Source organism: Leucoraja erinacea, chromosome 5 (assembly GCF_028641065.1).
Source record: "Leucoraja erinacea ecotype New England chromosome 5, Leri_hhj_1, whole genome shotgun sequence".
In the NCBI taxonomy this organism is placed as follows: domain Eukaryota; kingdom Metazoa; phylum Chordata; class Chondrichthyes; order Rajiformes; family Rajidae; genus Leucoraja; species Leucoraja erinaceus.
Genome location: NC_073381.1, coordinates 79294495 through 79438673, shown reverse-complemented (window position 1 = coordinate 79438673; position 144179 = coordinate 79294495). Strand labels below are relative to the sequence as shown.

Below are 144179 nucleotides of genomic sequence, written 5' to 3'. Positions count from 1 at the left end.
GAGGTACGTTGTTTAGTAGAGTGACAGCCGCCGGAAAGAAGCTGTTCCTCGCCCTGCTGGTTCGGCAACGGAGAGACCTGTAGCGCCTCCCGGATGGTAGGGGGGTAAACAGTCCATGGTTGGGGTGAGAGCAGTCCTTGGCGATGCTGAGCGCCCTCCGCAGACAGCGCTTGCTTTGGACAGACTCAATGGAGGGGAGCGTGGAACCGGTGATGCGTTGGGCAATTTTCACCACCCTCTGCAATGCTTTCCGGTCGGAGACAGAGCAGTTGCCATACCATACTGTGATGCAGTTGGTAAGGATGCTCTCGATGGTGCAGCGGTAGAAGTTCACCAGGATCTGAGGAGACAGATGGACCTTCTTCAGTCTCCTCAGGAAGAAGAGACGCTGATGAGCCTTCTTGATCAGAGTAGAGGTATTGTGGGTCCAAGAGAGGTCATCGGAGATGTTGACTCCCAGGAACCTGAAGCTAGAAACACGTTCCACCTCCGTCCCGTTAATGTGGATGGGGGTGTGCGTGCCGCCTCTGGACTTCCTGAAGTCTACAATGAGCTCCTTGGTCTTCTTGGAGTTAAGGGCCAGGTTGTTGTCAGCGCACCATGCTGCTAAGTGCTGGACCTCCTCCCTGTAGGCCAGCTCATCGTTGTTGCTGATGAGGCCAATCACCGTTGTATCTTCTGCATACTTGATGATGGTGTTAGTACCATGTACAGGTGTGCAGTCATAGGTGAAGAGGGAGTAGAGGAGGGGGCTCAGCACACAGCCCTGAGGAACGCCAGTGTTCAGGGTGAGGGTTGAAGAGGTGTGCTTGTCTAACCTCACAGACTGGGGTCTGTTGGTTAGAAAGTCCAGTATCCAGTTGCAGAGGGAGGGGTCGATGCCCAGGTTACCGAGTTTGGTGATCAGTTTTGATGGAATAATGGTGTTGAATGCTGAGCTGTAATCGATGAACAGCATTCTTACATAAGTGTCTCTGTTGTCAAGGTGGGAGAGGGCGGAGTGAAGTGCCGTTGAGATGGCATCCTCCATACTCCTGTTCTTGCGGTAGGCAAACTGATAGGGATCCAGTGTGGGGGGTAGGCAGCTTTTGAGGTGTGCCAGGACCAGCCTCTCGAAGCACTTGGTGATGATGGGGGTAAGTGCAACTGGGCGGAAGTCGTTGAGGCTTGCCGCAGTGGAGTGTTTTGGCACTGGCACGATGGAGGTGGCTTTAAGGCAAGTGGGGACAACTGCTTGGGCAAGTGACAGGTTGAAGATGTCAGTCCAGACGTCTGTCAGCTGCGCAGCACAGGCCCTGAGGACGCGCCCGGGGATGCCGTCAGGGCCAGCAGCCTTACGTGCATTAGTCCTACTCAGTGCCACGTACACGTCGTAGGGGGTGAGTGTGAGGGGTTGGTGATCGGCAGGTAGCACAGCCTTGATGGCTGTCTCTAGATTGTCCCTGTCGAAGCGGCCATAGAAGTGATTAAGCTCCTCAAGGAAGGAGGCGTCGCTGGATGTGGGGGTGATGTTGGAGGGTCTGTAGTCCGTGATGGCCTGGATGCCTTGCCACATGCGTCGGGGGTCGGAGTTGTTGTTGAAGTGCTCCTCAATCCTGAGCTTATGGCAGTGCTTGGCCTTCCTGATGCCCCTCTTCAGGTTAGCCCTGGATGAACTGTAGGCTCGAGCATCGCCTGACCTGAAAGCGGTGTCCCGTGCTTTCAGCAGTAGCCTGACCTCGCTGTTCATCCATGGCTTCTGATTCGGGGATATGGTCACCTGTTTGAGGGAGGTGACACTATTGATGGTGGAGTTTATAAAGTCCAGAACAGAGGATGTATAGGAATCAATGTCCGTGTGAGAGTCAAGGGTGGCCTGGGCTGCAAACGCCTTCCAGTCAGTGTTTCCAAAACACTGCTGAAGTGTGAAGTCCACTTCCTCTGACCAGACTTTAACTGTCCTTACAGTTGGTTTAACCCGTCTGATGAGTGGGGAGTACTTAGGGAGCAGGAACAATGAGACGTGATCAGACTGACCAAGATCACTTATGACCTTATGATTTTTTTTACACAAAGGGTGATGGGTGTATGGAACGAGCTGCTGAGGAGGTAGGTACTATCACTTTTCAGAAGCATTTAGATAAGTACTTGGATAGGACAGGTTTGGAGAGATAAGGGATGAACGTGGGCAGATTGTACATTCTATGTGCAAGGAAACAGGCCTTAGTATGATTCTATTGTTTCAGAAATGTCATCGAACTGAAAAAAGTAAAAGCAACTGAATTACAGAAGTGATGGCTTGATGTTGCGGCGTTGCTTTGACAAACCATCTGGTATCTCAGTGCTCCATCAGAGAGTGTATGCGGCACAGATGTGCTTTGTGCAAACGGCAGCATAAAACGACCACCGCTGCAGCTGACTTCCATCTGGAGCAGAAATAGACCGACACTAGGTTATAGTAAGGATGATTACCTTGCTCAGTGTGTAGTGGCATCATTAAAACGAAAAGTAGAGGAAGGTCCCCGCTGTTCAGTATTACTACTCAGATTGTAAATACTTCCATTTGCGGTGGAGAAATATTAAACAAATTGAAAATTGATAAATAATATAGCGGGAACAAATAACGATCTCTAAATGAAAATTTAACTAACCACATTACCAATTAAAAGTGATGGATTACTCTATTATGAAATACAATGGGAAATTATATCACCAACAAATGTGAAAGCGAGTGAATCTTCTTAATTGCCACGGCGTCACTGTGCTCTTCTGCCTCTGTCAAGATAAACATGTTTTCAGCTGATATTGTTCTTACCTTCCCCTCTGCAAAGCTGCACCTTGTTATTTTCTGCCTAATTGTTGGCTCTTATTCATTTTTGCACTGGATGTGTGGTGGCTGGACACACGGTAGCGCAGCGGTAGAGTTGCTGCCTAACAGGGCCAGAGACCCGGGTTCGATCCTGACTATGGGTGCTGTCTGTACGGAGTTTGTACGTTCTCCCCATGACCGCGTGGGTTTTCTCCGGGTGCTCCGGTTTCCTCCCACACTCAAAAGACGTACAGGTTTGCAGGTTAATTGGCTTCGGTAGAAATTGTCTCTAGTGTGTAGGATAGTGTTAGTGCACGGGGTTTACTGGTCGGCACGGACTTGGTGGGCCGAAGGGCCTATATCTCTAAATTAAACTAAACTAAAAGTAGACACAAAACATTTTGAATCATCTCTTCCATTGTGTTGGGCTGCTAATCACAGTGGCAAGGCAATGGGCTCGACTGGTACTGACTTCAGTCCTTCCGGTGGTTGAAATGACATTTTGTGCTTCTGTTTACTGAAAGTGAGAACTGATGACAGGGCAGAGAGGGTATCAGGGATCTGAATGAATTGGACAAGTATCTCTTCCCCACTGTCAGAGTGAAAAGGGCAGTCAAATAGCACATGTACTGTGGGAGACAAATGTAAATTCGACCGGGTGAACTCTATGTAAAGAAAGGAAAATAGAGGGAGGGAACAATTAGAGAACAAATAAAAATACTTCTGGAGAAAAGGAATAGGTGACATTTCCAGTTGAGACAAAGAAGGGTCTCGACCCGCAAAGTCGCCTATTCCTTTTCTCTGGAAATATTTTTATTTGTTCTCTAATTGTTTTTACTGTAAGTTATACGGGTCAAGATCCTTCTTCATCTCGACTCAAAATGTCACCTATTCCTTTTCTCCAGAGATGCTGCCTGACCCGCTGAGTTACTCCAGAATTTTTGTGTCTATCTTCAGTGTAAACCAGCATCTGCAGTTTAGTTTAGTTTAGTTTAGTTTAGTTTGGTTTAGAGATATAGCACGGAAACAGGCCTTTCTGCCCACTGTGTCCACACTGACCAGTGATCCCTGCACATTAACACTATCCTACAATAGGGACAATTTTTTTTTTCACATATATACCAAGCCAATTAAACTACAAACCTTTACGTCTTTGGAGTGTGGGAGGAAACTGAAGTTCCATGAGAAAACCCACGCAGTCACGGGGAGAACGTACAAACTCCATACAGGCAGCACCCGTGGGCAGGATGCAGCGAGCGCTGTAAGGCAGCAACTCTACCGCTGCGCCACCGTGCCGACCGAGAAAGGAGAACAAAAAATAATTCTGTCCTTCAAATTTAAAAAAACTGTTAATTTAACATATTTTAATCTCCAACAATTATAACCAACAAGATTGAGACTCCATTTTAATACCAGTTAACCTGCAGTGGCAGAAATAAACACATCACATCATAGAAACATAGAAAATAGGTGCAGGAGTAGGCCATTCGGCCCTTCGAGCCTGCACCACCATTCAATATGATCATGGTTGATCATCCAACTCAGTATCCTGTACCTGCCTTCTCTCCATACCCCCTGATCCCTTTAGCCACAAGGGCCACATCTAACTCCCTCTGAAATATAGCCAATGAACTGGCCTCAACTACCTTCTGTGGCAGAGAATTCCACAGATTCACCACTCTCTGTGTGAAAAATATTTTTCTCATCTCAGTCCTAAAATATTTCTCCCTTATCCTTAAACTCTGACCCCTTGTTCTGGACTTCCCCAACATTGGGAACAATCTTCCTGCATGTAGTCTGTCCAAACCCTTAAGAATTTTGTACGTTTCTGTAAAATGCCCCCTCTAAATCTTCTAAATTCTAGTGAGTACAAGCCAAGTCTATCCAGTCTTTCTTCATATGAAAGTCCTACCATCCCAGGAATCAATCTGGTGAACCTTCTCTGTACTCCCTCTATGGCAAGAATATCTTTCCTCAGATTAGGAAAGACATCATCATATCACTTAGAATGAAAGGACAAAAGCCTGCTGGTAACTATACTTTGTGTCTACTGCACAGAACCATAACTGTAAGGCATTGCGATGGTAGTTTAATGGCAGAGGTGGCGCAGCAGTAGAACCTTATAGTGCCAGGGACCCGGGTTTTAATCCTGACTACGGGTGCTGTTTGCACGGAATTTGCACGTTCTCCCCGTGACCTGCGTAGGTTTTCTCCAGGAGCTCCGGTTTCATCCAACACTACGGGTTTATAGGCTAATTGGCTTGATAAAATTGTCCCGAGTGTGTGTAGGATTGTGTTGATGTGCGGGGATCGCTGGTCGGCGCGGACTAGGTGGGCCAAAAGGCCTATTTCAACACTGTATGTTAACTGAACTGAACCACTCTGGATAATTGAGCAGAACATTGCATCCTTCCTTTGTTTAATATTGATGTACCACTTGTCTATATAACTGTGAAATCCATTAGTCCCATTATTAATTTGACAAGTTATGTCCTTCTCCATGCACTATTCAATGGAACAGCAACCTATGGAATTTCCAATTGAATTTCCCACTTTACTTCAGAGTCACGTGAGTGACTACGTGAAGAACCCCGCCAGGACGCATGCGTGTCATATCGCTTTCACGCTTGCGAAACAACAGGCAGGGTGGAACGTTCCCCCGCAGCGGTAAGTTTGAAACCGCGACCTGCAGGTAAGTGATTTATTCTGCGGTAGTTTTTTGTCCCCGAGCTGTTTTTACACAGGGGGGAAGCTGGACAAAATAGTGTCCACAAGTGCTGCGAGTAAAGCTGGCTGGGGAGGACCGTGAAGTTGCGGGAGCCAGCGGCAGCTGAAGGCACAAGCCCCGTAAAGGATCAGCTGTGCCGACTTTTGGTCCCGCGCTGGCCAGAACACCACGGCCGGGCGGGATACTATTCAGAATGGGGCCGTCGACTTTTGACAAGTCGAAAACGGTAGGAGGCGGGGTGGAACGACGTTCCCCCGTAGCGACAATTTAAACCAGGACCTGCAGGTAAGAGCTGCGGTCTTTTTGTGTTTTCCCATGCTGATTACAGGTGGAGAAACCAACGGGCTGCGACAAAGCTGGTGGGCCAGCAGCGGCCAGCGGCACTTGAATCACCTATAATGGGATCAGCTGTGCCCGATGTCGCCTCCGCACTGGCCAGATCCACTCCGCGGCCGGGCGGTAAGGCAAGACAAAAAACCATCAAAGTCGTGGACTCAGAGGGGTCCGACTTTGAGCAGCCGCGGGCGGCCAGCGACCGTGAGCGCTGGAGCCGGATGGAGCGGTGTGTGGAGCATTTGCTCCAACGTGACAGGCTCCGGGAGATGGAGTCGGGTCACAGTGGGCTCTATGGCAAACCCACAGCAGTACCTCTTGAAGGGCTGCACAGTGCTTCTACCTCATCAGAGGGGAGCACTGCGGGTCAGTTCTGGGCTGATCTGGAAGAGGGGTTCGCAGAAGAAAAGTCAAGTGTGCAGGGGGTGCAGGAACAAGAACACCTACTGTCCTACTTCATACAGCCAGACCAGACTGGCCAAAACCTGGAGCAAAAGCTAGCTGCCAGTATCGACTATTTGTCTCTCAACCAGCTACAAGAACAGGCTGTACTGGACACCACATCAAGACACCGGTACTACTATTTGGAGGGAACCTATCAAAGCAAGTCAAGGAGCTCGATGAGGAAGCAAAAACCCTGGGACTAATAAAAGGGACTCCACCAAAAACCCACTACAGCCACAGACAGCACCCCTACGCACCCACCAGTAGAGCAAGACCGACTGGTGAAAGCTCGAAGGCCCGGTACACAAAACATGAGTCTTTTTTAGGCCATGGCCCACGCCGGCCTTCCTGGAAAATACGCGGACCTCCAACATCAACCAAACCACAAATCCAGACACAAGCGCATCAACATCAGCGAAGAACTTACAAAAATAAGTAAACCTACCACTGGTAACTATGGAGGTAGGTGGGTCTGGTTCCCTACAAAATACAGGGAGCATGGAGGTTGGGGGGGAGAATACACTCCTTTCTGAATGCATGGAGCATGTTAACAACCGATCCTTACATTTTAAGCAGTATCCAGGGATATACAATAGAATTTATACACAAGTACACCCCTTCAGTTCAACATATACCGAACTGAATGTTCGTACTTTCTGGTAAAGAAAAATCAGAGGCGCAAGCTGAACTGGAGCGGCTTTACGCAAAAGGTGTAATTGAAAAAACCCAACACGAACCACTAGAATTCGTGTCCAATATATTTACCAAAAACAAAAAGATGGTGGTTGTCGCATCATCATAGATCTGACCAAATTGAATACATTTGTACAATATATTCATTTCAAAATGTAAACCTTTGTTACTGCTAAACAATTAATCTACGGAAACAAAAACACATGGTCATGGCATATCTAGATGACATACTTATTGTGGGCAAAACTTTGGAATTGGCCAAACAATCTGTAACAGCCACAAAACAGTTATTTGAAACTGGGGTTTATTATCCATCCAGCTAAATCTAAATTAACGCCTTCCACTACTATGGACTATTTGGGGTTCACAATTGACTCAGTTCACATGTCGGTAACTTTGCCAAAGGGAAAGGCTATAGACTTAATAGAGGCTTGCAATAACCTCATTGACATCAGTAAACCATCCATCAGGTTGGTAGCAAAAGTAATTGGCAAAATGGTGGCTGCTTTTCCAGCCACACAATTTGGACCTTTACATTACCAAAATTTACAGAGAGCAAAAATACAAGCACTCAAAATCAATGCTGGTCATTTTGACAGACCAATGCAGCTACCAATCAAAGCTATAATGGAACCAAAATGGTGGATAGATAACATTTGGCTTTGTTTCAATCCAATCATTGTCAGTAACCCTTATATGGTGCTACAAACTGATGCCAGTGCACTTGGTTGGGGTGCCACCAATTCCATCTCCAGCTGTGGAGGTAGATGGACTGCTCAGGAGGCATCATTATTACTAACACTGGGCATGAACAACCTGGAAATGTTGGGTGCATTCTATGGCCTAAAGTCATATTGTACTGGGTCATATCACCAGCATGTTAGACTACAGATTGACAATACCACCGTGGTAGCATATATCAACCACATGGGCGGAAACAAATCGACATCATATGACAATCTGGCTAATACAATTTGGCAGTGGTGTATCCAGAGAGATATTTGGATATCAGCTACTTACCTACCAGGTAAACTAAATTTTGTGGCAGACACCAGGTCACGCAAATTTAATGAAAACACCGAATGGATGTTGAATAAAAAGTATTTGCTGATATTACAGCACGATATGGAACACCAGATATCGATCTATTCGCATCCAGGCTTAATCACTAGTTATTAAATTATGTTTCATGGGAACCAGACCCTGGGGCAGCGGCGACAGATGCATTTTCGCTGCATTGGGGGGAAATTGTTTATTTATGCATTCCCTCGTTTCTGCCTCATCAGTCGGGTATTAAGGAAAATACAGCAGGACTCTGCGTCTGGTATTTTGGTAGTACCCGATTGGCCTACTCAACCATGGTTCCCAGTGATAATGAACATGGTATTAGAACCATGTATCACCATCCCGAATAGACCAGACTTGTTGGTTCATCCCGTAACAAGGGATAGCCACCCATGCCATAACTATTTGAATTTATTAATTTGTAGAGTTTAAAAATACTTCTACTACAGCTGGGACTGACGGACCGAACAGTGAATATGATTTCGGCGGCCCAAAGACAGTCCACCAAAAAACAGTATCTGGTCTTTATCAGGAAGTGGGAGATGTATTGTAACAAAAACAGCATCACCTACAGAGATATGAACATCCCGTCTGTTCTGGAATACCTGACAGGCCTCCATTATGATGAGGGGCTCAGTTATAGTGCCATCAACTGCGCCAGAAGTGCCTTATCGACTTATCTATCAATCAAGAGTCAAGAGTCAATTTAATTGTCATTTGGACCCCTGGAGGTCCAAACGAAATGCCGTTTCTGCAGCCATACATTACACACAAATAGACCCCAGACACAACATAATTACATTTAACATAAACATCCATCACATAGCTGTGATGGAATGCCAAATAAACTTATCTCTCCACTGCACTCTCTCCCCCCCGATGTCAGAGTCAAAGTCATAGCCCCCGGCTGGCGATGGCGATTGTCCCGCGGCCATTAAAGCCACGCCGGGTGGTGCGAGGTCGCACACCGGGTCTTGATGTTGGAGCCCCCGGCGTGCGCTCGCAGAGTCCGCGGCCATTCCAGCCGCATGGGGCAGTGATGTAGGCCCCACTCCAGGAGCTCTTCGACCCCGCAACTCGGGCGGGAGAAGTCGCCGTTGCAGAAGCCCCGAAAAGCGGTCTCCCTCCAGGGAGCCGTGGGCTCCTGGTGCCGCCGTCCACAGACCTGTCGTTGGAGCCTCCGACTCTCCGGCAGCAGCAGCAGCAGCGGCAGCAGCAGCGCTCCACCACCGCTCCACCCGCTCCGGACTCGGCCAGCTCCGCGACGGCAACGGTGAGTCGACACCTGAGTCCCCGGTCTCTTCCTGTTGGAGGCCGCTCCTCGTTGCGGCCTCAACGACACCCGAGACCCGACGAGAAAAGGTCGGGTCTCCAGTGCAGGGAGAGATTCAAAAAGTTTCCCCCCCCCCCCTCCCACCCCACCCCCGCCCCCCCACACACACACACCCCAACATAAAATAACAAAAACTACATAAAAACACAGACAAAAAATAATAAAAACGCGGACAGGCTGCAGAGGCCGCTGCTGGCCAGAGCCGCGCCGCCTACAGGTTTGCAACACCTGGCAAGGAACAGAGTGTCATTCTGTTGGAACTCACCCACTGGTAACAAAACTTATGAGGGGAATTTTTAATACCAATCCCCCATGAACCAGGTACTCCCAAATATGGGATGTGAGTATTGTCCTGAAGATGCTAAGGAATTGGTCTCCAGCAACAGCTCAGTCCCTACATAGACTGACATTAAAAACAGTCATGCTAATGGCATTGGTCACGGCACAAAGGGTACAGTCATTACATAAATTAAGACTGGACAACATGACTTCTTCATCTAAAAACGTTACGTTTCATATTTATGAATTAGTGAAACAGAACAGACAGGGATCAGCGGGCCTCAATATCGAATTTAGGTCTTACCTAACAGATGATCGTCTCTGTATAGTAAAACATTTGTCGTTATATATGGAGAAAACGAAAATCATCAGAGGCAATGAGAAAGCACTTTTAGTCAGCCATAAGCAACCACACAAAAAAGTGTCGGCCCAGACCATCTCAAGATGGCTGAAACTGGTTCTAACACAGGCTGGGGTGGATACTAATATTTTAAATCTCATTCCACCAGGGCTGCAGCTACATCGGCAGCTATGCAGTTGGATGTACCAATGGACCAAACCCTCAAGGCAGCAGGATGGTCAGGGGAAAAAACATTCCAACTATTTTATCATAAACCAGTCATTAAACCTGGAACATTTGCAGAAACAATTTAAGTTCTGTAATTTAATTACCCCATAAATAGGGGTTGTAATTTGTGTTAATAAATTCATGGATTTCAATGTCGGATTCATGTCTAAAATATGTTGACACAATTCCTCCTACAGTCATCAAGGCAGATGTGATGCATGGACTCGTTTCCACGGCATGAAATCACAGAGCTTTAAAATCTTCACGTAGTCACTCACGTGACTCCGAAGTAAAATAGTAAGATTAAACGAGAACTTACCAGTTTGAAGTTTGATCGTTATTTTATGAGGAGTAACGTTGAGGGATTACGTGCCCTCCGCTCCCACCCTTGATCATATACTCAACTGGTATCTCTTCTCTAATCTTACTATGTTTAGTCATTACAGTTATCTGTGATTTCACACCGCTGCTTTGAAGAATGACACGCATGCGCCCTGGCGGGGTTCTTCACGTAATCCCTCAACGTTACTCCTCATAAAATAACGATCAAACTTCAAACTGGTAAGTTCTCGTTTAATCTTACTATTTTTCCTTACTCTGCCTGGGCAGAATGCAGGCATGATTTAGAGGACTCTTTTAACACCAAGTTTGTAGGGAGACTGTTTAAAATCAAAAATACATTCTGTAGCATGAAATCGTCCAGTGGATGCCTACAATGTTACATAACTGTGGTAACTACAGTGTAGATATCTAAATGTAACTGTCAGAAATCTTTAATAAGTTAAGGGTGGCAGTGGTGCAGTGGTTGAGTTGCTGCTTTACAGCGCCAGAGACCCGGGTTCATTCCCGACTACAGATGCTGTCTGTATGGAGTTTGTACGTTCTCCCTGTGACTGCGTGGGTTTTCTCCGGATGCTCTGGTTTCCTATCACACTTACAGATTTGTAGGGTAATTGGCTTAAGTAAAATTGTAAATTTATCAATGAACATTTTATTAAAATGTACCTGAAGCATCTCTATCAGGTGATAATAATCACTGGTACAAGTGTATATGATGGTGATTTTACAAATAAATGCTGTATTTAAGTTTAGTTTCGTTTAGTTTCGAGATACAGCGTGGAAACAGGCCCTTGGGCCCCACCGAATCCGCGCCGACCAGCAATCCCCGCACACTAACACTATCCTACACATACTAGTGACTATTTTACATATGTACAAAGCCAATCAACCTACACACCTGTAGATTTTTGGAGTGTGGGAGGAAACCGGAGAAAATCCACGCAGGGCACGGGAAGAACGTACAAACTCCTTGCAGATAGCACCCGTAGTCAGGATTGAACCCGGATCTCTGGTGTTATAAGGCAGCAACTCTACCGCTGCACCACCGTGCCGCCCAAGAATGTGAATAAATTTCAGGCCATGCAATTAAATACGTTGATTTAAGATTTTAAATTAATTTATCATCAACACTCAAGCAAGATATTTATCATTCTTTAAAAATTGACTCCATCACATTAACACATTGCAATTCTCTGTGTTTCTCATTAAGTCTTTTCCTAGCAGATCAGCTATATTTAAAACGTGTCTTGACAATGCGAGAACTTTGAAGCATGCAAGAAGATGAATGTGTTAAAAATGGAGATGGCATGTTTTGCCATTAATCCTGTCTTCCACCTCGTACAACCCCCACACCTTCTTCAGTGAAGGCAAGTTTCTTTTTTTTTTAATATATTATTAGAAGCGTAAACACATAATAGCAACACGGTTTGTTTATCAATTACATTCATACAAAGCTTCGGTTCTTTTTATAGAATTTTTTAAAAGATTGAACTAAAAAGAAAGATCTATAAACTAATAGCAAGGAAGGGATAAAGAGAAAAAAGGAAAGAAAGAGAAAACAAACCAAGAAAATTACCAATAACAATTTTGGAGATCCGTAGATTATAAGGCGTAATTATTCATCCAATCCTGAGCTCGGGTTTCGGTCCAGCTTCTGTGTTGAACCAATTTACCTCTTTAAAAAATTAATAAATGGAGACCATATTCTAACAAATAATTCTGGTTGGTCAATTAAGACAAATCGAATTTTTTTCCACGTGTAAGGTCTCAGGCATTTCTGTAATCCACATTTTAATTGTGGGGGTTGTTGGATTTTTCCAAAATCTTTCTATTAATTTTTTCCCAGTAATTATACTGTAATCAAGACAATTCATTTAATTGTTATAAGTTTTATACGGACTTCCGGTTTTATACTTTATTCTGATATTCTTATATTCCCAATATTATTAATTTTGAGAAATAATTTTAAAAATATCCATCCAAAAATGTTTAATTGAAGGCGGGTTTCTGAAGGAGCTGGGATACGAATGTCAAATCCAACTCCTCTGGAAGGGTGTAAGAAAGAACTGCAGATGCTGCTTTACACCGAAGATGGACACAAAATGATGGTGTGACTCAGCAGAACAGGCAGCATCTCTAGAGAGAAGGAATGGGTAACATTTTGGGTTTGGACCCTTCTTCAGACTGAGTCTTACTTGAAACTTACCGGTTAAGGAGAGGCCTGGATAGAGTAGATGTGCTAAGGATGTTTCCACTAGTGGGGAATTCTAGAACCAGGGGGGCACAGATTCAGAATAAAAGGACACACCTTTAGTATGGAGAAGACGAGAAATTTCTCTAGCCAGACTGTGGTGAATCTGTGAAATTCATTGCAAGAGGCAGCTGTGGAGGCCAAGTCAATGGGTATTTTTAAAACGGAGATTGATAGGCTCTTGATTATTGTGGGTCAAAGGTTACAGGGAGAAGGCAGAAGAATGGGGTTGAGAGGAAACATAGATCAGCCATGATTGAATGGCGGAGTAGATGGGCTGAATGTTGTAATTTTGCTCCTATGTCTTAACATGGCGAATTTCTACCACTGTATTATTTTTCTGTACTTTATCCATATCCTCTGATCCCACTCCTATCCAGAAAGCTCCCAATCTTAGTTTTGAATAAACTAAATAACCAAATTTCCACAGCCCTCCAGACTAGAGGATTCAAAATAACAAATTCTCAGTCCGCATCACTACATTACCCATCGCCACAGGAAATCCTTCTTCCCCGTGGCTATCAAACTGTACATCTCCACCCCCTTTTGTCTTGGGGTAGACTGACTCCCCCCCCCCTCCCAAAATAGTCATAAGGTAGTTAAGGGCAGAATCCCCCTGGTCCTCACCTTTCACCCCACCAGCCATCACATACAATAAATAGTCCTCCGTCAGTTTCGCCACCTCCAACGTGACCCCACCACTCACCGCTTCTTCCCATCTCCCCCCGTCTGTATTCCGCAGAGACCGCTCCCTCCGTAACTCCCTGGTCAATTCGGTCCTTCCCTCCCGCACCATCCCCTCCCCCGGCACTTTCCGTTGCAACCGCAGGAGATGCTAGACTTGTCGCTTTACCTCCCCCCTCGACTCATTCAACGACCCAAGCATCCGTTCCAAATGCGACAGAGGTTCACCTGCATCTCCTTTCTTCCAACCTCATCTATTGCATCCGCTGCTCTGGATGTCAGCTGATCGACATCGGTGAGACCAAGCGTAGGCTTGGCAACCGTTTAGCCGAACACCTCCGCTCGGTCCGCATTAACCGACCTGATCTCCCAGTGGCTCAGCGCTTCAACTCCCCCTCCCATTCCGAATCCGACCTTTCTGTCCTCAAAGGGTGGTGGGTGTATGGAACAAGCTGCCAGAAAGTTGAGGCAGGAACTATAGCAATGTTTAAGAATCATTCGGACAGGTACATGGATAGGACAAGTTTGGAGGGATATGGACCACAAGTCAGCAGGTGCGACTAGTGTAGCTGGGACATGTTGTCCCGTGTGGGCAAGTTGGGGTGATGGGCCTGTTTCCACACTATATCACTCTATGACTCTGTCTTCCTATGCTTTGGCCATTCATTCACTGTGTCTTGTTTTGGCTGATGGTGGGCGGGAAGCAGTGTTGACAAGATTTTGATAACACTGTCAACTGCCATGGGCCCAAAGGAGTTGCAGGGACAGAGCAGGTTATTAAATAGGCATGCGCATGATAACTGACTAAATTCAGCTCAAACCTTCCTTCTTCCCAACATACGGCAGCAAAGGTTATCCGGTAGGGGGCGCTGTCCTGAACGGCTGCCTGTCCTGCAGCTGTCCGTTTTCTTCACTTCTTTTTTATTATTTTTAGTGCGTTAAAATTGCGTTGTCGGGGGGGTCTAATCTTTTTATCTGTGGGGGGTGGTGGGGGGGAAGGGGGAAACTGTTTTTCAAGTCCCTACCTGGTCGGTGAGGCTGCCTTCCTCCGAGCAGCACTTTCGACCTGTCCTCGCGGCCTACCAGCGGGTCCTGGAGCGACGTTTTCTGAGGGGACCTGGCCAGAACCTCGGCTTTGGCGGCGGCGCAGCGCTGGGGCGCTGTCGCGGAGCGGGCAATGCCTTGCCTGGGTCGCCGCGCTGGAACTCCAGTATGCTGGGACCGCCGATAAAAACATTGTGGAGCCGTGGTTCTGTGGAGCGGTCAGCTGTGGTGCTGAACTTTACATCTCGGAGCCTGGGATCTTTCGCCGAGATCGCCAGTGGGTGATGCTTCGTTCAGCGCGATCTGTTGGCCTGGAGGCCGCGGTCTCCGGTAAGAGGGCGGCTGTTCCTGGCACCCCAAGCCGCTGAGGGTTCTACTGACGCCGGAGTACAATCACCTGGCGAGAACGGCCGGGAACATCAGGCCCCGTAACGGCGACTGTGGAGGCCTCAATAGGCCTGACTCTGGGTGGACAAGAGGATGGGGACTGGACTTTGTGCCTTCCCCCACAGTGGGAACCTCTGTGGGGGGATGTTTTATGTTTTAATGTTAAACTTCTTGAATGCTATGTTGTATTTTTATTAGTGTGCTGCAAGGACATCTGAATTTCCCCTGAATAAGGGGATTAATAAAGTAATAATCTAATCTAATCTAACGCAAGGACGTGTCAGCAATCTCATAGTCCTCATTCATTGTGAATCTATCTCATTGTCTAACGTGATCAGAACAGTCCACAATCTCGCCCGGCCATTTTAGAGGGGGAAGATTTAATAGAAACCTGGAGGGCAACATTTCCATGCAGAAGATATTTACGAGGATGTTGCCAGAACTCGAGGGTCTGGGCTATAGGGAGAGGTTGAGCAGGCTAGGTCTCTACTCCTCGGAGCACAGGAGGACAAGGGGTGATCTTATAGAAGTGTACAAAATAGTGAGAGAAATAGATCAGGTGTCGCTTCGAGAACCTGAGGACATAGCTTTAACTGAGGGGGGGGGGGGGGGGGGGGGGAGGGGGGATTTAGTAGGAACCTGAGGGGCTACCTTTTCACACAGAAGGTAGTGGGTATATGCAACAAACTGTTAGAGGAGTTAATTGTGATGCTATAACAACATGCCAAAGACATTTGGACAGGTAAGGTTAGGGTAGGTTTAGAGGAATATGGGCCAAACACATGGGGCATCTTGATCGGCATGTGTAAATTGGGCAGAAAGGCCTGTTTCCGTGCCCCATGACTCTAGGATCTTAGAAGGCTCGGACATATCATTAATATTTACAAATGTCTCCTCCAAGAAGCGACTACAACCCATTCTTTTGCTTCCTGTACAAAATTACAAAACTTCTAGAGGGGAATATTAGATACCTTTTCCAAAATACTTAAAATTAAATTGGACCCAGATATAAAACTGATCATATTAAGTATGTCAGAGGCCTGCTCTAAGATAATGACATTTCAAAGACGTTTCCTCAATTACGGCCTAATAATGGCAAAAAAATTAATACTTACATTTTGGAAACAGACAACAGTCCCCACAGTGAAGATGTGGATTACGGATATGTCCGAGTCACTACACTTGGAAAACATTAGGCTTGTCTTGGCGGAAAAAACAGATCAATTTCTTAAGACATGGACACGCTTTACTGAATTTTTACAACATGGATAAACACAAATTTAAATTTAAATCCGATACTATGATGGGTGAGGGGGAGAAAGGTATATCTCCATCTTTTCTTTTCTTATTTCCTTTCCTTTCTTCTGCACTGCTTTGGAAGCTTTGAGGTTTTTTTCCTGCTCTTTTTTACTTTATTTCTTCATTCTTCTTTCCTTGTTTTCCTTTATTTTTTTCTTTTTTTTTCTGATTTAGGTTATGGATAAAAATGAAATTGTACAATAATTGTATAATTGTTATGCCGATTGTCTTATCCTTGTACAATTGCTTCTAATAAAAATAAAAGTTAAACAAAAAATAATAATAAAATATTTACAAATTGACTTTTTTTTCTGATTGATCCATCAATTTGGAAAATATCTGTTAATCTGTTTGAAAAATCTGTTAGAAAGATCATCTTAAAAGATCTCTACTTATTGGGCAATGCAATTATTATCGATTTCCCCAAAGGATCAGCTAGATAGCGGAGCGGCATTTACAATACCAGGCCAGGCTGACCCCTACTCCAACCCAGTGCCACTGCCACTGCCAGGACAATGGTCTTTAATCAGACTTTATCATCAGCAATGGCTGCCTCACCAACTGTCTGTTTCGTCAATTCCTTTTTGTGTTTTATAGTATTTGTTAAATGTAAGTTTTAGTGTTCTTTAGCTTGTGGGGGTCATAATGCTATAGGGAGTGTTGGGGGAAACTTTTTAAAATCTCTTACCTTGACGGAGATGCAATTTATTTCCGTATGGTATCTCCGTCCGCACTGCCGCCTAACATCGTGGAGTTGGCGGCCTCTTGCTGGAGACTTCAAGAGCTCCAACCACAGGAGCCTGCGGACATTAACATCGTGAGCTCGGGGTCCCTGGCTAGAGGCCGACTTTGGGAGCTCCTACCACAGGAGCTTCGACCGCCCCGACCACGGGAGAATAAAGTGGGAACAAATGGACTTTATTGCTTTCCATCACAGTGAGTAATGTGGGGGAGCCGCTGTGGTGGATGTTTCTGTTAACTTTTATGTAGTTGTGTGTCTTGTTGCTTTTTTTTAGCATGGCTGTATGGTAGATCGAATATTACTGTAGCTTAATTGGTACACGTGACAATAAAGGACCTTGAACATAACGTTATTCCCTTTATCATGTATCTGTACGCTGTGGATGGCTCGATTGTAATCATGTATTGTCTTTCCGCTGACTGGTTAGCACGCAACAAAAGCATTTCGATGTAACCTCAGTACTGGTGACAATCAACTCAATAAAAACCTTATAGCCCTGTCCCACTGTACGAGTTCATTCCAAGAGTTCTCCCGAGTTTAAAAAAAATCAAACTCGTGGTATGCACGGAGAATTAACGTAGCGGGTACGTCGGAGCTCGGGGACGTCTCTTAACGGCTCGTAACACTAACGCCATGTACTCGGGAAGGTTCGCTAATGGCAGGTAAGCACGGGAAGACTCGTGAAGATTTTTCAACATGGTGAGAAATGTCCACGAGAGCCCCGAGTACCGACGAGTGGCCATAACCGTAAATTTCCGAGTTCAGGGCAAACTCGGGAGAGCTCTTGGAATGAACTCATGGGACAGAGCTTTAAGACTCTACCTATTTTTTTTAACAACTTTGAACATGAAGATGGTGCCAGAAACATGATACTGTATACTGCCTCAGCTTTTCTTACACTCTTTGTATTTATGTAGGAAGGAACTGCAGATGCTGGTTTACACCGTAGACACAAAACGCTGAAGTAACTCAACGGGACAGGCAGCATCTCCGGAGAAAAGGAATGGGTGACGATTCGGGTTGACACCTTTCTTCAGACTATTTATGGGGTTTTTTGTGCTTATGATTAGTAAGATTTTTATAGAACTGCACGCAAGAAAGTAATTTCACTGAACCTAGGTACATGTGATGACAAAATATCATTGAGGTATGCTGGTTTGCCCGAAAACTAAGTAAGTTTTGTGATTAGTTTATTGTCACGTGTACTGAGGTACAGTGAAAAGCTTTTGTTGCGTGCTAACCGGTCAGCGGAAAGACCATACCTGATTACAATCGAATCATCGTATACAGATACACGATAAAGGGGATTACGTGAATAACGTTTAGTGCAAGATAAAGATACATTACTCATCACTTTAGAGTCAAATTGCACCAATCGCACCTGGTTAAAATCCACGCTCCCCCTTCTGATATTAACAGTGGTCACAGTGAGTATGTGCAAACTCCACACAGACAGTAGTGAGCTGTGAGTTTGCAGCTCTACCGGCTATTTTTCACATTGGGGGCTTAAAAATTGTAATGAGTTACATGATTTACAATGACTATTTCACAGTTTAATACAGGGTCACAGTTTAAGAATAAGGGGTCGGCCATTTAGGACAGAAATGAGGAAAAACGTTTTCACCCAGAGGGTTGTGAATCTGTGGAATTCTCTGGCACAGACGGCAGTGGAGGCCAAATCACGAGATGTATTCAAGACAGAGTTAGATTTAGCTCTTAGGGCTAACGGAATCAAGGAATGTGAGGAGAAAGCAGGAACGGGGTACTGATTTTAGATGATCAGCCATGATCATATTGAATGGTGGCGCTGGCTCGAAGGGCCGATTAGCCTACTCCTGCACCTTGTTTCTATGTTTCTATGCTTCTATTTCTTAAACCAGAAACTAGAAGCAATTGATCAATATTATGGCTAGGTCATGGCTAACTTACCTGACCGAGAAAGTTGTTCGGTTTGTGAAAGGAAGAATTAGGCAGTTACTCCATATTCAATAGCTCTTAATAAAGGGTCATGCAGTAGCTTATCTGAATGAGTGATCAGACATTTTTTTGTGAGGATGTTGCCAGGACTCAAGGGCATGAGCTATAGGGAGAGGTTGAGTAGGACTCTACTCCTTGGAGCGCAGGAGGATGAGAGTGATCTTATAGAAGTATATATAATTGTGAGAGGAATAGATCGGGTAGATGCACACAGTGTCTTGCCCAGAGTAGGGGAATAGAGAAACAGAGGACACAGGTTTAATGTGAGGGGGAAAGATTTAATAGAAACTTGAGGGGATAACATTTTTATAAAAATTATGGTGGGTGTATGGAACGAGCTGCCGGAGGAGGAAGTTGAGGCAGTACCAATGCAATGTTTAAGAAACATTTAAGGTAGACAAAAATGTTGGAGAAACTCAGCGGGTGAGGCAGCATCTATGGAGCGAAGGAATAGTTGACGTTTCGGGTCGAGACCCTTCTTCAGACTGATGTGGGGGTGGGGGGGGGGGCAGGATGAAGAAAGAAAGAGACGGAGACAGTGGGCTGTGGGAGCTAAACTGTCTTTGGAGAGAGGAGAACTTCTTCAAAGTAGGCATGCCTTGAGGAGAATTTGCAGTGGTGTAGACAAAATGATTAAAAATGTTTTAAGAAACATTTAGACAGGTACATGGATAGGACAGGTTTAGAGGGATATGGGCCAAATGCAGGCAGATGGGACTAGTGTAGATGGGACGTGTTGGTCGGTATGGGCAAGTTGGGCCTGCTTCCACGCTGCATGACATTGTTCTGAAAAGATAACTGGTTGCAAGAAGGGTTATTTTCAAACAGAGTAGATCTGTCACAAATAGAGTTCAAAGTATTATTTCCAATATCTGCTACAAAGTATTTGGATGCTACTTTAATTGACCATTCACAGGCCTGCAGTTGATTTACAAAATGCATTGGGAATTCAGACCAAATATAGATTGGGCATATGCCGATTTTGAGAAGTCAGTGATTCAGGCTCAGTACTTGGTGTGTAATGTGAATAAACCCAATTAAATTGGATCAGGCAGGGTCTGATCTCTCTAGGAGGGTTTACTGAACAGTGGCCATTAAAGATCAGAGAAACCTTGGGGATCATGGTGGATAAATCACTGAAGGCTCGCATGGGGTGTGAGAAGCCAAACAGGCTTTTCAATTGTACTGCTGGAACAGTATAATATAAATCAGGCAGAATGCTGGGCCTTGATAAGCCTTTGCACTTGGGTGCACCATCACATTTCGATCTCCAAGCACGAATAATGAAAGTCCTGTTGAAAACAAAACAGAATAATGTCTGATTTTAGCAGGGGCGGCACAGTGGCACAGCGGTGGAGCTGTTGCTTCACAGAACCAGAGACCCGGGTTTGATCCTGATGAGTGCCGTATGTGCGGAGTTCGTCCGCTATCCCTGTGACCGCGTGAATTTTGTCTGTGTGCTCCGGTTTCCTCCCACACTCCAAAGACATGCAGGTTTGTTGGTTCATTGGCTTCTGTAAAATTGCTCCTAGCATGTAGGATGGGATAGCGTAGAACTAGTGTACAAGCGCGGAACTAGTGTACGAATGATCGATGGTCGGCATGAACGTGATGGGTGGAAGGGCTTGTTTCCACCCTGTATCTCCGAACTTTAACCTCAGTGAATACAAAGCCACTGAAACCATTTTCCTTCAAGGAACCAGATTAGTCACGTGTACATTGTGTTCAGTTGAATTGGATAAGAGTGGAATTGGAGTACGTGAAAGTGAAGCATCTAACAGACAAGGAGCCAATTAGTAAAATGTTTATTTTCAGTTAGCCATCGACCAGCAGGGAGATTGTCAGAGTATGCAGTAATCCCTCAAAGTGACCTGTACCAGTTACCAAGAATCATAGAGTCATACAGCACAGAAACAGGCCCTTTGGCCCAACTCATCCATGCCGTCCCGAGATGATAAAGGAAGTACCTTTAGAAAGGAGATGAGGAGGAATTTTTATAGTTTTATAGAATCTGTGGAATATATCACCACAGAAGGCTGTGGAGGCCAGTTCAATGGATATTTTTTGTTGGAGATTGATAGATTTTTGATTAGTACAGGTGTCAGGGGTTATGGGGAGAAGGCAGTAAAATGGAGTTGAGAGGGAAAGATAGATCAGCCATGATTGAATTGCGGTGTAGACGTGATGGGCTGAATGGCCTAATTCTGCTCTTATAACTTATGGACTTAAGTCCCAAACTAAGCTACCCCCATTTGCCCACATCCCTCCAAACTTTTCCTACACATGTACCTGTCCAAGTGTCCTTTAAGAGCTATTATACTACCTGCCTTAACTACCTCCTCTGGCAGATCATTCCCACCATATACCCACCACCCCTCTGAGTGAAGATGATGACAGCTTAAGTAATAAGAGGTTAACAGGATGATATCGTGAAAAGGGAGTTACTGTATCTTCGTGTAGTCAGTTTGATGGTGGTCAAAGGGAGTTGGCAAGCAACTTCACCAGTCTTCCTAAATTGGACAGAGATTTGCCTCTGATCTCCGTAGCTGCATCGCGTGAAGTTAGGGCAAGCTCAATAGATCAGATGGACTGTCCCCACATGAAACATCGTATTAGATATCATTTGATTTATTATAAACGGAAGAATTAAACTATTCTGCGCTAAACATTTTTTGTTTTATTTTTCTTGTAGATTGACGTAGAATGTTTACTTACATGCCTCCAACTATGGCAAGGTGATGAGTTTAGTGAAACACGCAGAACCTTAGTTGCTTGCTGTGCCTATATATGTCCTTAATAAAATCTCCCAAGAGCATGGAGGTGGCGCAAGCAATAGGTCACAATTGATGATTAAATAAATGTACTGATGTAAGTTTCACAAACCCCTCCCTCCAGCCATCCTGAAGTTATTAGCATAAACTGAAATATTCATGTAAACTCATGAGGGAGAAAACACACTCCTCAAAACACTGCAGATCAGTTTTTTTCACAACAGTTCACGTATGAATTGGTTGGAAGAGATTTTAACTCTTTCTCATCCCGGGACATAGATGGAGTCATAGTCAAAGAGCAATGCAGTGTAGAAGCAGGCCCTTCGGTCCAACTTACCCACACCGGCCAACATGTCCCAGCTATGGCAGCTTGTTCCATTCACCCAGCACCCTTTGTGTGAAAAAGTTAGCCCTCCAATTCCTATTAAGTATTTTCCTTCACCTTTAACCTATGTCCTCTGGTCCTCGACTCCCCCACTCTGGGCAAGAGACTCTGTGCATCTACCCGATCTATTCCTCTCATGATTTTATACACCTCTATAGGGTCACCCCTCATCCTCCTGCACTCCAAGGAATAGAGACCCAGCCTTCTCAACCTGTCTCTATGACTCAGACCCTCGAGTCCTGGCAACATCCTCGTACAGTGCCTCTGTACTCCACAATTTGAGATTTGTAATTGAAAAAATCACATGTGGTTAAAGTGCACATTGTCAGATTTTATTGAAGGGTATTTTTTATACATTTTGGTTTCACCATGTAGAAATTGCAGCTGTGTTTATACATAGTCCCCCCATTTCAGGGCACCATAATGTTTGAGACACATGGCTTCACAGGAGTTTATAATTGCTCAGGTGTGTTTCAATGCCTCCTTAAAGCAGGAGCTCTCAGCACCTAGTCTTTCCTCCAGTCTTTCCATCATCTTTGGAAACTTTTATTGCTGTTTACCAACTGGTGATCTCACTAATTGCAAAGAGATTGGCAGGCCAAGGAAGACCTCCACAGCTGATGACAGAAGTATTCTCTCTATAATAAAGAAAAATCCCCAAACACATGTCCAACAGATCAGGAACACTCGTCAGGAGTCAGGTGTGGATTTGTCAATGACCACTGTCCGCAGAAGACTTCATGAACAGAAATACAGAGGCTACACTGCAAGATGCAAACTACTGGTTAGCCGCAAAAATAGGATACCCTAATCTGACAATGTCAACTTTAACTACATGTGATTTTGTTTCTATTACAAATCTCAAATTGTGGAGTACAGAGGCAAATAAATAAATTATGGGTCTTTGGCCCAAACATTATGGAGGGCACTGTCGATCTTTTCTGAACCGTTTCAAGCTTGACAATATCTTTCCTATAACATGGTGCCCAGAACTGAACACAATACTCTAAATGCGGTCTCACCAACGTCTTCTACAACTGGAACATGACCACCCAACTTCTATACTCAATACTCTGACTGATGAAGGCCAATGTGCCAAAAGCCTTTTTGATCATCTTTCTACCTGGGAAATGAGCTTCAAAGAACCATGCACCTGCATATACAGGGACTCACCTTAAAGCAGATCGGAGAAGTGCCCCTCAAGGAGGTCTGTCAAAGGTTTAGAGTTTTGTCTTAAGTCAATTCAGCCACACTTACACTCAACAGCAGAGACTGACTGCCTTCAGCCGGCGTCACTGATAATCCTTGGTGTAACTTCCCTGAAGTTAAAACAACTTTCTTGTGTTATTGTCTTTCATTCTTCAAAATGGTCTTAGCCTGCAGCTAGAGAGCAGCACGGTGGCGCAGCGGTAGAGTTGCTGCCTCATAGTGCCAGAGACCCAGGTTCGATCCTGACCATGGGCGCTGACTGTATGGACTTTGTACATTGTTCCCGTGACCTGCATGGGCTTTTTCTGGGATCTCTGGTTTCCTCCCACACTCGAAGGACGTACAGGTCTGTAGGTTAATTGGCTTGGTATAAGTGTAAATTGTCCCTAGTGTGTGTAGGATAGTGTTATACAGGGATCGCTGCACGGTGTGGACTCGGTGGGCCGAGGGGCATGTTTCCACGCCGCTGCATCTGGAAACTAAACTAAACTTGAAATAAACATAACTTCTACAAACTGGACATTATATGAATATGACACAAAGTGCTGGAGCAACTCACCGGGTGAGACAGCATCCTTGGAGAACATGGAAAGGCAACGTTTCAGGTCGAGACTCTTCATTAGCCACTCCCGAGCCACAACATCACCGCTGAGTTACTCTAGCACTTTTATTTTGTAAATCAGCATCTGCAGTTCCTTCTTTCTACATTATATGAATTTGGAATATTTCTAGATTTGTTAATTGAAACATTCACAATCCAAGCATTCAGCTAACTTTGAGCCAAAGAGTCATACAGTGTCATGCAGTCATGCAGGCCCTTCGGCCCAACTTGTCTAAGCCCCAACTACACTATTCCCATCGGCTTGCTTTTGGCCCATCTCTCTAAATCTATCATATCCATGCACCTGTCTAAACACTTTTAAAGATATGTTTAATTCTTAAACGTTGCGATAATACCTACCTCTAATACTTCCTCCGGCAGCTCGTTCCATCCACCAACAACACTTTGTGTAATAAATTTACCCCTCAGGTTCCTATTAAATCTCTCCCCCCTCAACTTAAACCTATGTCCTCCGGTTCACGATTCCGCTACTCTGGGCAAAAGCATTTTCCCGATCTATTCCCCTCATGATTTTGCACACCTCTATAAGATTCCCCTCATCATTGTGTGATTGCAAATGCAAGGGTGTCGACCCGAAACGTCACTCATTCCTTCTCTCCAGAGATGCTGCCCGTCCTGCTGAGTTACTCCAGCATTTTGTTGGAGATGCCAGAGAGTAATGGTGGATGGTTGTTTGTCAGGTTGGAGGCCAGTGACTAGTGGGGTGCCACAGGGATCTGTGTTGGGTCCACTGTTGTTTGTCATGTACATCAATGATCTGGATGATGGTGTGGTAAATTGGATTAGTAAGTATGCAGATGATACTAAGATAGGTGGGGTTGTGGATAATTAAGTAGATTTTCAAAGTCTACAGAGAGATTTATGCCAGTTGGAAGAGTGGGCTGAAAGATGGCAGATGGAGTTTAATGCTGATAAGTGTGAGGTGCTACATCTTGGCAGGACAAATCAAAATAGGACGTACATGGTAAATGGTAGGGAATTGAAGAATGCAGGTGAACAGAGGGATCTGAGAATAACTGTGCACAGTTCCCTGAAAGTGGAATCTCATGTAGATATGGTGGTAAAGAAAGCTTTTGGTGTGCTAGCCTTTATAAATCAGAGCATTGAGTATAGAAGTTGGGATGTAATGTTAAAATTGTACAAGGCATTGGTGAGGCCAATTTTGGAGTATGGTGTACAATTTTGGTCGCCTAATTATAGGATGGATGTCAACAAAATAGAGAGAGTACAGAGGAGATTTACTAGAATGTTGCCTGGGTTTCAGCAACTAAGTTACAGAGAAAGGTTGAACAAGTTAGGGCTTTATTCTTTGGAGCGCAGAAGGTTAAGGGGGGACTTGATAGAGGTCTTTAAAATGATGAGAGGGATAGACAGAGTTGACGTGGATAAGCTTTTCCCACTGAGAGTGGGGAAGATTCAAACAAGAAAACATGACTTGAGAATTAAGGGACAGAAGTTTAGGGGTAACATGAGGGGGAACTTCTTTACTCAGAGAGTGGTGGCTGTGTGGAATGAGCTTCCAGTGAAGGTGGTGGAGGCAGGTTCGTTTTTATCATTTAAAAATAAATTGGATAGTTATATGGACGGGAAAGGTATGGAGGGTTATGGTCTGAACGCAGGTGTATGGGACTAGGGGAGAATACGTGTTCGGCACGGACTGGAAGGGTCGAGATGGCCTGTTTCCGTGCTGTAATTGTTATATGGTTATATTTTGTCTCTATCTTCAGTAAACTCTATAACACTGGTTTCCCACTTTTCATGCCTGCAGATCACGGAGTTAGGACTGAATGGTGGAATAACTTCAAAATGCCAAATGGCAAACTCCAGCTTCTGTTATTTATTTTCTTTCAACTGCTGAGGTCACAATTCTATTAATAAGTTGGTCCATTGGCTTATTATATCAGATTCCACTATTTTTTAAGTTCCTTTTGGAGCCAATTTTCTTTGTTATCCTGTAAATTGATTCACAGAGGAAGAGTCTGAGGTATTTTCTAATCCAAGCACTTTTCTGATCCAGTAAAGGCTACCATCAATCCAGCTTCAAAAATGCTACCTGTGTGAAAAAAGAGAGAGAAAATATAATTAGGCTCCTGAGGCACTTTATGATCAACTGACCTTAGCAACATCAGGTAGATACATTGTGACAGATGAGACAACCATATAATACAAGGTCCGCTTCAAACCCACACATAACTGCAACTCCAGCTATTTTCCCCAGCTTTCTGAAGCAATCATAGTCATGGTCATACACCATGAAAACAGGCCCTTCAGCCCAACTTGCCCACGCCGACCACCATGTCCCATCCACACTAATCCCACCTGCCTGCATTTGGCCCAAATCCCTCTAAACCTGTCCTATCCATGTGTCTGAAGCAGGGTCTCGACCCGAAAGGTCACCCGTTCCTTTTCTCCCGAGATGCTGCCTGTCCCTCTGAATTACTCCAGCGTTTTGTATCTATCCACCTGTCTAATAAATATTTGTTAAACGTTGCGATAGTACCCACAAATCATCAGTCTCCCTGATTTCTACAACAACAGAGGGCAGAAAGTCCAGCTAGATGGTGAGGTGGGGGTTGGAGAGGGAGGGGGATTGGAGACTGTAGGACTGAGGCATCTGGGAGACTGGCAAATAAGCAGGAGATAGAAAGAATGCAGGATTGTACCGGGAGGCCTTCGAAGAAGAATGAGCATATGCCCCACAGCAGAATCAGGCAGAGTGGGCAAGAGAAATGGAAAACAGGAGACAAGGAGGTGAGCGATGGCCTATAGATCTTCACGGAGGACAGTGGGGAGAATAAGTCCGTGAGGGGCAGAATGGAATGGAGACCAAAAGACAAGAGCGCTTAGAACTAAAATAATGTTTAAGAAACATTTGCATAGGTACATGGATATGACAGGGTTTAGAGGGATATGGGTCAAACGCAGGCAGGTGGGACTAGTGTGGATGGAACAAGTTGGTTGGAGTAGGCAAGTCGGGCAGCGAGGCCTGTTTCCACACTGTATGACTTTATAACTCACATTCAGCAGCTACAAACGTCCGTAGCAGCGGAGTCCATGAGCAAATCACACAGAAAGCACAGATCATTCATATTAACCCACTGATGTGAACAGGAAGGAGAGGCACTGTCCTGAGCAGAACGGGCAACAAAGGACATGAATGGGCACTGCAGGAAGTAGATCCAATTTTTATATAGAGGCAATTTTTGAAAAGATACCCAAGTGAATGTAGACAAAAACTGTATTGAACTTCGACAAATGTAGAGGGCATACTGACAGGTTGCATTATGACCTGCTTTGGCAACTCGAACGCCCAAGAGCGAAGGAGATTACAGAGAGTGGTAGACACCATTGCAGGAGTGACTGTCCCACCATGGAAAGGACCACTCAAAAAGGCAGCCAATATCAAAGCCCCACATGACAATACCAAAGACCCAGCCATGCACTCAGTCACACTACTATCTTTGATCAAACTTTACTGCCTTTACCCTGCACTAACCAATTTCCCCATATCATGCATCTATACACTGTAAATGGCTCGATTGCTGACTGGATAGCACGTAGCAAAAGCTTTTCACTGTACCTCGGTACTCGTGATAATAAACTATACTGATTTCACTCCCTCTATCCGGAAGAAGGTAAAGGAGCCTGAAAACCGTGACCACCAAATCCACGCATTGCTTCATCACAAAAACCATGATGCTTTTGAACACTACACAACCTCAACACTCTGCATATTTCCCTTTGCTCCATCAATCGTACTTGATTTTGACCTGATTGTATTTATCTATAGTTTAAGAAGGAACTGCAGAGGCTGGAAAAATCGAAGGTAGATAAAAATGCTGGAGTAACTCAGCTGGTGAGGCAGCATCTATGTATAGTGTTATTTGATCTGTTTGGCTAGCATGCAAACCAAAGCTTTCAATGTACCCGTACACGGAACAACAATATACCTAAACCTATACCACAAATATTATGGACTGTCTTGGGTTCCAATAAGGACCACAGATTGTTTTACACTCGTCTAGTGGTTATTCATTTATTGAATTATGTTGTTTATTTTTTATCATCTCTTTGTGTTGCATTTCATGGGCCTATTGTGCTGCTTCATGTAAGAATTTTGTTATTGCATCGTTGAATCATAGGTCAATTAAAGATCCTTGACTAGATAAAGGAGATGTGTGAATGGATGAGAAAGAAGAGTTAGCTATGTTTAGACATCTCTTGAAATAGCATCTTTTGCACAGAATCATACAGCATAGAAACAGACCGTTTGGCTCACTGAGCCCATCGAATTAAGTGCCCATTTGCACTCACCCTGTTTAGTTCTTCCCACATTACAATCCCCCCCAGATTCTACCACTCATTAGTACACTAGAGGTGATTTACAATGGTCAGTTAACCTACTGTCCTGCGTGTGTCTGGGATATTGGGGTTGGAGGGGAAGGGGGGGAGAGGCGACTGGAGAGCTGAGGGACACCCATGTGGTCACAGCGAGAGCGTGCAAACACCACACATACAGCACAGAACTTTTACTTTGTTATCTATTGAACTTTTTCTTTGTTTTCTGTGTTATCTATGAGCACTATATTTACAAATCTGTAATGCGCTGCTAGTAAGAATTCCATTTGTTCTGTTTTCAGTACATATGACAATTAAACACTCTTGACTCTAACAAGACCCTAACTCTAAGAAACAAAGAATTGCAGATGCACGTTTACAAAAAAATGTAAAGTGCTGGAGTAACTGAGCGGGTTAGGCAGCCTCTCTGGAGAACACGGGTAGGTGATGTTTCAGGTCGTGACTCTTCTTCAGACTCTAAGTTTAGTTTAGTTTAGAGATACAGCGCGGAAACAGGCCCTTCAGCCCACCGTGTCCACACCGACCAGTGATCCCCGCACATTTACACTATCCTACACACACTTAGGACAATTTACATTTATACAAAGCCAGCCAACCTACAAATCTGTACGTCTTTGGAGTATGGGAGGAAACCGAAGTTCTCGGAGAAAACCCACGCAGTCATGGGGAGAACGTACAAAATCCGTTCAGACAGCACCCGTAGTCGGGATCGAACCCGGGTCTCAGGCACTGAAAGCGCTGTAAGGCAGCAACTCTACCACTGCGCCACCATGCCGGCCCTCTTGGTTGGACCTGGGTGGCCAGAGCCCTATGTAAGCAAATTTACTAACTTAAATTAAATATTCATAAGCTCATAAGTTACAGAACCAGAATTAGGCCATTTGGCCAATTGCCTACTCCGCCATTCAATCATGGCTGATCTATCATTATCTCTCAACCCCATTCCCCTGCCTTCTCCCCACAATCTCTGACACCCGTACTAATCAAGAATCTAACAATCTCCACCTTCCAAATTCTCAATGACTTGGCCTCCACAGCCATCTGTGGTAATGAATTCCACTGCCTTCTGTGGCAGTGAATTCCACATTTCCCATGGCAAGGAATTCACCCACAATAAATTCCACATTTCCCGTGGCAAGGAATTCATCCACAATAAATTCACCACCCTATTTCCAAACTATCTTTCCCACTTCCATATAAAAACTTTAACGAAAGCAAATGCCTGCCACAAACTTTCATGCAGATCAGCAAATCCACATAAAATGGCCGAAGATAGACACAAAAAGCTGGAGTAACTCAGCGGGGCAGGCAGCATCTCTGGAGAGAAGGAATGGGTGACGTTTCGGGTCGAGACCCTTCTTCAGACATAAAATGGCAGTGGAGCAAGCTCCACCTACCAGTTGGACCATGCAACTGCAGCCAGACTTTAACCAGACTTTAATCTCACTGCAAAGTAACAGCTATCTCCTGATAACAATATTATGACAGGGAAAGGTCATTTTGATTATCAGAATTGACAGAGCATCACTTAAAATGAAAATTGTACTGTGAGAGAACGTGAAACTTTTGAGAATTCAGATTTGTTGTTTTCAAAGCACTCCTACTGACATCTCACCCAGTGAATTTAATCTCAGTCATAGAGTGATACAGCGCGTAAAAAGGCCCTTCGGCCCAACTTGCCCACGCTGACCGACATGTCCCATCTACACTAGTCCCACCTGCCTGCATTTGGCCCATATCCCTCCAAACCTGTCCTATCCATGTACCTATCTAAATGTTTCCTTAAATGTTGTGATAGTCCCTGCAGTATCTGTTAGGAGAATCTTTCTTTAAATCATAACAGAGGCAAAACTGAGAGGATCCATATGATGTATTGCACTTTGCTGCATGAACACATGAAGGATAAGCGCAAAAACCATTAAAACAAAACTGGGGCAGCACAATGGCGCAGCTGGTAGAGCTGCTGCCTCACAGTGCCATACACCCGTGTATTAGAGCTGGAATCATGCACCACAGAAACAAGCCTTCAGCCAATGGAGGCAGTGAAGGCCTTGGCCAATGGAAGGTGCCTGACCAAGACTAGACCCATCTCAACTCAAGCTCAGTCTGAAGAAGGGTATCGACCCGAAACGTCACCCCTTCTCTCCAGGGATGCTGCGTGTCCCGCTGAGTTACTCCAACATTTTGTGTCTATCTTTGCCCAACATGACCAAGATGTCCCATCTGCACTAGTCCTATCTGCCCACGTTTGGCCCATTTCCCTTTCCTATTCATGTATCTGTCCAAATATCTTCTAAATGTGATTATAGTACCTGCCTCAACTACCTCCTCTAGCAGCTTGTTCCATATGTGTGAGAAAGATGCCTCTCAGGTTCCTATTAAATCTTTCCCCTCTCATCTATAAACCAGCATCTGCAGTTCCTTGTTTCTCTGTATAGTAGTATTAAATTTGCTTTGATTTGATTTGATCATATAGCATTCAAAACAAGGTTTTTCACGGTTTCTCAGTACATGTGACAAAAATAAACCAAAACCCCAAATCTAAAAAGCAAAAAATAAATAAATTCCAGGGAGATGATATTTGGAAGGCACTTCAAACTTTACAAAAGAGGAAGCAACACTGCAAAGAGCCTGCAAAACATTTTCAAACAAATGCCTTTACTCATTTACAAACCTGTTATGCTGCTGCAAGTAAGAATTTCATTGTTCCGTTTCGGTGCATTTGATAGTTAAACCCCCTTGACTTCGGGATGACATGAAAAATCTCCAAAACAGCCATGAAGGCCAATTGAGCAGCGCCAGGGTCCCACGACATTGACTGTCAATGTGGAGCAGCAACTGTCAAAGAAATCGAAACGTCCAACTGGTCGGTCGCAACAAGAGACTGAAGGCTGTGTAGCAGCCGGGTGCACCTCACAAAAAGCGCTAACTAATGCTGGCCCTCTTATGGTTACAGCTAATGAACCCTGAAAAAGAACAAGCATGCTGCAGGCGTGTTACATAAATTCCACTCAGTGGAAGTCATTGTGCACCACAAGTTTCAGGGGAATGCTGAATGTAGCCCTGTCAGCTGTACCAGCCTGGTAAAAGTAACTGGGCAGAATGGAGGTATAAAGTAAAGAATGCAGCGCAGCCAAGCAGGGCATAGACCATGTTCATAAGTTTGTAAGTGATATGATCGGAATTAGGCCGTTCGGCCCATCAAGTCTACTCCACCATTCAATCATGGCTGATCTGTCTGTCCCTCTCAACCCCATTCTCCTGCCTTCTTCCCATAACCTGACACCCTTACTAATCAAGTACCCCAAACCAAACAGAAATGGGATTTGGGTTAATGGCAGGATATTCCTTAATGGTGCAGGGACATGACCGTCTTTGGTTGCACTAAGGACTTTTTGCACTGGTAGATGAAGGAGAATTAGGCCATTTGGCCCATCGAGTCTACTCTGCCATTCAATCATGACTGATCTATCTCTCTCTCTCAACCCCATTCTCCTGCCTTCTCTCCATAACCTCTGACACCCGTTCCTGATAACAGCTGGGAAGAAACTGTCCTTGAATCTGAAGGTGTGCGTTTTCACATTTCTATACTTTCTAACCTTCAGTACTTTCACACTTCAAACTTGGGCGTTGGATAGTAATCTAATTAAAGGGAACCGAGGGAAAGGAAGTTATTAACTTTGCTCGACAGGCTTGTTGGATTCGATGGAGATTTAGGGTTTGATTAAACTGTGATCAGATGAGTCTGATTACAAAATTATTAACTCGTAACTCAATGCGATGAGTTATGAACTCATGATCAGATGAGTGCAAATTCCTCCTTGGCAACTGGTGATTTAAAATTCAGCTTAATCAAATAAATCTGAATCAAAAATAGGCTTTGGCGGTGACTGTTCTGTTCTCCGATGCTACTTAGAAAGAGAACAGTCATCCTTCAGTTAAAGTATGGGTTAGAGGTGACCTACATGTTGGCATTGAAATGCATTCAGTGATAGCCCCAACAATCCATTCCGTTGTATCAGATGCTATCAGAAACAATAATAATAAGAATAAAACTCAAAAGACTATGAAGGATTATGATGTATGCCCTGGCAATGACAGAGACCTGATGTTAACTATTCCTGAATACAAGGTGTTCGGGGAAGATAGAGGAGAGGGGAATATAACGACTGGTTGAAAAGGTTATTGTAGTGTTGCAGTGGGAGTATGTCATAGAAGGTAGAACAGTAAGTACAACACAGCTACAGGCTCTTCAGCCCACGATACTTGTGCCCAACATGATGCCAAGACCAACTCTTCTCCAGAAACAAAGAACAGCAGGTGCTGGTTAATACACAAAAGGACACAAAGTGCAGGAGCAACTCAGCAGCATAGGCAGCATTACTGGAGAATGTGGGTAGGTGACCGCGAGGTTTCCTCCGGGTGCTCCGGTTTCCATCCACATCTCAAAGACGTGCTGGTTTGTAGGTTAATTGGCCTTTTTAAATTGCACCTAGTGTCTTGGATCGAACTAGTGTGAACAGGTAATCATTGTTCAGCATCGACTTGGATGGCCGAAGGTCCTGTATCCATGCTGTATCTCTAAACTAGACTAGAAGTATATAAAATTATGAGAGGCAATGGATAAGAAAAGACAGTCGGAACCTTTTTCCCAGGATCGAAAAATACTCGAGGGCACAGCTTTATGGTGAGAGGGGAACAGTTTAAAAGACATATATCGGACAACTTTTTTTTAATTAAACAGAGGGAGGTGAGTGCCTGGAACACACTGCCAAGGTTTGCGGTTGAAGCAGTGGTATTTAAGAGGCAAAAGACAATAGACAATAGGTGCAGGGGTAGGCCATATGGCCCTTCGAGGCAGCACCGCCATTTAATGTGAATCGCCATTTAAGGCTTTTGGATAAACATATGGATATGCAGGGAATGGTGGGATTATGGATTCTGCATGGGTAGATGAGATGGTCTTGGCATCATGTTTGGCACGGACATTGTGGACCAAAGGCCCTGTTCTTGTTATGTACTGTTCTATGTGTAGGAAGGAACTGCAGATGCAGGTTTACACCAAAGATAGACACAAAATGCTGGAGTAACTCAGAGGGTCAGGTAGCATCTCTGGAGAAGGTGAATAGGTGATGTGTCCGGTGGAGAAGGCCTGTAGTGACCTGAAACGTCAACTATTCCTTTTTCCAGATGCTGCCTGATCCACTCATGTATTGTCTACTATGTTCTAATGGATCGACTCTTGTTGCTTTCACTCTCACTGTAGTCATTGCCAGACCTGCTGAATTGTCAGCAGTCCTGTACACAACTGGCAATTTCTGTTTTTGTTTCTCCCAAAGACCATCCCTGGACATGCTCTGCCCAAACTGGGGTGTGGCGATGACTGTGAGTGTTGTGTAGGGTATGGCCCTGGGAGTCTTCAATGCTGCTCCCAAATGCCACGAGGTCTCCAATGTAGGAAAAAACCAAGAGAATTCAACACTGGAATTTCTCTGTATTGAATATCACTTCAGAATCACACAGTGTAGCAAGAATAGTTCATCAAGAATAGGTACATCTCCCCCCCCCCCCCCCCCCCCCCCCCCCCCGCCACGAGCCCTGAAGAACAGGCACCAAACGGTGAGAAAATCAGCGTAAGATAAAACCTCACCTGTGACACACAAGGAACTGCAGACGCTGGAGTCTTGTGTAGAAACACAGTGCTGGAGTAACTCAGTGGGTCAGGCAGCTTGTCTGGAGGACATGGATAGGCGAAGTTTCAGGTTGGGACCTTTCTTCAGACCAATCTGATCTCAATTCTTCCCAATCTATGTTTTGCAGGGTGAATCCATCCACAGCCCCTTTAGTATAATATATTGCCACCATCAGTGTATCAAAAGAAGGGGTATATTCAAAAATGATCTGGTAGCTGCAGACTGGGCATTCCTGATGGTTTTGGCATTAAAAAAACCCAGTTGAATATATTCAGGCACAATCCCCAAGCCGGGGACTAATCTTGATTCAGGGGGTTTGGGTTCTTGGGTGTCAGGTGTTACGGGGAGAAGGCAGGAGAATGGGGTTCGGAGGGAGAGATAGATCAGCCATGGTGATCTATCTTGTCGTGGCAGAGTAGATGGGCCGAAATGGCCTAACTTTGCCCAACTCTAATTCTGCCTAATTCTGCTCCTCTCACATGAACTTGTTTATGAGAAACACCGAAGGAAGCGTTGAAGCGAGCTGGCAGGCCTGCACACGTAATATATATTGTATACGCAGTATATCCTGCACTATATCACAAGCTGCATTCTACAGGCAATAGCTGGGAGCTCCTTCAACCAATGGACCAAATAAAAAATGTCAGTACTGCCTTATCCATTCATACATGGGGGTGAACAAACCAACAGCAACACAGGAGTGTGTTCAACAGAAGGGTAACAGCTCAAGAAGGCGGCCCACTGCCATAATTTCAAGGACCATTAGTGGTGGGCAAAAAAAATATTGGTCTTGTCACTGAAGTCCTTGTGAGTTAAAACAAAAAAGAAAATGCAAATACTGTGCATACAAGTGTGGATCAGAGGCTGGATATTCTTCAGCAAAAGACTCACCCACTGACTCCTCAAAGTCTGTCTGAAGAAGGGTCACTACCCGAAACGTCACCTAACCATGTTCTCAAGAGATGCTGCCTGACCTGCCGAGTTACTTCAGTACTGTGAGTCCTAAACCAGCATCTGCAGTTCATTTTACTGTTGCCATCAGGTAAAGGTGCCTGAAATCTGTAACATCCAGGTTCAGGGACAGCTCCTTCCCCACAGCCATCAGGTTATTAAACGTGACATTGAATAAGCTCTGAACAATAAGTCTATTATTATTATTATTGCACTATATCTGTTAATTAGACACACTGAACTTTTATCTTCCGTTTTGTACTATGTTTACATATTCTGTTGTGCTGCAGCAAGTATAAATGTCATTGTCCTATCTGGGACATGATAACATGAAACATAGAAATTAGGTGCAGGAGTAGGCCATTCGGTCCTGTAGCCTGCACCGCCATTCAATATGATCATGGCTGATCATCCAACTCAGTATCCCGTACCTGCCTTCTCTCCATACCCCCTGATCCCCTTAGCCACAAGGGCCACATCTAATCCCTCTTAAATATAGCCAATGAACTGGCCTCAACTACCCTCTGTGGCAGAGAGTTCCAGAGATTCACCACAATTGATAAAACTCTCTTGATTCTCTTGACTTGTTTCTCCTCCTCAGAGCCATTCTCCCAATGAGCCTGTCCCATTTAGGCAATTTTTTTGGCAACTGCCGGCAGCTGTCATAGATGTAGCAGGTCGCGGAAAAACCAGCGACTGGACCCCCCTATGACAATGTCTACGACAATGTTTACAACAGCCTACACCTAGTAGTCATCAAGCTATGGCAAGCTAACGACAACCAGCGACCCATTAGGACGTCCACCCTACAACCACACCTACGACAACCTACGTCCACCCACGACAAGATTAGACAATTCAGTCGCCGGTACCTGTCGCCGGTTGACGTAGGTTGACTTAGGTAGTCGCCAATGGAATTCACCAAAGTCAGCACCGGCGACAACCTACGTCATCCTGGCGACAACCTACGTCAGGAGAAGTCTAGCTACGCTCATTGGCGTCAAGCCAACTGTCACCGACTGTCGCCGAAAAGATTTGAACATTTCAAAATCCAGCGGCGACCAGTAAACGCTACGATTCTTTGGGCGACTGAGGAGACGACTCACGACCATACAGGCGACACCCTGGCGACCATGTGGCAACAGCCTAGTCGCCTGTAGTCGCCTAAAAAATAGCCTAAGTGGGACAGCGGCATAAAACACAGGTCCGGAGCACAATGGAACATTCCGCACTTACCTGTATGACTCCAGTAATAAAAACAGTCAAGAAGCTTGACTGGTAGCCCACCCACGGCAATAAATATTCACTGCCGTGTGGCGGCAGGCTTTGTGCTTTGGAAATGGCGGCAAAACATGGTGGTGCCCGCATACGTAAATATGCAAAAAGAATGTCACTGTGCAGTTGCACATGTGACAAATAAAGCACCATTGAACCACCGAGGCAGCACTATTGAATGTGACCATTGAGGCTGCACTATTCAAAAGAGTTTGAACACCAACTCGCTTCTTTGACACAACCTCTCTCTACCACCTAGAAGGACAATGGCAGCATGGGAGATTGGGACTGCACTAGTTACATGTTAATCTCTAAGTCATAGAACAAGCTAACTTGGAAACATATTGCCATTTTTAATCTATCTTGCAATTCTGCCTATCTTGCCGTGTCTATCGTGTAATTTTTCCCCGTTGTCATTGGGGTCAAAATCCTGAAGCTCCTCACTTTCCATTATTGTGGAACTCCAACAACTTAAGCTTCGGAAAGATGGTCCACTGCTTCTTCGAAGTAATTAAGGATGAGCAATAAATATTGGTCTTCACCTACGAATGACCTTAATAAAAACTGTCCCATAATTTTTGTTGGTACTTAATTATAATATGAATCTAAAATAAATATGAACAGTTGACTTAGTAATATTATGTGCCCATAAATGTCATCATAACTTGTCTTCAGATAGTTCAAATAACAGGCTCTGCTAGTCAGAGTCATACAGTGTGGAAACAAGCCCTTCCGCCCAACTTGCCCACACCGGCCAACATGTCCCATCTACACTAGTCCCACTTGCCTGAATTTGGCCAATGTCCCTCTAAAACCTGTCCTATCCATGTACTTACCTAATTGTTTCTTATACATTGCGATAGTCCCTGCCTCCGGCAGCTCGTTCCCATACACCCCCCACCCTTTGTATGGAATAAATTACCTCTCGGATTCCTATAAAATTTTTCCCCCTTCACCTGAAACCCATGCCCTCTGGTTCTCGATTCCCCTGCTCTGGGCAAGAGACTCTGTGCGTCTACCCGATCTGTCCCTCCCACGGGGAACATGGTGTAGATGTAGTGTAGGTTTCTGGACGGTCACTAGAAGTGTGAGCCCTGACTAACTCTTTCTCTTTTTTCACTTAAAAGCGAGTAACAGCTTTGGCAAACAAGACATTAGCCAGTGATTGTTACTCTAATAATCTTCATAGCACCATTATTTATAACCTTCACTCCGAGATTACATTAGATCCGCACTCTTCTGAAGTCCAGATCCCAGGCATTCAGGTCTGGTGATACAGAGGTCTACAAGAAGTTCAGATACGACCTTGGTATGGCCATCAAAAAGGTCAAAAGGGACTTCTGATCCAAGCTGAAGGATGAGGCGGATGTTCGGCAACTGTGGCAGGGCTTGAATGCATTACCGCCTACAAGGCAAAATCAGGAGGCAGCTCAATTGTCAGCGAAGCATCACTCTCTGTCGAGCTCAATGCATTTTATGTGCCTTCTCGAGCCCCCATTCGCTGTGATGGTATTTCAGTCACACTCACGGAGGCCGACGTCAGAAGATCCTTCAGGGGGGTGAACCCTCGGAAAGCGTCTGGACCTGATGGTATACCCGGGCGTGTTCTAAAAACCTGTGCGGACCAACTGGCTGCAGTTTTTACGGACATTTTCAACCTCTCACTTCTCAGGTCCGAGGTTCCCACCTGCTTTAAAAGGGCATCAATTATACCGGTGCCCAAGAAGAGCAAGGTGACGTGCCTCAATGACTATCGACTAACATCTGTGGTGATGAAGTGCTTTGAGAGGTTGATCATGGCGCAAATCAACTCCTACCTCGACAAGAACCTCGAGCCAATGCAGTTCGCACAACAGATCAACGGTGGATGCGATCTCGCTGGCTCTACACTCCGCTCTAGACCACTTGGACAACAAAAACTCATTTGTCAGGCTGTTATTCATTGATTACAGCTCGGCATTTAATACAATCATCCCCTCCAAGCTGGTTACCAAACTCGCAGAACTGGGTCTCTGCGCATCCCTCTGCAATTGGATCCTCGACTTCCTCATTCACAGACCAGTCTGTCTGTATTGGTGGAAATGTGTCAGCCTCGATAAAAATCAGCACGGGAGCACCTCAAGGCTGCGTGCTCAGCCCCCTGCTGTACTCACTCTATACTCATGACTGCGTAGCCGGTCATAGTGCGAACTCCATCATCAAGTTCGCCGACGACACCACTGTTGTTGGATGAATCATTCATGGGGACGAGTCAGAGTATAAAAGTGAGATCGACCGACTGACCAAATGGTGCCAGCACAATAACCTGGCCCTCAACACCAGCAAAACCAAGGAAATGATTGGGGACTTTGGAAGGTGTAGGATAGGGACCCACAATCTCATTTATATCATGGTGGTGGAAAGGGTCAAGAGCTTCAAATTCCTGGGCATGCACATTTCCTAATCTTTCCTGGTCCCAGCACACTTATGCAATTATAAAGAAAGCACATCAGCGCCTCTACTTCCTGAGAAGATTACGGAGAGTCGGTATGTCAAAGAGGACACTCTCGAACTTCTACAGGTGCACAGTAGAGAGCATGCTGACCGGTTGCATGATGGCTTGGTTCGGCAAGTTGAGGGTCCAGGAGCGGAAAAGAATGCAGAAAGTTGTGACCATTGCCCAGTCCATCATCGGCTCTGACCTCTCCCACCAACAAAGGGATCTATCGCAGTCGCTGCCTCAAAAAGGCTGCCAACATCATCAAGGACCCACGCCATCCTGGCCACACACTCATCTCTCTGCTACCATCGGGTAGAGGTACAGGAGCCTAAAATCTGGTACATCCAGGTTCAGGAACAGCTCCTACCCCACATCTATCAGGCTAATAAACTCGCCAACAAACAGGCTCTGAACTGTTGCACTTTATCTGCTTATTTATGTGTATATGTGTGGTCTATGCTATATAGGCACACTGAACTGTTCTGTATTTATGCTTACAATACTCTGTTGTGCTGCAGCAAGCAAGAATGTCATTGTCCTATCTGGGACACATGACAATAAACTCTCTTGACTTAACGACTTGAATCTATGTATTTTCTAAACCCTTTACTGGCAAAGTGATTTATTTAAACATGAAGAGTGGTTTTGCAGTGTGTGCAGAGCAGAGCAAGACATCTAATCAAACAAGATTCACCACCTGATTACAGTGGTGAATCCAACATATTTTTATTAGCTGTGACCTATTAAAAAAACAAAAGCAAAGGGAACAGGTTGCATTTTCCCTCATCTACAAGTAAATCAGTTAATACCCAAAGGAAATAAAGAGGGGAATGCGAATTACCAACAACTCTTCTTCATCTTATTAGTAATTTAAATGCCAATGCATATAATAATGTTATTAGGTTCTGCTGCTGGCACGGAATCTAACAGTGATTATGTTGTTATTGACTTCCAGAGTTTGACCCCAACGTCCTCCAGTAACACACGATCTACATTTTTGTTCAACGGAATGAAGACAACTTGCCACAGGTCGGGAGGACATAATTTCTCACTGCCACTCGCTGCCTTAGGTTATTTGTCAGCTGCTTGAAAATGAAGGGCAGATTCCGCGCCGACTTTCCTTGATTTATGACAAAGTCCTACATCCTTGGGAATTGAGACGCTTTAATATATTGTTGGGGCAGCAGTGGGGCTGAGTGAGAGACATTGACGTGGGCTTTCATTGTTTCATTTAGTTTTGTTTTGTTTACAGATACAGCGCGGAAACAGGCCCTTCGGCCCACCGAGTCCAGCGATCACCCCGTACACTAACACTATCCTACACACACTAGTGCATAGGGAACCCGCACTGACCCACGAGACCAAACAATGACTGTTCTGCACTGTAGTCTGTATGTGTATAGAAGTATAGCTTGATACAAATGATATGAACTTCTGCAGTTATTGTTGTATAGACAATCTGCATTAATGGCACTGGATCAAACATTTATGTTCCTCCCCCCCCACACACACACAAAGGGCAGTAGAAATCTTAAATTCACCACTCTTAATCTTAAATGCTATCGCAACATTTAAGAAAAAATAAGGCTGGTACATGGGTATGGCAGGTTTAGAGATATGGGCCAAATGCAGGCAAGTGGGTATAGTGTAGATGGGACATGTTGGTCGATGTGGGCAAGTTGGACCGAGGGGCCTATTCAACACCTATTGACTCTATGACTGAAAGAGACGATTGGTGCTGGAAAGATTGAAGACTTTATGATCAAAATTAGATCTAATTTGGTTTGGTAAGGACATTAAGGAAGAATTATTGGAGCATAGAAGGAATGGAGAAATAAATGAGCCATAATTTAAACAAATGACAAAACGGGCTTACGAATTAAATGGCACTACCAGCTCTCAAAGTTTCTATTTTAAGTCGTACAAATGTTAGGCTCTTATTCCCTTAAATAGTTCACATATTTAGAACATTAATAAAATCCTACCATAATTCATCTTTTAAATTCTAATGATCAGTGGATGTGTAGAAAATAAAATGTGCTATTTCTCCCTCATTAGTTTAGTTTTGAGATACAGCGCGGAAACAGGCCCTTCAGCCCACCGAGTCTTCACCACATACTAGCACTATCCTACACACACTAGGGACAATTTACACTTATACCAACCCAATTAACCTACAAACCTGTACATCTTTGGAGTGTGGATGAAACGGAAGATCTCTGAGAAAACCCACGCGGTCACGAAGAGACCCTACAAACTCCGTACAGACAGCTCCCGCAGTCAGCATAGAACCCGGGTCTCCGGCGCTGCCAGTGCTGTAAGGCAGCAACTCTGCCGCTGCGCCACCGTGCTGCCCCTCGAGATCAAATAAACCATGGAGGATCTTTGCAAAGAGAAACTATGCACAGCCCAGTGGGCTCAGTGAACCTGGTGACCTGATCATATTCCTTTATTATGATAAGGTCTTGAAGTTAATGAGGCAAAACTCTTTCCTTAACTACATCAAAACACAATGGATAAAATGAGATAACGCCAGTTAAAAGTGTACTTTTTTTTAAAGCAAATTGATAACGTCAATCTCTGGGTTTAATATGTTACTTAATCTCTTCACTTAATGGGCCGAAGAATGTCAATTAAGTTGCTGTTTTATTAATGATTCATAATGTTTGGGTTAATGTGCGTTGAATTAAAATCTTAAGCCTCGGCTTCACTAATGAGAAGACAAACGGATCTAATAAATTGCCCTTCAAATCCAAGAAGTTTCGTTCAAATCTTAATAAAAAGTTATTTGGTTGTTGTTGACTTCAGCAGATCCCAAAGGAGGTTCCACACATCTGTTTGCAAAGATCCAAATTCCCTCTGTAATATGCACCAGACCCCATCCCCTTCCAAGTGTGTTGAGATGGTGATGTGGAGAGATAAAGAACAATGAATTAAAGATACACCCAATTCGCACTAGCTTCTCATTTTCACCCAACAACCAGCTTACAATGGCCTGTTTCCTTTATCATCATTTCTTTTTTGCATTGAATTGCTTGAAGGGCTGAATGGCAAACTCCTACACCGTTTGTCTATTGTCAATTCAAGATTCAAGATTCAATTTAATTGTCATTTGAACCCCTTGAGGTCCAAACGAAATGCCGTTTCTGCAGCCATACATTACAAACAAATAGACCCAAGACACAACATAATTTACATAAACATCCATCACCCCCCCCCCGATGTCAGAGTCAAAGTCAAAGCCCCCGGCTGGCGATTGTCCCGCGGCCATTAAAGCCACGCAGGGTGGTGCGAGGTCGCACACAGGGTCTTGGTGTTAGAGCCCCCGGCGTGCGCTCGCAGAGTCCCGTGGCCATTCCAAGCCGCGCGGGGCGGTGCTGTAAGGCCCCGCTCCAGGAGCTCTTCGACCACGCAGCACGGGCGGGAGAAGTCGCCGTTGCGAGAGCCCTGAAAAGCGGTCTCCCTCCAGGGACCCGCGGGCTCCCGGTGCCGCCGTCCGCCAGACCCGCAGTTGCAGCCTCCGAATCTCCGGAGGTCGGGCCGCAGCAGCAGCAGCGCTCAACACCGCTCCACCCGCTCCGGACTCGGCCAGCTCCGCGACAGTGAGGCGAGTCGTCGGCACCAGAGTCCCCGGTCTCTTCCTGTTGGAGGCCGCTCCTCATTGCAGCCCCAACGACAACGGAGACCCGACAAGAAAAGGTTGGGTCTCCCGTGCAGGGAGAGATTTAAAAGTTACCCGACCTCCCTTCGACTATATTGAAGACTATCTACGACTACCTTTGATTACCTTCGACCACCCTCGATTACCTACGGACCTACTTCGACTAAACCTACGAGTAAAAAAATATCGATTTTTTTCCATGGCGACCTTTTTTTACTCGCGGGCATTTTTCAACATGTTGAAAAATACGCCACGACCTAGCTGAGGCCTCGAGTACACGGGGACTACTCAAGAGCATGAAGGAGAGTTACAAAGACCTTCGACGACCTTGTGTCGACCATGCTGCGAGTACGAGTCGATGGCAAACTCTTCTAAACTCGCCAATTACGTCACCGCAGTGGGGCAGCCCCTTAAGACAGGGCAAGGACGGGTACAGGAGGAAGCTGGAGCTGAAACTTCGGCAGAACAACGTGAGGGATGTGTGGAGCGGTATGAAGAGCATTACAGGTTACAAGATGACCAGTGCCTGGGGAGGAAAAGCAATCAGGTCGGGCCAAATGAACCTGTTTTTAATAGATTTGATGGAGGGTCCTCTGCCCACCCTCCCCCCTGCTCCCCGACCAGTCTCTCCCCCTCAATCCCCTCTGGTTCACGTCCACTTCCTCTGCCCTTTCTTTTGTCGCGCCTGAGTAGGTGAGAAAGGAGCTGAGCAGACTCCACCCAGGCAAAGCCACGGGTACCAGTGGTGTCAGCCCTAGGGTACTCAAGGCGTGTGCCAGCCAGTTGCGCATAGTACACCAGCATATCGTCAACATGAGCCTGGAGGGTTCCTGTGATGTGGGAGACATCCTGCTTGGTTTCTGTACCAAAGAGGACACGCCCCAGCTCCTCCAATGACTATAGACTGGTGGTGCTGACTTCACTCATCATGAAGTCCCTGGAGAGACTGGTGCTCACTCCCCTGCGACCCCTGGTTAAACCCTGCCTGCACCCCCTGCAGTTCGCTTACCAAACAAAGATGGGGATTGAGGACGCCATCATCCAACTGCTCCATTGTTCCTATGCTCACCTGGATAAGCCGAGAAGCACTGTGAGCATCATGTTGTTTTACTTATTTTAACACCATCTGCTTTTAACACCATCCGGAGAGCAAAGGTACACAAAAATGCTGGAGAAACTCAGCGGGTGCAGCAGCATCTATGGAGCGATGGAAATAGGCGACGTTTCGGGCCAAAACCCTTCTTCAGACTGTTGGGGGGGGGGGGGTGGGGAGGAGAAAGAAGGAAAAAGGGAGAAGGAGGAGCCCGAGGGCGGGGGGATGGGAGGAGACAGCTCGAGGGTTAAGGGAGGGGAGGAGACAGCAAGGGCTAGCAAAATTGGGAGAATTCAACGTTCATGCCATCCGGTCGCAAGCAACCCAGGCGGAATATGAGGAACAGCACCTCTGACTTCAGATACAACACGGACTCCTGCCATCTGCAGAAGTTTTTGGATGATTCTGCAATTGTGGGCTGCATCAGTGAGGGGAGGGAATCTGAATTCAGATGTGTAATCAACCACTTTGGTGAGTGGTGTGGGCTGAATCACCTGCAGCTCAACACTGACAAGACAAGGGAGTTGGTAGTGGACTTTAGGAGGAGAGGAACACCCCTGTCCCCATCAATGGTGTGGATGCGCAGTTTACCAAGAAGTACAAGAACCTTGGAGTTTACCTGGATAGTAAACTGGACTGGTCCAGGAACGCTGAGGTCCTGCATAAGAAGGGACAGAGCCGGCTGTACATTTTGAGAAGGCTCCGCTCCTTCAACATCTGCAGTAAGATGCTGCAGATGTTCTACCAATCAGTGGTGGCCAGTGGCCATCTTCTTCGCTGCCGTGTGCTGGGGCAGCAGGGCGAAGGCTGCGGACGCCAACAGGATTAACAACTCATCAGGAAGGCTGGCTCCGTCCTGGGGGCGGTGTTAGATTCATGGGAGGTGGTGTTGGAGGGGAAGATGCTCCTCAAACTACAGAGAATCTTGGACAATACAGCTCACCCCCTCCATGACACAGGGGTCAACCTGAGGAGTACCTTCAGCAACACACTGGTTCCACCATGATGCAGCACAGAACACCACAGGAGATCCTTCTTCAAATTTTCAAACTGTACAACCTCCCCTTTCCGTTATGGGGTCGACTGACTCCCCCCCCCCTCCCCCCTCCCAATCTTTGCACATCCATAATCCTGGACTTTCCACTTTAATTTCATGTTTCATGTATCTTGCTGTGTTTATGACTTGGCAGACCAAATTCCCTCCAGGGATAAATAGTCCTATCATATCATATCATAGTTCAAAATTCTCCAACAAGAATAGAGATCCTCTATTTCCACCCTATCAATGGTGACATATCCCATTGCCATCACCACAGGAAGCCTCATACACAACTACATGTATTAGAAGGCATTAAGAGTAGGGATGGCATGGAGGCATTTAGATATTCCAGCCTATTCCATCAACCCTGGCTGGACAAGTATGTCTTACCTAATTGTCTAGGGCAGACTCATCATAGTTGCTGACTGACAGCGCTAGAGACCAGGGTTCAATCCTGCTCACGGGTGCTGTCTGTACAGAGTTTGAATGCTCTCCCTATGACCAAGTGGGTTTTCACCGGGAGCTCCGGTTTTATCCCACACTCCAAAGACGTACAGGTTTGTAGATTGACTGGCTTTGGTAAAATTGTAAATTGTCCCTGGTGTGCGTAGGATAGTGTTAGTGTGCGAAGATCGCTGGTCCGCACACACTCAGAGGGCCAAAGGGCTTGTTTCCACACTGTATCTCTAAACCAAACGAAAGCCTACACTACTATGAATTTGGGTGCAAGTACTAATGTGAAAGAATCACCTTCAGGAACGGATACAAGACAAGATGAGAAAATGATGGAGAACCTTGCTTAAAATTGAGTTATGGCAAAATCAATTATCTTACAAACGAGGCACATTACTACTGAGCCTGCCTTTGACAATTAGGTAAGACACTCTTCTCCAGCCTGGGTTGATGGAATGGGCTGGAATACAGTGGCACACAATGCATAATTGTAATTAATATTCACACTTTAGCTCGTCTATTAAAATAACAATGTTTTGCAGTGATATCCAATTCTTCGTGAATTGTAACATTGGTAAATATATAAATAATGTTGCAAGTTATTAGCAGTAACAGTTTTCAGAATCTATCATCAGTCCTGAATAATCATTAGTGGGTTTAGCCTCAATGTCCAAGATGGAAATGTCATCTAGTAGGCGCCACTTTTTCAGGGTGAGTGGGCAACATTTAAAGGAAGGTAGACACAAAATGCTGGAGTAACTCAGTGGGTCAGGCAGCATCTCTGGAGAAAGGGAATAGGTGACATTTCTCAAGTCTTCAGATGCTGCCTGACCCACTGAGTTACTGAGTTACTCCAGCATTTTATGCCCACCTTTGATTTAAACCAGCATCTCCAGTTTTTTCCTAAATATTTTTTACGATGCATGTTTCAACTCCACGCAGGGCAGGATTGTTACCAACTAACCCAGAGATGAGCAAGATTTCTGAAGGGTCTCGACCCGAAACGTCACCCATTCCTTCCCTCCAGAGATGCTGCCTGACCCGCCGCGTTACTCCAGCATTTTGCGTCTACCTTCGCTTTTATCCAGCACCTGCAGTTCTTTCATACACAAGATTTAAGTTATTATTTGTTTCGATCATTTCATCTCTTCTCAATTCACCTATTTATACACACAGAATGATTTCAAAAGTTCAATTTTATTAAGACAATCTTTGCTGCGTGAGGAAAAAAAACAATTTAGATGTCACAATATTTCTCCTGCATGCTCAGAGCAAAAAATGATAAAACAATAACTTCTTGTTTTGACTGCAATAAATCTCCACTAAAGCATTTAAAATCCCATGGAATATCAACTCTTCTTTATTATACTGTGTATTCCCAGCAACTTTGGAAAGAGTGGTTTGGAGTAAGGAGGATTGAGAATACAAACTTCAGAGTTTATCAATTTCGTATTTGAAAACATGATGGGAATTTTACTTAACATGCAAACTTACGCGCTATTTCAAGTCTGGTTTGCAAAGTGAATTAAATTTGTGTAAATTAAGCTGTGAAGTACTGCATTACCCAAGTGTAATTATATCATCATTTAAAAATGGCACTATATCTGAATCAAATCGACCAAAATGTAATTGAATACAAAAGAAGGATTAAGAAGTAAGTTCATAAATCATAGGATCAGATTTAGGCCATTTGGCCCACCGAGTCTACTCCGCCATTCAATCATGGCTGATTTATCTTTCCCTCTCAACCCCATTCTATTGCCTTCTCCCCATAACCCCCGACACCCTTACCTTTCAAGTATCTGTCAATCTCCGCCTTAAAAATACCCAATGGTTTAAAAATGCCAATGAGTTAAAAATAGTTTCTGGCACAAGATCAATTACCTCCACTTTGTCTTTCTAATAATACTCTGTCTGCATATTTCAGATGATGAAGATGGGCATTGAGGTTTAGGTTGAGGTTCATTATTGTCACGTGTACCAAGGTACAGTCAATGTTTTGTATGTTATCCAACCAAATACCATACATAAATACAACATAGACACAAAATGCTGGAGTAACTCAGCGGGACAGGCAACATCTCTGGAGAAAAGGAATGGGTGATGTTTCGGGTCGAGACCCTTCTTCAGACTGATGTCAGGCGAGAGAGAGAGATACGTAGATAAAGAAGTGTAAGGTGTGAAAACAGGACAAAGGGAATCGAGATCAAGGAAAATGTAGGATAGATCATTGTTAGCTGGGAGAAGGTGACAAAGATCTACTCTACATTTTCCTTGATCTCTGCCCACTCACCCAACCTACCCAAGTCACCCTGCTGCCTCATAGCATCCTCCACGCAGCTCACACTGCCACCCAGTTTTGTGTCATCCGCAAACGTGGAGATGTTACATTTAATTCCCTGGTCTAAATCGTTAATATCAATGATGAGACACTGCTTTCTCATGTTGACCATACCTGTCACATTCGGCTGGAGACACAGCACAGACGTGACAACCTCCAGCACCCTGTGGTTTTTTTTCAAGACTCCAGCATCTGCAGCTCCTTGTGTCACCAGCATTTTAACAGTTTGGATCAAGCTCATACACTGACTTGACATGGGACACCAAACTGAAAGTGCGAGATATATGTGATATCAAAACACAAACAAACAAAATGTGATATCAAAAAAGGAAGGTGCATAGGTACAGCGGTAGAGTTGCTGCCTTACAGCGCCAGAGACCAGGGTTCAATACTGACCACAGGTGCTGTCTGAATGGAGTTTGTACGTTCTCCCTGCGACTGCATGAGTTTTCTCCGGGTGCTCCATTCCAAAGATATGCTGGTTTGTAGGTTAATTGGCTTCTGTCATTTATCCCTTGTGTGTAGGTTGGAGCTAGTGGACAGGTGATCACTGGGCTGAAGGGCCTGGTTTCACTAAAGTGACCTAAACTAAACTCAGTAGGTCGAGCAGCATCTATGCATGCAAAGGAATAGACTACATTTCAAGTCGAGATTTCATCAGGATATTAAGACGAGAGGGGAAAGATTTAATATGAACCTGAGGGGCAACTTTTTCCACTCAGAGAGTGGTGGGTAAACGAAATGAGTTGCCAGAGGAGGTACTTGAGGCAGCTAAAAACAACATTTAAAAGATATTTGGACAGGTATATGGACAGAAAAGGTTTACAGGGATATGAGCCTAAGGCGGGTGCGACTGGTGCAGATGGGGCATCTTAGCTGGCATGGGCGAGTTGGGCTGAAGGGCCTGACTCTATGACTAAGAGCGAAGATAGCCGGTATAAAGAGGGATGAAACAGGGAATGATAGGGACCAGGTGGTGGGCAGATGGAGTCATCAGTGGGGAGCAGTGATAGAGTCTTACAGCGTGCAAACAGGTCCTTCAGCCCAACTTGCCCACGCAGGCCTATATGCCCCATCTACAATTTGTTAACAATTTGATAACAGATTGTAGCTGTTGCAATATTTAATACCCTTGATGTAACCAGAACGACTACCAGAGACCAGTGCTGAACTTCTATCTACCTCTTTAATGACCCTCGGACTATCCTTGATCGGATTTTGCTGGCTTTATCTTGCCCTAAATGTCATTCCCTTATCATGTATCTGTACACTGTAAATGGATCGACTGTAATCATGTATTGCCTTGTTGCTGAATGGTTAGCACGCAGCAAAAGCTTTTCATTGCATGTGACAATAAACAAAACTAACTAAACTACTACTTTTGACATGTATTAAAGAGAATGTCAATTACTGTTCCATATTGAAAAGCAGTTTAAAATACAGCATGGAAATTACTGTTAAGAACAGACTAAGTAAACTGATCACTATCACGTGTGTGGCTTTTCTTTACTACAAGAAACACAAAAACGTTGAAGGACTAAAATAAATATTTGACTGAAGAAAGGTCTCGATCTGAAACATCACGCATTCCTTCTCTCCAGAGATACAGCCTGTCCCGCTGAGTTACTCCAGCCTTTTGTGTCTATCTTCGGTTTAAACCAGCATCTGCAGTTCCTTCACAAAAGAAATATTAAGTTGCTCCTAGGGAGCCATAAAATTCTGAAGAAATAGTCGTTGGAGAATAAAGGTATTGCATCGTGAAGTTGGTTTAGCGATGCTCTACCTCGTACAGGTAATTGCCGTTAATCCGTTCTTAAAACAATTAAGAAAGATTACACCACACCAAATCCTCAGCTTCTATAATCTACCTGATACATTTATTTAAATTCCCACCACTGAGAACACAGATTTATTGTTAGAAGAAAGAACAAAGAAAGCAAATGAAAAATTAAAATCAAAGGAAAGGTATCCAGAGAAAACCTAAACGGTGGATTTATGTCCATTGAAATCATGTGTGAAAGTGAGAAAAGAATTAGCATGGTTTTAAAACAAGTGTAATCTCAATGAAAATGATTTTCAACGCTTTCACAACAAAGCCCAGCAAAAAACTGTGCAGAACAAGGACCAATATTCCATTTTTTATATGAGGTCCTGCATTGATCTTCCCATTCTTATTTCAAATTTGCTGTAAGTCATCAATTGATGGAGAGCCTCATGAGTTCTGCTGCTCTAACTGAACTGGAGAGCAAACTATTTATTATAGAAGGCAGGTCACTGCAATCACTTTCTTGACTCGAGAGGCACACCATGTTAACTGAAAAACAAGACCTTTTATTTCATACTGATTTTGAGTGTGTGAGTGCAATATCAGCCACATCCTTATATCTTTCTGTGCACTTTTTCAACGGATAGCTCAAAGAATTATAGCAGCATTCATAAACAGAAGGTTATTACAAATAACAAATTAATTCATATGTAGGAAGGAACTGCAGATGCTGGTTTAAACCAAAGATAGACACAAAAAGTTGGAGTAACTCAGCGGGACAGGCAGCATCTCCGGAGAGAAGGAATGGGTGACATTTGGGTCGAGACCCTTAGAGTCACAGTCATAGAGTAATACAGTGTGGGAACAGGCCCTTCGGCCCAACTTGCCCACACCGGCCAACATGTCCCAGCTACACTAGTCCTACCTACTTGCGTTTGGTCCATAATCCCTCTAAACTTGTTCTATCCATGTACCTTCTTCTTCAGATGTGGATTAAACTGAATTAAATCAGTTTAGTAAGAGCTTATTAAAGTTCCAAATCATCGCTACATAATATGGTACCACACGGTATGTGCATTGATAAAAGTATGCCTGGAGGAAATGAATTATAAAAGGATTATTTTCCCTGATTCATTAGAGCTACATCTAATAGGTTTAACCGTACCTACCACTTCATGCATATGTTATTAATTCTTGAATCAGTATTTGCCTTTATATTTAAATGTACTGGGTAATGTGGGTAATTCAAAATCCAATTCCAGAACAATTAATAATAAAAACCGAAGATAGACACAAAAAGCTGGAGTAACTCAGCGGGACAGGAAGCATCTCTGGAGAGAAGGAATGGGTGACGTTTCGGGTCTCACAGTTCCTTCTTCCACTTAATAATAAAGTCCGTCTGAAATAGAAAGCGTCACTTAGTGAGCTGCTGATGAATGGAGTTCAACGTTCAAGGAGCTGAAACAAGTCGTGTCCTGGGTATAATTTCTCTCCCTATCCCTCACAGGAGTGTAATGGTCAGTCAGCTTCAGACAAATAAGTGCACTTGAGGCAGCAATGGGCCCAGCTAATGAGCACAAAAAATAGTAGAAGATATCCATTGAATAATTTAAACAATACCGGCTAAGGAATGAAATGATTTAATAACAAGATGCAGTTAGTTGTGTGCATTCGCAGGTATGGCTTCAATGCAGAAGGAAGAATATAAGAAGTTTACTGCATATTCCGGGCGTGCCAACCTCATTATAAGGCTAAGTCTCAGCACTCAAAAGCGAAAATCTTCCCGTCATTTAACTTTTAGCCCTAGTGAGACAAACATCAGATTGAAGATCGACTGTGATTCGAAGTCTCACTGATTTGAAAGAAAAACTGTCCATTGAATTTGTCAAGTCAGGTCAAGTTTACCATCCTATGCACAAGTTGAGTGAAGTACTGGTACAGGTTTGGGCGGCACAGCGGTAGAGTTGCTGCCTTACAGCGCCAGAGACCCGAGTTCAATCCTGACTGCGAGGTTTGTACGTTTTCCCCGTGACCTGCGTGAGTTTCCTCCCACATTCCAAAGATGTGCAGGTTTGTAGGTTAACTGGCTTTGGTAAAATTGTAAAATTGTCCCAAGTGTGTATAATAGTGTTAGTGCAAGGGGTGATGCTGGTCGGCGCAGACTCAGTGGGCCAAAAGGCCTGTTTCCGCATTGTATCTCTAAAGACTAAAGTTTAAATTAAAATCTTGCTTCTAGCAGCATCACAGGCAAATAGACTCAATCAAACACACATTAATTATACATAGTTTAAACATAAATTAACACATACAATCCTGCAAGACAGAAAGAAACTAAAAGACTGTGCGGAAATAAAGACATTAGTTCAAAACACAATTAGAACTATATAGACTGGTTCCTATGTTCTATTATGGATCTACAGTCATCTGATTAACCCGAGCACAGGCATCAATGGATGTGTTTGATTTAATCTCAGTGGCTTTACTTTAGACTTTAGAGATACAGTGCGTATACAGGCCCTTCGGCCCACTGAGTTTGCGCCGACCAGTGATCCAGCACTATCCCTACAGGCTAGGGACAATTTACATTTTTCTTCTGACAATTTATATTTTTTCCAGACTGAAGAAGGGACTCGACCCGAAACGTCGCCCATTCCTTCGCTCCAGAGATGCTGCCTGTCCCGCTGAGTTACTCCAGCATTTTGTGTCTACCTATTTAAACCAGCATCTGCAGTTCTTACAACCTAGAAACCTGTGCGTCTTTCTAGTATGGGAGGAAACCTGAGCACCCAGTGAAAACCCACGTGGTCACGGGGAGAACGTACAAACCAGTTACAGACAGCACCCGCAGTCAGGATCGAACCCGAATCTCATGCGCTGTAAGGCAGCAACTCCTCCGTCGCACCATCATGCCTCCCTTTGTGTCGATGGGAGGACCTAAAGAGTTAATAGGGGTGTGAGATGGTTGCCCACCTCTTCGGAGAGTATGGATTTGCGAAGAGGGTCTGATGAATGATGCAAGGATCCTTGTCGCGGTTCATCCCGAACTGCTCCATGAGAGTCTTCTGATTCACGGGGCTGTTCCCTGAGACACACTGGCAGACAGACATTAGCTGCTGCTGGAAGGTCATCAACTCGGTGGAGGACGATCTTTGGACTGCCTGAAATTTGTTGGCCTCCCAACGCAAGATGTCCGTCTGGGAATGTTGCCGACATGCCCATTCCAAACTGCAGGAGTACATGCTGAGGGACTCGCTGAAGCTCGGAGCAGGCAACACCAAGGCTCTCTCTGTAGGGGAGGACCACAGTCTAGGGACATGGAATGGCAGTGTCCGGTGGGGATAACCTTCAAATCCCTTTAGAATTGTTACCAAAAAATTCAGACAGGTGCAGGAGTAGGCCATTTGCCCCTTTGAGCCAGCAACGCCATTCAATATAATCATAGCTGATCGTCCAAAATCAGTACCCCGTTCCTGCTTTCTCCCCATTTGATTCCAGGAGTTCTAAACAGGTATTCTAAACAGGTTCTAAATGTTGAAGATAGACACAAAATGCTGGGGTAACTCAGCAGGTACTAAATGTTTCCTGTGTTTTCACATATTCGGACAAAGAGTCTTCAGCCTGAAACATTAATCCTATTTCTCTTTCCACAGATTATGTCTGGCTTGCTGAGTGTTTGCAGCATTTGTTTGCTTTTGTTTCAGGGTTCCAGCATTTGGTCGTGACCTGAAACGTCGCCTATCCATGTTCTCCAGGGATGCTCAGCTGGCCCGCTGAGTTACTCCAGCACTTTGTGTCCATTTTTTGTAAACCCGCATCTGCAGAAGTCTGAAGAAGGGTCCCGACCCGAAACGTCACCATCCTTTTTCTCTAGAGATGCTGCCTGACCCGCTGAGTTACTCCAGCGTTTTGTGTCTATCTACAGTTCCTTATTTCTAATGTATTATATTTATTGTCTCAGAAACAGGCGTGTTGATAGGCAATAAGTTTTAAAGTGTCTTTAATACTGTAAGACATTTCTGGGTACCTCATAATAGGAGTTCACGTTGAACTGCCTTTCCCCCTCGAGGGCGGCACAGTGTGACGCAGCTGTAGAGTTGCTGCCTTAGAGCACCAGAGGCCCGGGTTCCATCCTGACTACGGGTGCTGTCTGTACAGAGTTTGTACAAAGACAATTGGTGCTGTAGTAGGCCATTCGGCCCTTCGAGCCAGCACCGCCATTCAAAGTGTTCATGGCTGATCATCCACAATCAGTACTCCGTTCCTGCCTTCTCCCCATAACCCTTGATTCCACTAGCCCAAACAGCTCTATCTAGTTTGAATGCATCCAGTGAATTGGCTTCCATTGCCTTCTGAGGCAGATAATTCCACCAATTTACAACTATGTGTATGTATGTTCTCCCGGTGAACTGCGTGGGATTTCTCCGAGATCTTCGATTTCCTCCCTTATTCCAAAGGCGTACAGGCTATTTGGCTTGGTACAGATGTAAAATTGTCCCTAGTGTGCGTAAGATACTGTTAATGTGTGGGGATCGCTGGTCGGTGGGTCGGAGGGCCTGTTCCATGGTGTATCTCTAAATTAAACTAAACTAAACTCTGTGACACTGAGCCCAATCCGCTTACCATCCCAACCATCACAGGACATGGGATGTAAATCCTCCCAACCCACACATCAATCACAAACCATTGATCGGTATTACTGTCCTCTTCAGAGACAAAGTTTGAAGAAGGGTCCCGAATCAGAAAATCATCTGTCCATTTCCATTCAAAATTTGTTTGTTTCGTTTAGTTTTTTGTCATGCAGTTTAGTTTAATTTAGTTTACTTATAGTCACTTGTACTGAGGTACAGTGAAAAGCTTTTGTTGCATGCTAACCAGTCAGCGGAAAGGCAATACATGATGAATACCATCGAGCCATTCACAGTGAACAGATACAGGATGCAGGAGCCATTCACTCCTCCCTGCCTGTGTAGGAATAGCGACGGAAAGTTGGATATTGGATTAGTTTGAAATTCCCATTACACACGATAAAGGAATAATGTTTAGAGCAATGTAAAGCCAGTAAAGTGCGATCAAAGATAGTCCAAGAGTCTCCAATGAGGTAGATAGTAGTTCAGGACTGCTCTCTAGTTGTGGGAGGATAGTTCAGTTGCCGAGGTGCAGTGAAAGGTTTTTATTGCGTGCTAATCAGTCAGTGGAAAGACAATACATGATTACAATTGAGCCGTCCACAGTGCTAGATATTGCATGACGAAGGAACTGCAGATGCTGGTTTATACCGAAGATAGACAGAAAATGCTGGAGTAACTCAGCGGGACAGAGAGCATCTCTGGAGGGAAGGAATGGCTGACTTTTCGGCTCAAAACCCTTCTTCAGACATGACAATGCTCCCTGACCCAAACTGCTGAGTTTCTCCGGCACTTTGTGTTTTTGTTCAGTTCCCCTAATTGTTCTTTACACAATCAAATTGCTGCAAGAGAGTTAAACTGGGTTTCTGTGGCCACATTCACAGCAGTACCAACACTAATTTATATGCCCCCTGCTGCTGTGAGGTAAAAGTACGGTCGTTATTCATACATGGACAATTAAGTCAAATTATAGATTTGCAAAAACAAAAATTACTGCCACTGAAGTAGGTGCCACAATATGTTACTCCCCATTACATAGATGGGGAAGATGGCAGCTTTGCCCTTTATGGTACTTTGGTTATCCTTCTACTGACTCAACGACAGGTTTGGGGTAAACAAATGTTTTGATTAAAACAGCAGAGGAATGGAGAAAAACAATTCTTTGCTTCGAGTAATGCTCTAAGTTTTTTGTAGCTTGTCATTTAAGAACATGAGACAGGCAATGTACATTCACACCTGGAGTGAGAAACACAGTAGATAGCAGTAGATGATTCATACCATCTTCGACTGCACAATAAACTAATTTGACGTTGTAATATTAAGTTTTGATGATAACAGGGGAAACATAATTTATAACAATTTTGATGTAAAATATTATGATATTCATGGAGGCATGTGGATTATGGAGATTAAATTCTGGTTTAATGAACGCACTGCCACATAATGCAGAATAATTGCTTTCACTTTTGAAGGATTAATATATCAAACTCTAATGTTTAAACAAAGCGTGGGAGTGAAGTATCAGCTAAATTAACGCACTCCTATCAGTCATCGATGTTGTAAGACAGTTCACTACATTGGTTTTATAAGTTCACTAGACCAAGTGCAGACCCGTTGGGTCTGCTCCCACAACGCGAGAACTCACCACTCACCCATTCCCCCAATGCAATATTGCACCACTTACGCATAGCCCCCAACTGCGCAGGCACGGCTCATTTCTTCTCATCCCCCAGCACTCCCTCCTCCTCATCTTCATCCTCCCTCTTCAATCCCTAGAGAGGGAGGGGGGGTAGAGCGGTAGAGGGAGGGAATGGGAGGGAGGTGGAGTGAGAGGGAGGGAGGGTAGAGAGGGAGAGAGCGAGGGAGAGGGGTAGAGGGAGGGGGGTAGAGAGTGAGGGAGGTAGAGAGGGAGGGGGGTAGAGAGGGAGAGGGGTAGAGAGAGAGAGGGGTAGAGAGGCACAGTCCCTCCCTCGCTCTCTCTCTCTCTCTCGCTCTCTCTCTCTCTCTCTCTCTCTCTCTCTCTCTCACTCACTCTTTCTCCCTCTTTCTCCCTCTCTCAGTTCAGGGAGAGAGAGGCTGTGGAGAGATGGAGAAAGAGAAAGAGAGAGAGAGGGGGGGAGGGGGTAGAGGGGAGGGAGGGGGAGGGTAGAGAGGGAGAGGACGAGGGAGGAGGAGGGAGGAAGTAGAGAGTAAGGGGGAAGAGAGGTGGGAGTGAGGGGATATAGGGAAGGGGCATCTCCCTCCTCCACCTCACCCCCCCCCCCCCCCATCTGCCTCCTCCATCCCACTCCCCACCCCATCTCTCTCCTCATTTCTCTCATCCTCTTCCCCTCACTCCGATTCCCTGCCCCAGGACCTACCCAGGTCATAGAGCAGCGCCAGGGCCTGGAACTAGGCCTGGTTCTCGGCCCTGCCCTGACTGTAGACTCCAGCCGTCAGCTCGGCCACCGCCTGGGCTGTAGTGCAGGCCCCAACTTTATCTCCGGGCTCGTCCCTGACCCCGGACTCAGGCTCGTCCTTGGTTCCAGCGGCGGCTTCTTTCTCGGCACCGCTCACGTTCCCATCCCAAGCCCCAGGCTCGGCCCTCACTCCAGCTCCAGCACCACCCTTCCCACTGGGCTTCGGGCGCCCGCATTCGCCACCACTCCACGTTCAACGCAAGCGCTGGAGTGCCGCTCCCTCCCGGAGTGTCCAGTCCTGCCTTGCGAGTGCATTGTTATGTAATTCTGTTTTTTTCCCGAAATTGGTGAGTTTTCGCGCTGTTTTCAAATCTTTAAACGATTAACAACTTCGGAAATATAGGTGGGAATGCGTCAGGAAGATGTTTGTCTTCTCGATTGAAAGAATGTGAGCAGGATGTGTGAAAATGGGAAAGCTGTGGCCTAGCGTTTGGTAGAAAATAGGAATTGACCAGATATTGACACACACACACACACACAGCCACAAACAAGACAAAGAGTTTTAGTATTTTAGAGTTCATTGGTTCTCAGAGCAGAATTAGGCCATTCGGCCCATTAAGTCAATCAAGACTGATCTATCTTTCCCTCTCAACCCCATTCTTCTCCCTTCATCCCATAACCCCTGAAACCCTTACTAATCAAGAATTTATCAATCTCCACCTTAAAAATACCGAATAACTTGGCCTCCGCAGCCTTCTATGGCAATTAATTCTAGATTCACCACCTCCTGACTAAAGAAATTCCTATGCATATCCTTTCTAAAGGTGTGTTCTTTTATTCTGAGGCTATGGCCCTTGGTCCTAGACTCCCCCTCTAGTGGAAATGTCCTTTCCACATTCACTCAATCCAGGCCTTTCACTATTCGTTTTGTGGTTGCTGTGAATCTCAACTCAAATGTGGAATTAACAATTCAAACAGTCCTTTAGTTGGGAAATGTATGAGCTACTTATACAGCTACATGATCTAAAGAGAGCAACAAAAGGAAGGCATAGGTCTCTGAAAACGTGACCATCAGGTTACAAGAGCAGCTTCTTCCCCACTACCAAAATACCAGCTAAACTTTGTCATTGGCGATTGTACATGACATAGCTGAGGCCACATTTAGAGTAGCGTGTTCAGTTTTGGTCACTTTGTTATAGGAAAGATGTTGTTATGCAGGGAAAAGGTAGAGGAAAGATTTGTGAGTATGTTGCCAGGACTCGAAGGCCTGAGCTATAGGGAGAGGTTGTGCAGGATAGAATTTTATTCCTTGGAGTCAGATGGACGAGGGGTGATCTTGTAGAGATGTATATGATCATGAGAGGAATAGATAGGGTAAATACACAGAGTATTTGGATATGTACAAGGATAAGAGGTTTAGTGGGCCACTGGGTAGGTGGGACTAGTGTGATGGGCATGTTGGTCGAGGTGGGCAAGTTGGACCGAAGGGCCTGTTTCCATACTGTCTCTAACTCTATGACTCTAACCCAGGGTAGGGAAATCAAGAACCAGAGGACATCAGTTTAAAGTGAGGGAAGAAAATGTTAATAGGAAAATGAGGGGCAACTTTTTTTACACAAAGGGTGGTGGTGTATGGAACAGGCTGCCAGAGTTTGTTGAGGCAGGTACTATTACAACATTTAAAAAACATTTGGACATGGACATGGATAGGATAGGTTTAGAGGGATATGGGCCAAATGCAGGCAGGTGGGACTGGTGTTGATCGGACATGTTGGTTGATGCAGGCAGGTTGGGCTGAAGGGCCTGTTGCCACGCTGTATGTCTCTATAACTATGCTTTGATTGCACTAATGGTATTGAGCTGGCTTTTGCACTAATATTGGGGTTTTTAGGTTATTGAATCATTTTGTTATCCATATGTACTGTATTTACAGGCCTATTATGTTGATGCAAGTTAGAATTTCATTATACCATTGTCGGTACATAAGATAATTCAGCAATTTAATGACTTTTGATCTTGACTTGAAAAGCAGCAGAGCTCGTCTAATTTGCCTACGTTACGTACATATCCCTTGAAATCTTACCTATCCATGTACCTGTCCAAATGTCTTTTAAAATATTATTATTGCACCTGTCAACTACTTCTGGCAGCTCCTTTCATACACTCACCACCCTCTCTGTGAAAAAGTCGCACCTCAGATTCCCATTAAATCTTTCCCCTCTCACCTTAAATCTGTCCCCCGATTCTTGATTTCATACTGGCAAAAGACTCTCTATTAACCCTCGCAATTTTAAGCATCTCTATAAGCTCACCTCCTAGCCTCCTGTGCTCCAATGAAATAAAGTTCTAGTCTGCCCAACCTCTCCTTATAGCACAGGCCCTCAGGTCCTGGCATAATCATCACAAATCTTCTCTGCACACTTTCCAGCTTAATGACATCTTTCATATAGCAGGGTGAACAAAGCTGAACACAATACTACAAATGCGGCCTCACCAACGTCTTGTGCAACTGGAATATAATGTCCCAAAGATAGGCACAAAATGCTGGATTAAATCAGCGGGCCAGGCAGCATCTTTGGAGAAAAAGAATAGGTGATGTTTCGAGTCAGACTCCTTCTTCAGACTCGTCAGGTACAGACCCGATACAAGCTCGAGTCTGAAGAGGTTTCCGACCCAAAACATCACCTATTCTTCTTCTCCAGAGTTGCTGCCTGACCCACTGAGTTACTCCAGCATGTTGTGTCTATCTTTGGTATAAACTAGCATCTGCGGTTTCTCAGACAAAATATGTAGGAAGGAACTGCAAAAGCTGGTTTACACCGAAGATAAATATGAAATGCTGGAGTGACGGAAATGCTGGAGAGCCATTTAGAGCGGAGATGAGGAAACACTTTTTCACACAGAGAGTTGTGAGTCTGTGGAACCCTCTGCCTCAGAGGAAGGTGGAGGCCGGTTCTCTGTATGCTTTCAAGGGAGTGCTAGATAGGGCTCTTAAAGATAGCGGAGTCAGGGGATATGGGGAGACGGCAGGAACGGGGTACTGTTTGTAGATGATTAGCCATGATCACATTGAATGGCGGTGCTGGCTCGAATGGCCTACTCCTGCACATGGTCTATTGTCTATTGACTCAGCGGGTCAGGCAGCATCTCTGGAGAAACGGAATAGGAATATTTACTACTATGGTACTTTGTGTCTATCTGCAGTCCTCCCTACACGTAATGTCCCAGCCTTTATACCCTGACTGATGAGGGCTAACATGTCAAAAGCTTTCTTCACCGCCCCATCTACCTGTGTCATTGTTTTTTACTACTAACTAACGTAAATGCAAGAGATAGTTTCACTAGCCTCTGCTAAATTTAACACAGAACTGAGTCAAAGCCTGAAGACACTCTGACAGTTCAGCTAGCAATGCACCCAACCACTGAACTATTAGGACAGGCCACCTCTGTTGGCTTCATTAAAAACAATGTGAATTACTTGCCACAGACAGAAAGAAGTACCTTGAATGTATTCATGCTCTGTAATGACGGAGGGAGAGAGGCAGTGGAGGAAGCCAGTATGAATAACAGCTCCAGGCAGGTATTTGCTGGAAAGGTCATGCAGTGCACACCAATATTCTTCTCCCACTTCTCCTGCGCTCTAGAGGGGGGGAGAAAAAATAAGCCATAATTTAGAAACTTTTCAAAGGAATATTTCAAAAAGACTGAACTTCCAGTAAAAACTATAATAAAGGACTGGGCAACTGCCAGTCTTCCACAACATTTCCCCCTCATGGAGGAACGATGCATGTGTGTCCCGGTGCATCTCTATCATTGGGAGGACAGTGAGAACAAAACCTTCCCATTTGGAAGACACCACGTTAGCTTGTAGTTACCTGCTAAAAACATGAAATGTTATCTTTTTTTAACAATTTCTAAACAAAGCACGGAAACAGCGCGCTGGGCCCCGCGAGTCCACGCCGAATGTCGATCACTGTTGACTCTAGTTCTATGTTATCCCACTTTCTCATCCACTCCCTCCAGACTAAGCACCATTTTGCAGAGGCCGGTCAACCTATAAACCCGCACGACTTTGTGATGTGGGAGGAAACCGGAACACGCAGTGGTAACCCAAGCTGTCGTAGAGAAAACGTGCAGACGACAGCATCCCGAGGACAAGATCAAACCTGGGTCTCTGGCGCTGTGAGGCAGCAGCTTTAGACTTTAGGCCTGCTGCCACGTGCAGCAGCAGGCAGTAGACAGAACTTGTCGGTGAACTTTTGTAACTTTGTTGGTGCCAAAACATGGCAACACCAAAGACATTAGGTTTAATTGGCTTGGTATAAATGAAAATTGTTCAGTTAATCGGCTTGGTATAAAAGTAAATTGTCCCTGATATGTGTAGGATAGTGTTAATGTGCGGGGATCGCTGGTCGGCGCGGACTCGGTGGGCCGAAGAACCTGTTTCCGCGCTGTATCTCTAAACTAAACAAAAACTAAACTTGTGTATTGCCTAGGTTGTATGCAAAACAAAACCTTTCACTGTACCTAGGTACAAGTGACCAAAAGTGTCATTCAGTCATTCATGCATAGTTTCTTGGAAGTAGTTCACTAATACTTAACCAGCATGTCTTACCTTTCCTAAGAGGACTAAAAAAGGGATCATTAAACAACTTAATTTACATTAATGTAAGGCAGAACCAAGTAGATTAAATTCCATCTTTTATGAGAACTTATGATACACACGTCATGAATGGGACTCTAGATAAGACAACAATGTCTTGGATTAATAGAGCTCCCTATACATTTTGAGCAGAGACTTTTTCAATTATTTTCCAATTAACATCTTTTGACTCTATTTGAAGCTGCAATGCCCAAGGAATTGGCTGGCTTTTAAGCCAGATCTGCCCCAAGTCTGATAGAAAGGAAATGTCATCCTACTGCAAAAGATTAAATAGGTTATTAATTCCCGCAGTTTCTAATTAACTTTTTCAACAATTCTAAAATCTAATAGAATCTAATAGAGGGCATTAGCTTAAGTAATTTAGTGTAAATTGTCATTTGCATTTTAAATGAGTGGAACCATTATTATGCGATTTCAATCAGAAAGGATAAGGAAATATAAGCAAGTATTGTTTTGAATATTCGCTGCATTTAACATTTCACATCTTGATTAATAGATAGAAATGTTTAACTCCACAAAGGTTTAGACACTTCCAGCTCATTTATAACATTTTAAACAGAAACAAACTTTTAATAAGGACCAAGATGCTGAAGTTTATGAAAATTCATTGCCAAGTCACAGGATTTTGTTAAGGCGGAGATTGACGGATTCTTGATTAGTACGGGTGCCAAGGGTTGTGGGGAATGGGATTGAGAGGGAAAGATAGATCAGCCATGATTGTATGGCGGAGTGGATTTGATGGGCCAGCTCCTCAAACCTATGAACTCTTGAGCGAGAACCAAAGCCTTAAGGAGCTCAGCGTGTCACGTAGCAACTGTGGAGGGAACGGACAGATGATGTTTCAGGTCAGGATGCCACCTGACTGTTGGACTCCTCCAGAACATAGAAACATAAAAAACAGGTGCAGGAGTAGGTCATTCAGTCCTTCGAGCCAGCACCGCCATTCAATATGATCATGGCTGATCATCCAACTCAGTAGTGATGCTGGTTTCCAACGGGAACAGTGATGGACGCACCACACGTCTCTGTCCTCCAGTTCCTGCGGACTTCCGCCACTGGAAGTATAAGATTTTGGTGTGTGTGCTTTATCATCATTCTTTACAATGTTATGTACGACATTGTTCGCAACTTCTACTGAAGTGTGGATAGCCGTTGGCTCGCTAGAAGCTCATCCGCCCTTTGACAGGTCTTGTTTTTGGTCATGCTGGGGGCCCACAACCCCCTCCTCACCTGGCAAACCAGGTGGGGGAGACGGTTTAGTCGCCGACTATCTGACCATGGAGTAGGTAGCACAGGATTACATGGCACCCATGGCAGGGGGAACTCCCCCTTGACCTGACCTGACAACAACCATGAGGCTATTAAGTTATATAAGGCTATTTGTTACAGAGAAAGGTTGAACAAGTTATGGCTTTATTCTTTGGAGCGCAGAAGGTTAAGGGGGGACTTGATAGAGGTTTTTAAAATGATGAGAGGGATAGACAGAATTGACGTGGAAAAGCTTTTCCCACTGAGAGTAGGGAAGATTCAAACAAGGGGACATGACTTGAGAATTAAGGGACTGCAGTTTAGGGGTAACATGAGGGGGAACTTCTTTACTCAGAGAGTGGTAGCTTCCAGTGAAGGTGGTGGAGGCAGGTTCGTTTTTATCATTTAAAAATAAATTGGATAGTTATATGGATGGGAAGGGAATGGAGGGTTATGGTCTGAGCGCAGGTATATGGGACTAGGGGAGATTATGTGTTCGGCACGGACTAGAAGGGTCGAGATGGCCTGTTTCCGTGCTGTAATTGTTATATGGTTATATGGTTATATTAAACTCTACAAACTCCAACTAAGCTCCAAACTACATAGATTATAGCAGGGTAACCAAAACTGAACACAGTACTCTAAATAAGTCTATATCCCGCTGTATTTATTTTTCAACATGTTTGGCCGGCCATGGATTTTTACAATGGCGCAGAACATCAAATAGTCAAGAGTGTTTTATTGTCATATGTCCCAGGTAGAACAATGAAATTCTTACTTGCGGCAGCACAACAGAATATGTAAACATCGGGCTCTGTAAACAATATCATAAACGAGAAAAAAATAGTTCAGTGTGTATATATACACATACGCACACACATACGTACACATAAAAGACAAACAATCGTGCAAAAAAGCAAAACCAATACCCCCAAGTCAAGTCAAGTCAAGTCAAGACAGTTTATTGTCATGTGTCCCAGATAGGACAATGAAATTCTTGCTTGCTGCAGTACAACAGAATATTTAGGCATAAATTCAGATCAGATCAGTGTGACCATATACCATAGACTGGAACCCAAAGGAATATTGTTCCAAGACCGCAGTTACCCTGCCCCTGTGGACACTCTGCTGGCTCCAGTGTGACCCATTGCTCAGTCTTCCTCCACAAGACTCCTGGGCTGCAGGCCTTCATAATACAAGCTCCATCTCAATGCAGATCCATGGCTGGACTCTCAAAAACACGGAGAACGTGGTGAGGCTCCATCACCACCTCCGCTGGCTCTGAGAGCCATCTGTGTGATCAGCCCCACTGAACATTTGTGAAGAGATGTTCTTCCTTGAGGTTGCACCAGGGGTTTGTTGGAACAGTTAGCAAGGTGCTTTCACAGGTACTATCGCAGGGACTGAAGAATAAGGAAGACCCATCAGATACACTGCGGTGGAACAAATATGATGCGAGACCAAACGTGGGTGAACAGAATGGGGGTTTTCAGTATGAAATGTGGTCAGGGGTTGGGGGACTCTTTAGACTCATATAGTCAAACAGCGTGGAAACAGACCCTTGCCAAATTTGCCCCAGCTGACAAACATGCCCCATCTACACTAGTCCCACCTGCCTGCGTTTGGCCTATATCCCTAAACCTACCCTATCCATGTACCTGTCTGTTTCTTAAAAGTTACGATATTACCTGCCTCAACAACCTCCTCCAGCAGCTCATTCCATACACCCACCACCTTTTGTGTACAATGGTTATCCCTCAGATTCCCATTAAATCTTTCCCTCCACACCTTAAACCTATATCCTCTGGTTCCCGATTCCCCTACCCTGGGCAAGACTCTGTGCGTTTACCTGATATATTCCACTCATGATTTTATAAACCTCCGTACGATCATCCTTCTGCACTCCAAAGAATTGAGTCCTAATCTGACCAACCTCCCCCTATAGCTCAGGCCCTCGAGTCCTGGCAACATCCTCGTAAGTCTTCTCTGCGCCCTTGTCAACTTGACAACATCTTTCCTATAACATGGAGCCCAGAACTGAACACAATAATCTAAATGCGGTCTCACCAACGTCTTTATATAATTAAGCAACATGACCTCCCAACTTCTATACTCAATGCTCCGACTGATGAAGGCCAATGTGCGAAAAGCCTTCTTGACCACCCGATCTACCTGTGATGCCACTTTCAACGAAGTAAAGTGTGGACGTAAGTGGTCGTGGGACTCGGTGAGCTTCTGAAAGCATGAAAATATGATTACTTGCCAGCTATAATGCTGTAATGAAGAAGAGCATTCGTTCAGTTCATTTGTTTCACATTGTCGAGATGTCTTCAAAAGAGGAAGGCATTACACATAACGAAAGGCCCATGAAATTTGGGATGGTATTAGCATTTAATCCAGATCTATGCGCACTAAATCTTTTCTGTTGCCAACACTAATTTAGCGTTCTTTTTCAATGCATCCTTGCATCTTTTTTTCCTCGTGTTTTACTTACACGTAAATTACGTGTACAGCTGCAACGTCATTGCAGTTCTGGGAAGATATTGATTATTGCCCGAATATATCGAGCAAGCTTAATGAGATAGTATCGCTATAATATTTCACTCATAAATAATGAGGTTTAGTATAGGGCTTATGGTGAGCAACTTTGGCCAATAAACAACAAGACACCTGAAACTGTGCAGGGGTCATCCTAACATCTAACGAAGAAATACTGTTGTTTTTTTTCTTTGAGCCACGACAAAAGTCTGAAGGTAAAGAACCCACCATTCTTCAGTTAGGGGAGCGGGAAAACAAGAGATATGGAGGGGCAAGGTGTGAAAACGACAGATCAAAGCAGGCAATGGTCAAGGAAATGTAGAATTGTTCATTGTTAGATGAGGGGAAGGTGACGAGGCATGCAACCGTAAATTTCCCCCGAAACGTTTAATTTTACAGTTTGTCTGCCCCATTCCTTCTCTCCAGAGAGGCTGCCTAACCCGCTGAGTTACCCCAGCATTTTGTGTCTGTCTTCGGTATAAACAGGCATCTGCAGTTCCTTCCTACACAGAAAACTGAAGGTAATCATTAGACGAACGTTATTTACCAAGATTATCTGACTATATCAAATTAGGAGTCACGGAGTCCCTAGACTCTGTAGCTATTACCGAAGCAAGCTGTTTAGCTAAATGAAGAGCTGCAACTTCATTGAAAATTCAGCTGGCGCACTGCAGAGTTGCTGCTGCACGCCTGAGATAATAATTAATTGCTAACACCTCTGATTAGAATAGTGCCGTCGATAGGGTTGAGTCACTGTTGGGGCATGGAAATGCTTTTCAAGCATTGGACTATTTAAAAAACCTCAATGAATACTTCTGAGCCATTAATAAAACAAGACACTGGGACACAAACACTCTGGTTCTTGTCAACTGCGATGAAAATGACCCAGAGTTACAGTGGGGAAATATCCTTCTGCTTTAAAACCCAGGTTAATTGGTGGTGACCTAAATATTTGTTCTTCACAAAATTGTAATGTATTAATCAAAATTGATTTTCCTCAACCTCTGATTTTACGTTATTTCCATTTCAATTTTTTTCCGGATTCTTTGGCCCAGAGTGTGGAAACAGACCCTTCGGCCCAACTTGCCAACGTCGGCCAATTCGCTCCATATACACACTATGTAGTCCCACCTGTCCGCATTTGGCCAATATCCCTCTAAATCTATCCTGTCCATAGACCTATCCAGAGGTTTCTTAAACATTGCGATAATACCTGCCTTAACTACCTCCTCCGGCAGCTGGTTCCATACACCCACTACCCTTTGTGTAAAAATGTTACCCCTCAGGTTCCTATTAACTCTTTCCCCCCTCACCTTAAACCTTTGGTTCTTCATTCCCCTACTCTGGGTAAAAGACTCTGTGCATTCTTTACCATCTATTCTTCTCATGATCTTGTACAGAGATTAACTCCCCAATCTCTGACAATGGTGCAGTGGAGTTTCTGCTTGAAAAACACATGAATCAACTCGAGGTGTAGGAAGGAACTGCAGATGTTGCTTTACACCAAAGATGAGACACAAAATGCTGGAGTAACTCAGCGGGTCAGGCAGTGTCTCTGGAGAAAAGGAACAGAATGTGTTGGATGAAACTGCAGATGCTGGTACAGTTCCTCCGGTAGTCCCATCCCGAGTAGGAACATGCACCCAAATGGCTTCTTCATTGAATGATAAAATTGGGAAAACCTTCCACCTTGTTGCCCGTGCAAACGCCAGGACTTCCTCACTGCCGGCTTTCAACGCCTACCACAATCACTCAGGTGGCAGGTCCTGGTTCAAAAGAATCATGCCTTTCTATGTTCTCCAGAGCTGCTGCCGGACCCGCTGAGTTACTCCAGCACTTTGTGTCTTTTTTTGTAAACTAACATCAGCAGTTCCTTGTTTCTCAATTTTTCATCAGGAAGCTGCCTGGGATGAAGCATTTGAATCACAAGGGCGGTCTGCAGAGTCTGGGCTTTCCTTGCTCCAGAGGAAAATAAAGGAAGGACCAGAAAAAAATACATCAAATTGTGCAGCAGATAGACAGGGCCGATAATAGAAAACCTTCCCCATGTAAAAGTAGAGAGTGTAGGTTTAGCATAAGGGAAAAGAGATTTTGGAGGAACACAAGGGGCAATTTTTTACCAGAGTAATGCAGCTAAGAGAGTTACTGCCTGGTAGCCTCAGAGAACCATGCCCAATCCTGATCTTGAGTGTAGCTTGTTTAGTTTGGTTTATTGTCATGTGTAACGAGGTACAATGAAAATCTTTTTTGTTGCATGCTGTCCTGTCAGTGAAAAGATCATACAGTGCCCTCCGTAATGTTTGGGACAAAGCCCATCATTTATTTATTTGTCTCTGTGCTCCACATTTTGAAATTTGTAATACATTGTCAGATTTTAATAAAGGCCATTTTGGTTTCACCATGTAGAAATTACAGCAGTGTTTATGTCACCCCCATTTCAGGGCACCATAATGTTTGGGACACAGCAGTGTCATGTAAATGAAAGTGGTCATGTTTAGTATTTTGTTGCATATCCTTTGCATGCAATGACTGCTTGAAGTCTGTGATTCATGGACATCACCAGTTGCTGGGTGTCTTCTCTGGTGATGTTCTGCCAGGTCTGTATTGCAGCCATCTTTAGCTTATACTTGTTTTGGAGGCTAGTCCCCTTCAGTTTTCTCTTCAGCATATAAAAGGCATGCTCAATTGGGTTCAGATCGCGTGATTGACTTGGCCACTCAAGAATTGACCATTTTTTATCTTTGAAAAACTCCTATGTTACTTTAGCAGTATGTTTGGGATCATGGTTTTGCTGTAGAATGAACCGCCGGCCAATGAGTTTTGAGGCATTTGTTTGAACTTGAGCGGATAGAATGAGTCAAAACACTTCAGAATTCATCATGCTACTATCATCAGCAGTTGTATCATCAATGAAGATAAGTGCTCCAGTACCTTCAGCAGCCATACATGCCCAGGTCATAACACCCCCACCACCGTGTTTCATAGAACCGGCTTTGGATCTTGGGCAGTTCCCTCTCTCCTCCATATTTTGCTCTTGCCATCACTCTGATGTGTTAATCTTCGTCTCATCTGTCCACAAAACCTTTTTCTAGAACTGTGGTTGCTCTAAAAGAGCAAAAGTACTTCTTGACAAACTGTAACCTGGCAACCCTATTTTTTTCGGCCAACCAGTGGTTTGCATCTTGCAGTGTAGCCTCTGTATTTCATGAAGTTCATGAAGTCTTCTGCGGGCAGTGGTCATTGACAAATCCACACCTGACTCCTGAAGAGTGTTTCTGATCTGTCGGACAGGTGTTTGGGGTTTATTATAGAGAGAATTCTTCTGTCATCAGCTGTGGAGATCTTCCTTGGCCTGCCAGTCCCTTTGCGATTAGTAAGCTCACCTGTGCTCTCTTTCTTCTTAATGTAGGTATGTTGCAAAACCTGCCTTCAGCGGGGCTGCAGATCTGTCCCAGCCCGTGTGCGTGATTTTGGCGCCGTTGAGAGGGGGGCGGATTTAAAACGCGATTTTCCCTAGGCTATTCAAATCGAGGTTGTTCAGCCTACTTAGTTGCTGACGAAAAATCGCTGCGAGGTTCATTCGCTGCAGCTATTTATAAACTTAATTGGTTCATTTAATTGTTATAGTAGGTTAAAAATTATCCTCCAAACCCGCGACCGCCGACAACGGGACGGATCTCATACAGGGGACAATGGAAGGTAGGTTGTTTATTTTTACTTTAAAAAGGGCTTCTTAAGATCCCTTTATACAAAGTTTTATGTTGTGAGTAGCTAATTTGAGGCCCCATTAAATCCCGCAGTATTTTTCTGAGCATATGGGGTACAAATCTTCCGCAATGGGAACGTTCCAAACCAGCGCGTTCCACAGAGTTCCACAGGATCCCACTCAAAAGTTGATTTAAATGGCCATTAATTTACAGCAATTGAACACTAAATTCCTTCCATTTGGCCTATAAATTAATGTAAATGAGATTTAAAAATCATGTTTTATGGTGAATTCTTTGTAAATGTTATTTGGACACTTAGGCTATTTAAAAATGTTAATCTTTTCTTAAGAAATGGATAGATGTTTAGATCTAGTAATTGAAATTTGGAATTAGCTACAATTGGGTAACTAACTAATTATATGTTTTAATTTCAGGTCATCCAAGTAAGATTGTTTCATATTTGTTTCAGAATGCTTAAATCTAAAAAATAAAATTTATTTTAGTTCTCTTAATTTTAAAGAAAGATATGGCCATTTCACTGTCCTCGATCACAGCTTTTGTGTTAAGTCAATGGAAAATCAATAGGGAACAAGATGCTAATTTCCGAGTATGAAAATGGCCATAAGTTCTTTAATACTGAAGATAAGAAAGTGAATTAGGTGTCAAATTAAACTTATTTTTGTGCTTTATCTGATGGGATAAATTGCAGACTTGATTTTTAAAATCTCAAAATTTTGTAACGTTGCTACTTAATGATGTTCCAAATAATTGATTTTAGTAAGCCTGTTTGGCTGATGGCTCTAACAGTTTTATTCTTGTTTCTCAGTGTCATAATGGCTTATTTGACTTTCATTGGCACAACTTTGGTACCAGTGTTGATAAACAGCAATAAAAGTTTCCAAAGGCGATGGATAGACTGGGGGCTGAGAGCTCTCTTATACCTGCATTAAGGAGGCATTTAAACACACCTGAGCAATTACAGACACCTGTGAAGCCATGTGTCCCGAACATTACGGTGCCCTGAAATGGGGGGACTAAGTATAAACACTGCTGCAATTTCTACATGGTGAAACCAAAACGTATGAAAATACCTTAAATAAAATCGGACAATGTGTACTTTAAACACATGTATTTTTTTCTATTACAAATCTCAAATTGTGGAGTACAGAGGCAAATAAATAAATGATGGGTCTTTGGCCCAAACATTATGGAGGACACTGCACATGATTACAATCAAGCTGTCCATGGTGTACAGATAAAGGTTAAAGGGTGTAATGTTTAGGGCAAGATAAAGTCTGATTAACGATAGTTTAAAGGTCTCCAATGAAGTAGATGGGAGGCCATGACATCTCTACTTGGTGAGAGGATGGTTCAGATGCCAAATAACAGCTGGGAAGAAACTGTTCCTGAATCTGGAGGTGTGTGTTTTCAAACCTTGTCTGTACCTCTTGTCTGATGCGAGAGGGGAGCGGAGAGTGTCCGGGGTGAAACTTATCCTTGATTATGCTGGTGGCCTTGCTGAGGCAGCGTGATGTAAACGCAGGCAGGTGGGACTAGTGTACACGGGCATGTTGGATGACATGGGCTGATCGGGCCAATGAATCTATGAAGAAACCTGGCGACAGAATAAACTGAGTTTAATTGCTGGAACTTCTGAGGCGTAAATTTGCAAGACCAAAGGGAAGTGAAACTTGGAACTAAATGACATTTGGTTATCGTTCATCCCAGGATGAAATAAAGGATAATTAACCACTAAAAATATATTCCAATATACTCTAATATTTATTAAATATAGTGCTCTGAGTCAAATATTATGAATTACAGTTTTTTTCCCACATATCTGAATGAATTATTAAGCAGTGTATGTTTGAAATACCTACTGTGGCTGTGCCTGAAGTGACTTTTAATTAAACTCAGTATAATTGACACAGAGATACAAAAGAGCTTGCTTTTTCAGAAAGAATATTCTTTCACTGATTCTACCAGAAATGACACGAGGAGATTTGCACCAAATCACTTGTTATTATTTAGAAGATCTGGCAAACAACCAGCTCTCGTGAAAAAAATGGAGTAGCTTATAAAAACAATTTCACAATATTATGGGAACCTTATGGCAGATTTTATAACTGCGCTAATTCTATTTTAATTTCAGGAAAAATATAATCTTTGGTTAATCACAGTATAAATTTCAAGGGAGCCGATGTCTCATTTGCTTCCAGGTCTCATGTCTGTTAAATTAGAGTCATAGTGATATGGTGTGGATACAGGTCCTTCAGCCCAACTTGCCCGCACCCCTCAACATGTCCCAGCTACACTAGTACCTGCCTGCCACACTTGGTCCATTTCCCTCCAAACCTGTCATATCCATGTACCTGTCCGTTTCTTAAATGTTGGGCTAGTCCCTGCCTCAACTACCTCCTCTGGCAGCTTGTTCCATACACCCACCACCCTTTGTGCGAAAAAATTACCCCTCAGATTCCTATTAAATCTTTTACCCTTCGCCTTAAACCTATGTCCTCCAGTCCTCAATTCACCTACTCTGGGCAAGAGACTCTGTGCATCTACCCGATCTATCCCTCTCATGATTTTATACAAATTAATGAACCACAGTATCTGACAGGCTCACAAATTGAGGTTGTAAGTCCGGCTTCCCGTGCTGAGAGCAATGACAATTTAAGAAATATATCCACCACTTCTAATTACCGATGCTGCAAGCAAAGATTAATCCTCGGGATTAAAGGAATTGGCAGAACTGGCCTGGAAGTTGCAAATGACTGAGTGACTCTGCAGGGCACAGGGTTTGAAAAATCCTGGTTAAAAGTCCTGTTGTGCCTCCAACGCACTGCCTGGAATAATAAAATGGTAATTGGTTTGAACAAATGCATTCAAGATACGCCTTGTGGGCATATGTAATTTCTGCGGCAAATGTTGATGATCCTTCAACTTGTGGGGAAAAAAGCAAATTGGAGAGACATTAAAGGAAAATGTTCAAACACTTAATGGTGCTGGAATTTGATTATTCAAAAGTGCAAATGGGTTATCAATGACAAAGTATATACTAACAGGACTGCTGATTTTACTCCAAATCTACAACATTAAGAGGGCAGGTATATTTGGATAACCCAATTCAAAGGATGTTTTCATTGCATCCTAGGTTAATTCACCCCAACAAGACTCCATCAATAAAAGTGGGCAACAAAGATGTGCACAGCACAATTTCTATTTCATACATTACTACAGTCATGGTGTTTTTATAGAAATCCTACAAAAATATAGTTTTGCTTTGTTCCATGTTTACACTTCTCTGGGAATATGGGGAAGACTTGTTACAGTCCATTTAATTTATATAGTCTCTCTCCTGCCCTTACAATGTTCCAAAGCTGTCCATACCATACTGAACCATACTACCAACAACTAGAGCAGTCCTGAGATGCTACCTACCTCATTGGAGACACTCGGACTATATTTAATTGGACTTTACCAAACTTCATCTTAACAGTAGTCCCTTTATCGTGTATCGTGTATCGTATCCACACCATATCACTATGACACTAATTTAACAGACATGAGACCTGGAAGCAAATGAGACATGGGCTCCCTTGAAATTTATACTGTGATTAACCAAAGATTATATTAAAGACAACTGTAATCATGTATTGTCTTTCCGCTGACTGGTTAGCACTGACTGCTTTCACTGTCCCACGGTACATGTAACAATAAACTAAACTAAACCAAAGCATTCATACGCAACAATGTACATTTTAGGTGTGTTCCCTGTGGTAGGAAATGCACCAGCTAATATACACAGAGAAGGATGCCACACACAGCAATTCAATAATAGTCACCTTTATTTTAGTGATGCTGGCTGAAGGTAATGGAAATATTCCTCAAAGTAGTGCCATGGGAATTGTTTTAATCTACTTGGGACTGCAGAGCATTTCTCATCTGAAAGACGGCACCTCTTCCAGTACAAAATTCCCTCATGACTGACGACAGACACAAAAAGCTGCAGTGTCTGCAGCTAGACTTGACTTGACTTGAGTAACTCAGCGGGTCAGACAGCATCTCCGGGGAAAATAGGTGACGTTTCGGGTCGAGGTCCTTCTTCCGTCTGAGAGTCAGGGGAGAGGGGGACAAGAGATGTAGATGGTACTAGGAAAAAGGCATGGAAGGAATGCAAAAAACAGCAATTATCAAGGAAAGATGTAGCCCACAATGGTGCATTGTTGGCTGTGTGATAGGTGAGAATGAGTCATACAGACAGACTCAACAAGATGACAGTGAAACTAGTACAACAAATAGGATGGGGAGGGACGGAGAGAGGATGAAAGAGTTACTTCAACTTAGAGAAATCAACATTCATACCGCTGGGGTGTAAGCTGCCCAAGCGAAAATGTGAGGTGCTGTTCCTCCAATTTACGTTTGGCCTCACCTGTACTGCTCCACCTAGAACAACGGAGAGCATACGCACGACTGCTATTTGTGGATTACAGCTCCACATTCAACATAATTGTACCCAGTAGACTGGTCTCCATGCTGTCCAACCTAGGTTTCCAACACAACATCTGCCTATGGATTAAGGACTTCCTTACGGAGCGGCCGCAGTCAGTCAGGATGGGCCCCACCACACCCCCACTTTGACACTCAGCACAGGAGCTCCACAAGGCTGTGTGGTGAGCCCCCTCCTCTACTCCCTCTACACCTATGACTGCATACCGACCCACAGCACAAGCACCATCATAACATTTGCAGACGACTCGACAGTGACGGGGCTGATCACTGAGGGCGATGAGTCAGCTTACAGGGAGGAGGTACAGAAGTTAATAGGCTGGTGCTCAGAGAACAACTTAGCACTCAATACAAAGAAAACAAAAGAGCTCATCATTGACTTCAAGAATAAGCAGGGTGGCCATCGCCCACTGCACATAAACGGAGAAAGAGTGGACACAGTCTCCAGTTTCAGGTTCCTGGGCACCCACATCTCAGCAGCTCAGGTGGTCAACTAACAAACACTCTTTGGTAAAGAAGGCACAACAAGAGCTTTACTTACTAAGATCACTCAGGAAAGTCAACTTGTCACAACAGCTGCTAGTGTCATTCTACCGTTGCTCCACAGAGAGTGTCCTGACACATGGTATCCTGGTGCGGCAACAGTTCTGCGGCTGACAAGAAGGCTCTGCAGAGTCATCAATACAGCCCAGAAGATCACCAACACACATCTGCCTGCCCTGGAAGAGATCTATAGCTCTTGTTGCCTGCGGAAGGCATCACACATACTAAAGGACTCATCTAATCCCGCACATCACTTGTTTTCCCTTCTGCCCTCAGGAAAGCGTTACAGGGCCATCAAATCACACACCGCAAGATTAACAAACAGTTTCAAACTCTGCACTAAACACACAGCCCCCACAGCCAATATGTTGTACTACCACCACACTATACTGTGAATATTGCACATTGCACATTCTGACTTGACGACGTTTTCTTGCCGTTTTTGTTATTCGTTATTATTTATCTGATACATTGGAGCTCCGCTCCGGCATCTGAAATTTTGTTGTATGTATTTACAATGACAATAAAGTGTATTATTATTATTATTATTATTACGCTGGAGGAGGCCATGGGTGAGGCCCATGGACAGTGAGGACAGTGTGGGAATGGCTACATTGAATTATCAGTTACATTTTACACTCAAGGTTCTGGACTGGGACTTCTGGCAAGAATCACAGGTGACCACCCTTTGACGTCTTCTTTTTAGAAAAAAATAAAGTTATATGCAAATCAGTCACATCTCAGATTTGAACGATTTTGCACTTCAACTGACTGCATATCATAATGTGTGATTCAAACGCTCAACAAAGCTTTAAAAGATATTCTTTGCGTCCCAATAGGATTGAGTGCATGGAGATTACTATACGACACACATTGATTTCCAATTATCAACTTCTCACACAGGAGAAGTAATGACATTGTGTAACAATACGATGTGAAAAGACATTCCCCCTTAGATATCCGTACGAACCCGTTAAGTGGTTCGTAAAACCCCAAAAGTTATTGCATCTTGTAGAAAATAGCAGAAGAGGTGGAATAAGTTACAATAATTAATGTGCTAACAGAGGAATGAATGAGGCAGAGGCTTGGATAGCAAGCAACAAAAGATTTTCACTGTGCCTAGGTACACGTGACAATAAACTAAACTAGATTGGGCGGCACGGTGACGCAGCGGTAGACTCAGGTTCGATCCTGACTACGGACGTCGTCTGAATGGAGTTTGTACATTCTCCCTGTGACCATGTGGGTTTTCGCCGGGTGCTCCGGTTTCCTTCCACACTAAAAAGACGTACAGGTTTGTAGGTTACTTGGCTTGGTAAAATTGTAAATTGTCCCTAGTGTGTGTAGGATAGTGTCAGTGTACGGGGATCGCTGGTCGGTGCAGATTCAGTGGGCTGAAGGGTCTGTTTCCGCGCTGTATCTCGAAACTAAACTAAACCAAATGGTTAAACAAATCTAGTTAATGCTTCTTAAACTCCAAGATGGATAGGCTCTTCAAATTCTGGGTCCTAAAGAGGTAGAAATCATTGCTGCATTTAAAAATACTTCTTCTCACTGTTCTGTATCACGCACTTCTCTATTTTTCTACTATTCTCTTTCTTTTCTTTCTTTTACTGCTAAAAATCAAGTTGTACATCAAATGTAACATGTCAATATATATTAGGTATCTACAAGGTACCACGCTATTGTACTTACTTCAATTTAAAAAAAAAATTTAAATAAAAAAATAAAAAATACTTGAATGATCCATAATTTACAAATCAGCCCGTCCTTCAACCATATCTTGCTGAGAGCAACAATGTCAGGTATCCTTGCACCATCCACGCTCTCAGCTCATCAGATTTACCAGTCAAACTCAGTCAAAGTATGTTCTGCCCATTGGACAGGCTTAAATTTTCTTCTTTATTTATAGTGATACAGGGTGGAAACAGGCACTTCAGCCCAGCTTGCCCACACCAACCACCATGCCCCATCTACACTAGTCCCACTTGTAACCATATAACCATATTTACAGCACGGAAACAGGCCATCTCGGCCCTACAAGTCCGTGCCGACACAACCTTTTTTCCCTTAGTCCCACCTGCCTGCACTCATACCATAACCCTCAATTCCCTTCTCATCCATATACCTATCCAATTTATTTTTAAATGATACCAACGAACCTGCCGCCACCACTTCCACTGGAAGCTCATTCCACACCGCTACCACTCTCTGAGTAAAGAAGTTCCCCCTCATGTTACCCCTAAACTTCTGTCTCTTAATTCTGAAGTCATGTCCTCTTGTTTGAATCTTCCCTATTCTCAAAGGGAAAAGCTTGTCCACATCAACTCTGTCTATCCCTAGCTTTTGCCCCATATTCATCTAAACCTGACACATCCATGTACCTGTCTAATTGTGTCTCAAACGTTGCATTAATCCCTGCTTCAACTACCTCCTCTGGCAGCTTGTTCCACACACCCTTCATCCTCCTGCAATCTATGGAATAGAGTCCCAGCCTGCTCAACCTCTCCCTATAGCTCAGAGCATCAATTCCCGGAAACATCCTCGTAAATCTCTGAGGTTTTTTTCACGGCATCTCTCCACTCCACGGTATCTCTTTGTATCTCATTCCCCCAAAATTAGATTGAACCCTCCCCAAATCACTAATGAAAACATCCCTGCAAGGATCTGAAGAGGGATCTCATCCCGAAAGATCGCCTATCCATTTCTCCAGAGATGCTGCCTGACCCACTGAGTTACTCCGGCACTTTGTGTTGTTTTGTAAACCAGTTCCTTGTGTCTGCATCTCTGCAAGGGTGTTCAGCTGCAAATTTGCAGCTACTCCAGGTTCCACCTTCCCCAGAAATTAATCCGACATTGAGAGCTCTCACCAATTTTTACACAGAGGTCAGTGGGTGCCTGGAACATTCTGCCAGGGGTGATGGTGGAGGCAGATACAACATGAGCGTTTAAGAGGCTTTTACATAGGCACATCTGGCCAACAAGAGAAACCTCCCACAGTTGAAACAGGTATCTCAACCTTACAGTGGGTTGGCGGCGCGATCGACGTCGCAGCGGCCTCTGCAGTCCGTCTGTCTTTTTGTATTTTATTGTCCTGTTGAGTGTATAGTTTGTGGTGGGTTTTTGACTGTGTATGTGTGGGGGAAACTTTTAGATCTCTTCCCTGTACGGGGACCCGACCTTTTCCGTGTCGGGTCTCCGTTGCCGTTGGGGCCTAGCACCGTGGAGCGGCCTCCAACCGGAACGACAGCTCATGTCATGGAGGCTGCGGCACTGCGGACCTACCATCGTGGAGCTGGCCGGCTTCGGAGCGTGGAGAGCTGCGGTGGCACGCGGCTGCGACCCGACTCCGGTGGATGGTGACACCGGGAGCTCGCGGGTCCCCGGTGGGAGACCGCTTTGCGGGGCACCGGCAGCGGCGACTTCTCCCGCTGGAATTGCGGGGTTGAGAGTGACCTGGAGCGAGGGCCTCACATCGCCCGGCGTGGCTTTAAATGGCCGCAGACTTACTAGCGCCCGCCGGGGGCTCCGACATTGGGACCCGGGGCAGGACCTTACATCGCCCGGCGCGGCTTTAAGTGGCCGTGGGGCTTGCTAGCGCCCGCCGGTGGCTTTGACTTTGACTTCGGGAGAGGAATGGAGAGCAGGGGAGAGACAAGACTTTGCCTTCCATCCCAGTGAGGTGGAGATTCACTGTGATGGATGTTTGTGTAAATTGTGTTAGTGTGGTGCGTGGGTCTCAAAAGGAAGCACGGAGTCCAGTGTTTTGAGAGGCACCTTTAATTATGTTCCTCCCGGTTGTAGGGAAGACCAAACGAGAGAAAGATGGCACCCAAACCCCTGCCTTTAAACCCTCTGGCTAAGGGCCACCTCCGGACTGAACCACTCCCGTGCCGAGGGGTTCGACAGGTATGATGGCACGACCCTTGGGAGCCGCCACATTAGTGTGTGTCTTGGCTCTTTCCTTGTATGACTGCAGAAACCAAATTTTGTTTGAACTTCATGTGAGGTTCAAATGACAAATAATCGGTATTGTATTGTATTGTAAGAAACATTAAGACAGGTACATGGATAGGACAGGTTTTTGATATGGGCCAAACGCAGGCAAGTGGGACTAGTGTAGATTGGACACATTGGCCGGTGTGGGCAAGTTGGGCTTTAGGGCCTTCCACTGTGTATTGCTCTATAATTTAAAAAGACCCCCTGAAGATATAATCCAATTTCTGGCCCCCTCATCCATAATTTGTGAAAGTACTTACAACCCATCTGATTGGCACCAATGTCACAAAGGCCAGTGCTGAGAACCACACGAATTGACCCTTTGCTCCAAAGTCCACACTGGAGCACTTTGTGAATTACATGAACTAATAGCTACAATTGTTCTTTCTAAAACTGCAGAAAAAGGACAAGATAAATTGAAGAAACAAAGAACTGCAGATGCTGATTTATACCTACTGGCAGCTTCTCCGGAGGAAAAGGATGGGTGACGTTTCAGGTCGCAACCCTTCTTCAGTCTGAAGGAGGGTCCTGGCCCAAAACGCCACCCATCCATTTTCCCTGGAGATGCTGCCTGACCTGCTGAGTTACTCCAGCACTTTGCATCTATCTTTGAGATAAATTGATCGTTGATTTATTTTAAAAAAAATAAGAGGAGGCAGAATTAAAGAATTAAAAATTGGTAGATTCCGAGATAAATAGGGAGGACCAAGTTCAGTACCCAGTGCAATCACTAACCTGTGAAAGTTGATTTTAAGTAATTACTAAAGGAATTAGACCGGAGTCATAGTCACAGGCCCAGTGTGGAAACAGGCCCTTGGGCCCAACTTGCCTACGCCGACCAACATGTCCCATCTACACTAATCCCACCTGCCCGAGTTTGGGAGGTGAGGAAATGTTTCTTCACCCAGAGAGTTTATTGTCTTCAAGATAGTAGAAAAGATACTTTGATATGTACTTGAGTTGTGACCTGTATGCAAAAAAAAAAAAAAACTGGTTCTAGAAGGTCCACTCTACTTTGACACTGACAAAAAGCTAAATGTTTAACAACATTTTTATAAGACATTTAGACAGGTATATGGATAGGAAAGGTTTAGAGGGATATGGGCCAAACGTGGCAGGTGGGACTAGAGTTGATGGGGTATCTTGGTTGGTATGGGCAAGTTGGGCCAAAGGGCCTGTTTCCATGCTGTATGATTCTATGACAAAATTGCCAAATAGCCTCTCACTTTGTCCTAAATTTTCTAAGATTTCTATAAAGCTGATGCTCAAATGTAACATTCCAAATATAGCGTTGAAGTAAAGGACAAATTAATTCTCAGGCAAAACGCTCTCTCTAGCTTTACAAATCTTTAAAAGAATTAAGAACAAATTATCCAACAGCAACTTTCCTGATCCTATTGAGCGTATTCATGATTTAATGTAGTCAGGATTCATAATCTTCTTATACATAGCCCAAGGGGACCAAGTAGAAATAAATTACTTCAACTCTTCTCAGAGTCAACTTGAGGACATTTCCCAGTTTAAGCACAGCTCTAATAACAAACCTAAAAGCACCCACACATTTTCGTTAAGATGCTGCATAAAGTAATTGACACAGTGACTCAGCTATGTAGTTGCTGCCTTACAGCACCTAAGATCTGGCTTCGATCCTGACCTCGGGTGCTGCCTGTATGGAGTTTGTACGTTTCTCCCTGTGCTTCTCCAGAACCTCGTTTCCTCCCACACTCCAAAGACATGCAGGTTTGTAGATTCATTGGCTTCTGTAAATTTGCTCCTGGAGTACAGGATGCAAAACTGGGATAACATAGAATAAGTGTACAGATACACATTGAGCTGACGCCTGCAATGTCCCCAAATGACTCAACTGCAAAATCTGTGGTAGACTGCGTTCGGGCTAATAGATGAACTAGAGGACATAGGTTTAAGGTGAAGGGGAAACGATTTAATAGGAATCTGAGGGGTTTCAAGAGAAAGTTAGAGAGAGTTGGATATAGCTCTTAGGGCTAAAGGAAACAATGGATATGGGGAAAAAGCAGGAACAGGGTACTGATTTTGGATGATCAGCCGTGACCATATTGAATGGCGTTGCTGGATTGAAGGGCCGAACGACCTACGTCTGTACCTATTTTCTATGTTTCTATGAGGAGTAACTCAGCGGGTCAGGCTGTATCTCTGAAGAAAAGGAATAGGTGACATTTCAGGTCGAGACCCTTCTTCAGAAGCATTTGCCTACATTTGCCCCATATCCTTCCAGTTCTTGGTTCCCCTACCCTGGGAAAAATGACTATTCACCCTGTCAATTCCCCTCCTAATTTTATCCACTCCTTAGCCTCCTGGGTTTCAAGGATTGAAGTTCTAGCCTGTCCAATCTAACTCTCTGCATTGACCAACAAGTGCTGCTACAGCAGCCGATCGCCGTGCCAAACCCGCAGGACAGGGTCTTCTTTCTCCTGCTGAGTCAGAGCAATTTTGTTCCTTCGGCAGTTCGTCTCACTAAACCTGCACGCAGTGCACTGTGCGATCAATTCAGGAAACAAGCCATCTACACCGACAGCAGAATGATTAAATGAGGAGGATCGAAAAACTGTAGGATCACCCCTTAGCCTCCTGATTTTGTAGCAGACCTCACCCAGACAGTACACGTATCGCCACATTTCCGGTACTGACAAAGTTACACAACAGTTCACCGAGCCTTCCTATCTGCCGCCTGCCGCTGCTCTTGGCAGCAGGCCTCCCCCTCTCTCCCTTGCCGGGCCCCCTCTTCACTGTCCACGACCCCAGGCTGGGTCTCCACAGCTGCCCCCCACCTGGTCTCGCTTCATTCTTGGTGCCCCCCCTGCCGGGCACCCCCTTCGTTCTTTGTGCCCATCCCGTGCCAGGTCCCCATCGTTCACAGTAAATCAAGACCAAGTACGAGTTAACAATGGTAACATTCATAAGGTCATAAGGAATAGGAGTAGGATTAGGCCATTCGGCCGATCGTAGTCAACTCCGCCATTCAATCATGGCTGATCTATCTCTCCCCCCAAACCCCATTCTCCTGACTTCTCCCAATAACCTCTAACACCCTGTACTAATCAAGAATCTATCTCTGCCTTAAATATATCCACTGACTTGTCCCCCACAGCCTTCTGTGGTAAAGAATTCTGCAGATTCACCACCCTCTAACTAAAGACTACCATTCCTTGATGGGCATTGTTTTGTGGAAGTCATTTCCGATGCCAAATCCAGATTCCTCCACCCGATAAAGTCAGATCCTACCCCGTTTAGAGTCTTATTTTTTGGACACATCCATTCATGTGCATGTGAACGTCAGAAGCAATGCTGATATTTGGAAATGTAATTAAATCTCCTGTCAGTTGAAACACATAGACTTCAGCCCACACTTTCCCTTCTCCCATCAGCTCAAATGTTCTACAAATACACATCAAGCCTGCCGGCCAAATATGAACATGTTCCTTTTCACACAGCTCACTCATCAGCATGTTGCCATGGATCAACTTTCTCTCGTGGCAGCCGTTCCCGTAATAAAACAATATCTTCCACCACTTCACTAAAACAATTGATGCACAATGTTGCAACTTCTTGCCCCCCACCCCCTCCTAAGAGATCAAGAGATAAACTGCAGTACTTAATGAAATAAAGGATTTTCAGCACAAGAACTGAAGATTGCAAGTGGCAAGCAGTAGACGCAAAATGCTGGAGTAACTTAAGGCGCCTGTCTTCATGCCCACGTGGTTTTTCGTACAGCATGTTACGGCTGGCAGCTAGCCAGCGGCCTCACGTGAAGGTCCAGACACAGGAGCTGAATAACAACTCCGTGGTCAGACGCACTAATTGGCCTTATTCTGCACACGAGTAGTAATGAGGAGATTTTATGTTAAAATGGTGTTCTGGAATAAACGAGGCACAAGGTGTTTGGCAAAGCTGTGTGTCGCTTGTCCTTTACTTTCGGTGCTGAGATTTAGTGGATTCTTCAAACTCAGCGGGACAGGCAGCATCTCTGGAGAGAAGGAACGGGTGACGTTTCGGGCTGAGACCCATCTTCAGAATGACGTGGGAGGGTAAGAAAGCCGGAAAAAGCGTGAAGATTTGAAATATTTTAGAATTCAGCACAGAGGGATTAAGTAATTGATAACAAAAGGGAGAGTAAGATGTGAGAGTAGGCTGACGAGACACAAACACAAAAGCAGATGCCAAGAGCAACCAGAGACATGATGACAGGCTAAAGTTAATGTTGGTCCTGTGAGACTGAAGGAAGTATATTGGGAGATATACAAAAGGTAGAGGAATTAAACTAATATTTTCACTGTCTTCACGGAAGACTAAAAACCTCCAAGCTGTGGCACATTGGCACAGCTGGTAGTTCCATTGCCTCACAGCACCAGAGACCCAGGGTTTGATCCTGATCTTGCTTGCTGACATTGTGGAGTTTGCACGTTGTCCCTGTGACCCGTGAAGTTTTCCTTTGGGTGCCAGCTCCCAGAAACTGCACAAACTGACCTGTGCAAGAAACTAGGGCAGAAATGAGCCATACAGAGGCAAACGGGGCCAGCAGCAGCGTGTGATCCATGTTTTCACGGTGGACGGGTAATCCGTTGGGAATCCGCGGGGAATCAAACAAAAGTTAGGCAATCCTTCCAAGAATGTTAAGGGGAAAAAATTATTCCGGCTGGTCCGCAACACATTCCTCATTTCAAGAAGAGACAGGAACTAGCGCAACGCAAGATGAGGGGTGGTCTTATAGAGGTCTACAAAATAATTAGGGGAATAGATCAGGTAGATGCCCAGAATCTCTTGCCCAGAGTAGGGAAATCGAGAACCAGAGGGTGTAGGTTTAAGGTGTGGGGGGAAAGATTTAATAAGAACCTGAGGAGTAAAATTTTTACACCAAGAATGGTGGGTGTATGGAATAGGCTGCCAGAGGAGGTAGTTGAGGCAGGGACTAGCGCAACATTTAAGAAACATTTAGACAGGTACATGGATAGGGTTACAGGGATATGGGCCAAGTGCAAGCAGGTGGTACTAGTGGATTAGTGTAGATGGGACATGATGGTGGGCTTAGGCAAGTTGGACTGAAGGGTCTGTTTCCAAGCTCTATCACTAAGAGATGCGCTGCAAATGAGATTTCCTTCTGAAGAATGGACAGATAAATGGCTGATTCAAAGAACTTACCAAGACATTGCAAATTGAGTGCAATGATCGGCTACTGAATGTGTGCAGCAAGAGAAAGTTTGAGCCAAAGTTACGAAGTCAGGAAGTCAAGTCCAGAACATGGAAAGTTAAAAAAGGGGGAATACACAAGCTTCAGTATCAAAATTTGATCACACACACACTGTAGAGCCACAGTCACAGGTGAACAGAGGTGAGCGGCCATATTCCAATTAATGAGATTAGTGACAATCCAGCAACTTTTACGTTTGTTTTTGTTCTGTGAGAATATTCAAATATCTTGGACATCGAAGCCACTGTTTTTGCTTTAATGAACCGTATGGCTCTATTTCACTTCAATACACAAGGCTATAAAAGAAACCATTACAACCCGACAAGAATACGTGAGTAATTGGGATGATCCTGGCATTTGTATCATTTCTTGTAGCTAACTAGTCTCTGGAGAATTAAGTATCACAAGTCCAGAGACATTGTCGAATGAGATCATATAGTGCCATTACCTATGAGTCATAATTTTCAGCTGATGCAAGTAAAAGAAAGTGCCATCATCAGCTGTCATTACCACCAACTTGAGGCATGAAGAGATTCCCATGATTTGTAAATAAATCTATATTTCCTCCTTTCCCGACCCAGAATGACACCAGGTCCACAGGTCAATTCATAGTAAAATTTAATTGGGCAGAAATTCAATCGTAGAGCCATGCATTGAACTGAATTGAAAGATGCAGCAAGGAAACAGGCCTTTCGGCCCATCCCAAGTTCACACTAGTTCTGTGCCGTCCCACTTTCGCATTCACCCCCGACACACGATGGGCAATTTGCAGAAGCCAATTAACCTACAAACCCACTCGTCTTTGGGATGTGGCAGGAAACCGGAGCACCGGGAGGAAACCCACGTGGTCACAGGGAAAACGTACAAACTCCACACACACAGTATCCGTGCTCAGGATCAAACCCACCAACTGACACAGTAAGGCAGAACCTCAACAGGACGGCAGTGAAAGTGGAACGATGACTAGGGTGGGGGAGTGACAGGGATGCAAGAGTGACTTGAAGGTAGAGAAATCAATATTCATACTGCTTGGTTGAAGGTCTGCTCCAATGTCACTTTGGAAGATCCACCCTCAATAGTCCCTAATATGATCTCCGTGCGAGGGACACATCATTCTCTTTGTACCATTCATTTCTGAGGGGGACATGTTTTCGCTGGTGTAACCACTGTTAGGTGAACCTGGGATGACCTGGTCTCCCCAGCACTGGGCCAGACTGCGGCTCCTCTTACGCAAGTCAATGAGTTCCTGTTACTTATTTAGTTTAGAGATACAGCTCGGAAACAGGCCCTTCGGCATCATCGAGTCCACACCGACCAGCGATCCCTGCACACTAACACTATCCTACACACACTAGGGACAATTTACACATGCACCAAGCCAACTAACCTACATACCTGTACATCTTTGAGGTAAAGGTTATTTACTCCAAAAGGGTATTTATCATCATCCTCATTGCATTACATGGACGCCGTCTTAATCTACCGCCCGTCAACCCTGAAAGCCCCAACGTTATTCGCCCTGAACCCCAAATGTGCCCCCCTCTGACCCCATGATCTCCCGTGGCCCAGTCCCCAATTTCTTGCACCCTCCATCAGCCCATTTTCACCACCATCCATCCACCAGTTTGGAGCACCCTCTCACTTCCCCCAACCTCCATCAATCAGCCAACACTAGTTCTGTGTCATCCCACTTTCGCATTCACTCCCGACGCACGATGGGCAATTTGTAGAAGCCAATTAACCTACAAACCCTTTGGGATGTGGGATGTGGGATGACACAGGGATGTCTTTGGGATGTGGGAGGAAACCGGAGCACCGGGAGGAAACCAACTAAACATTTTGCACTGTACAACTGTTGCTTTGCAAGATGATAATATAGGTTGATTTGATTTGATTTGATGAACAGCGCATAAGAGATGCGGGTTCGATCCCAACCACGGGTGCTGTCTGTACGGAGTTTGTACGTTTTCCCCGTGACCTGCGTGGGTTTTCTCCGAGATTTTCGGTTTCCTCACACATTCTAAAGACGTACAGGTTTGTTGGTTGATTGGCTTGGGTTTATTGACACTAGTATGTGTGGGGGATCGCTGGTCGGCCGCTGGTGGACTCGGTGGGCCGAAGGACCTGTTTCCTCACCGCATCTCTAGGCTAAACTAAACATTCATCACTTGCACCTCCACATCTCTCCATCAAAGCTGGATTTCTGATCATTTCCCTCTCCACAACAATGCCTGCCAATTCCCCCAGCCTCTCATCTATCTAGATATGGGTACACAAGTGAAACTGTGATGGAAAAATCACCTTAAAAGCTTACCAATCAGTTAGATGCTAAACACTGGCACCTTGAAGCCTTTTTTTTTTGTTTATTTGTGTGTTATAGTCAAGGACCATATTTACTGCCAATCCTAAAGTGCCCTTAAGCTGAAGGCAAAAATAGACTCCAGATTAGTTTAGTTTAGAGATAGAGCATGGAAACAGGTCATCAGCTCACTGAGTCCTCGCTAACCGGCGATCCCTATACACTAACACTATCCTACACATTAGGGACAAATTACAATATTACTGAAGCCAATTAACCGACAAATCTTTGGAGTCTGGGAGGAAACCGGAGCACCCGGAGAAAACCCACACGGTCACAGGGAGAACATGCAAACTCCATACAGACAGCACCCATAGTCAGGGCCGGTCCCGGGTCTCGGGTGCCATAAGCCAGCAACTCCACCGCTGGGCTATCTTGCCACCCTGAGTGGCTTAAATTGAGTGTCAGCTCAAAGGAGAGGCAAATTCCAACCATACTGCTGTGAGTGCTGTCACCACAGATCAAGTTAGAAAAACAGCCCTTTCGTCCCACAATGTCCATACCGAACATGATGCCAGGTTAAACTCTTCTATTCTGCCTGCACAGGATCCATATCCATGAACCTATCCAAATGCCTCTTACATGCCACTATCGTTTCTGCCTCCACCACCACCTCTGGCAGTGAATTAGCGGCATTAGTGAATGCTAAAGGATATTTGTGAATTTATTTTCTGCAATTATTGGTTAGCTTCACTGTAACAATTGTTGCTAGCTATTTTAATTAACTGAATTTAAATGTCCCAACTCCCATGGTAGAATTTGAAGTGACGACAGTGAATTATCAGTCCAGACGTCAACTGAACTACAATGTCACCTTACAAATGAAATGGAATGTAATGAAAATTATAATTATTAAATAATGAGTGCATTTAAATTATTATTAGTTTAGTTTAGTGATACAGTGTGAAAGCAGGCCCTTCGGCCCAGAGTCCGTTGATCAACGATTCCCGCACACTAGCACTATCCTACACGTTAGGGAGAGTTTACAATTTTACTGAAGCCAATTAACCTACAAACCGGTACATCTTTGGAGTGTGGGAGCAAACCGGAGCACCCGGAGAAATTCCATGCAGTCATGAAGAGAATGTACAAACTCCTCACGGATAGTACCAAAGTCAGGGTCGAACCCAAGTCTACCGCTGCGCCACCCTGCCCTATAAACATTACAATAATACTAAAACTTAAAGTACAAGCACACTGAGCCAAGGAAAGTACACAAAGATTCTCAAAATGCCATTTTCTGTGTTGCAAAGTATCACAATAGTTTTTAAACCTGCACATAGTGTAGGTCTGATTTTTGATTCATATCGTGCATGTGATGGCGAAAGACAGTTCATCAGCTCCCCAAAGTACCATTACTGAACAGAACCCAAAGAAAAATATATTTGATCAGGACATATATTATGACAATTTAAATGTTCTAAAATAGGTTGGAAAGAAGCTGGATGTTGCAAGGAGCGAGTGCTGGAGTAACGCAGCATGTCAGGCAGCATCTCTGAAGAACATGGATCAGTGACGTTTCGGGTCAAGACCTTTCCTCTGAAACGTCACTTATCCATGTTCTCCAGAGATGCCGCCTGACCTACAGAGTTACTCCAACGCTTTGCGTCTTCTTTTGGAAAGAGACTGCTTTGAAGGGCTGAGAATAGAATTTAGGAAAGATAAAACAAGCAAGAAACACAGCAGTGTAGAAGAGAAACATTGAAACATCGGTGGTCAGAGTGTCAGAAAATACATTGAACTAAAGAGAAAAACAAAACAAAATGAACGCTTGGAAGAGCATAAGAAATATGGGCAGGTGAAGGCTATTTGATTCATCAAACCCGCTTGCCATTCAATGCTATTTTCCTGCACTATTCCATGAGATTATATTAATGATTTAAGATTAGTTTACAGATACAGCGTGCAATCAGGCCTCAGAGCAAGAGAGATGCAGGTTCAATCCTGACCTCGGTTGCTGTATTTAAGTTTACACATTCTCCCTGCGACCACGTAGGTTTCATCCTACACCACAAAGACTTGCCGATTGGGAGGTTAATTTGCCGCTGGTGTGCAGGGCAGTAGTAGAATCTGGAGGGAATTCATGGTAATATGGAGAGAATAAATTGGATTAGATTAGTGTAAATGATAGTTGATAGTCAGTGTGAATTCCGGGGGCATGTTTCCATCTATCTATCATATATTTACAGTTTAGTTTATTGTCACGTGTACCGAGGTACAGTGAACAGCTTTTGCTGCGTGCTAACCAGTCAGCAAAAAGACAATACATGATTACAATCGAGCCATTTACAGTGTACAGATACATGACAAAGGAATAACATTTAGTGCAAGGTAAAGCCAGCAAAGTCCGATCAAGGATAGTCTGAGGGTCACCGATGAGGTAGATAGTAGTTTAGCACTGCTCTCTGGTTGTGGTAGGATGATTCAGTTGCCTGATAATAGCTGGGAAGAAACTGTAGCTGAATCTGGTGGTGTGCGTTTTCACACTCCTATACCTTCTGCCTGATGGGAGAGGGGAAAAGGAGTAGCTAGGGTGCCACGTCCTTGATTATGCGGCTGGCCTTTATCAAGCATCTAAATATCTATCTAATTATCTATCTAGTTATCCACCTAGTTATCTATCCAGTTATATATCTATCTAACTGAAACCAGACATTATTCAGACATATCCAGTTATCTATCTATCTAACTGAAACCAGAGACACAAACCACCACAAATTTTATTCCCTAGCAATTGACACTGTTTTGGTAACTGATAAAGAACCAAACGCATGCAGCATAACCATGGGATGAGCTGTGGACCATTCACTCCTGCCAACACCAATGTCCATCTCTGGGATACTGTGCAACACTATCAGAGCATTCAATACTAAAATACTCATCTCCTCTCGCAATTTCCAAACACACTACTGGCTGAATGCCTTTGTTCTATCTTCCACTTTACTTGATGATATTTCAAATATAAATGCAATGTGTCCCATCTTTAGATTTATCCATCGTTGCTTTCAGCTGGATAATAATGTTTCGGAGAGGTGGGAGGGGAGACAGATCCGATGCATGGGAGCAAAATTAATCTACATCCTCTAATTAATATTTTTCTCACCCTCTTACTAATGTGAAGAAATGGCTCATCTATTCCCTGCACTGTGCACATCAAAACTCTGCACCACTATCATGAATGAGCCAGACAGTAAAAAAACTGGTTCATCTCAAACAGACATTACTCTCCAAGACTTCTCCTATCATCGTGTTTGAACATTGCAGCATTCAACATCTATTGTTAGATAGATGAAAGTCCGTGTATAGAAATCCCGCAACTGGCTCATAACATTTCTCAGGGTAATTAATGTCCCTACAAGGCAGTAATTAGCCTAAAAGCAATCGGAATTTTTCTTAAATTCTGCAACATTATCAATATACTCATTTAAGACACACTATAAGACATAAGGGCCTGTTCCACTTTCACGACCTTGACTTTATAGTCGCAGCATGGTCATCATGAGGTCGTAGGTAGGTCGTAGCAGGTTGTGATGCTCGTCGTAGGTACTAGTGGCATCAAGTAGATAGGGGCGTTTTTTCAACATGATGAAAAATGTCCACGAGTAAAAAAGGTTGTAAATTAGGTCGTGAAAGTGGGACAGGCCCTATAGGAGCCGAATTATGCCATTCGGACCATCGAGTCTGCTCCGCCATTCTGATCATGGCTGATCTGGGGTGACGGAGGAACTGAAGGAAATCCACATTAGGCAGGAAATGGTGTTGGGTAGACTGACGGGACTGAAGGCTGATGAATCCCCAGGGCCTGATGGTCTGCATCCCAGGGTACTTAAGGAAGTGGCTCTAGAAATCGTGGACGCATTGGTGACCATTGGAGGGTGGCTAATGTTTTTTTTAAAAAGGTGGGAGAGAAAAAAAACTTAGAATTATAGACCAGTTAGCCTGACATCGGTGGTGGGGAAGATGCTGGAGTCAATCATAAAAGATGAAAGAACGGCATATTTGGATAGCAGTAACAGGATCGGTCCGAGTCAGCATGGATTTACGAAGGGGAAATCATGCTTGACTAATCTTCTGGAATTTTTTGAAGATGTAACTAGGAAAATAGACAAGGGAGAGCCAGTGGATGTAGTGTACCTGGACTTTCAGAAAGCATTTGATAAGGTCCCACATAGGAGAATAGTGGGCAAAATTAGGGCACATGGTATTGGGGGTAGAGTGCTGACATGGATAGAAAATTGGTTGGCAGACAGGAAACAAAGAGTAGGGGTTAACGGGTCCCTTTCAGAATGGCAGGCAGTGACTAGTGGGGTACCACAAGGCTTGGTGCTGGGACCTCAGCTATTTACAATATACATCAATGATTTAGATGAAGGGATTCAAAGTAACATTAGCAAATTTGCAGAAAATGCACAAAGCTGGGTGGCAGTGTGAACTGTGAGGAGGATGCTTTGAGAATGCAGGGTGACTTGGACAGGTTGGGTGAGTGGGCAGATGCTTGGCAGATGCAGTTTAATGTGGATAAATGTGAGGTTATCCACTTTGGTAGCAAAAACAGGAAGGCAGATTATTATCTAAATGGTGTCAAGTTGGGAAAAGGGGAACAGGATCTGGGGGCCTTGTTCATCAGTCAATGAAAGTAAGCATGCAGGTGCAGCAGGCAGTGAAGAAAGCGAATGGCATGTTGGCCTTCATAACAAGATGATTTGAGTAATGATGATAAGAGCAAAGAAGTCCTTCTGCAGTTGTACAAGGCCCTAGAGAGACCACACCTGGTGTATTGTGTACAATTTTGGTCCCCTGATTTGAGGAAGGACATTCTTGCTATTGCGGGAGTGCAGAGTAGGTTTACAAGGATAATTCCCAGGATGGCGGGACTGTCATATGCTGAGAGAATGGAGAGGCTGGGCTTGTGTACACTGGAAATTAGAAGGATGAGAGGGCATCTTATTGAAAAATATAAGATTATTAAGGGTTTGAATACGCTAGAGGCAGGAAACATGTTCCCGATGTTGGGGGAGTCCAGAACCAGGGGCCACAGGTTAAGAATAAGGGGTAAGCCATTTAGAATAGAGATGAGGAAACACTTTTTCACACAGAGAGTTGTGAGTCTGTGGAATTCTCTGCTTCAGAGGGCGGTGGAGGCCAGTTCTCTGGATACTTTCAAGAGAGAGCTAGATAGGGCTCTTAAAGATAGCGGAATCAGGGGATATGGGGAGAAGGCAGGAACGGGGTACTGAATGGGGATGATCAGCCATGATCATATTGAATGGCGGTGCTGGCTCGATGGGCCGAATGGCCTACTCCTGCACCTATTGTCTATTATCTATTGTCTATATCTATTCTCCAGCCTTCTCCCTGTAATTATTGGTGCCCTTGCTAATCAAGAACCTCTCAATCTCTGCTTTAAAAATACCCAATGACATGGCCGTGGCAGTGGCAATGCCATTCAGCAGCAATTAATTCCAGATTTACCACCTTCTGGTTAAAGAAATTCTTCATCATCTCAATTCTCATGTTGATAAGCAGAATCAGGCTATTCGGCCCATCAAGTCTACTCACACAATCAATCAGGGTTGATCTATCCCTCCCTCCTAAACCCATTCTCCTGCCTTCTCCCCATAACCCCTGACACCCGTACTAATCAAGAATCTATCTATGTGTAAGAAAGAATTTCCGATGCTGGTTTAAACCGAAGCTAGACACAAAAAGCTGGAGTAACTCAGCGGGACAGGCAGCATCTCCAGAGAGAAGGAATAGGTGACATTTTGGGTTGAGACCCTTCTCAAGAATCTATCCATCTCTGCCATAAAAATATCCATTGACTTGGCCTCCACAGCCTTCTGTGGTATTCGAAAGGTATGTCCTTTTATTGTGAAGAGATCTGGTTGTTATTTTGCTGTGGTTTCCTGCGGTGTTATCTTTCATATTACAGGATTTAAAAAGGCATAAAGCTCAATATTTTGTGACATCAGCAGCTGTTATAAAAATAAGTCAACTACAAAGAGCTGATACCACGTAACACTGAGGTAGGTTATTTTTTAACACTTGCTTAGCAAACAAGTGCTGAAAACATCACCTAGGATACAAGTTTGTAGGAAGCACCTCATCCAAAAGATAAACTGATGCGTAGGAAGGTACTGCAGATGCTGGTTGACACCGAAGATAGGCACAAATTCCAGGAGTAACTCAGCGGGACAGGCAGCATCTCTGGGGAGAAGGAATGGGTGGCTTTTCGGGTCAAGACCCTTCTTCACGGAACACAGAACAGTGCAGCACAGGAACAGGCACTTCAGCCCACAATGTCTGTGCCAAACATGATAATCTAATCTTATCTGCTGGCACATTGCCCATGGAGGAAGTAGATTGAACTTTATTGCCTTCCATCACAGTGAGGAATGTGGAATTCACTGTGATGGATGTTTATGTTAACTTTTTGTGTGTCTTGTTGCTTTTCACTTAGTATGGCTGTAAGGTAACTCAAATTCCATTGTACCTTAACTGGTACATGTGACAATAAACTGACCTTGAAACCTTGAGATCAAATCAGTCCCTTTACACCAAAGCATTAGCAATATCTCAAATACAAAACGTTATCATCGGATTATTGACAATCACTTTAAACTACAAATAGTCAAACCAAAAATCACCAAGACTATAGGAATTGTCTGGAGCACATAACTACTAATGCTGGAAGTCTGAAATAACAGAAATGTGCAAAATGCACTCTCTGGGCAGAAGTTATGGGTGACATATCGGGTCTAGACTCATCCAAAACATCACCCTTTCCTTCTCTCCAGAGATGCTGCCTGTCCCGCTGTGATATTCCAGTATTTTGTGTCTATCGTCAGTGCAAACCAGCATCTGAAGTTCCTTCCTAGGAATTTCATTAGACAGAGGGCGGTGAATCTGTGGAATTTGCTGCCACGGAAGGCTGTGGAGGCCGTCAGTTGATATTTTTTAAGGCAGATATAGATAGATTCTTGATTAGTACAGGTGTCAGGGGTTGTGGGGAGAAGGCAGGAGAATGGGGTTAGGAGGGAGAGATAAATTAGCCATGACTGAATGGCGGAGTAGACATGATGGGTCGAATGGCCTAATTCTGCTTCTATCACTTATGACCTAAATCACAGTATCACTACGTCAATTCATTCTGTTCAGTAGCAACTAGATTATCTTTTACCAAGTTCACTGGGTCTTTGCTATGTTGATGCTTGTCTAATCCTCTAGCACAAAGGAACCCACTCCAACCATAGGAGTTTGGCCAGTTCAGTTTGAAAGCACTACAACCAGAAAATGCCACAAACACTCAGCAACTCAGAAAGCAACTGCAGAGAAAGATCTTCAGATCAAATAAACATTTTTTAGAACATGCTGCTTGATCTGGCGTGTGTTTACAGCATTATTTGGATTCTCTTTTATTTCTAGCATTTGTAATTCTTTTGCTTTCCCTTTATTTTGATGGGGCCATCAATCCACCAACACTCCCAGATTGTTTTGCCATAGCCATGCATATTTTTTTTCCCCTTTTTAACTAGAGAGCAAATTCTCCTTTGAGAGTTATTAATGAATCAGGTTCTATCCCTCTTCCACACTGCGAACAACTCGCTGTTTTTAAGGTTGAGAAGGAGTTTCTTCCCAGAGGCAATTCGGACTGTAAACGCCCATCTCACCAGGGGCTAACTCTACAGAACGTTTTTCCTTCCATTATTTATTATGTAAAAGAATATGTGTGTTATGATTGTGTTTATAATTTGTTTGGTTGTTTTGTTGTTTGTCTTTTGCACAAAAGTCCGCGAGCATTGCCACTTTCATTTCACTGCACATCTCGTATGTGTATGTGACAAATAAACTTGACTTGACTTAAACAAATCTACACATCACCCCTCTGGTTCTTTTGCCAATTATTTTAAATGATGTTCTCTGGTTATCATTCACCTTATCAGTTGCAATAGTAGTATTTTACTTTAATGCATGACTGGCTTGAATGGGAAAAATTTTAAGTGCTTGCAACTAACTGAGTCATCACAGCAGCAGGCTTTGTGTGACAAGGAAACTCGGTAACCTGGTTGCTCCTGTGCCTTTCAACAAGAAATCCCACAAAATGCAATCTTGTCCATATCATACGGCCATATGTGATAGGAGCAGAATTAGGCCATTCAGCCCATCAAGTCTACTCCACTATTCAATCCGCAAACATGGTTCTCTGGATGCTTTCAAGAGAGAGCTAGATAGGGCTCTTAAAAATAGTGGATTCAGGGGATATGGAGAGAAGGCAGGAACGGGGTACTGATTGGGAATGATCAGCCATGATCACATTGAATGGGGGTGCTGGCCCGAAGGGCCAAATGGCCTACTCCTGCACCTCTTGTTTAATGTCTATTGTCAATCATGGCTGATCTATCTCACTCTCCTAACCCCATTCTCCTACCTTCTCCCCATAATCCCTGACACATGTACTAATCAAGAATCTATATAATACAAATATCCACTGACTTGGCCTCCACAGCCTTCTGTGGCAATGAATTCCACAGATTCACCACCCTCTGACTAAAGAGATTTCTCCTCATCTCTTTCCTAAAAGAATCTTTAATTCTGAGTCCTAGACTCTCCCACTAGTGGAAACATCCTCTCCACATCCACTCAATCCAAGCCTTACACTATTTTGTATGTTTCCATGAGGTCCCACCCTCATTACTCTAAACTCCAGAGAGTACAGGCCCAGTGCTGACAAACACTCATCATAGGTTAACCTACTCATTCCTGGGATCACGTACCCACTTACGCTTACATTTTAATGTAAAAGCTACAAATAAGGTTCTATTGTATTAGGAGTGATCTAACTAAATCCTACACATACATACATACTCAAGACACGAAAATGAGAGTGCGGTTTTACTTCAACCCAAACCCAAACAACCATTTGCAGGCAGTGCTTTTTTTACCTCTAACCATATTTTCATTTTCAAACCAAATTAAGGGTACTCACAGTGCTGTAGACATTTGTCAGTGTCATTCAAAGCTCTGATTGAGGCACACCACTTGCAGAGACTGATTGAGGCACACCACTTGCAGAGACTGATTGAGGCACATCACTTCCTGGTTTTATAGTCCCTCCCCCTCCCTCCAGCAGGGGCAGCAGAGAGAATGGGGAATGTTGTAAAAACATTAATATCTCTGTCAATTTTCATCGACGGGAATAATCCTCGGCACACATGCGGCGGAGGGGGGCTCTGAGCGAGATGGCCAAAAATGACGGCCGTAGGTGGCGGCATACTCTCGGAAACCGCAGCACAGAAAGCCAAAACCGGTCAAGAACAGAGTTTTAGTAATATAGATAAAACACTACTGCTGGATCCAGTAATTCTTGTCTTTCTTCAGCAGCCTGGTTTCTTTGAGGCCAGGAAGATTAGGGATTAAACAGGTGAAGCAAGTGGTTGCTTGTCTGCCTCCATTAAAAGATGCTGGTTAATGGGTAAGAAAAGACACAAAGTGCTGGAGTAACTCAGCGGGTCAGGCAGCATCTCTGGAGAACATGGATAGATGACGTTTCGGGTCAAAGGGTCTCATTTATTATTCCTGTATGAACATGATGAGCCAAGCGTTTTTCTGTACCTCTACACATGGCAATAAAATTAAACTAAAAGTGGAGAATAGAAATCAGACAGAGAACATCAGACTCCAGTCCCGTCCCGACCCCCTGGAAACTGAAGGGAGCGTACACAAGAAAGGGCAGATGCTGATTGACAAAAAGTGAACACACAGTGCTGGAGTGACACAAAGAATTTTGGAAATGTCATCCCGTCACCCATTCCTTCTCTCCAGAGATGCTGCCTGTCCCGCTGAGTTAAAGAGTTCCCACGGTAAACTCACGAGTCACTACGGTAAACTCACGGGCTACTACGTTCTTACAACGTGTTTAAAAGTTCAACATTTTTACTTCAAGAGTAAATTTGACTCGCGGAAATCTTTCATCACGTTGAAACATTTTCACGAGTTAACAAGTTTCCACGAGTACCTGCCGTTAGCGTTACGAGTCACTAAGTTACGTCCACGAGTTCCGACGTTCACGCTACGTTAATTCTACGTGATTACCACGAGTTTGATTTGTTTTTAACTCGGGATCACTCGTGGGTGGACTCGCACCATGAGACAGGGGTTTAACTGTACTTGTACTCATGACAATAAACTTGACTTGATTTGATTAATAGGTAGACACAAAGTGCTGGAGTAACTCAGCGGGTCAGGCTGCATTTCTGAGAAAAAGGATGGGTGACGTTTCGGGTCGTGACCCTTCTTCAGACTGAAGAAGGGTCACGACCCGAAACGTCACCCATGCTTTTTCTCCACTTTGTGTCTATCTTCGGTATATACCAGTGTCGGCAGTTCCTTTCTACACGTTGATTTTACTAATGTGCGATAGCTGTCAATGATACTCAATGTTGAAAGTTTTAATTGCATAATAGCTTGAAGTATTTTCTGTAAAATGCATAAAGTTCCACAGAGTAAAAGGTAAATTAGAGCAGGGCGTTAACAAGTACTTTATGACCATATTGCTAAAACTGTTGAAGAAAACAGTACTCAAACTGCAAATCACTCTCTACAGAACACAGTTGAAGTGTAGTTTCCAAAAGTGTTTTCGATATAATGAAGACACTGGAGAATCTTCAGTTTTTCTGCCTGGAAAGATGGCATCATTGGTATGCAGGGAGTACCATGATATACAGGGTCTGAATAGTGTATAGTTTAGTGTCTGAGGAAAAGCCACCGACCTGTAACACAAAACTCACAAACCTGCCCGGCCCTGTTAAATGTTTCCACATTTCCTTATTCAAAATTAATAAGAAATTTAAATCTAAAAAATATATATTTTGAATTACAAGAAACAGGTAAGGTGGCATTGGTCCAAATTAGTTGAAAGCATCCGGAATTTCCTCACACAAACAATAATTAATTCACAGGAATCAACAGCCGGAGGGAACAAAAAAAAAATTACAATGCCTTTTGACTTTTATCCGATAATAACCAACATCAATGTGTGTAATCTGGTTCCCATTCAAAAATCCACACCCCCTGAAACATTGCCAAGACACAGCACCCAAGATGGTGCCCAAGCATGCCTTTGTGTGCTGGTCACAGAAGTGGATCTGCAATCATGCATTACAATCGCTCCACAATCTCTACTCCAACAGCAGCAGTTCGTAATTTTGGACAACAGGACTTTAACAGGACTCCGGAAGTGGTGGCGCTGCCCTAGCAGCTGCGGCTCGCCTGCAGTCTTTCTTTTTTTGTTTTCTTTTTGTCCCATTGTTACAGTTTATTTTGGTTTATTTTAGTTGTACGTGGGGGGGGTGGGAGAAACTTGTTTTAGTCTCTTCCTTCGGGGGGATGTGACCTTTTCTTGTTGTATCCCCCGTCTCCGTCTGCGCTGAGGTCTAATGGTGGAGCTGGCGGCCTCCAACTGGGACCGACCTCGAGGCTCTGGAGGCAGAGCCAGCCACGAATTACCAACGTGAGGCTGGCCGACTTCGGGGCTGTGTCGGCGGCGAGCCGACATCGGAGCCTCGGCGCCTCGGCCGCAGGCCCAGTGGACGACATCGTCGTGAGCTCACAGGTCTCAGGTTGGTGACCTGATTTTCCGGCGATCCCGCAACAACAGCTTCGTCCGCTGGACTGGAGGGCGGCAGCTTCGGCAGCTTCGACCGCCCCGGGCCGTGGAGTTTGAACCGGCCCGTTCGCGGAGCTCGGATTCAGCCGCGGGACTTACTTACCATCACCCGGAGGGGTCACAACATCGGAAGCTTGGATCGCCTCAACGCAGAGGGAGAACAAGGAAGAGACAAGGCCTTTAAGACTTTTGCCTTCCATCACAGTGAGGAGGACCTGGTGGACTCGCTGTGGTGGATGTTAAATTTGTGTTTATTGTGTGTTTTGTTGTTTTATTCTATGCTATGACTGCAAGGCACGAAATTTCGTTCAGACTAGTCTGAATGACAATAAAGGATACTTGATACTTAATCTTGCACTACACGTTATTCACTTTACTCCCTTTATCTTAGTCCCCTTACAATCTTTATTCTTCTTTGGAATGAAATGATCCTGCATCTTCTAAGCATGCAGGTACAGCAGGCAGTGAAGAAAGCTAATGGCATATTGGCCTTCATAACAAGAGGATTTGAGTATAGGAGTAAAGAGGTCCTTCTGCAGTTGTACAGGGCCCTGGTGAGACCACATCTGGAGTATTGTGTGCAGTTTTGGTCTCCTAATTTGAGGAAGGACATTCTTGCTATTGAGGCAGTGCAGCATTGGTTCACGAGGTGAATCCCCGGGATGGCGGGACTGTCATATAAGGAGAGATTGGAAAGAGTTGGCTTGTATTCACTAGAATTTAGGAGGATGAGAGGGCATTTCTTATAGAAACATATAAATTTATAAAAGGACTGGACAAGCTAGATGCAGGAAAAATGTTCCGAATGATGGGGGAGTGCACAACCGGGGGCCACAGTTTAAAAATAAAGGGGAGGCCATTTAATATTGAGAAGAGAAAAAAAACAACCTAGAGAGTTGTGAATTTGTGGAATTCTCTGCCACAGAAGGCAGTAGAGGCCACTTCACTGGATGAATTTAAAAGAGTTAGATAGAGCTCTCGGGGCTAGCAGAATCAAGGGACATGGGGAGAAGACAGGCATGGGTTACTGATTGTGGATGATCAGCCATGATCACAATGAATGGCGGTGCAGGTTCTAAGAGCCAAATGGCCTCCTCCTGCACCTATTTTCTATGTTTCTATGTATCTGTATACTGTGGGCGGCACAATTGTAAGCACATATTGCTTTCCACTGACTGGTTGGCACGCAACAAAAGGTTTTCACTGTACCTCAGCACACGTGGCAATAAACTAAATTCAAGTCAACGTTTGTAATGGAAATTGTTGTAAACATTCAATAATGATAAAATGGATGAACATGCTTTGCTATTATTTTTGATAGGCAGGGTTAAATTGCACAGCGAGGTAATTAATCCAGAAAAAGGGCATCAAAAGGACAATACTGATGCAAGCTCATACTCTGGTGTCCACAGAGAAATTTAGTTTAGTTTATTTTAGTTTTGTTTATTTTAGAGACAGCGCGGAAACAGGCCCTTCAACCCACCCAATCGGCCTGACCATCGATCCCCACACACTAGCACTATCCTACACACTAGGAACAATATATAATCATACCAAGCCAATTAGTCTACAACCCCTGTACGGATTTGTAATGTGGGAGGAAACTGCAGACCCCATAGAAAACCAGGCTGTTCATGGGGAGAACATACAAACTCCATACAGACAGCCCTCGTAGTTAGGATCTCTGGAGCTGTGAACAGAAACTCTACCGCTGCGCCACCCTAAATTGTACCTTATTAAAGGAAATTCTGATAAATTCAATCCATAAGTAGTTCAGATTGTTACTTCAGCTGCATTTACTGTAACTTTTTCCTTTAAGAGGGAAAAGGAAAACATGACCAAGATCCAAGTCGTCAATGACATTCTGTGCATTCTTTGCAGAGGTTGCATAAATTGAATTTTATTCCACAAATGATATTTGACAGTTTCACAATACAGCTTTGGTTCAACAGATCACCCAAAGACGGGCAACAAAGTCCCATCCGTTGCCTTATGCATGGATCTCGGCTCTCTGCAATTCAAGCACGTTGCACCAGGTCAAGTACCAAGCTATATAAAGGTCCGTTGGGGAAAATGAGAATCAAATTTAAGTTTTCATGACCCAAGGACCAGCATCAATATTTCTGTGCTGAGATGAAAGCAAAGTGAAATTCCCTGAAGTTAAATAAAAAGGTTAAAGACTTTGCTTTTTTTTTTAAGTGATCGCTGCTTGAAGTAATAATTTCGTTTTAAAGATTAACTTGGACCTCGTCTAAACTAAGTTGGTGGTATTGCAATTGTGCGAGTTTCTAATGATCAGTGAGGCTCAATTGTATTTCTAACCTGGTCTTATAGAAGCTGTAAATTTATTTATTTCTGAGTTTCAATACAATTAACATGTTTCCTGCTGGAGGACAGCTCAGTAAATTGGTTGAAAAGAAAAATGATGTCAAAGAAAATGTCTGAAAGGCCATTATCACTGGCCAGTGGTAAAGCACAAATAAGTGAAATGCAATGAGCAACATCAGACAGACATGGCATGCCTGTGTTTTGGTTAGAGTTATTGAGTCGTACAGTGCAGAAACCTGCCCTTGGGCATAACTTGTCCATGCCGGCCTAGATGTTAGTCCTACCTACCTGCGTTTGGCCCATATCCCTCCAAACTTTCCCCAAGAAGGGTCTCGACCCGAAACGTCACCTATTCCTTTTCTCCAGAGATGCTGTCTGACCCGCTGAGTTACTCCAGCTTTGAGTCTATCTTCATGTACACAACCAGATGTCTTTTAAATGTTGTGATAGTACCTGCCTCAAATACCTCCCTTGACAGCTCATTCCATACACCCACCACCCTCTGTGTGTGAAAAAGTTGCCCCTGTGGTGCGTGGGTCTCAAAAGGAAGCACGGTCCAGTGTTTTGAGAGGCACCATTAATTATGTTCCTCCCGGTTGTAGGGAAGACCAAACAAGAGAAAGATGGCACCCAAACCCCTGCCTTTAAACCCTCTGGCTAAGGGCCACCTCCGGACTGAACCACTCCCGTGCCGAGGGGTTCGACAGGTATGATGGCACGACCCTTGGGTGCCGCCACAGGACCCGCCCCCCCCAGAACCCGAGGCACGAAACGCACCTGAGGGCGCAAGACCCGGCCAGCCCGCGTGCGGAAGTCAGCAGATCGTGGGGCTGGCGGAGGCATAGATGGAGTGGCAGGTCGAGGGACAGGTTGAGGGACCGGCGGGAGGACAGATGGAGTGACAGGCAGAGGGAGCGGTGAAGGGGGGCGCCCTCGTGGCCGAGGTTGGGCAACCAGCACCGGCTGGTCAATGTCCAGGTGCGCCGGCTTCAAGCGGTCAATCGACACGGCCTTCGGCCGGCCCCCCATGTCCAGGACAAAAGTCGACTGCCCATGTTCCAACACCCGGAACGGGCCCTCATACGGCCTCTGGAATGGCTTCCGGTGGGCATCAGGGCGCAGGAAAACATATGGGCAGTCCCTGAGGGCTGATGGCACGTGCGGGCGAAATGTCCCATGGCGGGACGTCGGGACGGGTGCGAGCCTGCCAACTCGCTCGCGAAGGCGCTTTAGGATGGATGAGGGCGTCCCCTGCTGCCCCGACGCCGACGGCATGAACTCCCCGGGCACCGTGAGTGGTGAACCGTACACGAGCTCTGCCGATGATGAGGCCAAGTCCTCTTTGGGAGCAGTCCGAATGCCCAGCATGACCCACGGCAACTCGTCCATCCAGTCCGGGCCGGAGAGTCGTGCCTTCCGCGCTGCCTTTAGCTGCCGGCGGAACCTCTCCACCAGACGTTAGCTTGCGGGTGGTAAGCCGTCGTGTGGTGTAGCCGCACCCCCAGCAAGCGAGCCATGGCTGACCACAGCTCGGAGGTGAACTGTGGCCCCCGGTGAGCCGGCACCCCGAAGCGAGCAATCCAGTGCGCGGACAACACACGAGCACACGTAACCGTTGAAGTATCGGCCAGCGGAATGGCCTCCGGCCACCGCGTGAAGCGGTCCACCATGATCAGAAGGTGGGTGATGCCCCGGGACGGCGGGAGAGGCACTACAATGTCTACGTGGAGATGGTCGAATCGCCGGTGAGGTAGACCAAACGACTGGAGAGGCGCACGGACATGGCACTGGATTTTTGCCGTCTGGCACGGAATGCAGGTGCGAGCCCAATTGCCAACCTACTTGCGCAGACCGTGCCACATGAAACGAGCGGCCACTAGTGCTGTTGTCGCCCGGATTGATGGGTGAGCCAGTCCGTGGATCACCTCGAACACCCTCCGGCGCCAGGCGGTAATGACGCTGACCGGACGATACATCGCACAGGATGGTCGCTCCTCCAGGACCGAGAGGGACATCCTCAAGGCGGAGGCCGGAGATGGCAGTCCGGTAGGCGGGCATCTCATCGTCCGTGAGCTGTGCCTCTGCCAGAGCAGAATAGTCAATTCCGGGCGCCACCTCGAACACGGCGTTGATAGCGGACGGAGCAATGCGTCGGCCACCCGGTTGTCTTTCCCCTCGATGTAGCGGATAGATGTTGTATACTCCGAAATGTAGGCCAATTGCCGCTGCTGTGGTGCGGACCAGGGGTCGGAAACCTATGCCAGGGCGAAAGTGAGCGGCTTGTGGTCCTTGTAGGCGGTGAACAGGCGGCCCTCCAGGAAGTAGCGGAAGTGGCGCACTGCCAGGTACAGAGCCAGCAGCTCACGATTGAATGCGCTGTATTTCGTCTGCGCGCGGTTGAGGTGCCGGCTGAAGAAGGCCAGGGGCCGCCAACCTCCGCCCGTCAGTTGCTCCAGCACAGCACCAACCGCCGACTCCGAGGCATCCACCGTGAGAGCAGTCGGGGCATCTTCCCACGGGTGCACCAGCAGTAGGCCCGAGCAAGGACCTCCTTCGCGCCGTCAAAAGCTGCCACTGCCTCGTGGGTCCATTCAACGTTCTTATGCTGCCCACCCACCAGGAGTTGATACAGGGGCCGCATGATGTGGGCCGCGGATGGCACGAAACGATGGTAAAACGCCACCATGCCGACAAACTCCTGCAGGCCACGCACCGTGCGTAGGCGGGGAAACCGACGGTTGGCGTCGACCTTGTCAGGCAGGGGAACCTTGCGCAGTCACGCGGTGGCCGAGGAAGTCAATCTCGGTCACCCCAAAACGACACTTGTCGAGGTTGATGGCCAAACCATGCTCGCTGTGCCGCTGACAGAGCTGCCGAAGGTGGGCGCAGTGCTCCTGCTGTGAGCGGCTGGCCACCAGGATGTCGTCCAGATACACAAACACGAAATCGAGGTCGCGACAAACCCCGTCCATTAGGCGTTGAAAGGCCTGCGCAGCGTTCTTGAGGCCAAACGGCATCCGCGTGAACTCATAAAGTCTGAATGGCGTGATGATCGCCGTCTTGGGTACGTCATCCGGGTGAACCGGGATCTGATTATAACCCCGCACCAGATCCACTTTTGAAAATATTGTGGCCCCAGCCAAATGGGCGGCGAAGTCCTGGATGTGGGGTACGGGGTATCGATCCGCTGTTGTTGCAGCTTTCAGCCGCTGGTTATCCCCGCAAGGTTGCCAGCCCCCGCTTGCCTTAGGGACCATGTGGAGTGGGGACGCCCAAGGGCTGCTCGAAGGGCTGACGATCCCCAAGGTCTCCATTGTGCGGAATTCCCGCCGTGCCAGACGCAGTTTATCAGGCGGCAGTCAGCGTGCTCGTGCATGAAGTGGTGGGCCGGTAGTCTGGATAAAATGTACCACTCCGTGGCTGGGGGTGGAAGATCGAAACTGCGGGGTCAGAATGTCTTGGAACGCGGCCAAGATCCATGCGAAGCGGGAGTCCACAGACGACAGGGGCCATCCCACCGGTTGATACAAACGCAACGTGATCGGCTCCATCGTAGCGGCGTTGACCAAGCACTGACGCCTGACGTCCACCATGAGGGAATGCGCCCGGAGGAAATCGGCCCCGAGCAATGGCTGGGAGACGTCATCAATAGTGAACCGCCACGAGAAATGGCAGGAGCCGAATACGATCGGAACCATGCGCACTCCATATGTGCGGATGGGGCTGCCGTTCCCCGCTGTGAGGACGGGCCCCCGCTTACCGAAACGAATGTCGGTCAGCGAAGGGGGCAGGACGCTGAGCTCCGCTCCAGTATCAACGAGGAAGCAGGTCCCGAAGCGCCAATCCCAGGTGAAGAGGCGGTGAATTTGGCCGGCCGCAGTGGGGACTATTGGCAGCCGGCCCAGGCGTTTCCCGGGATCGTGCACGGCTGGCAGCATTGTCGTGCTGCAGCACCCCAGCGCTGGTGGTAGTAGCTGCGTCTGGCACGGCGGGAATTCCGCACAATGGAGACCTTGGCTTGTGTATGGCCGTCGGTTTCGCAACATCGAAAAGCCCTCCCCTAAAGCAGAGCCCTTCAAAGGATCGTGATGAGCGGACGGGTGGTCCCGAAGTTGGGTATTTCACAAAGACCGCGTCAGAGACAGGGCCGGTCGGCCTGTGTGGAGGTAGGGCTTCTCTTTATCATCATGACAGCCAATGGAGCGTCGGGGGTCACCAATGTAGTGCGTGTGGGATCAGAAGGAAGCACGAAAAAGTACGGTGTTTTGAGAGGGCACCTTAATTATGTTCCTCCCGGTTGTGTAGGGCGAAAGACCAAACCAACCCCTGCCTTTAAACCCTCTGGCTAAGGGCCACCTCCGGAATGAACCACTCCGTGCCGAGGGGTTCGACAGGTATGATGGCACGACCCTTGGGAGCCGCCACACCCTCAAGAAACGATAAATCTTTACCTCACCATAAACCCACAGCCCTTCAAGCCAGCACCGCTATTAAATATGATCATGGCTGATCATCCAAAATAGAAAGATTAAACGAGAACTTACCAGTTTGAAGTTTGATCCGTATTTTATGAGGAGTTATGATGAGGGATTACGTGAAGAACCCGCTCAGCGCGCATGCGCGGCATACTTCCAAGCAGCGGTGTGGAATCACAGATAGACACAGTTATTGAAGTAAACATAGTAAAGAAAAGGAGACATCAGTTATCAGTTTGACCTATATTATGAGGGTGGGAGCGGAGGGCACGTAATCCCTCATCGTAACTCCTCATAAAATACAGATCAAACTTCAAACTGGTAAGTTCTCGTTTAATCTTACTATTTTACTTCGGAGTCACATGAGTGACTACGTGAAGACTTCAAAGCTCTGTGATTTCAAACCGTGTAACAGTTTTATTTCACTTACTGCCGAAGTTCTTGAGGGAGGAAGTGTGTTATCGTAACCAACCAATTAATCTGTTTTTCGAGAAACAAAAATGATATTTAGTAACAATAACAAATTAAATTGCTCCCCCGGGCTTAAATTAAATATTTGCAGTTTGTAAAATTTTTCTGCAAACAAGTCAGGTTTCGTCAACGGCTTATTGTAAAAATTTCTGAATGTCGTTTCCCTCGACCATTCTGCTGTCGTCAGAATATGGTCAACCGGTACGTCCATTCTTTCGGCCGTTGATGTAGACGCTGCCCTGGTGGAATGAGATTTGAAAAAAGTTAGTGTCTATTCCGGCAGCCTTTAGTACCTGCTTGAGCCATTTTGCAATGGTTTGGCTCGTTACCCGGCCATGAGGTTTTTTGTGGCTGACCCATAAGGCTTTTTCACTCCCTCTGATGTTATAGGTTGTGTCTATATAATATAGTAGATAGGTCATGACACACAACCGCAGCTCTGGCGGGTAAGCCCGGAACACCACAACTGGATTGGCTATACCTGGCCTGCTCTGTTCTACCAGACCCTGGATGATGAATGAGATCTGGTCTGGGGTGGTCACCATATTGTCCAGTCGCAATCGATGTAGTGACTGGACCCTCTGAGTGGATACAAGTGCCATCAACATGAGCGTTTTCAGGGTAGTTTGTTCGAGGCTGAGGGATCTGGCTGGTGGCCATCCCCTGAGGTACGTCAGGACCACACTGACATCCCATAAATGGGTATACCTTGGTCTAGGGGTTTGATGTTATAGATGCCCTTCATTAATTTGCCCACCAATGGATGGGATCCCATCGGCTGTTGTCCTGGTGCTGGTTTCAAATAAGCAGACAGGGCACTCCTTGCTGTGTTGACGGCACTGTAGCTGATTGCTCTTTGTGGTGTAGGTAGGCCAGGGACTCCAGTGCGTTGGTGATTGTTGCTGTTGTGTACGTGGTCCCTGTTTCCTGGCAGTACTTCTCCCATTTCTTGATGCTGGTTAAGTATTGCTTCTTAGTGGATGTTCGAAAGGGATGCTGACATGGTGTTGATGGTTTGTTCTGACAATCCCAGTTCCTGATAAGGTCTGTTTAAAAACCTGCAACCCATGAGTTTGATTTTCTCATGGCATGGGTGGCTTATGCCTGATACCGGGTGAGTTATCAACTCTGGGTCATTGGGGAATACCATCGGTGTTTCAACAAACATGTCATGCAGTACTGGGAACCATGGCTGTGTAGGTCAGCCGGGTAGAAATATAGAAACATAGAAATTAGGTGCAGGAGTAGGCCATTCGGCCCTTCGAGCCTGCACCGCCATTCAATATGATCATGGCTGATCATCCAACTCAGTATCCCGTACCTGCCTCTCTCCATACCCCCTGATCCCCTTAGCCACAAGGGCCACATCTAACTCCCTCTTAAATATAGCCAATGAACTGGCCTCAACTACATCTGTGGCAGAGAGTTCCAGAGATTCACCACTCTCTGTGTGAAAAAAAGTTTCTTCTCATCTCGGTTTTAAAGGATTTCCCCCTTATCCTTAAGCTGTGACCCCTTGTCCTGGACTTCCCTAACATCGGGAACAATCTTCCTGCATCTAGCCTGTCCAACCCCTTAAGAATTTTGTAAGTTTCTATAAGATCCCCTCTCAATCTCCTAAATTCTAGAGAGTATAAACCAAGTCTATCCAGTCTTTCTTCATAAGACAGTCCTGACATCCCAGGAATCAGTCTGGTGAACCGTCTCTGCACTCCCTCTATGGCAATAATGTCCTTCCTCAGATTTGGAGACCAAAACTGTACGCAATACTCCAGGTGTGGTCTCACCAAGACCCTGTACAACTGCAGTAGAACCTCCCTGCTCCTATACTCAAATCCTTTTGCAATGAAAGCTAACATGCCATTCGCTTTCTTTACTGCCTGCTGCACCTGCATGCCTACCTTCAATGACTGGTGTACCATGACACCCAGGTCTCGCTGCATCTCCCCCTTTCCCAATTGGCCACCATTTAGATAACAGTCTGCTTTCCCGTTTTTGCCACCAAAATGGATAACCTCAGGGTACTATCAAACCCTGATGCAGAGTCCATCTGTATTTTTCGTAGTACCTGACTGATGAGGCAGAAGGGAGGGAAAACATAGAAGGAATTTCCCCAATCCAGCGTGAAGGCATCTACTACCGCTGCTGCCTCTGGGTCTGGTTCCCAAGCGACATGTATAGGTATCTGGTGATTTAGCCTTGATGCAAATAAAACGATGTCTGGCGTGCCATATAGCTTGATAATTTTTGCAAATACTTTGGGTTTTACATGCATTCGATGTTGTCATTGAATTTGCGTGACCTGGTGTCTGCCACTGTATTTAGCTTACCTGGTAGGTAAGTTGCTGACAGCCAAATATGTCTTTTCGACACACCATTGCCAAATTGTGTTGACCAATTTGTCGCATGATAACGATTTTATGCCTCCCATATGGTTAATGTAGGTCACCACCGTAGTATTATCCATTTGTAACCGTACATGCAGTGATACATATTTGATGTATATGCTTTTAATCCATAAAAGGCACCCAACATCGATAAATAATTAATGCCCCGTGTAAGTAGTAATGATGACTTTAGGTTACCCCATCTACCACCTGTTAGATAATGATAGGGCTGAAACTATGCCAACTGTTTTGATATAGTTTCAGTGGGTAATTTCATGGCCCGATCATAATGACCTGCATGATATTTTAATGCCTGTACCTTTGCTCTTTGTAGATTTTATAATGCAATGGTCCGAATTGTGTAGCCAGGAATGCAGCTACCATTTTCCCAATTACTCTTGTACTTGTCGAATAGTTGGTTGCTTGTTGACCATTAAATTGTGGCATAATTGTGCCAATTCAACCGTTTTGTCTTTTGGCAAAGTTACAGTCATATGGACTGAATTAATTGTGAAGTCTAAGTAGTCCATGATAGTGGATGGCTTCAACTTTGATTTATCTGGATGTAACACAAACCCCAGGGTTTTGAAAACTGTTTTGTAGCTGAAAAACAGCTGACATAGCCAATGCCATGGTCTTCTTATTAGTTTTGCCAGGGCTGGTTTTAGTGTCTTGATGAATAACCTTGAGCTGACGTTACCCCATGGGGTAATGCTATAACTGTCATAGTTGCCCCATCCAGGTAAATTTTAGGTATCTGCGTAGATCCTTTTGAATGGGTACTGAATAGTAAGCATATTTGAGGCCAATGCTTGCCATAAAGTATCCTTTGAAATTAGATTCCTTATTTTACATATTCTTGTAGGCACCAGACCCACCTACCTCCATGGATATGGGCATTTCTTCTGTCTCTTCCCAGACCAGCGAGTCTGGCGCGTTGTCTGGCGTGGCGGTGATGTTGGGGGGTGGCACATTTTCCATGGGGTCCTGCTCTGGGCCGTGGTCTAAAAGGGCATAAACAAAATGCGGTCCCCGAGCTTTCACCAGTCCCATATGGTAGACATCGACTGGTGGACGCGATGGGGTGCTGCCGCTTGGGTATTGTATTTTTGGGGTTTGCTCGTCCTGGGGCCTGCCCTCATGAGGCCGAACGTTTTTATTCCCATGAGGTTTTTTGCCAAAGAGCAGTGAGTCTGATTCAGTGGCTGGGGTTTAGCACAACCCAAATTCGGGATTTAGGGCAGGTCTTATGATTTATATACGGAGGTAATTTATCTCGCTCTGCGTGTTGCACAACAGTGCGAGCGTGATTTGTTACTTAGTGGTCATCTCCGTATTGTCCACAGAAAACGAGCAAATGGTGTGATGGCTGACGTCAGGAGCCTGAGGATCCGCTGTAGTATCAGCTCCTGGTCCGAGTATTTGTCCCGACGTGCCCCCAGATTTGGCTGTTGACTGCCGGTACTTTGAAGGACTATAATTTATTGGAGTTGTACATTTTAAAGCCTCATTAACCACCTGCTCCTGTAGGTGCCTGTCGGAGAGGTGGTCAACGCTGGCCGCCAGTTTAGGCTCTAATGGCCTTCCTGCACGTGGGGTAGCCACGTAGCGGTCCACACACACCCAGCAGCTATTCCTGTTCCTGCACCCCTGGCATACTCCCGAATCCTACAGCCAGCGACCCCCTCTTCATGACCAGCCCAGCCCTGGTCACCCCAAAGCTAACCACACTAAGGAGGAAGCGATGGGCAGTGCCTAGGCACTGTGGAGGGTATGCCTGAACCCTCCAGCGAGACTGCCCCTCACGTAGCGTGTCTCGCAGGAGCTCCTGCTCCAGGAGCCTCTCCAGCGGCTCAGGCGGCTGTCTCTCTCCCATGCGGATGGAGAGACGTCCCCTCCGACAAGTCGGAAGCCACCGGCCGGATGACTCTTCGGATGGCTAAACATCCAGCCCGCAGCTCAGGCACTAGCGGGACTGGGCTCGGCGCGGTGATGGGGATAGCGGAGCGCCCGGTAATTGTTCCTACTGCCTGTTGCTGCCCCCCCCCCTGCAATTGAACGCTCCTCCGTTGGAGTCGAGCGGGGGACAGGTTCTTCTAGAGCTTTTGTGCCTTGTGGAAGCGAGAGCGCCCCTCAAGCAGCGCGTCTCGCAGGCACCTGCTCCGAGAGCCGCTCCAGCGGCTCAGGCGGCTCTCTCTCCCCCCGTGCGGGTGGAGAGACATTCCGTCCGAAATCGGGAAAACACCTGCCTACATCCCTAAAGACGCACTGGGTTGTAGGTTAATTGGCCTCTGTAAATTATCCCTGGTGTGTATGGAATGGATGAGAAAGCTGGGAAAACATAGCTTGCGTGAACGGGCAATCGATGGTCGGTGTGGACTCGATGGGCCAAAGGGCCTGTTTCCATGCTGTGTATAAACTAAAACTAATTGAAGGATCTCGTCAAGGACATAGAGACATTGTTGGCTCTTCTGGGAGAATCTAGAGTTAGGGGGGTCACTGTTTAGAAAATAAGGCAATCCATTTAAGAGAGATGAATGTCATTAATGATATTATTCTCCAAGGGTCATTAAGCATTTGGAACCGTTTCCCTCAAAGACCAGTGAAAGCAGTGTATTTGGATGTCTTTAAGACAAAGGTGAGCATGGTCTCGAAAAGCAAGGAGATGAAAGGTCACCATTGATTGACATGAAGGTGTTAATCGGATCAGCCATGATCTTACTGGAAGACAGGACAGGCTGAAGGGGCAAAGTGGCCCACTCTTGCTCCTAATCTGAATGTCAGAATACTTTGTGGGATGCACCAGAGTCAATGCTGCAGAAGCGGGAAGAGTTTCACGCGAGTCCCTGATTATGTATGCCTGGGTAGGAATTGAGCCAGACACAGGCAGCCACAGCCAACTGGGCAACAGTGGGGAGCTGGAAGATAATAGTCAACTCACCATCATCATCAGCCTCTTAACTTAATGAAGGATGGACAATAAACATCATCACTGCATACTTGCTCAAAACCAAGAATGTTTTTTTAAGAAAGCCCTACGGTAATTCTGTTAACAGCTTGAAGTCCATGGCTATTCTCACCACATCATGCTCTTTTCCAACAGCAGATTGAACTCATTGTCATACAGCGAGGAAACAGGCCCTTCAGCTCAACTTGCCCAAACTGACCAACATGTCCCATCTACACTAGTCCCACTTGCCTGTGTTTGCCCCATTTCCCTCTAAACCTATCATATCCATGTACTTGTCTAATTGCTTATTAAACGTTGCGATATCACCTGACTCAACTACTTCCTCCGGTAGCTCGTTCCATACACCCACCAGCCTTTGTGTGAAAAAGTAACCCCTCAGATTCCTACTTAAATCTTTCCCACTTCACCTTAAACCTATGTCCTCTGGTCCTCAATACTCCTACTCTGGGCAAGAGACTGGGCAGGAGATTCTGTACATCGACTCGGTCCCAGCCTGCTCAACTTCTCCCTATAGCTCAGACCAGACAAAGTGGACAAGTCTAGCCATGGGTAGAAATCCTGGGGGGGACGGGGGGACGTGGGGGATACGTCCCCCCCCCCATGTTTTGAGAGGTGGGAGACAATCCCCTCCATGTTTTGACTTTATCAGACCTTCTGAACCTTCTGAACCTTCTGAATTCTGTAGTCGTCAGGGCAGTACTCTGCATATCGCCAACTTGGACAATTTTACATTTTTATCAAGCTAATGAAAGATCCCGTGAACGGGCCGATTCAAGCCCCACGATTCGGGGCGGACAAAGCTGCTGTTGCTGGAGTTCGGAGTTGGTCACCAACCAGGTCAGCTTCCGATGTCACCGTCCTCAGGGCCCATGGCCGCCAAGAAATTGTGTCCCCCCCCCATGTTTTGATAGCGATTTCTGTCTAGTTAGCCGAGCCTAAGCAACACCGCACCCAAAAAATTGTTGCTGTGGATTTTACATAACAGACTTGACTACATTAACATCACACTTCACAAGAGTCACAAACCATTCTCAACATTCATGTTTCCACAAGCTCTATAAAACCCCGCAGAGATACTGAAAGCCGAGACATCCACTTACATTTTGTTTCTTCCTTTTAAGCAGGGATGATACAGGATTTTGACAGCATTGACTGCTTCGCAGTGCTGGATTGAAGACTTATTCTTCACAGTGTCATTGACGATGGCAGTAAAATCACTACAGGGATCGTTGTGTGATCTCACCAACAGGGTGTCCGAATTTAAAAGCCAGAGCTGCAAACAAGGAAGAAAATCATATCCATAACATGTGAATGTGGAGCACACTTGAAAGTAAATATAAGCCAAAGGCTCGAGATTCCTACAACTTTTGCAGCAATGTGTTTCATGGTTGACTAAACTATGAAAACCCACTTGCCAAATGCCACAGTGGTGCAGCAGTAGAGTTGCTGCCTTACAGCGGACCCGGGTTCGATCCTGACTATAGGTGCTGTCTGTATGGAGTTTGTACGTTCATCCTGTGACCGTGTGGGCTTTCTCTGGTGCTCTGGTTTCCTTCCACATTCCAAAGACGTGCATGTTTGTAGGATAGAAGTAGTGTACGGGTGATTGCTAGTCAGCGTGGACCCGGTGGGCTAAAGAGCCTGTTTCCATGCTGTATCTCCAAACTAAACTAAATTAAATGCCACATGTGGGGATCCAGAAATTTATTCCAGATCTTCCCAATGTATGATTCATGGATACTATTGGCCCTAAAAACGGGCATCACTTGTGGAAAATTATACTGTGCTACTGAGGTGCAATCTCACTCAGTGAATCAGACCTTGGAGGTTTGAGTTTGCCAGGGTTGTATGGCTCCCAAGCCCGGCCACTCTTTGTGTGCTGGTCATAGAAATGGATGACAATCACTCCACTCTTTTAAATCTCCACTCCATAAGCAGCATTTCTTACTTTAACTATGCTACTGCACTTCCCAGCTGTTATCAGGCAACCAAACCATCCTACCAACAACTAGAGAGCAGTCCTGAGCTACTATCTACCTCATTGGAGAGCCTCGGACTATCTTTGATTGGACATTACTGCACTTTATCTTGCACTGAACATTATTCACATCATTCTCTTTATCGTATCTATCTGTACACTGTGGATGGCTCGATTGTAATAATGTATTGTCTTCTCGCTGACCGGTTATCACGTAACAAAAGCTTTTCACTGAGCTAGGTACACGTGTCAATAAAATAAACGTAACTATTCTAAACTATATAGGACCAGTATGTGCTGGGCAGCTGCCAATGAGCCAATTGTCTTCACAATAGGTCTTCTTCTAAAATGTTGTCTGTCCCAACCACCTGCCAGTCTGAAAAACATTTGATCCTCAGTCCAACCAACTGTTTTCCCCCATTAACCCAGCTCTCCAGCAGAACCTCAGCCTCCCGAAAGCTCAATCTAATCTTCTCATCCCCAAGAACATAACTGGCCAACGACCACGGACATCACTTGCCCAATGAACCACATACGGGATTTCATGCCTCTGACCAGTCAGATACCATCAGTGGAGGGATCAGCTGCGTTTCAGGTTGGGACCTTCTTCAGATTGATTGCAATACACTTGACATTGATGGAACAAAGTGCCCAATTCCAAAAGGTGAAAGTAAGTGTCCTTGATAAGTTCATAAGGGATAGGAGCAGAATTAGGCCATTCGACCCATCAAGTCTATTCCACCTTTCAATCATGGCTGATCTATCTCCCCTAACATTCTCCTGCCTTCTCTCCATAACCCCTGACACCCTGATATTAAGGTAGCATTGATTGCTATGATGCCCATGTTCATACACAAAAGGAGATAACAGTGGTTACTGGAGGTTAATCAGTACGTCACTGCAGGAGTTCCTCAAGACATGTCCCAAGCACATCTTCCTTCAGTTGCTTCATTACTGACCTTCCCTCCATAACAGTTGGGATATTTATTGATTCTTGGACAATATTTAATTCCATTCACAATTCCTTAGCAAATGAGGCAGTACTTGTCTTCACACAACAAGACCTGGTAAATGACATGTAGCAATCATATCACAAAAGTGCCATGCTATGATCATCTCCAACATTAGAAAACCAAAGTGTCTACCCTTGGCATCGCTTGTGATAGAGCGTGCCAGTTATTAGGAGAGCATGGAGAAGCTGTAGGGAAGAACTGCAGATGCAGTTTACACCGAAGATAGACACAAAATGCTGGGGTAACTCAGCGGAACAGGCAGCATCTCTGGAATAGAAAGAATGGGTGACATTTCGGGTCGACTTCAGACTGAAGTCAGGAGAGAGGGAGATACATAGATAAGGAAGTGTGAGGCGTGAGGGACAAAAGGAACAGAGGTCAAGGAAAATGTAGAATAGATCATTGTTGGCTGGGAGAAGGTAACAACAAAGCTAACAGAGATAAAATGTAGTCAGAGAACTGGAAAGGGGAGGGATGGAGAGAGAGGGAAAGCAAGGGTTACTTGAAGTTAGGGAAGTCAACATTCATCCCGCTGGGGTGTACACTGCCCAAACGGAATATGAGGTGCTGTTCCTCTAATTTACACTGGGCCTCACTCTGACAATGGAGGAGGCCCAGGACAGAAAGGTCGGTGTGGGAATGGGAGGAGGTGTTAAATCATTTAGCAACCGGGAGATCAGGTAGGGAGGTTGGAGAAGAGGAGGTTGAGAGAGGACATGAATACTCTCTGACCATCTGGATGAGTGCACGCCATAACAAAGTAAGCCTATGGATTCACATTTCATCCACACCTCCCCCACTGCAGGTGCACTATGTACTATTTACAAAAAAATTCACCGCAGGTACTCAACTCGGCTAATCTGACAGCAACTGCTGAACCCGTTACCTCTTTATCACGATAGAAAAATAAAATGCAATTTTACATGAGAATAAATCAAAGATCCGACGTTCGGGATTGATTGGCTTTCAAACCAACCAGTGATCTAAGACTGAAGTGCTCTTGAGAAGATTTGCAAACATACATGTCTATTGGCAGCTTTTATAGAGCAACAACTTAGTTACACTTCATAAATGTTATGACTCACATCACGCTTAATTGGCAATGTTCCCTTAATGATTGTTTGATTTTTAAATGTCAGATTTTAAACAAAGGATTTTTCATTATTAAGGGCAAATAAAATGCTATCCAAAGAAATTTCAATCACAGATTTTTTTTTACAGCCGAGTGTTCAAACACACGCCATTAACTGGTTCTTAATGGTGTTTTTTTGGACTTCATCATTCACAATGGCGCAACAAGCGCAACACTTCAGCAAAAAGCAACGTGCTGGAGGAATTTATAGGGTCAGGCAGCATCTGTAGAGGGAAATGGACTGACAGCGTTTCGGGTCGAGATCCTTCTTCAGGCACCGATTCAAGGATGTGGCGTGTCTCCACAATACTGCAGAACCCCCAAACAATGAATTTCCATCAAGCTTTTACAATATGCTGGAGAGCCCAAGATACAGCAGAAAAAAAGACACAAAGTGCTGGAGTAACTCAGCAGAGCAGGCAGCATCCTAGGCGGCATGGTGGCGCAGTGGCAGAATTGCTGCCTTACAGTGCCACAGACCCAGGTTAGATCCTGACTACAGGTGCTATCTCTATGGAGGTTGTATGTTCTATCTGTGACTGCATAGGTTTCCTCGGGTGATCCAATTTCCTCCCACATTCCAAAGACGTGCGGATCTGTAGGTAAATTGGCTTCTGTAAATTGTCCCAAGTGTGTAGGACAGTGCTGGTAAGCATGGACGAGATGGGCCGAAGGGCCTGTATCCGCATTGTATCTCTAAACTAAACTAAAGGGCCTGTCCCACTTACGCAACCTTTACAGGCGACTGCCGGCACCCGTGATAAGTTGCCAAAATTTTCAACATGTTGAAAATTCAGCGGCCTACAGGCTGTAAGGCCGTGAGAGGTCTCCTGTGGTCATGAGAGGTCTCCAAAGAGTCGTTGCATCTTTCTGATCACCGCTGAATTTTCAATGTTGAAAATTTCGGCGACCTATCAAGGGTGCCAGCAGTCGCCTGTAAAGGTCGCATAAGTGCGACGGGCCATTAAGAGGTTAAGTGGGCAATTATCGCATTTCCAGTGCATCATATTAAAAAGAAACAAACTTGGGTACAAGAAAGGTGCTTGAAGAGAGAATTCACTCCTGTTTTAGCAGCCTTCAATAAGTAGTAGTCCATTGACTGAGACACTGTGAATAATTTGCCCATGAAAATATCAGACATGTTAATGTCAATTCACTTCATGTGTCACTCAGAAAGTAATGGCCAAGAAAGAACTTGATTAACTGATGTAACTGGTTCTCAAATCAGTTGTGACTGAAATACAATAAAGAGCTGCAAACATAACCAATGACTTAATAAGCAAGAAAATAAATGCACACATTGCTAAGATGCAATTTGAAAATCTGTTGAGACAAGCAGTTCGTACAACAGAGTGATAGAGAAAAAAAAAATCACTCAACACATTTAGCCAGAACTCTTTTCAGCGGTTGGTCTGCTTGGTTGGTCAATGAGTCGAATAAATGTTATGAGAGAGAGTGTGTGTGCACGTTTGTGCGTGTGTGTGTGTATGTGTGTGTGTGTGTGTCTCTGTCTGTGAATATGTGTGTGTGTGTGTGTGTGTGTGTGTGTGTGTGTGTGTGTGTGTGTGTGTGTGTGTGTGTGTGTGTGTGTGTGTGTGTGTGTGTGTGTGTGTGTGTGTGTGTGTGTGTGTGTGTGTCCATGTTTGTGTCTGTGTTTGTCTGTGTGCCTGTGTGTGTCTCTGTATACATACATATATATTCGCACACTATATATATAGTGTGTGAATATATTTATGTACACACACGCACAGAGGAAAAAAATGCTAACAAATAATTATATTTACATTATTTACCTGCATAATTCATGATACTTTAACGCATTATGTCAGAGGCCTAACATTAACTCACATGCTGTTTTGCGTTTTACAATCTCCAAGAATCTGTCATTCTATTAAATTAAAAATTAGCACTAATTGCATAATTAGCACATTGCATAATTAGCATTTCACCAACAAGAAGCCGAGCATCTCCACTAGCCAATAACCCCCAAACAGGTTGTTGAACTTCGTGGAGCTTGAACTGATTGTGCCCCTAACCCACTTTCCACTACAAGCACAATAGGGTGCCACCTCAACCCAACAACCTATGCTCAACTTTGCAACAGTTAACCCGTTGTTTATTTTTTCTTCACTGCACTCTCTAAATAAAAATAAAAATAGCTCGCCCCCAACGAGTCACTCCCCGCCCCTCTCCCCCGGGTTCCACGCCCTCTCGTAACATAGTGCCTCCACATGTCATAGTCATAGAGTGATACAGCGTGGAAACAGGCCCTTTGGCCCAACTTGCCCACACCGCCCAACTACACTAGTCCCACCTGCCTGCATTTGGCCCATATCCCTCCAAATATCCATGTACCTGTCTAACTGTTCCTTAAACATTGGGATAGTCCCAGCCTCAACCACCTCCTCTGGCAGCTTGTTCCGTACACCCACCACCCTTTGTGTGAAAAAGTTACCCCTTCTGATTCCTATTAAATCTTTTCCTCTTCACCTTGAACCTGTGTCCTCTGGTCCTCGTTTCCCAACTCTGGGCAAGGGATTCTGTGTGTTTACATGATTTATTCCTCTCCAATTCCCTTGACTGAACAACAGTTCGACTCAAGAGGAGCGATTCAGGAGATCCCCAACTGCGGGCCGTAAAACTGATTTGCTGTAAAACCACAAGCTTGGTTTACAGCACTACTTACACTGTTTAATTCCCCACACCTCAATTAGATGGCCGGCGCAGCAAAGAATTATTTTATTAAAAAAGCCAATCTTGTTTATCATCCGAAGAAGGGTCTCGACCCGAAACGTCGCCCATTCCTTCTCTCCAGATTTGCTGCCTCACCCGCTGAGTTACTCCAGCATTTTGTGTCTATCTTATCATTCTTTCCGACGGTGTCATTTATCGCAGGCTGCTGATTTTACAGAAATCAGGGGAAATTAAATAAGCATCACGGCAACATGGAAGGCTGGCCATCTGAAATCACATTCCTGGATTGGCAGGCAAGTTGCTCAGCTCCACTGTGTGTGCTGGTGTATGAACTGACAGATGGTCCAGCAATGGATGTGGAAGCTGAATTCATTTCCTAGAAATTCCACAACGTGACAAGTTTGACCTTGTGTGTATCGGAGCTGTCGCTGATTTATCGAATCCAGTGGTGCCCGTCTCCTTCACCTCTGAGGCTGGAGTATTTTCGGATCAATATAATGGAGGGCTGAACATGCAGCGCAATCTATTCACCGGGGGTCTGAGAGACAGAGAGATTTTGCCAATGATGCCTCTTCGCTCTTTAAGGTGCCACTGCCTAACCTTCCAGTTAGCATTTACCCTGACAGCACAGTCACCACGACGAATTTAATAAGAGTACCTCTGTACCACACTCACACTCACCATTTAATCTCCACCACACCCAACTGGGCCAGACAGTGATGATTCACAGGCAGATCAAGTCCTGTTAGTTTGCATCACTTTGCTCAGCCTTTTCTCGGTGTTCAAAATGAGTCACAGAGTAATACAGTGTGGAAACAGGCCCTTCGACCCAAATTGCCCACGCCGGTCAACATGCCCAGCTACATTAGTCCCACCTGCCTGCGTTTGGTCCATATCCCTCCAAACTTGTCCTATCCATGTACCTGTCTAACTGTTTCTTAAACATTGGGATAGTCCCAGCCTCAACTACCTCCTCCACCCACCACCCTTTGTGTGAAAAAGTCACCCCTCAGATTTCTATTAAATCTTTTCCCCTTCACCTTGAACCTATGTCCTCTGGTCCTCGATTACCCTACTCGGCAAGAGACTCTGTGCATCTACCCGATCTGTGTCCCCCCCCCCCCCCCCCCATGATACGACAAACCTAGCCACAAACACTTCATCAAAGGGGTAACACCATAGTAAAAAAATGCTTAATCAAGAGTTCACAAAATGTTTAGGGAGGAACTGCAGATGCTGGTTTAAACCGAAGACAGACACAAAATGCTGGAGTAACTCAGCAGGACAGGCAGCATCGTTGGAGTAAAGGAATAGGTGACGTTTCAGGTCGAGAGTCTGAAGGATAGTCTCGACCTGAAATGTTACCTATTCCTTTTCTCCAGAGATGTTGAAGCAATGTTTCTGGGATTCAACTGCATTTATCATTTTTGTGCAACACCAGATAAAAATCACTTCATTGCTAAACCAAATCTGAACATTAGAAACTCAGGTTCTGGCCAAGGAGCAGATTAATAGCAGCCCTTCAGTTCACAAAAGACCACACAGGTAAGTATGTCACCAGCATGTGGATGGTTTAAATTAGTTTAGTTTACTGTCACGTGAAAAGCTTTTGTTGCGTGCAAACAGAATCAAGGGATATTCGGAGAAAGCAGGAACGGGGAACTGATTTGGGATGATCAGCCATGATCATATTGAATGGCGGTGCTGGCTCGTAGGGCCTAGTCCAGCCCCAATTTTCTATGTTTCTATGTATTTGCCTGCACAAACTCTCTCCGTGTTCATTGATGATAATGGATTGCACTCAGGGATGACGGGCTGTTGTTTTGCACTAGTTATTAATCTGTTGACATTTTGGATTTATTATATTCTTTCCAGATGCGTTTTGTTATATGCCTGTTTTGCTGCTGTAAGTAGGAATTTCAGTGCTCTGTTGTCGGTACATATGACAATAGAAACATAGAAACATAGAAATTAGGTGCAGGAGTAGGCCATTCGGCCCTTCGAGCCTGCACCGCCATTCAATATGATCATGGCTGATCATCCAACTCAGTATCCCGTACCTGCCTTCTCTCCATACCCCCTGATCCCATTAGCCACAAGGGCCACATCTAACTCCGTCTTAAATATAGCCAATGAACTGGCCTCAACTACCCTCTGTGGCAGAGAGTTCCAGAGATTCACCACTCTCTGTGTGAAAAATTAAACACTCTTGACTCCTGTCACTAGTTTTGAAACATCATTATCTTATTTTTGTCAGTGTCATTTTCCTTTCCAGTCCTGCCACTTAATTGTAATTAATTTACAGAGAACTGGACTAGTATAATTTTTCTAGTCTAGAATATTGGTAGAAATGTTTCTGTTGACCATTCTCAGAATTAATGACAACGATTATTTTTCCCCTTAGGATAAACCCATCTGACAATAAATAATTGTCTCAGCACATAATCTCGGTTCAGGGGCCAATGTAATGCACATTAAGAAATGCTTGGATGGAATGAATCAATAGTCTGGGATCAGCCAGTGTATATAGATTACAGAGTTTGAAGAAGAGTCCCAACCCAAACGTCGCCTATCCATTCTCTCCATTGATGCTGCCTGACAGCCTTTCACTATACCTGGCCAGCTGAGTTTAGTTTATTTTAGAGATACAGCGTGGAAGCGGGCCCTTAAACCCATCGGGTCCGTGCCGACCAACAATCACCCGTACGCTAGTTCTATGTTATCCCAGTTTCACATCCTGCACAGGAGGGGGCAATTTACAGAAGCCAAGTGACCTACATGGAGAACAGACAAAGTCCGTACAGACAGCACCCGTAGTCAGGATGGAACGCAGGTCTCTGGAGCTGTAACGCAGCAACTCTACCGCTGTGCCGCCCTTTGCAATCAAACTATAATATAGCTAGATCTCATGGCTAATCAGCAATCACCCTCTTGTGCCTACCTTGTAGAGTCATACAGCGTGGAAACAGGCCCATCAGCCAAACTTGCCCACACCGACCAACATGTCCCATCTGCACTAGTCCCACCTGCCTGCATTTGGCTCATATCCCTCTAAACCTGTCCTATCCATGTCTGCACCAGTCTAAATGTTGCAATAGTCCCTGCAAATGTTGCAATAGTCCCTGCAAATGTTGCACTAGCCCTTGCACCTTTGCTAATTCCATGCATGCATTGTGTAGACGTCTCACCAGGAACACCCTCAACATTGTAGCTCCGAACTCAGCAGCAGAGCCTTACGCATGTAAAACCAAAATACCGCACGCTGGAATAATTCAGTGTCTCACTGTGTAACCCCAAACTGTAACAGTTCACTGTGCGTAGGGGAGAGGGGAGAGCTGAAGATGTCCAAGGTGGGTTGCTCCTAGGCCTTGCCAAGCTTGCCATCCGCGTGTCACAGCGCCAGGAAAAAGAGGGCTCTGCCCGAGCCGGTTGCCTGCCCATTTTTCGCGGTTACGTCGGTGCCGGGTGGTTTTAGAGAAGGACTCTAAGAGAAATTCTAAGCCGAGTGATGCCCAGGATCGCTGGGCACCACAGGGGGTGGAATATATCCTTGACAAGGATTGTGAAATGGTTATTTAAGAATATTTGATTTACTTGTATTATGGTCTTGGGTTTGTTTGTATTGTTTAGTATTGTAAATAGTATTGTAATAATGGAATAAATCTATTTTTGGTTTAAAAAAACCCAGCAGCAGTTACTCCAGCATTTTGTTTTACTCACGATTCCATCATTAGCTGTTTTGTGTGCCGCCGTATATCGGTTACAGGTCCAATAGGGTCTGTAAGGGTCCAATAGGGTCCTACACAAAAGTGTTTACAACAAGAATTCAGATGTGCACCTGGGGCAATGTAGAAAGCCCAAAGTTAGCTGCAGGTTTCCACAAGGTGGGAGTTAACGATGTCACAGCGGTAGAGTTGCTGCATTACTGTGCTTGCAGTGCCAGAGACCCGGGTTCGATCCCGACTACTGGTGCTGTCTGTACGGAGTTTGTACGTTCTCCCCTTGACCGCGTGGGTTTTCTCCGAGACCTTCGGTTTCCTCCCACACTCCAAAGACGTACAGATTTGTAGGTTAATTGGCTTTGGTTTGTATACTTGGTATAAGTATAGAGTATAGAAGCTGGGATGTAATGTTAAAATTGTACAAGGCATTGGTGAGACCAAATCTGGAGTATGGTGTACAATTTTGGTTGCCCAATTATAGGAAGGATGTCAACAAAATAGAGAGAGTACAGAGGAGATTTACTAGAATGTTGCCTGGGTTTCAACAACTAAGTTACAGAGAAAGGTTGAATAAGTTAGGTCTTTATTCTCTGGAGCGCAGAAGGTTAAAGGGGGACTTGATAGAGGTCTTTAAAATGATGAGAGGGATAGACAGAGTTGATGTGGACAAGCTTTTCCCTTTGAGAATAGGGAAGATTCAAACAAGAGGACATGACTTCAGAATTAAGGGACAGAAGTTTAGGGGTAATATGAGGGGGAAACTTCTTTACTCAGAGAGTGGTAGCGGTGTGGAATGAGCTTCCAGTGGAAGTGGTGGAGGCAGGTTCATTGGTATAATTTAAAAATAAATTGGATAGGCATATGGATGAGAAGGGAATGGAGGGTTATGGTATGAGTGCAGGCAGGTGGGACTAAGGGGAAAAAAAGTTGTTCGGCACGGACTTGTAGGGCCGAGATGGCCTGTTTCCGTGCTGTAATTGTTATATGGTTATATATATGGTTATAAGTGTAAATTGTCCCTAGTGTGTGTAGGCTTGGGGATCGCTGCATCGGAGGGCCAAAGGGCCTGTTTCTGCGCGTATCTCTAGACTAAACTAAGCTAAATCAACAATGGCAAAACATTAACCCAACTAAATATTTAAATGCCCTTAATGAAGACAAATGTGAAGGGTTCACAAAGTCAATCAAGGCAAATTGTTTATTCATGCAAAATAAAGAGGTTACCATTCAAAATTGTTTTTAAATAAATGTGGAAGAGAGGAAATCAGGTAGAAATTTCCCAGCAGAGTCTGGGATGTTAAATAATTTACCAAGACTAGTCGCGAGGTGACTCATGCTAATGGTTTGATGAGCAATTAGTGAGTTTACAAGGCAAAGGGATTGAGGATATGGCGAGGAGCCAATGTGATCTATCCATCAGCAGGCTTGAAGTAAATTCTTCCTCTTTCTCCCACATACTGCAACATTCTCACTGAGCCTTTCCCTGGAAGTGGGTTGATCAACACACGTACAATAGAGAGTATACACAGTGAACAGCTCCATCCAAGACCACAGAAAATTGCAGAGAATTCTGGATGCGGCCCAGACCATCACACAAACCAACCTCCCTTCCACTGACTCCATTTATACCTCACGCTGCCTGGGCAAGGCCAACAGCATTATCAAGGACAAGTAAACCTCGGCCACTCCTTCTCCTCCCATCTCCCATCAGGCGAAAGTTACAGAAGTGTGAAAACGCACACCTCCACATTTAGGGACAATTTCTTCCCAGCTGTTATCTGGCGACTGAATCATCCTGACAATTTATCCTGACTAAGGGGTGCTTGTCTGTGTGGAGTTTATACGTTCTCCACGTGACCTGCGTGGGTTTTTTCAAAGATCATCAGTTTTCTCCCACACTTCAAAGACCAACAGGTATGTAGGTTGATTGGCTTGGTATAAATGTAAAATTGTCCCAGGTGTGTGTAGGATAGTGTTAATGTGCGGGCATCACTGGTCAGTGCGAACTCGGTGGGCCAAAGGTCCTGCTTCCGCGCTGCATCTCTAAACTAAGCTACACATCATATGAAGGTTTTGCCAAATTAATGTTGATCAATTTCAACCAAACTGCATTATTACCATCTCATGGTGAAAATCTAGTTTGAAAAATAAAGGCGAAATAAAGGGATATTAAAAGCTTACATTATTATTTTAGAGGTAACCTCCTTACTGGATAAAGAAAAGTTGTGTACAATTACGAATACGTTTAAATACCCATTCAGCGTCTGCCACCCAGTGGTGAAATAAATCTATTGTGTAGGAAGGAACTGCAGGTGCGGGTTTACACTAAAGATAGACACAAAATGTTGAAGTAACTCAGCGGATCACGCAGCATATCCGGATAGAAGGAATAGATGACGTTACGGGTCGAGGCCCTTCTTCAGACGGAGAGTCAAGGGGGAGGGAAACTGGAGATATGAAAAGATACAAAGAACAAAGGTATGCAAAAGGACAAATCCAAGCCAGCTAGTTGATCAAGGCTAGGTGGAGCCCACAATGGTCCATTGTTGGCTGTGGCGGTGAGAACGAATGGATAAAATCAGTGTAACTAAGCAGGGCAACAGTGAAACTAGTAGTGTAGGGAGGAACTGCAGATGCCGGTTTCAACCGAAGACGGACTCAAAATGCTGGAGTAACTCATCAGGTCAGGCAGCATCTCTGGAGAGAAGGAATAGGTGACGTTTCGGGTCGAGACCTTTCGTCAGTCTAGTGAAACTAATAGGCCGACCAGGGTAGGGGAGGGACAGGGAGAGAGGGAATACAAGAGTTACTCAAAGTTAAAGAAATCAATATTCATTCCGCTGGGTTGTAAATCTATTGCCTATCTTCAGGGAGAAATTCCAAGTTGTACCTTATTATTATACGACATTCGCACACTAGCATTTCCAAGCATTTCCAAACTGATTTAGTCAGCCCACCAAGATGGTACAGAAAAGGATTTACCAAAGCATATGTGTTTCCATCGTGCCCCTGAATGCAGAATCTAAAGGTGCTTTGAGTGGAGGATAACTCCATCAGCCGGCCAGCAAACACCCTCTCCACGAACAAATATCTATCAAATCAAAAAGACAAATCTCAGTCAGCCCTGCTTTCCTTTATCCTCTTCTCCTGAACTCGTGCAAGGTTATCATCCTACAAATGCAAGCACGTTTAGTTCAGTTAATGGATACAGCCCCTTCAGCCTACCGAATTCACGCCGGCCATCGATCACCCATTCACACTGATTCTGTGTTATCCCACTTTCTCAGCAACTCCCCACACACTAGATTAGTTTATTTTTAGTTTAGTTTAGAAACACAGCGCGGAAACGTGCTGACCAACAATCCCCGGTATACCGACACTATTCTCCAAACACCAGGAACAATTTACAATTATATCGAGCCAATTAGCCTACAAACCTGCCCCTCTTTGGAGGGTGGGAAGAAACCGGAGCACCCGGCGAAAACCCACGCAGTCACGGGGAGAATGTTAAACTCCATACAGAAAGCACCCATAGTCAGGATCGAATCCGGGACTCTGCCGCCGTAAGGCAACAAAGCTACCGTTTCGCCACCATGCCGCCCTCCCATAGTAACCACATTACTGAACGTTCTGCATGTTGGAATCACTTAATAAAGAAACATTACCTTTTATTTATTTGCCTTTCCAAAGCCTTATTCGTCAGAGGCTGCACCAACAACTCGGTGATATAAAATTTAATTGTGTCTGTGATAAAATAAAGCGCAAACATTTGCCAGATATGAGAACTTATTGCTGGACGCAACAAAGAAAAAGGCAATTAAACCATCACGCACTGACTTGTGGCCATTACTCTAAACCCACGAGGAAAAAATGAATCAGCACCCAGAACATCTGCAATTAAAATGTGATGAAGCACAGTAACTACAAAGAGGGTGAACTACAAGATTGATCCATTAATTGATCGATACTTTATCATCACATGTGACATGTCACCGTGAAATTCTTTGCTTTGAATACCATGCACAATGTATGGAAAGTTTCTCCACGCATCCACAAAGTTGCAGGGAATGGAGGGATATATATTATGCACAGGTAGATAACAGATGGTCTTGGCATCATGTTCAGCGTCTGAAGAAGGGTCTCGACCCGAAACGTCACCCATCCCTTCTCTCCAGGGATGCTGCTTGTCCCGCTGAGTTACTCCAGTTTTATTTTGGCTACCTTCAACGTCAACAAAGTTACAAAGTGTGTACCCTCAATCTATTGAAATTCTATATGATTCACTTTCATTGGTCTGGTTCCTTCATAACAAGAAGAAGAGGCAGAAGGCCAAATAAAATCATAGGACATGCAACATGGAACAGTGCAGCACAGGAACGGGGCCCTTCGACCCACAACGATGGCGACCAACATGATGCCAAGTTAAGCTGATCACATCTGCTGGGTACGTAATCCATATCCCTCTATTCCCTGCACTTCCATGCGCCCTGTCTGAAAGCCTCTTCAACAACCACTATCGAATCTGCCTCCACCACCACCAGCCCTAGCAATACCTTCCAGGCCCATACAATTAATCCCTCCCGGAACACCAGCATGTCAATGAATGGTAATGATGTGATAAATGGAGTTGTCCATGCAGGCCTCACGGTGCAGGGCCAATTTATGCAGCAGAAAAACACAGAGAGGGGGCAAAGTGTAAAGGAGATGTGCAGGGCAATTTTTATTTTTACACGGCAAGTGGCTGCCAAGGTTGGTGGTTGAGGCATATACGATGTTGGCATTTAAGAGGCCTTTGGATAGGCATATGAATATGCAGGGAATGGAGGGATACAGATTATGCGCAGGTAGATAAGAGTCTGAAGAAGGGTCTTGACCAAAAACTTCATTCATTCCTTCTCTCCAGAGATGCTGCCTGTCCCGCTGAGTTACTCCAGCCCAACAGGTTTGTAAACACAGTATAAACACAATAAAACAAATTTTAAAAAGTTCAATAAATTAAAAGAAAACAGTATGGTGCAATACATACAAACTAGCAACGACACCAAGTTACAAAGCCATAGTAAAGGAATTGGTGCACATTGTACCTGCTGATGTCTTATCTCCCAGCATCTTCCTACAACGTGTGCAAACCACCGTTTTATTGTCTTTTGGCATCTGCAAGAACACAAAGTGAACAAAGTGAGCTCCTGGAATGTGGTGCGCAGTCTCCAGCCCATATGGAATGGGATTGTGTGCCCGTCAGCTCTGTTTGAATCCCACGACACACTGCATCGGCAGGGGAGTTGCTCGGCTGTCAAGTCTGAGATGAGGAAAAACATTTTCACCCAGAGAGTTGTGAATCTGTGGAATGCTCTGCCACAGAAGGCAGTGGAGGCCAATTCACCGGATGTGCTCAAGAGAGAGTTAGATTTAGCACTGAGGGCTAATGGAATCAAGGGATATTGGGAGAAAGCAGGAGTCGGGATGATCGGCCATGATCACATTAAATGGCCTACTCTAGCAGCTATTTTCTATGTTTAGATGGGAAATTATACAAAGCTGACATCTTCCTGGCTTGGGGATGGAAGGGATAAACATCAACAGCCTTGGCCCATTCTTTCACACGTCCTGCCAACCAAAAAAGTACACCAATTCTAAGCAGAAGCTAGACATCCAAGGTCAGTAGGAACCATTGAGATACCTACAAGGGGAAAGGAGATATGCAGTATTCATATTAATCGGTTATCTTAATAGGTTTCAGAATAATTCTCTGACAGTATTAGGATAATTACTACAACCTAAATAACATTATTTACATTCACGTTAAATGTAAAATATTTAATATGGAATGGAAACACAAGATGCTGGAGAACATGGATAGGTGAAGTTTTGGGTCGGGACCCTTCTGCAGACTGATTAGTGTTAAAATTAATTTCATTTACTATGGAATAGACAGGGTGAGTGCACAGAGTCTTTTACCAAGAGTAGTGGAATCAACAAACAGGGGACAAAGATTAGAGGTGAGAGGGGAAAGATTCAGGTCTGGTCAGGGGGAGTTCCCCCCGCCACAGATACCATGCTCCATGGTCGGATAGTCAGCGACTAAACCGTCTCCCCCACCTGGTTTGCCAGATGAGGAGGGGGCTGTAGACCCCCAGCAGGACCAAAAACAAGACCTGTCAAAGGGTGGATGAGCTCCTAGCGAGCCAACAGCCATCCACACTTCAGTAGAAGTTGCGATCACTGTCGTACATAACGTTGTAAGACACTGTGCCCATTGATGTTTTCAACAAAGAAGATGATGATGATGGAAAGTTTTAATAGGAACCTGAGGAGTAACTTTCTCACATAGATAGTGGTGGGTGTATGGAATGAGATGCCAGAGGAAGTAGTTGAGGCAAGTGTAGATGGGGCATGGACAAAGTTGGGCCGAAGGACCTGTTTCCGTGCTGTTTTGACTCCATGACAGATAAACGTAAAGCTCTGATCATCTGGAATGCTCACAACTTTGGGGTGCTGGACCAGCAGTGAGACCCCCAAAAATACTGCAACCTTGTACCTTCCGAAGAGCCCACCAGGGACTATACTGGAAGTTGGATAATTTTATACTGGACAATTTTTACATTTATCCAGCCAATTAGTCCAGCCAATTAACCTACAAACCATACGTCTTTGGTATGTGGGAGGAAACCGAAGATCTCGGAGAAAACCCACGCAGGTCACGGTGAGAACGTACAGACAGCGCCTGCAATCAGGATCGAACCCGGGTCTCCTGGTGCTGTATTTTGCTGTAATGCAGCAACTCTACCGCTGCGCCACTCTTCAAACAGATATAAAAAAGGAGAATATATATAACAAACTAGAGGCTACAAATTACAAACTACAAACCTACATATTGCTAGGATGAGGGACGAAACCAGAGCACCCTCAGGAAACTCATGGGGTTGTAGGAAGAAGGTGCAGACTCCACACGGGCAGCACCCAAGGTCAGGGCCAAACTCTTGTCCGTGGCGCTGTGAGTCAGAGATCTACCAACTGCACCACTGTGCTGCCCAAAGAGAAGAACATTACAAATATATATATATATATATTTCTCTCCGGCCCCAATATGTGCAGTTACTTGAGGCGAGGTGATAGCATTAACATATATATAAATTAAATGAAAAATGAACATAGAAAATAATTTTCTATATATATAAACAAAATAGAAATAGAAAGGGTCCATGGATAGGATAGGTTAAGAGGGATATGGGCTAATCGCAGGCAAGTGGGACTAGTGCAGACGGGACATGTTGGGCCAAAGGGCCTGTTTCCATGCTGGATGACTATATGTCCAGTTTCACAGGGATCAGACAAGGAAGTCTTGCTTTGCCTCATGGGTCTCATGGGTCATTTTATCTCAATGGGAAGAAAAACATGGTGGTGCAGCGGTAGAGTTGCAGCCATACGGTGCCAGAGACTCAGGTTCGATCCTGACCACGGGTGTTGGCTGTATAGAGTTTATACTTCTTCCTGTGACCTGCATGGGTTCTCCCTGCATGCTTTGGTTTCTCCCACACTCCAAAGACGTACAGATTTGTAGGTTAATTGGATTTGGTAAAATTGTAAATTGTGCAGGATAGCGTCAGTGTGCGGGGATTGCTGGTCGGCCCGGACTCGATGGGCTGAAGGGCCTGTTTCCGCGCTGTATCACTGAAAACGGCCATGGACTAAAATGCAAGTACACAATCGTTGATTGGATGGTGTCGATTAAAGTGAATATCCCTACCTTCACCTGGGCTCCAGAGTCGCCCACACTCTGCCTGATCTCTGATCCGCTTTCCCTTTCTTCACACACAGCCGCTCTATCCACACTTGCCGCATTCACCAACAGGAAAGTATCCCCCAAGAAGCATTCGTCCAACTTTGGCTGAAACTGCCGGGCAAACGGGTTGGGATGGCAGCACCAGTGATCCACCAGGTCATTCCAATCTCCATTTGGCAAAGGTAGAACTCTCCGGAACATCCTGTGCACAAAGCATCGCGTTGTATTAATATTCATGCTGAACTTATGAGTTCAGTTGTAAGACAGAGCCTGACAATTTACTTTAGTTTAGTGTCGTTTAGTTTAGAGATACAGCGTGAAAACAGGCCCTTCGGCCCACCGTGTCCACGCCGACCAGCGATCCCCTCACACTAACTTTGTCCTGAACACCAGGGACAACTTCCATTTATACCAAGCCAATTAACCTACCAATCTGTACGTCTTTGGAGTGTGGGAGGAACCCGGAGATCCTGGAGAAAACTCACACAGGTCACGGGGAGAACTTGAGTGCAGCTTCTGCAGTCGGGATCTAACCCGGGTTTCTGGCGCTGTAAGGCAGCAATTCTACCGCTGCGCCACTCCGTGCCACTCTCAGTTCTCAATTAAAATGGGCTTGCAGTAAGGCTCACCACATTATAAGCTTATTTCCATAAAGGGAGAAAACTATATTTCACAGTAACTTTGTAACGATTATTCCAACAGATAGAAAAAGGGAAAGTAAGTTATGGGGCAGAGGTAGTAAAGTCATTGATTTCAGTTAATATTTATACACTTGCCTAAAAAGGCTATTTAGAAGAAGCAATGAGATCTTTACCCCCCTCTACTTTCAGTCTGAAGAAGGGTTCTGACCCAAAACGCCACCCATCCTTCTCTCCAGAGATGCTGCCTGTCCCGCTGAGTTACTCCAGCACTTTGTGTCAATCTTCGGTGTGAACCAGCATCTGCAGTTCCTTCCTGCACATTGAGATCTTCCTGATATGATCAGGAAAATAAAGACAGCACAGTGGTACAACTGGTAAAGCTACTGCCTCACAGCACCAGAGACCCAGGTTCGATCCTGACCTCAGGTGCTGTCTGTGTGGAGTTGGCCCGTTCTCCCTGTGACTGTGTGGGTTTCCTCCAGACACAGGCAGAGGTTAAGACTTTAAGGTTTTAAGAACTTTGAAACTTTAAGGATACAAGTTTGGCACCGGAAACATGGTAACTCTTGTGTACTGCCTCAGTATAAGCTACCATTCTTAGACTCTTCTGCTTGGAAATTAATGAATGAATGAAGATACTTTATTGTCACATGTGACATGTCACAGTGAGATTCTTTGCTTTGAATACCCAAGGTATGCAAAGAGTCACTACATAAAGGACGCTGACAACATTACAAAGCATTAACACAAAGTATTCCATTTGTAGTCCCCCTCTTTGTTCTGGGCACTGGTGGCGACCCGCCTCCCACACCGGGTCCCCTCTTTGACATACTCACATATAGCAACAATTTATTGAATTGTATTTAAAAGAAAGGAATTTCACTGTACCTAGGTACATGTGACCATAAAGTACCATTGAATGCACAAACTCCACATTTTGATTTTGAAGTTAGAAAATAAACTATCAAAAGCTTTAACTGATTTGACACAAGGCAAAGTTCCATTGAGAATTTTCATAAGTTCAAGGAGCAGAATTAGAAGTCCACTCTATCCATTGACTCGGCCGCCACAGCCGTCTGCAGTAATTAATTCCACAGATTCACTACCCTCTGACTATATAAATTCCTTCTCATCTCTTTACTGAAGGTATGTCCATTTATTCTGAGGCCTGTCAAAGCCTGCAAAGACACAGAGCTTTGGGATAATGCCACCTTGATGCTGGTCAAAGGTCCACTGAGCTTCCACCATGCCTCGTCGGTAGGGGCATGGAGGGATAGTGAGTGCTGATCCAGCACAACTCCGTGTGTAGGAAGGGACTGCAGATGCTGGTATATATCGAAGATAAACATAAAATTCTTGAGTAACTCAGCGGGACAGGCAGCATCTCTGGAGAAGGTGGACACAAAATTCTGGAGTAACTCAGCGGGACAGGCAGCATCTCTGGAGATCATGGATAGGTGACATTTCAGCTTCAGCAGTCTATAGGGTTCTGACTTGAAAAGTCGCCTATTCTTTTTCTCTCCAGGGATGCTGCCTGACCTGGTGAGTTACTCTAGCAACTCACCTGTTCCTACCTTCAGCACTAATCCATGTTGTTCAAAGTACCTCAATTGCTAGGCTGCCTCTCATCTTAACTGTGTCACAAATGACACTTGTTGAACAAACATTACCACAGAGAGATGTTCTCTATCTTAACCACAATGTGTCACTCAAACAGGAAACATTAAGGAAAAGAACTAAATCAGGACTTAAAAGAATCAGCAAAAATTAAACGTTGTTTCTATTGAAAGAATTGTGGTGCTGTCTCAAGTTCCACAACACCATGTTCAGGAAGAGCTACTTTCCAACAACTATCAGGTTCCTGAACAAAACCAAACAACCCTAATCCCACCTTGGCAACAGAACACTATGGTTCATCTGTGTAAGAAAGAAACATAGAAACATAGAAAATAGGTGCAGGAGTAGGCCATTCGGCCCTTCGAGCCTGCACCGCCATTCAATATGATCATGGCTGATCATCCAACTCCGTATCCTGTACCTGCCTTCTCTCCATACCCCCTGATCCCTTTAGCCCAAAAGGGCCATATCTAACTCCCTCTCAAATATAGCCAAAGAACTGGCCTCAACTACCTTCTTTGGCAGAGAATTCCAGAGATTCACCACTCTCTGTGTGAAAAAAATGTTTTCCTCATCTCGGTCCTAAAATATTTCCCCCTTATCCTTAAACTGTGACCCCTTGTTCTGGACTTCCCCAACATCGGAAACAATCTTCCTGCATCTAGCCTGTCCAACCCCTTAAGAGTTTTGTAAGTTTCTATAAGATCCCCCCACAATCTTCTAAATTCTAGCGAGTACAAGCCGAGTCTATCCAGTCTTTCTTCATATGAAAGTCCTGAAATCCCCGGCATCAGTCTGGTGAACCTTCTCTGTACTCTATGGCAAGAATGTCTTTCCTCAGATTAGGAGACCAAAACTGTACGCAATACTCCAGCCCGGATACTATACTCCAATACTCCAGCTACAGAATTTGCCTGCTCGACTGAGAAAAGTGGCTTGCAATTGTTTACGTCTGCGTTAGAGGGAAGGCAGGGACTCAGTTTAATGTATCTTCCAATAGACACGGTCTCCCTCAGTACTAAACGTGAATGGCAGCCCAGATTTCTCTACTCAGTGAAACACATGAACTTATGACCTAATGAGTTAAAGGTGAAGCTCAATGCCTAATGTGACTTCCAATACTGAATCCAGTATCTGATTTATACAGTCGCTATTTATATCGCAGGCGTTTCTATACTGCCACTCATGGAAAGAAAAATCAATAATTTCCCTTACTGCGTCTCGAGTAGAGTTTTCCCACAGCTCTGGCACTGAAAGACATAGCAGACTTGGGCTTTCAATGTCCGGACCACAGTTGGGGCCAGCTCTAAAGAAACAGGAAATGTTATTAATATTGACAAATAATTAAAATTGAATTCTTCATAATTCTATCTTATAATGAAATATTATATATATATATACATATATATAAAATAATAGGACATTGGAGACATTAATGTGCAAATTTGATGCTTTCAACAATTTCAATGTTCTCAGAGATTCAATATAATCCAGGATAATTTTCATTTTGGGATATTTATTATTACAGTCCACTTAAAAATAATTTGAACTAAAGATTTTGTGAGATGCATCAAAACCTGGTTACATTTTACAATGTCAAATGGAGCACCGATTTTCTCCCTAATAGCATATTTCCCCATTCCAGAGAAAAAAGACACATTTTTCATGCATTGATTTTTTTTAAATCTCCACCATGAATCAGTGGTGATTTGGTGACATTTACTATTAACGTTAAGGTGCCCTTCAATCACTGTAACATCACAACCGCAAGGTCGAGCTCCACCTCCATTACTGTCCAGACATGGTTCCTTACTAAAGATAGACACAAAATGCTGGAGTAACTCAGCGGGTCAGGCAGCATCTTTGGAGAGAAGGAATAGGTGATGTTTTGGGTCAAGACCCTCAGGGGAGAGGGAAACTAGAGATATGAAAAGGTACAAAGAACAAACGAATGAAAGGTATGCAAAGAACAAAGACAGCTAGATGATCAAGGAAAACTGGAGCCCACAATGGTCCGTTGTTGGTGTGATGATAACATGATAAAAAGCAGTGAAACTAAGCAGGATGACAGTGAAACTAGTGGGAGAACTAGGATGGTGGAACTTGAACTTAGAGTTACCAGCCAGCATGGTTGCGCAGTGGTAGAGTTGCTGCCCTACAGCGTCAGAGACCCAGGTTCGATCCTGACTACGGGTGCTGTCGGGACGAAGTTTGTACGTTCTCCCTGTGAGCTGCATGTGATTTCTCCTATGAGACTCAGTGGGCTGAAGGGCCTGCTTCCGCGCTATATCTCAAAACTACACTAAAGTATTCATACCGTTGGGTTGTAAGCTGCCCAAGCAAAATATGAGGTGCTGTTCCTACTATTTGTGTTTGGGTTCACTCTGACAGTGGAGGAGGCCCAGGACAGAAAAGTCAGTGTGGGTATGATAAGGGGAGTTAAAGAATTACAAGTCCTTACTGAACTGGCTGACAAGCATGCTTCAAGAATAGAATCTGTAAAATACTATATACTGTACATTCTGGTGGCTGACAAGCCAAGTTGTATACATTTGTCACCCCTAAACAAACACACTGCATAATTCACAATAGCCATAAGCATGAATTATGTTCAAATTAGAAGCAGGCAGAAAAATTACCGGACAAGATCCCTAATCAACTATTATACACATCTGGGAAGTTAAGTTAAAAGGAAACCACAAATACACAACTGGCACAAAAGACCTGCTCTCACGTTGTGTCTAACTACTCTGATGGCAACCAAGCATCTTGTTCCAATTTTACAGTCAGCTTAGACTGATCCAAACTCTCTCATCCCCAACCTGCCTGTCAGTCGGGGGGAAATTTGTGCAGCTTGTCTTTCAGCCACTAATGAGCAGAGACAAGGGTAGGCACCGTTCAGCTGATGAATTGCTTCATGCTGACAGGCTGAAAGTCTCTTCACTGTGTTGCGTCTCTCCCTCCCTCAACGCAAGCCTGCGGCCAGAACCCTGTTTTACTAAGATGAAGCAATTTGGGAGACACTGAATTCTGCGCAATCGAGCAGCAATCAACAGGCACCATGTTAGGAAGGTAACACGGGGAACAGCAGGCGCTGACATCTTGAGCAAAATGAGTGGGTTAACATACGATGAGCGTTTGACAGCACTGGGCCTCCGATCGCCGGAGTTTAGAAGGATGAGGGCAGACTTCATTGAAGCTTACCGAATAGTGAAAGGCCAGGATAGAATGGATGTGGAGAGCATGTTTAGGACCTGATGTCATAGCCTCAGAATAAAAGGACGTTCCTTTAGGAAGGAGATGAGGGGGAATTTCTTTAGTCAGAGGGTGGTGAATCTATGGAATTCATTGCCACTGATGGCTGTGGAGGCCGTTAATGGATATTTAAAAAACATAGATAGATTTGTGATTAGTACATGTGTCAGGGGTTATGGGGAGGAGATTGAGGTTGAGAAGGAGAGATAGATCAGCCATGATTGAATGGTGTAGACTTGATGGGCTGAAGGGCCTAATTCTGCTCCTATCACTTGAGAACTTATGAAAATACAAACCCAGCAGGTCAGGCAGCATCTGTGGAGGAAATGGGCAGGCGATGTTTTAGTCAAATCTATTGTCAGACCGATGGGAGTGGGTGGGAAGAAAGCTGGAAAAGAGAGGTGGGGGTGGGGCAAAGCCTGACGAGTGATAGGTGGGAGGGAAAGGGTGTGATTGAGATGGGTGGAGTAAGTGACAAAGGCTCGAGGTGAAAAGAAGACAAAAGGGTGTCAGATAAGGCAAGAAGAGGAGGAGTGAGGTGTAAAGCTGGAAGGAGCGATATGGGTTGAAGTGGAGGAGGGGGAGGGCGGAGAAGGAGGGGCATATAAGGGAAATATGGGACAGTGACTGGTGTACGGAGGAAGAGAGAGGAAACCATCTCGACAGCCTGAAGAAAGGTCTCGAGCCGAACCATCACCTATTCCCTTTTCTCCAGAGATGTTGCCTGACCCACTGAGTTATTCCAGCAATTTGTGTCTATCAAAAGACTAGGCACTAATGACTGGGCACTAATGGGCTGAATCAAGCAAGGCAGCGGTGTGATAGTACAGGAGAGGGTTCAGAGGAGATTCACCAGGGTCCCGTCCCCAAAGCATCACCTACCCATGTTCTCCATAGATGTTGCCTGACCCACAGAGTTACTCCAGCACTCTGTGTCTTTTTATGTGTAAACCAGCATCTGCAGCTTCTTGTTTCTACAACGGATTAGTTCGGGTATCAGACGTTGTGGGGAGAAGGCAGGAGAATAGGGTTAGGAGGGAGAGATAGATCAGCCATTATTGAGTGGTGGAGTAGACTGGATGGGCCGCATGGCCCAATTCTGCTCCTATCTCTTATGACCTTGTGGATAAACAATCTTCTGCAAAATGGACAATTTGTGAAATACAAGCTACATGACGATTTTTTACTGAATTCAGTTAGCCAAAATACAAGACCATAGTCACCTTTCGGACAATCTGTGACAACTTGCAGCCTCATGTGCAACCCATCTCCTCCAATATACTGGAGGTTGCGGCAGGAAGAAGGAGCAACGCTGACCCCTGCTGGCAAATCAATAGTCAAACGCTGCGCAGGACTCTGCAGACACATGGATGACAAGCCAAGAGTAATTTGCAATTCGGAATGATCCTTGGTGAAGTTCCTGCACAGAATTAAATACAAAGTGTTAGTTGTTCACCCATTTGCAGGACACCAAAGTACAACTCCATGTTGCAATCTGGAGAAATAACACCCTCCTTCAAAATTCACCTGCATTTTTTAATATGGTTATACCAGACGCTGGTTGAAACCATAGATACAAAATGCTGGAGTAACTCAGTGGGACAGGCAGCATCTCTGGAGATAAGGAATGGGTGACGTTCTGAAGAACATCTATGCATTTTTTAATACATTAGTTTAGATAGAGTCATTGAGTGAAGCAGGCCCTTCGGCCCAACTTGCCCATACTGACCAATATGTCCTAACTACACAATCAATCAATCAATCAATCAATCAACCTTTATTGTCATCTTGCAAGCAACAGTTGTACAGTGCAAAATGAAAAGACGTTTCCCAGGGAATACCGGAGCATCGCACATGAAATTTAAAACATTTCACACATAATAACACTAAAAACAATCCAGTCCCTGATGGAACAGTATAAATAGTTAAAAGCAGGTAAAACACAACGTTAAAATACAGTAAAACCAATCATAAAAATGTCCGGGGCAGCTGATTTGAGTGGCCAGTGCCAGTTATTAAAGTGGCCAGTGCCAGTTATTATAGTGTCCGTGCCAGCCGCAGAATCAGGTGACTGTGAGTACAAAGTGACTGTTTAGCAGCCTCACAGCCTGTGGCAGGAAGCTGTTTAGCAGTCTTGTAGTCCGGGCTTTGATGCTACGGTATCTCTTGCCTGATGGCAGGAGATCCAGGTGTGTGTGGAGGGGGTGCAGTTTGTCCTTAGCAATTCTCTGAGCTTTTTTCAGACAGCGGCTCTGGAACAGTTCTTGTACCGAGGGTAGGGAGACGCCAATGATCCTCTCTGCTCCCCTCACTACCCTCTGCAGAGCCTTCCTGTCCGAGCAGTTGCAGGTGGAGTACCACGTGTTCATGCAGTACGTGAGTACAGACTCCACCGTACCCCTGTAGAAAGTCCTGAGGATGTTGGTGGGGAGTGAGGCCTGTTTTAGTTTCCTCAGGAAGTGCAGTCGCTGATGGGCCGATTTGACGGTCCCAGTGTTGTTCCTGGACCAGGTGAGACTGTCTGTAATTTGCACACCAAGGAACTTACTACTCTCCACTCTCTCCACTGTGGTGCCACTGATGTTGAGGGGTTTATGCTTTGGCTGCGCCCTCCTGAAGTCGACAACCATCTCCTTTGTTTTGTCGACATTTAATTCTAGATTATTTTTGCCGCACCAGTCCACTAGTTGTTTTACTTCCTCCCTGTACATTGATTCGTCATCTCCGCTGATGAGTCCCACCACTGTTGTGTCATCCGCAAATTTTATGATCTTATTGTCCCTGAATCTGGCAGCACAGTCATGTGTGAGCGACGAGCACACAAGTCCCACCTGCCTGCATTTGGCCCATATCCCTGTAAAACTGCCCTATGTACCCGTCTAAATGTTTCTTAAATGTTGTGATAATACCTGCCTCAACTCCATTCTCTGGCAGCACATTCCATTTACCTACCACCCTTTGTGTGAAAAAGTGACCCCTCAGGTTCCTCTTAAATCTTTCCCCCCTCACCTCAAATTATGTGACATAAGGAATCATCTTGTGAGCATAATTTATTGTTAAAGAGATAATAGGTTGGTTTATTATTGTCATTTGTACTGAGATAGTGAAATACATTGCACGCGATACTCATGAACGGCAAGTCATACCATACATGCGCACATCAGGGAGAGGAAAGAGAGAAAATAAATAGAGTGCAGAATATAGTGTAACAGCTACAGCGTGCAGATATATTTAAATGTAAGGGCCTCACACAAGGTAGATAGGGAGATTGAGAATTAATTTTTATTATATGAGAGTCTCATTCAAGAGTCCGATAACAGCAGGGGATGAAGCTGTTCCCGAGTCTGGTGGTACGTGCTTTCAAGCTTCTGTATCTTCTGCCGACGAGAGAGGAGGAGGAGAGCGAATGGCTGGGGTGTCCTTGATTATGTGTAGGAAGGAACTGCAGTTGCTGGTTGAAACCAAAGGTAGACACAAAATGTTGGAGTAACTCAGCAGGAACAGGTAGCATCTCTGGAGAGAAGGAATGGCTGACTATTGGGTCAAGAAGGGTCACGACCCGATGCGTCAGGCATTCCTTTTCTCCAGAGATGCTGCCTGTTCCTGCCGAGTTACTCCAGCATTTTGTACCTGTCTTCGTGTCCTTGATTAGGTTGGCTGATGATCCGAGGCAGCATGAAGTGTAGATGGAGTTAGTGGTCAGGAGCCTAGGCCGTGTGATGGACAGGGCAAAATCCACAATTCTCTGCAATTTCTTGTCGACTTGGGCAGAGCTGTTCTCAAACCAATTGTGTAGGAAAGAACTGCAGATGCTGGTTTAAATCGAAGATAAGACACAAAATGCTGGAGTAACTTAGCAGGACAGGCAGCATTTCTGGAGAGAATCTCTGGTTTGGGATGAAGACCCTTCTTCAGATGAAGAACGACCAATTGTTGAGTCATCTGCAAACTTACTAAATAATCAATCTACGTTTTCAGCCAAGTATTTTATATATACCACAAACAACGGCTGTGGAGGCCAAGTTAATGGGTATTTTTTAAGGCAGGTTCTTGATTAGTAAGGTGTCAGGGGTTATGGGGAGAAAGCATGAGAATGGGGTTAAGAGGGAAAGATAGATCAACGATAATTGAATGGTGGAGTAGACCCAATGGGCCGAATTACCTACTTCTTCTCCTATGAACTTTTGAACCACAGCAGTTTCATTACAGTGAAGGCAGCACAGTGGTGCAGTGTTATAGGCCTTTCTCACGGGGCGACTTGACGCAAGTTAACCAGAGTTTAACATCGTGGGAGCCTCGTGCGATAACAGTACGGCATTCGTGGACCACCGTGGCGCTAACGGCAGGTAATCGTGTAACTTGGTGACTCGGGAGAAAATTCAAGCAAGCTCGAATTTCTCCAAGAGTGACTTGTACACTTGTGGTTGAGCATTGCAACATTATATGAACGTAGTGGCCAGTGCGATATCCGTGCGATATCCGTAATAACTCTTGCGGTTACCGTGGGAACTCCTGTGAATGGTAAACCCAGGAAGCTGGACAGAGGGGACAGAAGGCGAGTAAAAATTGTCTTCTGTGGGATTGAATTTAAAAAATAAAGATTTGCATATGGACATCAACTTATTCATGAGTTATGTTAAGAAAATAACTATAATCTTTAAAAGGGACTTTATTGAAAGGTCCCGCATTTTTATGGTCCGTGAGAAATTTTTCACATGTACTTCTTTGAGAGATACAGCTCGGGGTCCTCGCCGACTAGCGATCAGTGCCTTTCCGAAGCAGGGTCCGGAACGCTACCAATCAATGTTCTCCTGAGACCCGTGTAAGGAGTGAACTGCACATGCTGGTTTAAACCGAAGACAGACACAAAAAGCTGGAGTAACTCAGCGAGTCAAGAGGCATCTCTGGAGAAAAATAGGTGATGTTTCGGGACGAGACACATCTTCAGACTCAATTCCGATTAGGATGTCTGAAGAAGGGTTCCGATTCGAATCGCCACCTATTCTTTTTCTCCAGAGATGCTGCCTGACCCGCTGACTTACTCCAGCTTTTTATGTTTTTCTTCCCAGATCTGACTTAGGTAACTTACACTCTCTCTCTCTCCCCCATGGTCAGGATCGAACCCCGGTCTCTGGGGCTGTGAGGCAGCAACTCTACCACTGTGCCGCATGTAGTCGGATTTAATAAAATGCTGGCGTTGCTTCCACAGACAGAGGCATTGATAATATTAGATCAGAATTGCATCTTTCCGCAAATAGAGTCAATTATTAGCCAATTAATAATAGAATCAATTATTGTTGGTGACATTTCACCTACGAATATCAGACTATTTTCGCAGAGGTAAGGGCCAATTAGGCATAGCAAAAGGTAGGAACACTTTTAAACATTTTTTTCCGACTATTTTGTCAAATGCAAATACAGGGAGAATGATCAGTGCTCACATGGCTCACTCTGTTAGAAGCGTTCTGAGTTTAAATGTTCCATGTATTCCTTCTTAAAGTATAAATTTTTGTGTGGCCAGGGGTGCGATTGAGAGCAGCTGGGAAAGGGCGGAGGGGGCGTCACGAATAACAGCGTTTCCCTGGCCCTGTCAAGCAAGACCCCCCCTTCACAAAGCTATGCTGACTTTGGCCTATTTTATCATGAACTATGTACTCCGTAACCTCATCCTTTATAATGGACTCTAAAATATTACGATGAGGATATATTATGTGTGTGTGTGTGTGTGTGTCGATGTGTGTGTGTGTGTGTGCGTGTGTGTGTGTGTGTATATACACACACTGAACTTTGCTTATTATATTGTATACAGTACACTTTGTTTACATATTCCGTTGTGCTGCTGCAAGTAAGGATGTCATTCGTTATTCCATCTATGACATACGACAATAAAACACTCTTGACTGCTGGAAAATGAAGCCAAAATACAGTGGAGAACTGGCAAAGGATTACAGAGACGAAAGAAGAACAAGTTATTGCCCATCAACAATAAGTTATCACTCACTACCAGCTCCTTTTCAGCTGCAACATGAATTAATTTATCACCATTTTCCTCACAATCTATTGTTAATTAAAGGCACAATTGTTTTTGTCCTGATGGGTGTAGTTAATCTATTAAATTTAAAACAGAGTCATCATGACAGGTAAATCACCCTCAAACCTTAATTGTTTTGCTGATCTGATGAGCATTTTCAACATTTTATGATATTTTTAATTAAATTTCTTTATTAAAATGAGTTTAAATTACTCAGACCTTTAAGATCAATGACAATAAGAACCCACGCAAACCTTTCATAAATGGTGTTCCACTTTATTTTGCCATAGCCACCACCCCCCTGCCTCCCTCATCGCCATCACCACCCACACAAACACCCTCGCCACCCCCACCTGGAGTTGCAACCATTTCTCCCCTTCCACCTACATTCCTTTCTGTGGCTTCATAATTTGCACCTCATTTATCCTTTTCTCACATCTTTAGTCTCTGGCCCAACCATCTGTCTATCCAAACCCTCCCCTCCTTCACCTATAATCCACTTATCACATATAAAAAAGAACTGCAGATGCTGGTTTATACCGAAGATGGACACAAAGTGTTGGTGTAACTCAGCATGTCAGGCAGCATCTCTGGGGAAAATGGATGGGTGACATTTCGGGTCGGGACCCTTCCTCAGACAGTCTGAAGAAGGGTCCAGAGCCAAAACGTCACCCATCCTATTTCACCAGAGATGCTGCCTGACCCGCTGAGTTACACCAACACTTTGTGTCCACCTATCACTTGCACGGCTTTGCCAGCCCCCCACCTTTCTCTCCTCCCCCACTCCCAACAATCAGAGGGCTACAACCCGACCTGTTCTCCAGAACTGCTGCCTGACCCGCTGAATTACTCCAGCACTTTATGTCTTTTTTTTTAAATCAGCATCTGCAGTTCCTTGTTAGTAAAGATAGACGCAAAATGCTGGAGTAACTCAGAGAAGGAATGGGTGACTCGTGTTTGTAAAACTCATTTCCCAAAATGTGTTCCACTTTGTTTTACTATATTGCAACATATCTAATGCAGCCTTAGATTACAAAAATATTGCACCAATGCACTTATTTAACAAACGTGCAGTCAGAAACAGAACAATAAATACAGCCTAGTCTTTGGTAGCTTACATATTAAAGAAAGAGAGTTACCCCAATACTAAGTGCCCATTTTGCGTGCTGTTTCTGATCTCTAAGTAAACCCTCGGCGGGGGTATCTTTGCCTCCATTTCCCTCCCGAGTGCAGGCCCCGTTGAGCAAATGCTGAACGAAATGCGGCGAAATGCAACATGTAACCCAGCGCTCCGCCGAGCGCGACCCGGGAACCAGGCGCGTGCACGATGCTGCTCCTCTCCGAACGCGGCCCGGGAACCAGGCGCGTGCACGTATCCGCTCCCACTAGCCCTGGGACCAAAGATACTGCTGTGATCTTTGCCTGGGACCAGGCGCATGCACGCGCGGCTCCGGGCCGGCTCTGCACAAGGGGGCCGTGCACGCGCACAACTCCATTCCGCGTGCACGCTTCCCGTCCTGCACCCGGAAGTTCAGAGCTGCATTTCAAGCACACATGTGCAAAGATCCTAGAGGAACCTCTAGGATCTTTGCACATGTGCACATCCGTTGTTGTCAGCAAAGATCTTATAGCAGAGGATCTTTGGTTGTCAGTGACTGGAGGGGCAGGGCTGGAATGTGCAGGAAGGAACTACACTGCAGATGCTGCTTTAAACCGAAGATAGATGCAAAATGCTGGAGTGACTCGGTGGGACAGGCAGCATCTCTGGAGAGAAGGAATGGGTGACGTTTCGGTTCGAGACCCTTCTCCATGGCATGGCTGAAAGCTGTACCCTAGAGGGGCAACCATTTACGGAGATGTGCGGGCTAATGATGGGTCTTGAGGCGGGACTGGAAGATGGTGAGGGGCACGGAATTGCGGATCAATTGGGGGAGGGAGTTCCAGAGCCTGGGAGCTGCCCTGGAGAAGGCTCTGTCCCCAAAACTGCAGAGGTTGGATTTGTGGATGGAGAGGAGACCGGCTGATGTGGATTTAGATTAGATTAGATTGATCTGAGGGACCGTGAGGGTTGGTAGGGGGAGAGGAGGTCAGTGAGATATGGGGGGGCCAGATGGTGGAGGGCTTTGTAGGTGAGGACCAGGATTTTGTAGGTGATCCGGTGGGAGATGAGAAGCCAGTGAAGTTGTTTGAGGACTGGAGTGATGTGATGCCAGGATTTGGTGTGGGTGATGAGTCGGGCGGCTGCATTCTGGACCAGTTGGAGTCGGTTGATGTAGGTGGAGCTGATGCCAAGGGGAAGTGAGTTGCAGTAGTCCAGTCGGGAGGAGATGAAGGCATGGATGAGTCTTTCAGCAGCGGGCGGTGTGAGAGAGGGTCTGAGTTTGGCGATGTTGCGGAGGTGAAAGAAGGAGGTTTTAATGACATGGCGAATGTGAGGCTCATGGGAGAGGGTGGAATCAAAGATCACGCCAAGGTTGCGGGCCTTGGGAGATGGGGAGACAGTGGTGCCGTCGATGGTGAGAGTGGGGTTATTGATTTTGCTGAGTATGGATTTGGAGCATATGAGGAGGAATTCTGTTTTATCGCTGTTGAGTTTGAGGAAGTTATGTTGCATCCAGGTTTTTATAGCTGACAAACAGGAGTTGATATGGGAGAGGGAGGGTTGTGGGGGGATTTAGTGCCGAGGTAGATCTGGGTGTCATCGGCGTAACAGTGGAAGTCCAGGTTGAAGTGGAGGAGTATCTGACCAAGGGGGAGGATGTAGATGATGAAGAGGAGGGGGCCGAGTATGGAGCCTTGGGGAACGCCTTGAGTGACTGTGGCTGTAGCAGAGGTGTGGTTATGGAGAGAGATGAAGTGGGATCTGTTGGAAAGGTAGGAACAGAGCCAGCTGAGTGCAGAACCTTCAATGCCGAGGTCCCCAAGCCTGGTGAGCAGGATGTTATGGTTCACTGTTTCGAAGGGTGCACTCAGGTCGAGGAGGATGAGGATGTTGAGAGAACCAGTGTCAGCAGAGGTGAGGAGGTCGTTGAGGACTTTGAGGAGAGCAGTTTCTGTGCTATGGAGGGGGCGAAAGCTAGATTGGAGGGGTTCAAGTAGGTTATACGCAAGGAGGTGGGAATGAAGTTGTGACGCAACGATACGCTCCAGGGTTATTGAAAGAAAGGGGAGGTTTGAGATTGGGCGGTAGTTAATGAGAGAGAACTTTGTGGATGTGGAGAGGATGTGACCTCAGGTGCTGTCTGTGTGGAGCTTTCAGGTTCTCCATGTGAATGCATGGGCTCTCATTGAATGCTTCGGTTTCATCCCACATCCCAAAGCCATGCAGGTTGTTTGTAGGTTAATTGGCCTCTGTAACTTGCCCTTAATGAATATGGAGTAGATGAGAAAGTGGGACAACTAATGTGAACTGGTAATTGATGGTTGGCATGGACCCAATGGGCCAAATGGCCTGTTTCCATGCTGCATCTCTAAACTTTAAAAAATCCAATCAACAATGGTAAATGAGGGTGGCCTCATTGGAACTTACCGAATAGTGAAAGTCCAGGATAGAGTGGATGTGAAAAGGATATTGCCACTAGTGGGAGAGTTTAGACTCTGAAGGCATAGCCTTAGAAAGAACATACATTTAGAAAGGAGATAAGGAGGAACTTCTTTAGCCAGAAGGTGGTGGATCTGTGGAATGCATTGCCACAGAGGGCTATGGAGGCCAAGACATTGGGTATTTTTAAGGCGGAGATTTACAGATACTTGATTGGAATGGGTGTCAAGGGTTATGGGGAGAAGTGAGTGCAAGATAGATCAGCTATGATCGAATAGCAGAGTAGACTCAATGGGCCGAATGGCTCCTATGACATGAACTAATGAACATACATTTTATTTTATTGCAGATATTGTTTTTGTTAATTTCCGTTGGACAAATATCACATCTCTGAGAAATATACTTTGCAAATATGTTCTAAGTAATTGGGCTAAACTCATCTGAAAATGAGTTGAAAATAGATTCATACATTTTTTTCTCTCATTACAGCTTTTCAATGCAATTCTATGATTTAAATCGGGTAATTTGCTTCATATTTCAGGGAAAAAAAATCATGATTTCTGCTTTTTATACCTCACTATTCCGTTTATCTTAAGACCAAAGAGGTCTTGCTGTATTGTTTAAATATAATTTTGTTTTTCATTCTTGTTGTGAGCTTGTAACATATCAGAATAAATTTAGTGTGGTAAACTTAAGTGTAAATTTTTTGTGGACTGCTTGTGTGTGGTGACAAAATCGAAAAAAAAAACCTTATTTTCTATCAAAAAATACATTTTTTTTTCCAATGCACATATTGAACTGTACAGGCATATGCAATTTCACAAATTAGTCCTTGGGAATTATTGTAAAATGAATTTACTTGAAACATGAGACACTTTCATTTTTACCTTAATTTGTGCATGCTGACAATCTTATGAAATTGTTAATGTGACATTGTAAAATTAGTAAAGTCACACAGTGAAAGATCAGGCACCCCACGTCTTACGTTTCTTTGTTGTATACGTTTTTGAAATAATGCATTTGGTCCTTTAATACCAAAGCTTGATTTACACCCTTATATTTTCAGAATGATGCGCTCAAATTTAGTAACTTCTATGTTTAATTTATGTGTTTTGACATTACGCAACATATTTCAAACATGTAACCCTTAGGTAAAACGCAAAGTGCCTATAGCACTCTTATCATAAAGCACACACAATTGGCTAAAATATTAAAAGTACATTTGGCATATAGAATCTAAGGAATTGTCATTTTAGATTGAATTGTAAACAATGAATTATTAAAGTGAGTATCTGTCTACAAAATGTAAAATAGTAAGCACTGATAGACAGCTATTAATATAATAACTGATAGACTGATAGCAACTAAGCCAGTAATTTTGTTAAATTTTATGAATGGTCACAACTCAAGTCTAGTTGTTTGTTTGGCCTATACCACAAACAAATGACCAAGAAACACTGTAGCAAAGAACTACAGTTGCTGGTTTACACCAAAGATAGACACAAAATGCAGGAGTAACTCAGTGGGACAGGCAGCATCTCTGGATAGAAGGAATGGGTGACATTTTGGGTCGAGAATCTCGACCCGAAACGTCACCCATTCCATCTATCT

General features: G+C 44.9%; 2 protein-coding genes across 6 annotated transcripts in view; both read right to left on the bottom strand.

Moving 5' to 3' along the window:
* Window positions 1–25760: 25760 nt before the first annotated feature.
* ube3d (ubiquitin protein ligase E3D) lies at window positions 25761–140480 on the bottom strand. Of its 5 annotated transcripts, none has more exons than XM_055636062.1 (11): window positions 140167–140480; window positions 134220–134416; window positions 130957–131047; window positions 127448–127685; window positions 124785–124854; window positions 123366–123444; window positions 122683–122791; window positions 110262–110434; window positions 59576–59714; window positions 43369–43428; window positions 25761–25994 (listed from the first exon to the last, which is right to left on the bottom strand). In XM_055636062.1, the coding sequence occupies exons 1-11, from the start codon at window positions 140463–140465 to the stop codon at window positions 25971–25973; spliced, it is 1479 nt and encodes a 492-aa protein (XP_055492037.1). In that variant the 5' UTR covers window positions 140466–140480; the 3' UTR covers window positions 25761–25970. The 5 variants fall into 5 exon arrangements, with proteins under 5 accessions (XP_055492037.1, XP_055492039.1, XP_055492042.1 ...); XM_055636064.1 differs by having other exon boundaries at window positions 130957–131039; window positions 134323–134416; XM_055636067.1 differs by having other exon boundaries at window positions 140146–140254.
* A 2884-nt stretch (window positions 140481–143364) lies between these two features.
* LOC129697463 (gap junction beta-7 protein-like) overlaps window positions 143365–144179 on the bottom strand; it is an 18634-nt gene continuing 17819 nt past the window's right edge. The window contains exon 2 of the mRNA XM_055636061.1: window positions 143365–144179. This exon is cut by the window's right edge and continues 5493 nt beyond it. The gene's annotated coding sequence lies outside the window, so the exon portion shown is untranslated.

Coding starts and splice junctions, on each gene's coding strand:
- ube3d (XM_055636062.1), bottom strand. CDS start 140,465: ATGCGCCTGGTCCCAGGCAAAGATCACAGCAGTATCTTTGGTCCCAGG. Junction 122,792..123,365: donor GAAAGGCAAATAAATAAAAG/GTAATGTTTCTT, acceptor TTGATTTGATAG/ATATTTGTTCGTGGAGAGGG. Junction 43,429..59,575: donor AGAGCATGAATACATTCAAG/GTACTTCTTTCT, acceptor CGGCTTATCCAG/GTGAGCATAGGAACAATGGA.